The following is a 119,873-nucleotide window of genomic DNA, read 5'->3' on the forward strand; positions in this document are numbered from 1 at the left end:
TATTTTCAGTAATTGCTTTTTCAACAGATTCCTCTCATGCAAAATTTTTTAATTCATTAACTTGATTTGAATACTGCATGCATTATTTAAATATATCCTCACGAAATGTGTTTTACAAATTTTTTAATGTCACTCTTGAAAACTGCACCAGCATTATGTCAACCATCATACCTACCTGACATATAAACTATAGCTTGCTCTACATTCTCATCTTATTTGTGCACGCTTCATGCAATTATGGTTGCTTGGTGCATTCATTTTTTGCTTATTTAATGATTAAGTCACAATATTTTTAACTGCATAAAATAGGGAGATGACATAAACTTTTCATATTCAGCTTTTTCCCTCCATAAACAAAAAGTTTGGAGGGAGTCTTTGTCTATATATTTCATGCTTCCCTGCATATTCAGCCATATTTTGCAGAATGATTGTATCTTCAGAGTAAAAAATCATGGAAAAGAAACAAAGCGATGAGCATGATCACTTCATGAATGTTATCAGAAGAAAAAGGCAATTTGATGCTAGACATCATAGAATGCGTGTTCTTCGAGCTAAGAGAGCCAAGGGATTGGCGGCAATGAACAAAGAAAATGCATGTCAAACTCAACCCCCTGCTGATACTATATCTTCGCATTTCAGATTACCACTATCTTCTATTTCTCCAAATATTCCAAGTTCCACCATAACTGATCGAAATACACAGCAGAAAACTCACAATATATCAACATTGAATACATTGCCAAGTTCATTAGCAAAAAAACGCCCAAGAGTTGTTTCTGTAAAGAACATTAACAATTTAGGAGTTAACCTCAGAAGGAGATTTGATAACCAGTTTATGAGCGGTGCGACCGCATCTTCAAGCCATACACCTAATCCAGATTCCAGCACCAACGAACTTTTCGAAGATGACAGTGAAGGGGATGAAGGTTCCGGTAATTCTTCAGATGGTTAGTAACTTTATTGTGATGGATTATTAACCGATTTTGAATGTTCTTACATTTAACCAAATATAATAACATAATATTTTCTAACTCATTTTTTACTATGCTGTTGTAGCCTGCAGTTCAGTTTCCAACTATTCAAACGACGAGCATGAAGTAGGTTTTGACACTGACATTGAAGAAGTAGATGTTCAAAGATCAGGTTGTATTTTATTTTATTGATATGTTTCTTTCTTTAAAAAAATCATTATCTATTATGTTATTTTACCTGACAACTGTACATTTTTGTTTAGGAGAATACTACGATTTAGGTGACCCATCATGTGAGTGTCAGCAATGTGGTGCAAATATGTGGTATATGGAGAGGAAAAACAGGTCTCGACATTCTGCTAATCCTAAGTTCTCAATGTGTTGTGGAGAAGGAAAGGTTCAAATACCTTTGTTGAGACAACCTCCACCCGTATTGCAGAGCCTGTTGTTTGAACAAAACGAAAGTGACTCAAAAAGATTCCAACAACAAATTCGTCTTTACAATATGATGTTCGCATTTACTTCTCCGGGTGCTAAAATGGATAACAGATTTAATAATGGTAGAGGTCCCCCTAACTATCGTATTCAAGGTCAAACATGTCATCGTATAGGCAGCATGTTACCTTTGCCAGGTGAAAAGGCCCGTTTTGCCCAACTATATATATTCGATACTGAACATGAAGTTCAGAATAGATTTGATATTTTCAGGTTTTTACTTTATACATCTTTGTTTCAACACTGTATATTATTTTGTTGTTGCAATTCTCAACATTCTGAACTCTATATGTTGGATGTTTTGCAGAAAAAGGGATGGAGTTGATATTAATATAGTTGAAAAGTTGTCTTCCATGTTATATGAACATAATGTTCATGCTCAGTCATTTAAGATGGCAAGGGATAGACTTTCTGAAGGAAATGTTGCAGATCTAAAACTCCGTCTCATTTCTGATCGTCAAAATGATGGAAGAATATATAATCAACCAACAGTTTCAGAAGTTGCTGCTCTCATTGTTGGTGATGTTGATACTGCAGAAAAAAGGGATATTATAATGCAAAAACAATGTGGCCAACTTCAGAGAATAGATGAATATCACACTTCTTATTTGGGTTTTCAATATCCTTTACTTTTCCCTTATGGCGAAGATGGTTACAGACCAAACATACGGCATCGCAATAAAGGATCTACAACGGTCCGTAATGCAGAAACAACGACCACGGTATCGGAAATTGACGATGTTCCATGGGAGGATGCAACCAAGAGAAACAGACTTACAATCAGAGAGTGGTTCGCCTTTAGGATTCAGTCAAGAAAAAACGAGGCACAGACAATTCTCAGGTCAAGGAGGTTATTTCAACAGTTTTTGGTAGATGGTTTTACAATGATGGAATCTGAGAGACTTCGATGGTTAAGAAAGAATCAGTCAAAACTACGAGTAGGGAAGTATGATCATCTTGCAGATGCTAGGACAAATGGACATACACGTGGTGCAGCTACAGGGAAAAGAGTTGTCCTACCTTCGTCGTATGTTGGAAGCCGTAGATTTATGGATCAGTTATACTTCGATGGCATGGCAATTTGTAGTTATGTTGGTTTCCCTGATTTGTTTATTACATTCACATGTAATCCCAATTGGCCAGAAATACAGCGCGTATTAAGTTCTACAAATCTGAAAGCGTCTGATCGTCCGGATCTCATAACAAGAATCTTCAAATTGAAATTTGATTCGTTACTGTCCGATTTGACTAAAAAGAGTATCATGGGAAAGGTTCTTGCGTGTAAGTAATTTGTAACTTTGATTAATTTAATTTCCTTATTCATTTTTTATGTCATGTTATAGACTAATATGTTAATTTTATATTTGTAGATATGTACACAATTGAGTTCCAAAAAAGAGGGTTGCCCCATGCGCACATATTAATTTTCCTTCATCCGTCGAGCAAGTACCCAACACCCGCTGACATTGATCGTATCATATCAGCAGAAATACCAAACAAAGACACCGACGAAGAGTTATATAACTTGGTCAAATCTCACATGATACACGGACCTTGCGGAAATGCTTTTCGTAATTCTACGTGTATGAAGGAAGGAAAATGTTCTAAATACTTCCCTAAAGATTTCAGACGTGATACGATCGTTGATCAAGATGGATATCCGGTGTATAGACGAAGGGACAACGGACACACAGTTTCTAAGAATGGAATTGAGATTGATAACAGATTTGTTGTTCCTTACAATTCAAAGTTATTGTTGAAGTACAGAGCTCATATTAATATGGAATGGTGCAATCAAAGCACATCCGTCAAATATTTGTTTAAATACATCAACAAAGGATACGACAGAATAACTGCTGCAATTGTCATGAATGAAGATGGATCTGTTTCGCAACACGAAACCGTCGATGAAATAAAGCAGTATATTGACTGTAGGTACGTTTCTCCAAGTGAAGCTGCTTGGAGAATTTATGGTTTTTCCATTCATGGAAGAAAACCAGCTGTAGAAAGACTTCACTTTCATGGAGAGGGACAAAATTCTGTTTTTTATACTGATGTCAGTCCCATTACCAAAGTCCTTGATAAACCGAGCGTTACTGAGTCGATGTTTACTTCTTGGTTTGAAGCAAACAAGAAATACGACGAAGCGCGCCAACTAACGTATAGCAATTTTGTTTCAAAGTTTGTATACGTTAAGAAAAAAAGAGAGTGGAAACCCAGACAAAAGGGATACACAATTGGAAGACTAATTTGGGTTCCTCCAACTACTGGGGAGTTGTACTATCTAAGGATGATGCTAACACATGTCAAAGGGCCGAAAAGCTACGATGAAATAAAGACAGTAAACAATGTTAGGTACGATACTTTCCGTGATGCATGTTTTGCTATGGGATTTATTGGGGATGATCGAGAATTCATAGCTGCAATAACAGAAGCATTTCATTGGGGTTCTGGACATTATTTGAGATTACTTTTTGTTCACATGTTATTGTCAAGTAGCATTAATAGGCCTAAGCATGTATGGAGTAAAACTCAACATCTGTTATCTGATGGAATTCTGTATTCTCAGCAAAGGATTGCAAACAACAGAGGTATATTACAAAAATATGATCAGAGTAATTAATTACACATAATATTACTATGCTATTCCAATATTTACCAGCGATTTATTTATTTTGTTCATTTAACAGATCTGCGTCTAACAAATGAAGAAATTCTCAATCTGACGTTGATTGAAATTGAAAAACTTCTTCAACGCAGTAGAAAGAGTTTAAGTGATTTTCCTGGAATGCCAAAACCACATGGTTACATAAATGAGGAGCTTGGAAATAATTTAATTTACGAAGAGAGAAACTACGATCCTGCTGGACAACTTCAACAGTTTAATACGCTGTATAATAACCTCACAGGTGTAAATAGTAGTTAACATCAATTAGGCAGAAGAATTTCATATAAATTAGAAACTTATATTTCTAATATGAAGCATCTAAATTATGTGTTGACTTTATTTCAGATGAACAAAGAGATGTGTTCAAACAAATCTTGACGGCTGTTGATACCCAGAACGGAGGGGTATTCTTTTTGTATGGATACGGCGGTACAGGGAAAACATACATGTGGAGAACATTAGCTTCCTACATAAGATCAAGAAGACAAATATGCTTGACAGTTGCCTCTTCAGGTATTGCATCCCTTTTGCTCCCCGGTGGTCGAACGGCACATTCGAAATTTAAAATTCCGATCCCCACACTTGAATCTTCGACATGCGACATTAACAAAGGTAGTGACAGGGGTAACATGCTAAAACTATCTAAATTGATAATTTGGGATGAAGCTCCCATGTGTCACAAATTTTGTTTTGAAGCTTTGGATAAAACACTCAGAGATATCATGGGTGGAACCAGGTCATCTGATAAAATATTTGGTGGGAAGGTAATTGTGTTTGGTGGGGATTTCAGACAGATTCTACCAGTTATTCCAAGAGGCAGCCGTTCAGATATAATTCATGCAACTATCAATTCATCATACATTTGGGATCATTGTAAGGTTTTGAAACTTACAAAAAACATGAGGCTTCAGCAATCTGGGACGACCATATCGGCATCCGAGTTAGAACGGTTTTCAAATTGGATATTAAAAGTTGGAGATGGAAAACTAGCAGAACCTAACGATGGCTATGCTGATATTGATATCCCAGCAGATATTTTGATATCTAATTTCGATGATCCCCTTCGAGCCATATTCGAAAACACTTATCCAAATTTTGAAGCTAAATTCAATAATGTAGCTTTTCTGCAGTCAAGGGCAATATTGGCTGGAACAATTGAGACAGTAGATGAAATAAATCACTATGTATTAGACAATCTTCCAGGTAATATTTAATTTTTTGTGAAAATTTATCCGACGATTTTTCACTTCCATCTTTAAGAGATCATAATATAAAGGCACTGCATTTTCAGGGGATGAAAAAGAATACCTAAGCTCTGATTCAGTCGACACGCATGATGGTGATGGCAATGAATGTTTTGATGTTTTAACTCCTGAGTTTCTGAATGGACTGAGAACGTCGGGACTTCCTAATCATAGGATCAGATTGAAAGTAAATACTCCAATCATGCTGCTCAGGAATATTGATCAAGCAGAAGGCTTATGCAATGGAACACGTCTAATCGTTACAAGATTGGCTGATCATGTCATCGAAGCTAAAATCATTTCAGGCAAGAACATCGGCGGTATCATTTATATTGCCCGAATGGACATTACTCCAACGCAGACGCCATGGCCATTCAGGATGACACGAAGACAGTTTCCTATAACAGTCTGTTATGCTATGACTATTAATAAATCTCAAGGTCAGTCTTTGGATCATGTTGGCATATATTTACCGAGGAGCGTATTCAGCCATGGCCAGTTATATGTTGCAGTTTCAAGAGTAAAGAGCAGAAAAGGCCTTAAAATCTTGATCCATGATAAGGAGAAACTTCCATTGACCACCACAACAAATGTTGTCTTCAAAGAAGTGTTTGAAAATGTGTAGTCTATAAGTTTTTGCAATATTTATGGACCTGTTGTTATTGGTATATGTTTTGTGCTCAGTTGCCTAAAATTAGCTTACAACTTAAACAACTTATTAACTGTCATGAATGGAAGATTTGATATCATCTTTGCATACTGATAATTTATTTTCATCTGTACAACTGGATTGAAGACTTACGATGAATTATAGCTGCCATAATATCAATGATTGTAGAACATCAACAATTCAAAGCTTAGCATAGTAAAAATATTCACGTTGATAACCATAATTTAAATCCATTACAGAGCCATCTGTGATTACAATATAAGTACCATCAACAACAAATTTAAACCTACAAGTAACATCTTTACATCCTAATCAGCTACTTTTTTCCCCAAGAACGCAAACATCAGATCTGAAAATGGAATCATGGAGAATTCTATGAAATCTCCAACTTGAAGATTTTTTGACTTTGCAAATTCGTACCAACCAACTCCAATATGTTTCTCATACTCATTCCTGCCAGCCTTAAGAATACGACAGTGATATCCCTTTCCGTCAATAAGATCTACCATCCTTATTGCATTTTGGTCTTTACGAAAACATGTCCTTGATATTTCCATTGGAATATTCTGCATTATAACTTTCTACTTATTAACCCACGATATATATAGATCTATATACGGCAGTGGATTTAACTGGGTTTTGAACTTACCAGAGCATTTTGGCCTCGCATGTTCGCTTCTGTGATATTAGATTTCCACTTTACCTCCCCGGTGTGATCAGCCATGCACTCAGCTTCAGTAAGAAACCCATCTTTTATGAGTGTTTCAAACATCTTTTCCTGCTCTTGCTCAAACTCTTTGTTAATGTTATGAGCCCATTCAAGACTGTCTCTCTCAGGATCACTGAGACACAAATTGTAAAGAATAACACTGCTATTAAGCAAAGATTTTAGAAAACAGGGGAATCCATTTATTATATTACAACATGCATGCAAATTATACTTACCTGCTTGATGGAGAAGGGACGAATGGAACTCCCCACTTCACCATATCAGAATTAAATTTTATAAGGACCTCAATTCTGATGCATTATGACAAAAAATTCTATATATAGATAGATAGTGATAACCCTTATTTTTTGGGCCAGACAACACTGATGGGCCTACATTTTTTATATGTACAAATATCCAGCATGTTTGGTAAACGAGTTTTAACAACAAAAAATTAATTATTGCAATTTTTTTAGTAGGCAGTAGATGTTACAAATCAGACCTTTAAATATACATGACACTATATTTCCTTCCATACATTTAATAAATATGTTTGCCTACATAAATTGAAGTTGCTATATATATAAGCTGATTGTATAATATGTATTCTTTATAAAGTGTAATTTGGTTTTAACATGGTAAATTGTTTATCAAACAAAATTTCTTAAAAAAACATTTCATATATAATTCATGTAAATAAACTATTTTAACACACATGATCCAATCATGATGGCCAATGTAAAGGAGCAACCATGAAGTATGTAGAACACAAGGATTTGCAAAACATATAACCATTCAAAATTTAGCATGTGCCATAATAGTAGTCTTGATAAAGTCATTCAACATTAGAGCAAAAGTACCAACCCATAGGGGAAACAAAAAACATTGTTCAGATAAGTTATAAAAGTCACCACCAGATACAAAAAATTCAAAGACTTTGGTCTTTGAAACTACTTCAACAACAGACAAAAAAAGCAAAGTACTTCCACCACCTTTCAACAGCCCCATCACTTCTTCTTCATCGTAACATAAATGAAAGTGTCATGTCTCGCCAACTGACAAGTCAGTGTGTCGCCTTTCTTGAACCCCTTGGTCTTCACATATTCGTACCATCCTTTAGTCATGTATTTCTCAGCCGGACTCGGAGCCCCGTTGCGGTATGCCGTCTTCACAGTACACTTGAATTGTTGTTTCAAATCACAATCTCTAATAGTTACCTCCTTCTGATTACTTGCCAAGCAGTCTATTGCTATCTGCTTAGGGAAATGCTGCAACAACACAAATTTTCATTGAATAAACACTTGAGATCTGCAAAGTATTAAAATATGAGGTCGATTTTCAGTATGCTTACCTGGACATTATCCTTTTTTACTCTTGAATTCTTTATAGCAATATCCCAGCAGTATGTTGGCTTCCTCCCCACATTCTTATCCTAACATTTGAAACATTTTTCCCCTTCTTCGCAAGTTTCATTGTGCTCCTCTCACTCCCATCTGTAACAGATCTTAAGTTGGCAGTCCTTCCAACATTTTTGCTATTACTCCTCCTCTCAACTTCAGCTGCTTTCTTCCCAACTGTTTTATCAACAACAGTTTTTGACTTCTCAGTTTTTTTGTTAGTCTGTACATTATCGTTCGCAGAGACAAGGGGGACATCATCTTCTTCAAGCTTAACACTACTCATAGGAACAACAGTATTGTTGACATTTGGAACAACTGCAGGGACATTCTTGCAAGTTTCTGCAAATCTAACAGATTTCTTAGAATTTGCTTTACCCTTTCTAACCGACCTGACAGATGATTGTGAAGCTGAGCCATCTTCAACCTCAGCTACGAGTTTTTGAATTTCGTTCATTGCTGCCTCCTCACTGAAAGAAAAATTATAGTTGCATGAGCACATTATTAATCCCAAATACGGATTAACACCGCAACTATACCATGGACAGGGAATATTTCAAAGATTAACAACTTTAAAATATATATAACACCACACTATTGGCCCAGAATAAAACACATATGCTTCATAGATTAACACAATCAGGCAAACAAAAATTGCAATACAACTTGACCCCCCACAACGTTTCGAAGACCTGATCTGGGAAATATTAAACAGTAAACTCCATTCACATCATGATCTATTAATCAAACAAATCTATTTTATCATGCATCAGAAATAAAAAAAAACCCTAAAACCTAACTAGATCGCACATGAACTTTATGCCAAAAACAAATAAATTAAATAGGAATTCATGTATCTAACCTGATAACTTCTTCTTCCTCATCTGGAAACCACCCATACGCTGGCTTTCTTCCAAACCTCATCGTCGAAGACTGTTGCTATCTCCAGAAGTGATGTAAGTGTTTTGATAAAGACCGGAATGAGAACGAGAGAAGTTGTGTAATGTAAACAGTTCAAAATATATTATAACTCAACTTTGCACGTTTCCTTTTTCTTTTCCCTAGACTTATTCAGTAAATGACCCCTATCTCAATCAATCATGACTGTTACCTATGATCCCCCGTGTAACCAAAACATTTACTAATTAATTTGAAAACAACACTTTGTAGTCTAACGAAAAGAAAGCCATTTAATTTTTCTCTATCTCTTAAATCCAAACATACATGCATTTACTTTTTTTAAACTTTACATATTCCATGCAGTACACGTTTGTTTTATTTAGATTTCCTTTGTTTTTTTTATTACTTACCCCTTTCTTATTTTTCCTGTGTTTTAAAAAACATAACATTATATATTTTTTATTAAAATCCACTTATTAGGAACAAAAAATAGTTTCTATCAATCCTTCTTTATTTCAAAAATTTATTTTTTTAAATCACATTTAATAAATCAAACCAATGTTATAATAATTACAAATTTATGTAAATATTTGTAGATAAATATTCAATATATAATTATTGTCAAGATGTTGGTTTCAACTCACATATCTATTGTAAATTAATTACTAAATAGTTCAAGAAAATAATATTTTATAATATTACTTAGCTTATTCATCCCACTAATTTTAAAATCCTATGGAAATAAATTTCAACAATCTATTTTTATTATTTTTCAACACTTTGTGACATGTTAAAAAAACAATAGGAATTTATATATCTTTTCTTATACATAATTAACTCAGTTATAATTCATGTTACAATATTTTTTACACATATTAACATCCTTATGTGTGTTTATCAACATATATACTATTCATAATTTAAAATTTATGCAAATAATAGTTGATAAATAATCCATATATTATTCTTTTAAAAATATTAACTACACATAAGAATATCTTTTACTAACAAAAGCTGACAAGTTGGTTTTTGTCCCACTCGCCTAATAAATAAAAATTAATTATACAATATAATATGAAATTTATAGTTTCTAATATTACTTTGCTTATTGATCCCACTAATTTTAATATTATACAAAACATTGTTATTATTATTCTTCAACACTTACTAATATGTTTCAAAAACATTGGGAATTTATATATATTTTTGTATACATACTTAACTAAACTATAATTCATCTTTCAAGATTTATTAGCCATACTGATATGCTTATGTGCATATTTCAATATATATATTTATATTCCCATTCTCCTATTAACTTGAAGTTTATGTTGAAAAATAAGTAAAATATTAAACATAACCAAATTATACTAACAGGAGTACATAAAGGATAATTTTAAACCATGCTCATCCATTTGATTTTCACACATTGTTGCAAAGCATATGACTATTATATTGCAATTATAAAGTAGCAAGGATAACATTAGCTGTTTCAATCCAAAGAAAACTGATGAATAACAAACACAAAAAGTCTTAAACATAACATTAATCCACATACAACTCAAATAGAAAAAAAAAAAGCCCAACAACATCATCCAAAACAATCTACTGTTCTTCCAAAACTCTGCACTTCTTCATTCACCATAGCCATCAATACCCAACAACACATATTCTTTAAACCTGCAATACAACATAATGATAATTTTTCTGTTAACTTTCAGAAACATACAATGACATCAACAAATAATTTAACACGTAAAAGATATATCTAACCATTCTTTTCAGCTTCTCCACCAACTCTGCCCATATCATCCATTCTCTGTCATTTAAACAACATACACAGACTTAATGCTTAAATTTTAATTGAATTCATATAACCTAATAGCATGCCTTTTCGAAAAATCGGATAATAAGATTCTTATACCTTTCATTTTCAAAGAAAAACTTCCCAATATACACTGAGTTGGATATTTCTATCATTCTGGGGTTTATCTCCAGTCCAACACTTCCCAGAACATCAGTTAAAAATTCCACGTCTTCAAGTACAGCGAACCTCAAGCCACCCCTCAATTCCTGATGCTTCCCCGACCACCTGATTCCAAGCATCTCATCCTGCCACACCCCTGCTATGTTCTGAATCTTACTTCCCCTTTGCCAGGCGCATGCAACACCATCCATCACATGCAAAGCCCACTCAGTGCACAACTTGGTAATCCGCTCTTTCTTCGTCTTCAAACTCATCCGCAACATCTTCGATCTTTGCTTCATCCTCCTTTTAATCGCCAATCGTTTGACTGGGTCTTGAACAACAACAAATTTCATAGTTCTGCAAAATCAGAAAAAATCATGAACAAAAGTGACATTTCATAACAAACAAACGAAAAATTCAGATTCGATTGCAGAAAAAAAAGGACGAAGAGTACCTGCAAGCCTTTGCAACTTGGGAGAACCTACCCATTTTGTGAAATCTCCAACTTACGGATTAGGTTTCAGGATTTGGTACTTGAAGAGTGGAAAAAAACTGTGTCCTTTCTACTATATATACTCAAACTCCCATTACCTGTTAGACTTCCTTTTAGTAGGTAAACGTGCACAAGTTTTTGGAAACTGTTGAAATGCCTTTTTCTGTACATGCAGAAGTAAATTTAATTATCTCTTTTTAATAGTAATAATTAATTTCACACCATAATATAAAAGTCAAATGATTTTATTGGGTGGGAAAATAATTGATTGATTTATATTTATTATATAATCTAATACAAATATTTAATTATTTCATTGCATAGATTATTAAACATGTTAGTGCATCAAACATGACTTTATATTTATAGCAAAAAACAAATTAAAAATATCTATTTAAATTTATATTGAATTTATAATTATCATTGAATAAATTGTTTATCTTAATTAATATATTATTTTATATAATTCTTTAACCATAAATTTTTTTTTTTTGATTGTTTATTTCTACCGACTTTACGTGACCCGCTATTTCACATTAGTACATCATTTCTACAGTATCTAAATATTTATTTATTTCATTGTTTTTTTTTTAAATAACTTCATATTTTCATTGTTACATTTGTAATCAACTATAATAATCATTTATTTATAATACTATGAACTTTTTTATCCAATTTTAATATCATATTGAAAACAAATACAAATTGATACATTATATTAATATGGATATGCTAATCATTAATTAAGAATTTTTTTGTTTAATTATTATATCTTTTATTAGAATTCTTTAACCATAACCATATTAAATATATTTAATATTTATACCGACTTTACGTGACCCGTGCGAGCGCACGGGTCCTTTACTAGTCTCAGATATCACAAGACACAACACTCGGTTCGGTTCGGTTCAACTGATTTGGCTAGGCTTTCCCCAAACCGAACCGACCGGACCGGCCACCGGTCCAATCTACCTTTTCTGAATCGGTTCGTTTCATTGTTCGTTTTTGCTCAATGAAACTGATACGTTTGGTGCATCAGTGAGATCTCTCTCCGATTCAATGGCTTCCACCTACCGTGATCGTACGTCGGAGTTCCGATCACTGACGGAGACTCTAAAGAAGACTGGTGGTGGAGGAGAAGCCACCGCACCGCCGAATCAACAACCATCTACATCTCAAGGTTCCTATTCAAGATCTGAATTCAACCGAAAGGCATCACAAATCGGATTAGGAATCCACGAAACTTCACAGAAAATCGCAAGGCTCGCTAAGCGTAAGCTATTTCATCATCATCATCATCATCATCATCATCATCATCATCATCATCATCATCGTTTTTTTATATATTTTATTGAATTTCTTGTAATGATTTGTTATTGGTTGGTTGTTGTAGTGGCGAAGAAATCGTCTCTGTTTAATGATCCGATTATAGAGATTCAAGAACTGACTGCATTGATTAAGACTGATATAACGACGTTGAATTCAGCGGTTTTAAATTTGCAAAATATTCAGAAATTTGATTCGGCTGATGAGAATTACTCAGAAGATAGGGTTGTGCATTCTAATGCTGTTTGCAATGACTTGAAGAATAAGCTCATGGGAGCCACAAAGCATCTTCAAGATGTTTTAACTACAAGGACAGAGGTAAATTATATGTTGATCACACAAACTTTACAGACTAATTGCACCAAAGTAACTTATATCTGTATCAACATTTGAATGATTTAACGATTGAGGCTTCGTTTGATAAAATTAAACCGTAATTTAGCGTATAGTGGAAAAGCTAGCTGATAGATGGAAATAAATAGCTTATAGCGGATAGCTTGTGTTTGAAAAGCTAGTTGATTGGGTTAAAATGTTTGGTAAGTTTAGTTGTTGTGTGAATATAAAGCAATCGAGCAATCAAATTTTTATGCATATCACATGCCATACAATTTTTCTCTTGCCATGTAATTTATGTTGTGAATGTATGTCATTAACCCTAGAAATTTATGTTGTGAATGTATGTCATTAACCCTAGAACATCAAGGCTCATGAGAATAGGAAGCAGATATTTTCCAAGAACCCTTTACAGCATCAGCCAAAGCAAACTACTGAGCCGCCACCTTGGTCAAATTCCACAAATGCATTTGAAACTGAGAGTTTGCTACAAACACCAGGGTAAGTAATTTGATTATCATGTTAATTGTAAAGTGTGGCTTTGTTTATAATACCTTGGTCTCGGGAGTTTTCCTTCCCAACTCTGCCCATTATGCAAGAATAGGGAAGTGGCACATTGCGCAAATACTTGAAAGTTGTTCTGGTGGTTGTCACTTTCTAGTTTTGTATGGAGCATTTGTATTTGAAAAATTTTAAACTACTATATTCCTCAATACTCTTGTTGTCATGTCATGGATTGATCAATGAATGGTACAATCTGACTATATGTATGTGAATGTGCGTTGGTCTTAATTTCTAACTGTCAAGTATCAATACTTCATTTCTTCCGTAACAGAAACACTGACATAGCAGAGCTTTCATTCTTGTACAAGAAAGCATAAAGCTAATATAACTTAACTCAAGCTCATGAGAGCTTGTATAGAGTCTCCCACATAATATAAAACACTTGTAATGTAACCAAGCCTACTATAACTCGTTAAAAATTTAGTCTTGAAGAGCGAAGAATCTTTCCTTGAATGTGTTTATTTGTAATAATGGATCTACATGTCTTATTTGTTGAAAATAATATGCCTTTGATGTTTAATTCCTGAAAATTGATTGTCTTGTGCAGACCACCATCAAATGGAGTTCCTCCAGCTGGCAATCAGCTAAGGTTTGTCCCCTGTACATTTTCTTTTAAAGCTATAAGATCAAATTGTCCCCTGTACACTTCTATTTTCTATATAACATGATTATTTGCTGGTCTCTAAGAATCCCAGATTTTACTTTTAAGCTAGCATTTTATGTAAAATGTAAAAACTAGTGGCTTTCATTTGGTTCTCATGGATTATAAATCTCTTATTGTGTATGAACTTAAGCAGACCTAGTCCAAGAAGAACAGAAATTAGTACTGAGCTTTCTGAATGTAACCGAGGAGTGGAGTTCTCACAAGCAGGGAATCATCTTAGGGACCTATTCATGAAATGGCAGGAAACAAACGTAATGAAGAAGTAAAAAACCCAGAAGATGCTCTGAAAATTCAGAGTTGCACTTTATTCACATAGAAAACCCTCTACCCTAATCGGGCATGCAAAAAAAGCCTCCCCCTTTTCACTTGTTTAAATTTCCACCACTAACCTCATTTACACCAAGTAATGTGTAGTTCCCAAAGGTGATCCAGCCAAGCCAACCCTCCTCCCAATGACTGTCAAACTTTCGAGTTAACTCATAAGTCATAATCAACTAGTTTTCGACTATAGGTATCAAAACTGAGTTAACTCGCTTACAAAATCATTTTTGTATTAATTTGGCTAGACTTCATAGATTGGGAGTTTGGCAATGATTGGATGAGTCTATAACAAATGGTTATTTTCCTCGGACATGCCTAAAATGATAGTAGTTAGTGTTTTTAAAAGAAAATACAACTGCTAAAGGATACAACAACATAGTACAAAAACATTAGCCTTGGAGTTATAGCACTTGACTCCACAAACTGCTCGAATACCCCAACACATAGCCATAAAAGATTAATGATGTTGTATTAACCCTATAGCTCCAAGCACAAACGAAGTCGCAAACTCCAAAACATGATAAACCCATCGTTGCAAGTTTACATCCAAAAGACCACTAAGGTGAATGAACCCAGCTCTATAGAGTTGAAACCTAGCTCGGAATCCTGCTCAAATGAGGGGAACCCAGTCCAAACCATCCTTTGGTCTTTAGTATTTTTGAACCCTGTGATTTGTCAATTTATCCATCAGTTATGGTACTGTCTTGTCTGGTGTCAGTTATGCCCGTCGTTTTTCTACAAATCAAGCTTCAAACATCTTGATAGTTACATCCTTTCTGATTAAATATATTATTTGCATTAAATGAGTGGGCAATTACTAGAATATCACACAGGATAGTTGTTTAATGTGGTTCTTCAATTTAGAACTTGTCATATCTCAATTATTTGGCTAATTACTTGCCAAGCTTATGAATGGGCTGATAAATATTTATGCTTAGGTTCTTGATATCTGTTGCATTTTGGGCCTGAGTTGCTTAAATTTTTTAGGTATGCTTAGGATGTGTTTATTTTCTAACTTAAACTGCCATATATGGTAAATTTGCTGTCATTGCTGATACAGGCGAAGGTTAGCCGTGGACAACAATCCATCCCAGCAAATGGAGATGTCTTTGGTACAACAGGTTGTTCCTCGGCATGAAGAATATGCCCAAAGTCGATCAACTGCTCTGCACAATGTGGAATCTACTATTACTGAACTTAGTGGAATCTTCTCTCATTTGGCTACGATGGTTGCCCATCAAGGAGAGCTAGCTATCAGGTTTCAACCTTTTCTTAAATTTTTGACAATTGAAGATTCAAATTGTCATGTGTGTAAAAAAAATTGTATCATTATAAATTATTCACAGGTTCTAGACATTAATCTTAAACATGTAAATTGTAATTGACTCGGGCAGGATTGATGACAACATGGATGAGTCATTGGCAAATGTTGAAGGAGCCCGCAGTTCTTTATTGAGGCATCTCAACCAAATATCATCGAATAGATGGCTTATGATCAAAATATTTGCCATTTTGATATTCTTTCTGATGATCTTCATATTCTTTGTGGCCTAATCTACCAATCAAGGAAGTTTTTTTTTTTTTTTCCACAACTTATTTGGACTCATCTTCATCCTTCTGTGGCTTGCTGCCAAAGCAACTAAATGATGAGGCGTACATATGAGATATGTATCCTATTTGCAAGTAGGTTCGGTTCAATGATCAGTAAACTTTTTCGTTCATGTATTCTGTTATTTGGCATCACTATTAAAAATGTTGTGGCAGGTAAGCCCCCAAGATTTTTAGGAGTTTGAATACAGATTTAAGTTAGAAATATCAGTTTGCATATAGATGAATCATCACAATACCGTTATGGAGGTGGGGTATAAGATGCGAAGAGCCAAAGAAAGGGCGCATCTATCATATCAGTTTCCACATTCTTTTCAAGTTACCATGTTAACATAGTAGTAGTTTGTTTAGCTGTGTGTATAACATAAGAACCTTGTGGATACTGTAATATCAAAAGTTGATTTTTTTTTTTCTCTAAAAGTATTGATGTATAACTATTTTTTAATTGAACATTCTTTTTGTTATTGATTGATATTTTGAAGATATTCGATGTGTCTCATGGTCTATCTATTGCAATGGATGTTGTTTAAGGGAAGGGAATTGAATAACTCACCTTATGGCTGCCTTCATGTCAGATGATTGTTTGTTCAATCTGCCTCTTTAAATGCTGCTTTTTTTAAGTGTTTATTTTTAGTTTTGAGGCTTACCTGGACTCTAGTAAACCTCCAAAATCCAACTCACTCAAAAAAAAAAAAAATCCAAACAAAAAAAAAAGAAGCTAATTGGGATTAAATGACTTTTTTTTTTTTTTTTAATGTGGAGTTATTAACTCTATTTGATTATGTGGGGTTGAAAATTATTTTGATTAAATGGGGAGTGATAACGTGTAGTAAAATGGTTATGTGGGGTTATATGGGCTATTTCTTTTTCTAATAGAAAGTTATTAGTTTTATTTGGCTAAGTGGGGTTAAAAACTTTTGTGTTTAAATGGCGAGTTATAATGTGTGATGATGGTTAAGTGGGGTATTTTATATTTTTAATGTAGAGTTTTTAATTTTATTAATTTATTAAATTATTATTATTATTTATTATAAATTTTTGTCGGAAAATTTTGGTGGAAAACTTTTGTATTTTCTCTTTCTTTTTTTTCTTTCAAATATGGATTTACAAGTTGTATTTATTTAATTAATTAAAGTTAATATTTATTATAAACTTTTGGCAAAAAATTTTGGTAAAAAAAAAACTTGTTGGACTATAATTTAGTAAAAAGAATTTCTACAATTATAATTTAGTTTGAAAAGAAAAAAGATAGTAAGAAATAATTTATTTATTTTTAAAAATAGAAATGGTAGTAATGGTTGAGAAGGATTAATTTATAATAAAGTCCACTATTAGCTCCATAAAGAAAGTGTTGGATAAGCTACTTAATTTAGGCATGTAAGTGGGGTGGCATTGGGACGATTTTTATCTTCTTTGAATTTAAATTCAAAATCTAAATCTTTGATAATTTTTTTGTTATCAGTCTAATATATATATATATATATATATATATATATATATATATATATATATATATATATATATATATATATATATATATATATATATATATATATATATATATATATATATATATATATATATATATATATATATATATATATATATATATATATATATATATATATATATATATATATATATATATATATATATATATATATGGTGTTGTTTCTCAAGTGTTATCCATTTTTTAAAATGAAAATAATATTATTCTTTAATATTAAATTATATTACAAATAAAAAAAGTAAAAAAATATTTAAAAAAATCAAACACATTTTAAATAATAGAGTAAACAAAAATATCAAAACATTAATCATACAATTAATATTCTAAATCATCAAAACTGATATAAAGTACAAACGAGGAGTTTGGGATGAGTGGGTACTATCGTCTTCATTACTCGGTCTATCTCTATATTTTATAATGGAAGAAAATCTAAAGTCAAACCCAAATTCAGTCAAAGCAAATTTTTTTCATAAAATCAGAGACGAGTTCAGATGAATTTCTGCGAATTCAAATTCTATTGCCTTGTTTAAGTTGATTAACGCTAGGGTTTTAGAATAATAATTTATGATTTCTTTTTAACTAAACAAGTTTATTTTTATATATTTAGAATGTGTTTCTTAATCAAGATAAGATATGTTAAATTATAATTTTTTGAAAGAATTAAACCTTATTGAAACCAAAAAAACAATACAGCCCAAGACGATCAAACAATCCATCCACCCAAAGAAAACGTTGCACAAACACAATTAAGGCACCAAAAGTCTACTCACATGCTTCCTAAGTTTAGGCTTTAACCAGACCGTGTACACAATAATATCAACCATTGTTGCCAACACAAAAAGCATTTATGAGTTTCCAAATTTTGTAGACCGTCTTAGCTAAAACACACTTTAGGATGGCATCTCACAAGCACACTCATTATATCACACCCTTTAGAGTAGTAACGATCGATCCACTTGGTCCAAAGACTACCAGCCTTGCCAGATAAGTTCCAAAGTAACTTTATAAGGTTAGCCTTGTTCTACTCCACAAGAGATATAATGCTCAAACCACCTTGTTTCCTAGTAGCACAAACTTTCTGCCAAGCTATTGGAGATTTGCTTGAAATTTTTTCAATACCAGACCACACACACTGCCTCTACATTTTTAATCACCTTCTTGGGTATAGAAATGAATTGCATCTAATAGTTGGCAATGGCAAAAACAACACATTAATCAACTGAGTTATGCCAATAAAACTCAGGAGTATGGAACTTCAATGCGTAATTCTAGCCATTATTTTATCAACCAAGATCATTCATTTCCCAACAGACAACTTTTTTTTCTAGTAAGGGGTATGCCAAGATATCTAAAAGGAAGTGACTCAATAGAAAACATGGTCAGATTCTGAATTACCTGCTTATTGCTTTCCTCTACATTGTCAAAATAAACTTTACATTTGTTAGGGTTGACATATATGCTTGTGGATTGGGAGAACTCCTTGAAAGCTTGCATCATCAAATCAAATCAATGAAAATAGGATCACCCTGGAAAATTTAAAAGAATACATTAATTTTAAAATTTGTTATAATGTCTTTTTAGTCAGGATTTCGATTTTAAATTTGAGCTTGATTACAAATCAACCTGATAAAAAAATAAATAACTTTTGGGGAGAATCAGTTTCGACAGTAGTGTACATAATGAATACATGTTCAACCAAGAAAATAGTTGAGAAGACACCTTGTGAGGCTTGGACAAGAATAAAGCCAAATGTTATTCATCTTAGAGTATTTGGATCAATGTGTTTCAGGAATGTACCTGAGCAATTAAGGAAGAAGCTAGATGATCAAAGTCAGACCATGGTGGCATGGTGCTCATAGGTTATCATTTGACTGGTGCATAGAAATTGTATTTTCCAAATGATGATAAGCTTGTGACCAGTAGAGAAGTTCTGGTGGATGAAATTAAAGGGTGGAATTGGACTTGGGAGTCGGTTCTACATATGCAACAAACAATCCCAATTGTGCTTGAAGAAGAAGAACAACAAACTGAAGTTACAACCAATCAAAATGAAGAACCACATGATAAAAATGTAGAAGATTGACTATAGCGAGAATTAAGTCGACAAGGCTAGCTAGATATGAAAGATTTCCAAATCAAGCAATTAATGCAGATGGTGATCTCATAGAAGAAGCAATGATAATGGCTGAATCAGAACCAATTAATTTGGATCAATCCATGAATGATTCAAATTGGTTGTTATTCATGAAGGAAGAACTCAAGGAAATTGAGAAGAAAAAGAACTAGGAGCTTGTCGAAAGATCTAACAAGAAGCCAATTGATGTGAAGTGAGTGTTCAAGATGAAACTGAGGCGAAGTGGTGAAATTGCCAAGTATAAGGCTAGATTACTGGCGAGAGGTCTTATACAAAAACCTAGTATAGAGTTCAATAAAGTCCATACACCTATTGTAAGACTATAAACCATTAAAATTGTTGTATGGACTGCAACATACAAAGGATGGAAGATACATCAATTAGATGTAAAGTCAGCATTTCTGAATGGACCATTGGAAGAAGAGGTATATGTCAATCAACTACTAGTATTCAAAATAAAATGGCGGGAACTAAAGGTGTATAGATTGAAAAAGACTCTGTATGGTTTGTAGTAAGCCACAAGGGCGTGGAACAAAAGAATAGATAGCTTCCTGAACGAAGCAGGTTTTACAAAGTGTGTCTCTGAACATGGAGTATATGTCAATGTTGAAGGCACTGTTAGTCAAATCATTTTATGCTTGTATGTGGATGAGTTGTTGATCAAATGTGCAGATGAAGTAGAGATACAAAGAGTTAAGTCAAAGTTGTTGTAGGAGTTTGAAATGTTCAACCTAGGGAACTTGTCATATTTCTTAGAAATGGAGTTCAAAGATACAAGTGAACTAACGTTCTTGCATCAAAAGAAGTATGCTCAAGATATATTGAAAAGGTTCAAGATGAGCAACTGTAATGCAACTGCCCTCAATTAGAAATTGGAGCAAAGTTGAGGAAGGATACAAGCGATGATTTTGTAAGTGAAACATTGTACAAATAAGTCATTGGATCATTGAGGTATCTTTGCAACACAAGGCCATATATTTTTCAAAGTGTCGGGTTGTTGAGCATATTTATGGAGAATCCACAAGAATTTCATTTCATTGCAGTCAAGAGGGTGTTGAGATACCTAAAATATATTATCGATCACGGTGTACTGATGTCGAGGTAGAATAATACCAAAACAAATACAGAAGTACATGGTTACACTGATTCATTTAAGTGGAGATAAAGATGAGAAGAAGGGTATTATACGGTATATATTCACGACTGGAGGTGTTTCGATCTCTTGGAGCTCAAGAAAGCAAAACATTATGGCTTTGTCATCTTGTGAAGTTGAATACGTGGATGTATCATATGCAACATGTCAAGCAGTATGTATAAAGATGCTTCTAGAAGAGTTCAAGATCATGGAACCTAAAAAAATGAAGTTGTTTGTCGATAATAAGTCAACTATCGACCAAGCTAATCATTATGTGTGCAATAGTCTAAGTAAACACATAGAGAGGAGGTGTCATTTTCTCAAAGATCAAGTAAATAAAGGAAATCTTGAACTTGAGCATTGCAAGACATAATGGTAACTAGTTGATGTACTCACCAAGTCTCTGAAGAAAACCAGGTTTGATGTACTCACCAAGTCTCTGAAGAAAACCAGGTTTGATGTTTTAAAGAGAAATATCAGGATGAGAAGCCTTAAAAGCGTGAATTATGTGGGGGGGGTGTTAGAATATGTCATTCATGGTTTCAGTAAACAAGTTTATGTTCGACAGAGGTGAAACAATTGGAGTCGATAGTTAAGATAGTTGAGTAGATTCCTTGAATACATTATATAGTTGTTGTGTCAAAGTGTAGCTTGTATGTTTTGGGTTTTGGTTGCCTATAAATAGGCATGTTATGTTGTAAATAGATACTAGAACTTCAATTTAATAAAATCTCTCTTTTTTTTTTTAATATAATTTTCTCACCTCTCTCTTTTCTTCTTCTTCTTGAAACTCTAATTGTTCCAAAAAAATAATATGATATATTTATTTTTTATAGAAATGCGGATAATAGGTATGTGTATGAGTAGTTACATGCCCATAAAACACGGGTACAAGTGCTAACGTTGATACTCAAGTAGGTATGAGTTAGGTACGAATATTTTTTTCCAACATAGGAATGTGTACTATAATACTCTATCTAAACTCTATTCATTCTCTTCCCTATATGAGATCCAATAATTTAATATTTTATCATTTTGAAAAATCAATCTAAGAAAAATTAATATCAATAATTACTGTAATTTATCATTTTCTAAATTCTTACGAAGTTATCAAAATAAACTAATCTCATTGAAGGGGTAGCAATTTTAACATATGGTAAATGTTTATAAATAAAGTGGCATTATTATATTCTCTATGGAATAAGAATAAGAAAAATAATATTCTCTTAATAAAAAATATGTAAAAATAGATTTAAAAAGTCAGATGTTTTTTAATCTTAATCTGGTCCAAATACACTTTTTTTTCAAAAAGTAAAATGACATTATATAACATTATTAGAAGTATATAATATAAATATAATGAAGTGTGATAAAATATTAATATTTATATTACTATAAATAAATTATTGATATTTATAAATCAACTTTTTAATTAAATAATATAATAGTTAACATAATACAACTTTTTGACTAATATAATATGGCATTTAAATTGTTCAAAGTAAGAAAGTGTTTCTAATATAGTATTTAAAACATTGAATCTTACAAATTAAGTTTTTACAAATTAAGTTTTTTTATATTAGTGGTTTTGGACTTTTCACAAAGTATTAAAAAAATCATTGTTGTAAGAAAAGATAAATTATAAATGATTTTATAATATTATTTTTTATTAATTATATAGAAAAGATAAATTTAAATAATAAAAAATTATATAATAATAAATATTTAAGAGTGTAATAGGAAAAATAACATCAATGATTTAAACAACTTATATTTTAGTACAATTTATTCTCCAAAACGATTTATAAATAAATAAAATGGAGGGAGTAATATTTGTCATGTATATTTAATGTTTAAAGTTTATTTATGTATATTTAATTGTTTAAAGTTTATTTAAGTATGATATGGTACTTTTTTTATATGATAAATAGGGATGATAATGGGTAGGGTATGAGCAAGGTATTATAGTACTTGTTCACATACCAGCCGTTTAAAAAAATCTTCATCCCCAAATTCATATATGTGTGAGCACTAACGTTTATACTCGTCCTCATACTTTATGAGTATCTAAATATTCATATTCATCTTTGTTTACCCGTATTTATAATAAAAAAATAATCAAACAATTATAATTTATCACACATATAAAAAATTTAAAATTCACATATATATGAAAATAAGAGACTAATATTTTTATCATGACGTATCTTCAATATATTTTTCTATACTTTGATAACAAAATAAATACATTTACTGAATAATCAATAATCAATGTATCTGACTTATATACTGTTTATATACATTATTTTTTAATAAATTTAAAAATTAACTTTTAGATATAATTAAAAAGAAAGTTATAATAAGGAATTGAGAGTGTTTTTCATAGAAAATATTACATTTATAGCTAATATGATAAACTTCGATGTTCAAATAAACTAGAGTCTAGATAATTACTTTCTATGACAAGCACTTATATATAACTAGTGATAGAGAGTTTTAGATAGTGAGAGAGAAATGAAGACAGGCAAAGTTGAAAAGAATGTAACATGGTTTTTGACACTATGTTTTGTGTTAATTTCTCTCATCACAATCTCATTTCCATTTTGTGAATCCTTCGACTATGGCCAAGCCTTGTCCCACAGTCTCCTCTACTTTGAGTCACAACGTTCAGGTCACTTACCCTACAATCAAAGGGTCAATTGGCGTCACCATTCTGGTCTCAGTGATGGCCTAGAACAAGGGGTAGGTACATTCCATACACTTTATGTTATATATATTATGCAGAGTCGTGTCGAACCTTTAAAAGATTTTGTGTATCGATCTGCAATTAGTTTAAGTTGAATTGTGAATTTTTTAAATAGGTTATATTTAATCGTAAATTAACAGTATAATTATGCCTTTGATATTTTATGATATTTTTTTCAATAATATGATTATTGTTTTTGGGCACACATAGGTGGACCTGGTGGGAGGCTACTATGATGCAGGAGATAATGTGAAATTTGGACTACCAATGGCTTTTACCATAACTCTCCTTTCTTGGGCTGCCATAGAATACGGCGAAAAAATCGCGAGCGCCGGCGAATATGCCCATACAATGGAGTCTATCAAATGGGGGACTGACTATTTTATCAAGGCTCACACAAAACCAAATACTTTATGGGTAGAGGTATTTTCTTTTCTAAAATTGTAGTTTAGATTAATTGGATTTCGAAAATTTTCTTGATCAAATTCATTCAATTCAAATGATTTTCTTATTTGATTTTAATTCTCAGGTGGGTGATGGAGAAACAGATCATTATTGTTGGCAGCGACCGGAGGACATGACAACGTCACGAAGAGCTTATAAAATTGACGAAAATAACCCCGGCTCTGAAGTTGCTGGCGAGACCGCGGCAGCCTTAGCATCCGCATCAATTTTGTTTAGAAAAACAAATCCACATTACTCTCAACTACTTTTGCATCATGCACAAGAGGTATATAATATAGATATTAATTAATTAGTTAGTAATTTGATTTAATTTGATTGAAATTAAATTTTAATTGATTGTGATAATGTTGTAGTTGTTTGAGTTTGGTGACAAGTTTAGAGGTAAATATGATGAGAGTGTTGAAGTGGTTAAAGGGTATTATACTTCAGTTAGTGGTTACATGGATGAGTTGTTATGGGCAGCACTATGGTTATATAAGGCTACAGAAAAAGAAGAATATTTGAAATATGTTTTGGAGAATGCTTATGATTTTGGGGGGACTACTTGGGCCATGACAGAGTTTAGTTGGGATGTTAAGTATGCTGGTGTTCAAGCCATTGCTTCAATGGTAAATCCTTCTTTCTCACACTCTTTAAGTTCTATTATATGTTTTAATAAATAGAAAAGGAATTTCTTAAAGTTAATGATGAAAATATTGATAGCATAAAAAGAGATTTGAGCCATTTGTTTTAAATTTACAAAAATAGATTCTTTTTAAAAAAAAAAATTGATTTTTATGAAAATATTTTTAAAAATACTAAAAAAAATCTTATTTTTTATAAATTAAAAGATCAATTTTGATATTGAAGATTAAAGTATGGTCAAATCAAATAATTTTCAAAAAAGGTATATTTCAAAAATAAATTTTATAATATTTATTCAAAATAACTTTTAAATTTAAGTGATTTTTTAAAATTTTAATATCCCAAAAATGTTAAAATAAAAAATTGAAATATCTCAAATATTATTTTATAAAAAAAATATATATTTATTTAAAGTTTTTTTTAAAATTATAATTTTGTAATTTTCTTTAAAAAAAACAAACATATAAACTATTAAAAAAACTGAAACAAATGGATCCTAAATTACTATTAAATTTTTTAAAATAAATAAGCTCTGAAAAACATTTAACTTAAAGGAATTCTATTTGAGATGTATTTTATATTTGAAATAATAATAACATAATCTCTCAACACCCCCTCTAAAATGCAGGGGATTCATAATTTCTTTCATTTTTACAATAAATATATTGTAATTTTTAAAATTCAATGAATAACTAACGTATTTTGTTTAAATATAAATCTGATATATTTATTATTTAATAAATTTCAAAAATTATAACTTATTTATAATAAAAAATAAAAATATAACTTATTTATTATAAAAAAAATAGTTTTTAAAAAAGTAAATTGCAAAACTACCTAATTTTTAAAAATGGATTAAAGTCCACTTGAAAAACAAGTTGTTAATTATTACTCGCTGAACTTATTTATAAGCAAAAATTCTCTTTTTAAATTCATTAGATAATAAATGTATCTTGTCTTTTATGTAGACTAGATACATTCATTATTCAATGAACCTAAAAAGTGAACGTTTGCTTATAAATCAAGCTGGAGTAGTATTATTTTGGTCAGAGCTCCATCATTGATTATTAAAGTGTATTTTGTTTTTAATTACTTATTCTAACTTTCAAGAAAAAATATTTTTAACATTAATTTTATATATGATCAAACTCAATTATAATAAAAATATGTGTTTTAATTTGTCAAATAAAATTGGTTTTGCTTCAAAAGCTTAGTTTTTTTTTTTTTACAAAAAAAAATCACAATTTGATTTGAAACTATATAAATTTGATTTTGTATTGAGTTCAAAATTTTACTTTTAACTTTTTTTTTTTGGAAAAATTTACTTTAAGTTTTACAATCATATATCTCTTTATTATTATTATTATTATTATTATTATTATTATTATTATTATTATTATTATTATTATTATTATTATTATTATTATTATTATTATTATAGACTCTATATGGTCTTATCTATATGAAAATATTTATTTAGATTCATTGAATACATGATGTATTTGGTTTTCATATTTTCTAGATATATTAATTATTCAATGTTTTTAAGAAATAAATTTTTTCTTATAAATAAAATCAAATAAAATATTTTTAAAAAATTTAATTGATATAGATTGTTGGTATGAAATTCTTACATTGTCACCATATAACATATATTCATAAATATGACTTCTTAATTATTATAATAAAAGTCAAAACATTATTTACATCGCATATATAAGTTAAATCTTTTTTTAAATATACTAACATTTTCTTTTAACAGCTTCTTATGGAAGAAAAATACAAAAAACATAAAGTAATACTCGAACAATATCGTTCAAAAGCAAATCATTACATTTGTGCATGTCTTAACCTCAACAACGCAAGTAAGAATAATGTGGATCGCACTCCAGGAGGGTTACTATATATTCGTCAATGGAACAATATACAATACGTAGCAAATGCAGCATTTCTTCTCACAATATACTCAGATCACCTCTTAGCCTCAAATCAAAAGCTACAATGCCAAAAAAGTGAAGTAGATCCTAATGAAATCTTTTCATTTGCAAAATCACAAGTTGATTATATATTGGGTTCTAATCCAATGAATATGAGTTATATGGTCGGCTATGGTCCCAAATTCCCACAAAGGGTGCATCATAGGGGTGCATCCATTGAATCCTATAGAGAAAATAAGGGTTTTATTGGATGCACTCAAGGATTTGATAATTGGTATGGAAATCCTAAGCCCAATCCAAACATACTCATTGGTGCCCTTGTTGGTGGGCCTGATAATAATGACCAATTTAGAGATGCAAGAGGAAATTACGAGCAATTGGAGGCTTGCACATACAATACTGCTGCACTTGTAGGGGTTTTTGCTAGATTATATAATTTAGAGTAACCAATTTTTATAACTCGTAACTAAATAACATTATAGATAAATAAAATTTGGTATAGTGTATTATTAATGTTGTTATTGAATAGTGCTTATTTAGACAAAGCTCTTGTATCTTTAGTATATATAGTAAGATATAAACTATATATTAATGCATTCAAAGTCTAGAACATGATTTGAATAACTAAACTATATATTAATGCATTCAAAGTCTAGAACATGATTTGAATAACTAATTGATTGTTTATATTTGTTAGGATTTGTAGCTTTTGATCAAACATGATTTTTAAATGTGATTGTGATTTTTACACTGAAATTTATTGTTCAACTCACTTTTGCAAGAATTTCTCCAAACATAAATCACTTTACCTTTAACTCACTTTTATCCATAATTAATTTTATATAATCAATTCACTCAAAATCAACTTTTTTCACCGTAAAACCAAACACACGCTACATCAGTTATTCTCTGACCAAGTTCTTTCCTCAAAAATTTGATTTCATCTTGCAAAACCATTAGTTTAGTAAAATGAAGCTTTTTTCTGTTTCAATTTTTTAGTTTTAAATCACATTACTTTTTTTTAAGTCATTGTTTCTATACTCGCGATTTCCCAATTTATAGGTTAATTTGTTTTTCAATTGGGACAAACTTGCAATATCAAAATGTAGTCGATCTTTCTCCTTGAAGAACTTATAGACTACAAATTAAGCATCTTTATCTTCAATTTTCTCACTCCGTCCTCATGGTTAATATCATTTTCCTCACTTATTATAATCAAGGTTTCTAACTGACATTCATGTTTTAATTACCCTCTTTTTTGACATTGCAAATTTGCAACTGATGAGTCATAGATGACTTACTTCTATGGTCCTTAAAATTCTAATTTCATCCTTTAAATCTTGTCCTTTTTATGAGTGGCTTCAAGTTGCTCAGTCAAATTTGTAATCTTGTTGACAATTCCTAGAATATGAATATCTAAATCCACAATTTATTTTTGCAACTGCACTATTTTCAAATTTATTTTTTCCCACACATTATGAAGCAACTTCTCACTTTCTTTAATTTGACATTCAACTTGAAAATATCTTCTTTTGAAATTTCCTTTTGTTTATTCAACACCTCTTATTTTAGCTACAATTCTCCGTGCACTTTATCAAACTGACCCTTTTTCTAATTTAATTCTCCCTACACATTACCAAGTTGTTTCTCACTTTTTAAAATTTGAATATACAACTTAAAAGTATCTTCTCCCAAAAGCTCGTTTTGTTCATGCAACTCATACTCTTTTTAAGCTCTATTTTTTTGGTCACAACATCATTATGACCATCATTATTCTAAACTTGAAATATCAACTTATTAATCTCTTGTTCTAAAAGATAAAACTTGAAATAAGAAACTCTTAGATTTTCTTCCTTTTCAATGAACACTTTGAGCAAATCGAAATAACGTCTATTGTGCGTCTCCCACAAAATACACTACCCATGTTTTTTGGTAACACCGCAAAAATAATTAAAATATTACTATTATTATTGTTATTTCAATCTTTTATATTTTTAAGATTTTATCATTATTATTTTCATTGGTAATAGTAATAATGTCATCATCATTATTATTATTATTATTATTAATGTCATTACTATTGTTATTATTATTATTATTATTATTATTATTAATATTATTATTATTATTATCACTATTTCAATTTTATAGTATTTTTATGATTTTGTTATTATTATTATTATCATTATTATTAACATGATTATTTAAAATTCATTTTATAATTTAGAACTATTAGAAATAATAGGGATGGAATTTGAAGAAGAAAGAAATATAGAGAAAAAATAGAAAATGGGAGAAAAATAGTGTAAGTAAAGAGAGAAAAATGAGAGAAAAGAGAGAAAAATATAGAGAAAAATAAAGAAATAGAGAAAAGAGAGAATTTTGTATTAGGAGGCATTTGAAAGACTCCGCCTCAACTCAGAGGACTTAAAACCCTTCAAAGGTTCGATGTTTGTGTTCTTTGATTGAACAAGTACAAGTAAAGAGATACGTCACTTTAAAGATCACTTTCAGAGAGCAAGACCATGCCAAAGAAATAAAGGTCAAGTATTTGATTATTGATGTTCCCCCTTCCTGCTATATAACTAATGGACGGTCAACTTTTAACCAGTTGGTCGCCGCCTTGTCTATTTTGTATTTATGCATGAAGTACCTGCTCTCTAATGGGCGAGTAAGAGTTATCAAAGGAGATTAGAAGATCTCTAGAAATTTGTATGTAGAGAGTCCTAAACTGAAAAGGGTCTGCACTCTAGGCGTTATAAAAGAAAGAAACTTCCATAAGAATAGGATAATGGTCAAATATGGATTTAGGGAGGGTGGTACAGGATGAAGAATTACAAACATTAACCCAATTTTGATTATATAAAACTCTATCAAGCCTTTTCTCAACAAAAGCATTACAATGTTCTACCATTGGACCATGTGAAGAAAGCACCACTAATAGGGATATCTACCATGCAATTTAAATTAAACCAGGACTGAAAATTAAAAATAGAACCCCTAAAGGGGGAGTGAGATCATGAGTGTTCATGAGCTCCTAATATGGCATTAAAGTATCCAACAAAGCACCAAAGGATAAAGTGATTTTAGTGAAGGTTAGATAAATCATTCCAAAGACCTCTTTTATGGACATGGCAAGTTGAAACATAAATGGCTGTTATACCTAACAAAGTTTAATCTTCCTCTACAGTAAAAGAATTAAATTGATCAAAAGAGCAAAGAATTTGAGGATTGTGCTGAATGGAACAAATGCACCATATATTAGAAAGTTTGGGGTGCCTGGTGTTGGTTGCAAACATTTTAAGGTTAAGAGAGTTGAGGAAGTTAGGAGGAAAAAAATTTCAAATTCGTCCAAGGTTCAACTAGGAAACAAAAGTCAGTTTTATGAGTTCTAAGAATGTTTTTAAGGACCAATTTTGTGGAAACATTGGCCAAACCTCGTGCATTTCAAAAAAATGCATTTCATGATGATTGTTTTTGGGCACGAGATTGAGATCTGGTTAGGTAGGTGGTTTTGGACTTGGAATTTTGTCTTAGCTTTTTCTTTCTAGATTTTGTTAATGCTAGTTTGAATTTGGCAAGTTTGCCCATGAGTTATGCAAAAATCTAGTGTTTTCCTTCTGTATGTCTGTATTAAATTCTTAAGTATCATCATTAACTTTAGTAACATCCACAATTCAGACTTCTGAGCTTTTGTGATCACTTGAATTCCCACTCTTGCTTTGAACTCTCAGGTGAATCTCAAAATTATGAGCTTTATCTATGTTAATCTCTTCCTCATGATAAAAATTAGGTTCAACATTATTCTACAATTAGTCCTGAACCTCCAATTCTTTATTCACTCCACTAGTTTCTCCACCCTTATGAAGAGTATGCTTTTTGTGAAGGCAAATGCATAATACCTTTTAAGGGCTCCAAATTCTGGACAAGGGCAGTTTCAAAGGTTTCATCTTGTTTTTTCCTCTCTTTAACAGGAACATAAGTTTTGGTATAATTAGGTTTTAAATTTGGAGGTTTTCCTTTCATACCATTAGACCAGTTCTTCATTTACAAATTACTAATAAAATGCCCAATGCAGTGACTAGCAGAACAAAATTCAGATATTCTCTCATAATTCAATTTCAACGAAAAAGCAAATCTTACTCTTTCCAATAGAAAATTGAAAGTAAGATCTTTAGCAAAGTCAATGTTTACTAATACTCTAATAAAGTGACCATAAGGCCTATCAAAAGGGGACTTGTTTGAAGAGGAATTTATACAAATAGGAATACCTATACTACTTGCAATTGCAAATATAATTTTGGACCTCCAATATTCACGAGAGAGCCCATGAATACGAATCTAAACCTGGGTAGAAGTTTTTCCAATAATTGCGGGGTTGAAATCTTTTCCCCAAGGGAAAAACTTCAAGACACCTGGACTCAGATTCAATGAGCTTGCTGAACAGACTCTGCAGACATTGAACTCCCCACTTACCGATTGAACTCCAGAGGGTTACAAGTTTTGCTCTTAAACCTACCACAGTTAAGGGAGTTGTACCCATCAGCCAAATGATGCGTCCATGAAGATTATGCTTACAGGACTCCAAACCCATAATGTATTCTTCTTTAGGGATGAATATGGAAATTCTATCTCCCTTTACACAAGGGATAAGAAGCTGGCTTAGAGGAATGTCAGACACATTAGAAATGACTTCATGGAAGAGAATGAAAAATGGTTTTTATTAAAGATGAAAATCAAGAAGAAGAGATTAGGTCAACAGTCCGCAAGTCGTTATTCTCCCCTTTTGAAACTTAAAAATAATAACTAAATATCAACACATATGAGTTCTTGAATTTGTAGTTGCAAACTTATTTTATATATATTTTTTATTGTAAATAGTTATAGTAAATTAGTAATAGATAAAGAAATCAAATAGGTTAAAAAAAAATCACCAAAAAATATAGCTGAAAATATAGGGCCCGTTTGTTTTGGTTTTTTTTAAAAATGATTTTTATAGTGTTACAAAATTTTGTGAAAAAAAATTTTACAAAGAAATTTTTTATAAAAGCTTCAAATGAAAATTTTGTTTGAATAGTTATTCTTAAAATGTGATTTTAGGTATTTCATCTATTTATGGGGAAAAAATTTGGATATCAAAATTTCAAAAAATCACTTAATTTTGAAGCTATTTCAAATAGATTTTCATAAAAATCATTTTTGAAATACAACTTTTTGAAAAAATTATGATTTTGACTAAGTTTTGGTTTTCAATTATGTATGTTTATGTTATAGAATGTCAAATTAAGTGTTTCATTTTAGAAAAAACGAATATAAAAAATCTTGTAATATTTTAAAAAACGGTTTTAAAAAATCTATTCTAAAAAATACAATGAAAAAATCCATTTTTTTAAAGCTGAAACAAACTGATCCATAATCACAAAAATAAATTAAAAAAGAAAAAAGAAAAAAGAAAAAGGACATTTTGTTTCCCGCAACAAACAGTAACACCATTAGACCAAAAAACCAAACCCTGCATTTCTTCTACATCGTGTTGAAACAAAGTCAATAATACTCGTTTCTTTACATTCTCCAAACTCAACTCAACCCTAAAACCGAATCAATGTCGTCTTCAGAGATTCTCCAACAACTCGAATCTCTCAAGGAAGAAAAGTCCAAAATCGACCACAAAATTTCACTTCTCGAAGCTCAATTGAAGGAAATTAATCTCCAAAACGGCGCCGCTGCATCATCATCATCATCATCCAATGGCTCTGTACGGTACCCTACTAATGGATTAGAGCCTCACATGATTCATAGATACAGTCGCCACCTTGTTCTTCCTTCCTTTGGTGTTCAAGGTACAAATCTAAGGGTACTCATTATCTTTACTTGGGTTCTGTTTAGTTAAGCAACTTAATTAAGCACTTATTGTGGAAGTGCTTTTAAATAAGTTATTTTGTTGTTATATAGCAAAATATTAAATAAAGTTAAGGTATAAGTTGTTTTCTTTAGTTGTTCTATGAAAATAAGCTAAGAGGTGTAGAATTGATTTTGATGTGTTTGGTTTTCTAAATGTAGAATTGATTATGCATGCAGAATTGACTCTAATAAAGTTATGATTTGTAGTTTTTGAGTCTAAATGTGATTTTTTACTCTGATATTTACTGATCGGGCTCACCACACCTATTCAATAATGTATGCAAACATAAATCACTTTAGATTCGATTCACTTTTAGGTAACATCAATTCGACTGAATTAGTTTATTCAAAATTAGTTTTTGTCACCGCAGATGTCATTAAATAAATTCAAGTGAATCAATTCAAACAGAGCTTGGAATATCGTAATTGATTTTGGATTGCAATTGCTTTATAGAGATTAGAAGTATTTAAGTTTTGCTAATTCATAAGCTTTGAAAATTGTTTTATCTTCTTCATTATAGCTCCTTGAGCACACACACATTTTTGAATGACACTGTTTTTCATTCTTTTGTTGCACAGGACAAGCGAATTTGTTGAAGTCGTCAATTTTAGTTGTGGGAGCTGGAGGGCTTGGTGCTTCTGCATTGTTATATTTTGCAGCTTCTGGCGTTGGTAAAATATGACACTTTTTCTAAAGATTTTTGCCTTATTTTATAATCTATAAGCTTGTTAAAGCTTACATTTTGAAAATTTTACTCAGGTAAACTAGGTGTTCTTGATCATGACAAGGTTGAGTTGAATAATATGCATAGACAGGTAATGTTTTTTTCCAAAATTGTGACATGGCCTGTGCAACTTGTAGTTTGTGCATTGTTCACGTGTGTTGTATGGCGGTGTTTGCATTTTTCCGAGTACAAGTTATTCTGAACATGCATCTTATTCAGTTCAACTCATTCGTGATGTTTTTAGATTATACACACGGAAGCATATATTGGTCAGCCAAAAGTGAAATCCGCCGCTGCTGCATGTCGCTCGTATGTTTCTCTCTTTAATCTTACCTACAATTCATGTTGATTTCCGGTCAAATGTTTGTACAACTTTGTATCACAATTGTTGGAACATGGAACTAAGTTTTTATTAATATTTAGGATCAACTCGTCTATTGAAGTCGTGGAACATGAAGAAGCTTTGAAGAATTCCAATGCTTTGGAAATTTTCAGCAAGTACGTTTCCTTTCTATAATAAGACCGATCTTTCTTTTTTCTTGAGACCTGTTTTCTTTTATGCTTACTTTTTTCATTTCCCTTTGAATATTACCGCTGAATCCGCGTGGCGTGATATCTTTTATTATCTTGAATTTGCTAGATACGATATAATAGTGGATGCAACAGATAATGCTCCCACCCGGTATTTGATCAGTGACTGCTGCGTCGTACTAGGAAAGGTACATCTTAATGTAGATCGGTCTCTTCCCCCCAAATTTATTTTCCTATAAATCATATTTCCTATCTTGAATTTGCACAAGTACAACATAAGTTACTTCTATTGAAACTTTTTTTTTAATTGCTTTCGTTGTACACGTGCAGCCCCTTGTATCAGGTGCGGCTGTGGGATTGGAAGGACAGGTATACATCTAATTATTTTTTATTCTACCATTTAAGTTCACGGAGAAACTTGTACTCTTAGTTGCTTTATTATATCGTATTAATTCGAGGTATACTCATGGCAAAAACGTATGATACAGCTTACTATCTACAATCACAATGGTGGTCCTTGCTTTCGATGCCTCTTTCCAACTCCACCACCTAGAGCAGCATGCCAAAGTTGTGCTGATGGTGGAGTACTAGGAGTAGGTATGCTCTCTTCTTTGGCAATACCAAAAAAATTATCTGATTGTTTAATTCTTGTACAAGTTTCTTTAAGCCAAGCTCTGATTACTAAATGCAGAGTTTTTATCATCCGCGTTTATCCTTTTAAATACTTATCATTCATGTTTCAACTTACATTGCTATTTCAATTTGATCTGAATTTCAGTTCCCGGTATAATTGGTTGTCTCCAAGCACTTGAGGCAATTAAGATTGCGGCTTCTGTTGGTGAGCCACTCTCTGGAAGGATGCTTCTCTTTGATGCATTGGCTGCACGGATCCGTATTGTATGTTCATAGCTTTTATCAATGATAGTAATGGAATGCTTGTTTTTGAAGGATGCATTATGAGAAAGAAATATTAAAATTATGGATTAAGATCTAATGTCTATGGTAAGAGCTTATATAATCTTATTGCACAGGTTAAAATCAGAGGAAGGTCTCCACAATGTGAAGCTTGTGGAGAAAATGCAATAATGAATCAGCAGTACTTTCGAGAATTTGATTATGAGAAGTTCACTCAAACTCCCTTGTCTGAGGTATGGTTTCTTTTACTATTGCCTTGAGTTTTCAAAGCAAATCCCCTCTCTGTAGCACCGACACCTTTGAGAAAAGGTGTGTCTGTGTTAGTGTCGGTCTCCGAAACTGAAATCGACACTTGTGATTCCGTTTAATTTTTTCATTTTTTCAAATTATTACCGGTGTCGACTTGTCAGTGTCGGTGTCGTGTTTCCGGTGTCCATGATTCATAGAATCCTCTGCATTCAGACGTAGTTGTTTACATTTAGTTGTTTTTTATTTTGCATTTTCTATATTGGAGGTAAAATAAATTCCTCAAAAGACTACAAAATGTCTTCCTGCATTTGATTTTTGAGTTGCTACGATTTCTGTATGCCATTTTCAAGTGGTGGTCACATATCAATGGTTCTAAGTCCTAAGATGTTTGAAGCTTCGAATAAGAACTTACACCTCACTAATTGGCCCAAACAATCCTTCTTATTAGGGTTGACATCAGGTTGACCCAATTGAAATGACTTTTGCTAACCAAATATTAGCTGTCTGTTTGGATGCGAGGAGAAGTATAGAAGAGAGAAAGAGGTGAGAAAGAGTGTGGAAAGAGAGAAAGAGATGAGAAATAGAGTGAATTTGATATAATGTTTGGTATAAGAGAGAAAGAAGAGAAATAGGAAAGAGAGAATGATAATGATTTAAGAAATTGACAATATAGTCCTTATCTTAAAAAAGTCATTCTCATCACATTTTTTTCAAAAAATATTAATCATATAATTTGTTTATTATAATTTATTTGTTAAATTAATTAAATTAGAGAGTTGAAAAAAACAAGTAAAATGGCTTGAGACATTAAAATAGAAAAAATAAGCTTTGCATTCAAGAAATATGGCATAAATAATTCATTGTGCTGGAATAATTGGCATAAATTGAATGGATAATAATAACAAGGGTAAAATAGAAAACTCACAAGTAAAAAGCCTCGCCTTTCTCTTTCTCTTCAGTTTTGGGAAGAAATGAAAAAATGGTGGGGCCCACATTAAATTAGCCTCTCTCTTCAAGTTCTTTCCAAACCAAACAAGAGAAGTGTTAATCTCTCTTCAACTTCTCTCTCACCAACTTCTCTCTCCCCTATTTCTTCTAAAACAAACACACCCTAGAAGTTAGTTTTGGTATCAAGCGGCATTGCCAATTCGGATCGCAGAAAATAGTAGTTTGTTCCAATTCCGCCTAGTGGTTTTGTACTAAATAGCGTATTGAGGAACAATAAGAATTTGTTAAAATTTCTCTACACTAAAGCACTGCAATGCTGCCATTTAACAACACTGCTATTCAGTATAATGAAGATTGAGTGCTGGATCGTAGGATTTTACATGCCATGACTGCCAAAGCGCGATATGATCACAGCAAGATCGTTTTCATCGTCGGCGTGGTCAAGATCAAGATCTTTGAAGCAAGATTGTAAAACAAAAACATGCTGTATTTTTTGTGTTGGGTCTGTCTAATTAGGTCAGGCTTTTCCCTTCGGTAGGATCTTACGTGCCGTGCGCTACGATTTTAGTTTTATGATCTTTCACCAGCCGCCGGATCCTACTTTAAGATCTCGTGCTTGACTTCATTACTGCTATCAATGAAAGTTATAACCTGCTAGCCAAGACATACACATACACTAATACAAAAATTAGCTTTACACCGACATCTAACGAAAACTCAATACGTTGAGTTCTCATTGAATATCATTATAAAACTAATCAACACTTGTGGTAGGGTGCATATCTCTATTAAACTGAATATTTTTCATATCATTAACGCATTCTTTTTCCATGCAAATGCAGGCTCCATTGAAGTTAAATCTACTTTCTAGTGAGTCAAGAATCAGCAGCAAGGAGTACAACGAAATCCTTCTCAACAAGGAACCACACGTTCTTGTCGATGTTAGACCGGCTCACCATTTCAAGATTGTGTCTCTTCCAAATTCCGTCAACATTCCATACGCAGATATAGAGTTTAAGTTGCCTGAAATATCATCAATTTTGAAGAAAGATGAAGATGAAAAAAGTCCGGAATTGTATGTTGTATGCAGAAGAGGAAATGATTCTCAAAGGGCTGTTCAATATCTTCACAAAATGGGGTTTGCTTCTGCTAAGGATATTGTTGGAGGTTTGGAGGCTTGGGCTAAAAATGTTGATCCTAACTTCCCCACTTATTAGCTATGTAGTTAAATTTTGATCAAGTTTTATACTTCTAACTTGATTATTATATATATTTTTAGGGGTGCTGTATTCATTTTCCTTGTATTTTTCACCTTATTTTTAGAATCCTTTGAGAAACTTTTGCATTGATTAGAACATTTTTCACCTTATTTTCCTTGTAATGGATTGGTTTACACTACAACTTAATCTTTATCCTTTCTACCTAGTCTTTTTTTGATGGGGTATTCTGTTTTTAGAAAATTTTCAATTCATCCTATTCCTTTTTTAGGGACTTCCTAAAACTTCACATCGATCTGGTTCGAAAGGATTCATCCAGACACCTTGTCTCAAAAAACACTTTAGGAACATACCATTCAGAAGCGTTAAAACAAACATGGGAGTTAACCTAAAATTTTCGAAGTAAATAGCATAGACATTGAGAGAATACATTGTCACTAATTCCTTTGCTTTGATCCCAATGAAATGATATAATACTGTATTTCCTTTGCTTTGATTCATTCTGGTTTCTCACTAGCTTCTAAACCACCCTACATAAACTCAGTTACCACCAACAATAAAACTATTATTCTTATTGACTCTACAATTCAACTTGCATGGATTTTACTCTACAATTCAACTTGCATGGATTTTACTGTTATTGTTGCCGATGTTGTATCGCCTTATTATGCAGTAAAAGAACTAACATTTCAATGTTTAGTGATTTTAGTAACTTTTGTTTAGCCTCGAAAAATTACTAAATTGGATACTTAACATCAACCGAATATTTATCAGCACTAATCTTCACAAGAGAATGTCTTATAAGGACTAAATATATTTACCTTTTAATTTTTCTTAATAGTATACTTTGGTCATGCTGCACTATGGTAAATAGAAAAACTTGCATATCAAAAGTTAATACTAATGTCTAAAAATTATTTTTCCCTCTCTTTCTCACTTTATATGTGAGACTCTCATACCAACACAGGAGACGAAAACAAGTCAACAAAGATAACAACTGAGACAATTTATCATCTTGATCACTTGGAAAGTGAATGCATCTTTCACCAACCAAGAAGCAAAACCTTTAACAGAGCCATCCTAATGTATAAACCATTCTTTGCCTGCCTAAAATAAGCGGCTCTAGGATCATTATCGACATCAGCTTCGATCTGCATCAAATAAAATAGACCAAATTAGGTTATATAATGAATTTGAACGTAAAAATATCATACGACATGGTTGTATTGTGTACTTACTTCGTCGAGTTTTGGAAGAGGGTGCATTACAACAGCATGATTTTGCATCACCTTTAGAACATCTTGATTCACGATATACTTTCCTCTTGCTTCTTCGTAAAGGTTAAGTTTCTCTCCAAATCTTTCCTTCTGAATGCGAGTTTGATAAACCACGTCACATTTAGAAGCCACTTCCATCAAATCGGAACTTTCTTCCCACTCCACTCCTTTTGATGTCAGATACTCTTTTATGTCATCCTGTAAAAGAAAACTCCATAGCTCAGCAGCATGTCGTGTATCGTGTTCATGATATCATAACTAAGCATTTGCAGTGAAACAATTACCTTCATTTTAACCACGTTAGGAGATACAAAATATAATTTAACGTCACGGTACTTGGCAAGTAAGTATGCAAGTGAGCGAACTGTCCTTCCATTAGCAAGGTCTCCGACAAGCCCAACTTTAATTCCATCCAGTTTTCCTATCTCTCTTTCAATGGTATAAACGTCTAACAATGCCTGAGAAGTTTGAAAGAAAGCGAGAGTTTGAGCATAATAGTACCATTCATTTGCTTTTTAAGAGATAGAAATGTATCATCCTAATATGTTTCTATCTTAATTGGTTAAATAGGGTCTCTAATTATTTTGTCATGGTTGAACCGTGACTAACATACATAGGGTCTCCAAAAACTTAAGACGACTTTGCTGTATGATGGAAAATTCATTCAAACCTGGCTGGGATGCTGTCCTGGGCCATCCCCAGCATTGATAACTGGAATGTTAGCGGTTGCTGCAGCTCTTCTCGCTGCACCACTTTCAAAGTGGCGCAATACAATTATATCAGAGTAACCTTCAACTGTTCTTATAGTATCTGCAATAAGAAAATTCGTATGAAAAAACATAAAAAAACTGAAATGAATCCACAAATGAACTTTGTTTTTTGTCATATAAAACGGCATACGCACCTTCAAGCGTCTCTCCTTTAGCCGCAGACGAAAACTCCCTAGCATTTTCAGTTGTGAGAACATCACCACCTAATCTTTTCATAGCAGACTCAAACGAAAGCCTAGTTCTAGTAGAAGGCTCATAAAACAACGTCGCCATGAGGTAACCCTTAAGCATCTGACTACCCGGCGAGTTACCCCTAATATTCTCCATACTCCGAGCAACTTCAAATATAGCCCCGAGAGTTTCTCTATCAAACTGTTGAGCTTCAATCACATCATCAAGTTGAAACTTTTGCCCAACAGAAAACAAAGGTGCACTCTCAACTTGAAGTGCACCAGCCCGACACAAAAGTTTCGATTTTTCCGAAACTCCAACCTGCCCACTTGATGAAATTGACATCGAACGACTCGACGTCCACGGCCGGTTCAGTAAACAACAAGCAGAGGCTTTTGAAGTCATCTTTGGGTTAGAAACTCCCACATGCATAGAGCATGAGAATAACATAGAAGCAACTGTCATTGTGTTTTGTTCTATACAATAATCAGCTACAAAACACAAAACAAAACACAGAACAAAGTCATGTAATGTTTGCTATGAACTATTACAACATCATTTATAAATTACAACTTACATAGAAGCATACCAAAAACAATGAATTTAATACTCAAAAGCAAAAGGGTATGAGTATGAAAGTAACATGATATACTTTTTTAATACAACAAAAAATCACATGAATCCAAACACGGTTCAAAAAGAGACAAAAGAAGAATCACCTGAAATCTAATACGGATTAGAAAGAGACGGCAACAGAATCTAGAGTGAAAACACAACAAGTTATTGAAGATAATAGAATGAATTTGATGAATAAAACAGAGATATTATGATGAAATGGGAGGAATAAAAAGTGTACCGCGAATGTTGTATTTTGAAGACACGCGAAAGCAACGGCTTGAAAACAAAGATTCCACTGTGTTTGTCTGTCTGTGAATATAGAGAGATGCGTCAAGAGAAGACGGCTTTGTCGAAACTAAAACCTTTGTTTACTTAATGGGGCAAAAAAATTTGTGTAGCCCAATCTGTTTCTTACATTACTTTTGGGCCGGGTCGGGTCGGGTTGGGCTTATCTTCTAAAGGACATTTTCATGTGACAAATATACATGTTATTCTATACATATACCCCTCATTTCCAAATGACATTTATTTTAACTTTTTCTTTCTTAAATTACTTAATAAAATATTTCGAGTTTTTATTGATTGAACAAAAAACATGTGAAGGAGATTATTGAAATAGACATGGCTAGGTTAGACGCCATCACCGCATATCGAATGTTGCAACTATTGTGCTCCTTGAACCAGGGATGTTGATTTTGAATCGGCGTCGTTATTCTCTGATATGAAGGATCAGAGAATGTGGCAATTGCATGGTTATCACTCAACACCCAAGTTAGTTTAGGGTTAAAGATAGTAATAGTGGAAGTGAGAATTAGAGATTGTGTACCTGAAAATCCTTTGTAAAGGATTTTCAGGTACACCTTGGACTCGATGGAGTAGGTTAGATAAATGTGCCTAGTGTAATTGAGACTTTGGCCGGCATGAAACATAAATCAAAAGAAGTAAATGAATGGAAGGTATATAAAATTTTATTGAACAACTATGACCTTTCAATCCATTTCAGTTAAAATTTGATTCCGTGTAATTTTCTTTCTCATCATTGTCTCATTCTTCTTCTCTATTTCTTTCTTCTTCTTTATTGGATTCATCATTAACCCCACTATATTTCATAAGATTTGAGATATTTCCGAATAATATTTCCATGTTCTCTCATGCACCACTTTTGAATCTCGTATTGTTATATGGTGTCATAAAGGATCCAATTGTTAGGAAACTTCGTCGAATTTCTCCAAATCCAAATTAGTGAAAAGCAATAAATATGGAATAGTAAAACACAAAGATTGATAAATGAAGTTCAGTCAAGGCTCGTCAAATAGATAAAAAGTACACTCAAAAGTACAAAGTTGATTATTATGAAGTATTTGCACTAGTAACGAGGCATGGCATGATAGTAATAGTGTTCTGGGCCGATCAAAAAGATCCGTTCCACAAGCTAATAAAGGATTCGTTCCACCAATAATCTTCCTAGTCAGTGAAGACAATTACTTTTACGATTCCAAGAGATTTCAAGCATAAAACACATCCAACGGTCATCCGTAAATAACGACGAGCAAATGGCTAGTTTGTTATTTTCCCCTCTCTATATATATAGAGTAGGCTCTAAATCAAGGTAACAAGTTTCAAAGAATTTCATTTCACTCTTCTTCTTCATATATTAACTTGGGCTTGGAGTGCTAACTTTGTAGGTACCCCCACTCAACTGCATCGGAGGCTACGATCCACTATCACCTCCATTCAAACTTCTCATTTCTGGTTCCAAGATGGAACAATATCGTAGTCTATGGGAATCAACTAGTGATTCCTACGATTTCCATAAACTCATATTTGTTATTCGAATTTCGTAATTCGTAACTCTTTATGATCACCGGTGTAATTAATTGTAATCGAAATGCGAAGATCTATTATATTTCAATTTGACTTAACACAACTTCAGTATCATTTCTTCGAGATCATTAGATTATCAAATTGCATCTTCAACATAAATTCCGAGGTAACCAAATCCATTGTTGCACGAAAAGTTGCCGCTGTTACCTTAGTAGCAAGTAGTCAACTACATATATGTTTAGTTAATTCCAAGGTAACATAATTTTAATTTTAAAAAACTAATATAACATGACACGTGTAAGAATAAAATTTTGATTAGTTGTATATGTTTAGTTAATTTACAGAGTCATACCTTTAAACTCTTAGTTTATAGACAACATTTAGAAATAAACATTTTGTATTTTCAATCAATCATATTTGTTAAATCTTAAGAAACATTAAGTTTTCAATCAATCATAACAAATATGATGTGCTGTGTTTGATTTGTGTGTAAATTAACATTATTTATAACAACGGTATATTAAAATTAAATTAGTATTATTGAATATTTTATTATATATTTTTTAATTTATCATCTAATATGATGTTTTAAATATATTTAAATTTGTATTGCTAAAAACAAAAAATTAAACTTTAAATAAGCTAAATGATATAAATTGAGAGATTAATTTCAATTTTAATTTTTTAATGAAGTCACTCTATTTACCCCACTTCATAATGAATTTAAGAAATATTAATATATAAAAAAATGATAAATAAATATTTAAAATTAAAAAATAAACAAATTTCGACAACAAAATAATACTATTAGCACTACTTTGTTTTATTTTATGTCTAATAGTTTTATTGTTGCAATGAATCTTCCCCGGATCATTTTGTTATACGGAGATTTATACATAATATGCGTTTTTATCCGAGATTTCGAAAAATACTGGTTTTTCAGAATTTTCCATGAGTTTTTATCATAAATTTTGAAAAAATTACCGATTTTTTTTAAATTTCTGATATTTTTTGGCAAAAAAAAGAATTTATACTACCAAAATTTAAAATTTCTGGTATGAAATTTGAAATTTATGGTAGTGAAATTTTTTTTTTTTTTTGTAAAATGAAAGTTTTAAAAATTTTACAGAAAAATTCATTATTTACCCTCCACTAATTTGTTCAAGGGTAATTTTAGAATAACAAAATATAGAGATGTGGCATGTCTAATTTGGAGGGTAGCATGTTAATTTTTCGGATGTGTGTCCTCAAAGAAGCATTTATTGAAAAGGAATGTATCAAAATAAGAACATATAAATTCACTTATGTGAATAAAATATGTCAAAGTCATTAGAAAATAATTTTCTGGCTGGTGGTTAGATTCTTTTCATTAGCACACTTCTACTCTTACTTTGTTGATAATCTTAAAGCACACTTCTTTCTACTGTTACTTTGTCGATAAATTTATGCGGAAGAAAGTGTTTATTAGAGTTTGTAAATGATGCGCAAAATCCTGGTCAGTAGTATCTTCTTAATTAACTTAGACAAAATCTACTTAGTAATAAAATTATATTGATTGATACGCAATGTATTAGGTAAGATGAAACAAAAGACTAGATAAATAATCAACAACTTAACGAAGATTAACAATAATACATTATGAGCCCAAATGTGGTTTCACAAATTTTCCATCAACATGGCTCTAATTTTGGCTCTAAGTTCATCAGAAACATTAGTTACTTCAGGTGATTGAGATGGTGCTTTTGTAGGCTTATATAATTCAGCAGAAGCCTCCCTGCTAACTCGCCCAAGTTCGCTTACTTGCGACTTGTCTGATTTCACTATCTCCCCCTCCTCCAACTCAGCCTCTCTTTCAGCATGAGACCTCCTACTCTTATGCTTTGTCTTTCTGCTTCGGTGTCGGTGTATATGCTCATCCTCAGATGAACTATAATGTTTACGCGAATGTCTACGCTCCCGGTCTGACAAGTCATTCTCTCCACGATGTCGCCTAGGAGAGCCGTACTTTTCATCAGAGGAGCTATTGTATTTGCGATGATGCCTTGAGTGTTGATGCTCATCATCTGAAGAGCTATCATGCTTACTCCTGATCCTGTCCCTATCTCTGTCTGAATCTCTTCTCTTGTGCTTCCGCCTGATTTTGTCCCTGTCTCTGTCTGAATCTCTATCCCGACTTCTGTGTGAAGATCGATGTGATCGATGCTTTTTTCTGGACCGTTTCTGATCCCTTATATCTTCTTTATTTTCTTCTTCCTCTTCCTCTTCCTCTTCTTCCTCTTCAAGTCTACTGGTCCTTGAACGGTATTTTCTTTTTGATCGCCTTTCAATATTATCATCAACAGCAACTTTTTCGTCAGACTTGTGACTTCCATCTGAATTATCATCAGAAAGCTTTTCTTCAGACTTATGACTTTTATCTGAGTTATCAGCATTGAACGGAACAGAACTTCCTTCCCTTTCTTTAATCAAAAGATTTCCAATCTCAGCATCCGAACCTGAGAGCCCAGAGCCTGGTGGCTCAACAGATAAAGCTCTTGGCAGTTCACTTTTAAGTGCTCCAGCTCCACTTTTTATCATAGCTGCAAACATCTTGGCTCGTTTCAATCTCTCTGCTTTAAGCTTTTGCTCTTTAGTCATATGTGCTTCAGAGGAGTCTGCCTCGCCTGCTGCTGCAATAGCCACTTTTTCTGCAATAGCCTTGGCAACTGGAACAGAAGCACTAGCCTCTGCGTTCAGATTGCAATGTGGAACAAAACCCTGCAGTTGAGATGACGGCAAACTCCCAGAGCTGGACAAATTCCTACCATCACTTCCAAGGCCTTGACCATTACCACTTGACGTCTTACTAAAAATTTCTAAATTGGGCCTTTTAATGCCCCTGGTAGCTGCCTGAAGAATAGCAGCGGCTGCCGCCGCATGGATGTTAACTGTAGTTTGAGATTGGCTGTCTTTGGGAGTTGGCTCTTGACCATCCTTCTTTAAATTGCCAATATTCATCTTGAATTTATTGTCATTTTCTTCATATGCAGCAGAGTTATTATCTCTTGCACGACCAGCTGGATTGTACTTCTGGTAGCCCTTACCTGGTAATTTAGACTGAGAGCAATTGAAAAGATGGTCAGATCGAAATCAAATTTAACAAACCTTAAAATTAATCAAATGAAAGTCTACCCAAAATTCCTAAGATGAACTAATCACACAAAAAATCTTCCTGAACCCAAATAAAATAACTCCAAATATTTAAACTTAGCCAAAAGGAATATTTTATAAAGCAAAGATGAATAGAAGTAACCATTATTGCTTTGAATACACATAAGTTGTCACAATTATGTACTGCGTGGCCAAACAAAATATTTTGTATACTGTGAAATTTGTGAACTATTGAATGAATTATACAAAAGCATGCATTTCGTCCACATAATACGAACATGAAATAATTACAAACAAGAATAACCAACATAATTAGAGGGAAAGCCTAATGTGTAAATTATTAAATCAGTGTTCTTGAATCATGTTCTATAAGGCAGTAAACTGCAACTAATTTCTCATTTCTCAGGGCATGATTTCAATCACAGAAACAAATGAATTGCAAGGGGAAATTTTAATGATTATTAGAAACACACCTCTTCAGCAGTTTGAAGAACTTTCAGATAGTAAGTATGATACTGATTGGAAGGCAGAAGAAATGGGAACCTTCCATGAGCACGATCCTGTTCAGCAAGAACAGTCTCAAATGGCCTGCCATTTTTTAAGATGAACTCAACGATCCTCTCAATAACAATTTTTATGTCAGATGGAGGTTCAACAACAGGCAGTTCAATCTTAGCTGTACTGGGCACAGAAGTCTGTGATTTATTTGCAGCATTGGACCCTGAATCCAGGATATCTCCTGTTTTTGTCTTTCCTGAAGTTACTGTCTTAACATTAGTGATAAACTGATTCCGCTTTATAACAGGAATTTTTTCTTTAAAAGGTATTTGAGTTTTAGAAATGCTTTCATCCTTCTTGGTTGCATCTGAGGATGATTCTGCTTGTTCTATCCCTTTAGATGCATAAGTGGTACTCACATCAACAACTCCCACATGTGTGTTTCTCTCAAGGTCACTAGCATTTTCTGTTGTGCCATCCTCATCCTCTCCATATCCATAGACAGATCCAAGCAAAGACAATGCACCACCTGTTTGATCCAGCCCCTGACTTCTATTCTTGTCCAATGCTGAATCTGCATCAACTGTTTCGACATTCAGAAGTTCTTGATGATCAACCAGAAACCTAAAATACGGATGAAGATGATGATCAGGCATCAGGAACCCAAATGTTGGATTATCTCCTTGTTTCACCCTCAGAATGATTTCTGATTGGCTTCCGTGCTTGCTGACAAATATTGCAGTCCTTGAAATAATCTGGTGTAGCTTCTCATTTGGAGGCTGGAAAACAAAAACAAAAACAAAAAATGGTTTTTGTCAATAAATGTGAATTTCAAATTAGCATTAGCATAACTCTAATTTTGAAAAAGGGTCATGCCAGGCAATATATATACATAAAGAACTTATTAAACAGACACAAGACAACCTCATATATACTTGAATAATCTTAAAGATCAAGAAATAGAGGTTTATGAAGATATGTTTCATCCCATTTTCTCTCAAGAGGCAAATAATCAACAATTTCTACCATTCTAATCCCACCTGCACAGCCCCTTCTCATGATATCAAAAGGAAAAAAGGTGGCCTGTGAATGGCTACCTCGAGTCACAAGAACTTCGTTTATGCTCCAAGCATCTGAAACTTAGACATCATAAGCCTTAGAATAACATATGTACCCTAGACAATTATCACCTAGTCACATTGGTTAAACAATGAGAGGGTCAATTAAAACATATGAAAATCACATGATCGGAGTATATTCTAAGACAGATTACTCACCAGGTTATGACGTAAGCTTTCTGGTACTGGAAAGTTGGGACGAAAACCAGACTCAGTATCATCGCCCTTTGTCTCAGTTGACACATTAGAATTTTCATATGAAAATGCAACAGCACGATAGCCAGCTGAATCCACTGCACCTGAATCATTATCTAAACAAACACAGAAAGAAGACATCTTCATCAGAATCACATACAATTCTCAACTGCAATTATATCATACACCTAAAAGAGTAAGAGCACTAACACCAAAGAAACTAAAACAACAAAAAAGGAAGCCAGTTGAAAACATCCTTACTTGTAGTCTGACACAGGAACCGTAGCATATTAGATTGCATCCTGCAAATGTAAAGATTGTTGTTGTACAAACAAAAAAACTAAACATATCCATGTGTGATGTGTCACCAAGATGAGAACCAATTAAAAAAACTTTTCATTCTCGCTTGTTTTTAAAAAAAAAAAGTAGAGAATTAGCCATGATTCATTAACACAATATTGTTCCAAAAATACAAAAGTCTTCAGTATAGCAATACAACAACAACAAACAAAACTTGTCACACAAGTGGGGTCGGTCACATGGATCAACGTTCCCCATAATATTCTACCTAAGACCATGCTTCTATCCAAATTGTTAATCTCAAGATCTATCTTAATAACTACTATTATAATCTTTCTAAGTCTTCTTCTTCCTCTAATTGTTTGACTTCTCTCTATCAGATCTACTCTTTTTATCACAGAATCTACAAGTCTTCTCTTTATATGCTCAAACCACCTAAGTCTATTTCCCACCATCTTCTCTACTATAGGTGCTAACCCAACACTCTATTATTTTATTTCTAATCCTATCATGTTTGGTCTTACCTCACATCCAATCCTCATCTATGCTACACTAACTTTATTCTTGTGTTGCTTCTTAATTGTCCAACATTCTATCTCGTACCATACGCAAATCTTACCGCAGTCCGATAAAATTTTCCCTTCAGCTCAAGTGGTACCGTTGCGTCACATAAAACCCCTTAAATCCTCCTCCATTTCAACCACTCAGCTTGAATTCATGGTTTACATCCCCTCCTCCATGTGGATAAATCTAAAATTAATCTACACACAACAATATGTTCATGCAATCCTTTCATCAAACATCAAAACATTCAACTTTTCCATCTACGGAACAAAAATCAGCACTACAATAATAATCAAGCCATAATGCCTTATTCACTAGGTAGTACTGACATCAGAAACCAAAATTCCAGTCAAACAGTTTCATAATTTTTTGCTAAAATTTTCCTATATAATTATTAACTAAACTATCTTCCATTAAATCCACTAATTAACGTTCCAACTCTTACACTTACAAAAAATTGCAATTCCTCTCGTCAGTAAAACATAAAGCAATCTCAACACCGCTAGGTTCGATCCAATATAAACAACGCTAAATAAAAGAGAAACTAAGCATAAAACAACAGCGAATAAACAAAATATAAAAGAAAGGAATAAGAAGCTAGAAGAGAAACTACGTTAATTTACCTTGTGATTCTTCGTGAGGAGGAGATGAAGGAAGATCCAGATAACGTTGATGATCAAGGTCTGCTTCGACGGAAGAAGGAGGATGAAGAGGACGGCGCTTGGGGCGAGGCGGAATGGGACCAGAGAGGAGATGTCGAACATCGTAGCGATCGATTGAGAGAGAGTTCCAATCAACAAGCGCTTCCGGTGAATTCACGAACGCCGCCATGCCGTCGTCGTCGAACAGCATCGCGTGTCGACCAACCACCGCTAGATCCATCGATTCTGGACCGTAGATTGGTTGATGAATGAAAATCTGATTTGATGAATGAATTCACACACGGTATTTTTCTCCCTAAATCTCAGAAAACAAAATTGAACATAGTATGAATTAAATGATGATTTATTGAAGGATTGTATAATTTGTTATTTCGTCGCTATAGTTTTGCTTAGGAATCAAATGAAAATTTGGGATGATTCTGTACCTGTCCCTCGTAGTATACCCTAGTAGTAAGGACAGGCCTATTGTTTCAAATTCAAAGGTAAGTCTGGGCCTTAGGCCCATTGACTAAATGAATTTTAAACTAGGGCATTTCTTTTCCCACCCTTATTCCTTCAACCACACTTTTAAAAATTCAAAAATATCTTCAAAAAATTTCGGAAATGCATATTTGAAAACACTTTAAATCACCTCATTCTTCGTAAATTGAGCTAAAAATTAGTTGGGAGATGTATCTCAGAAATTTTCCAGGATGAATTTGGAGATACATCTCCGAAAACACTCATGACACCATTTGCTACACGTTTTTCATTGAAATTGGTGTTGTTGTCAAGGACTCTCTTTCGATTTTAACCAATACTAGAGTCATAGAAATTGTATCCTTGCGTTTTGACGCTTACGTTCCTACATTTCTGCCATTTACGCGGCCTAGCGAAAAACTCAATTTTGTGAAAAATCGGGTGTGAAATAAAATTTTACCGTGTCATTTCATCAGAAAAAATTAGGGATCAAAGTCCCAAACTCCTAAATACGCAACACCTCCCCCTAAATTCTTTGTTTTTCTATTTTATTTGATTCAATTTTTGTTTTCAATTTTCAAAAAAATCCCGAAAAAATTGTAGACTCTTTATTTGATTTTAGTTGTATTTTTAAAGTTTTATTTTAATTTTTTTTCTATTTTCAATTGTTTTTCTCAATATGAACATTGTTGGTATTTACATATTTGTTGCTGATCTTAACGAGATCAGAACGATCTTTTGTGGCCTGCAACACTTGGTATTCTGCGGTGGATGAAAAAAAAAGGGTGTACCTGCAAGACACTCTGATGCTCAAGTAAGGTTAAGAGTGAAAGAGTACAAATGTGAAGTTAGAATCAATAGAATACTTGACTCTCTTATGAAATGGGGTATTTATAGTGCCCCAGAGCTGAGCCAAAGTCTCCATTTTGGGCCGGATTCTCAAGCCCAAAATAGAAGACTGTCAGGATCCTACGTGGGTAGGGGAGACCAGCGCAAGGTCTACATCCTAGGTCAGTTGCATTTTTGATGCATAAATACTAGGTCTAGTTATCTCGATACACCTAATACCAAATTAAAAAAAAAAAACTAAGAGGAAAATTTTCAGATATACATATCCGAAAACACCATATTTTCGTATAAAAAAAAGATTTATCAGGATGTGCATATATGAAATTAAGTATAATAGGGGTGACTCGCTCGTTTGCGTTCAATTTTGTAGGAAATAAGTGTGTCTGGGAATACATCTTCGAAAATTATGGGTATTTTTGATTTTTCACAACGGATTTAAAAGAAAGTATAAGGGTGGGAAAAGAAATTTTCCTTCAAACTTTCTATCTCTAAACCTAGTCCTCATACCCCTTCCCACAAACTTTCTCACTTTCCAAAAATGTGCTTAAAGTATTAAATAAAAATTCATTTTAAAGTATATTAAAATTTCAAAAATTTGATACATGTTAATATGGTTGTCATTTGATGGACACAAGTTTGGGTCGGGTGAGTCATGTCCTAGGCGTGATGGGTTAGAATGGGAGTCTCATGACCATCCATGTCACACCCGCCTGATTCGTAATATTGCCCTTTACGATGTTTTTTAGTCTGATTGGTTATGCATCTGGTCTTACGTTTTAATGATAACTTTACATATTATCTTAAGGATCAATTATATATATTAACGATTTTTTTCTAGTGTGTAGATTTTGCCTTGCAGGTTCAAACTCTAGTAAGAAGGCGTGTGACATCATCAGGTTCTGAACTCAACACTCTGGAAGAATACTAGTGTTGTATTACAATGGAAGTCAAGATTCTAGAATGCTACTTCTGCAACAGTTCAAAGGAATGTTATTAGAAGAGCTCCTGGTCGTGACTTATAAAGAAAGCTCTGGAGGCCTTCTAAAGCTTTGCTTCTGTGTCCCATGCTTTTGAACGAGTTATGAAAATTTGAAGACATCGCTTCTGAAGACCAAGTGCTGAAGACTATGAAGACAAATGTTCTACTAAACATGTTCTGAAGACTCAAAGACTTAGGTTCTGAAGACTCAAGTTCTTATCATCTACAACATGCTTCAATTAACATACAATCAAAAGCCTCTGAAGACTTAGAAGATCAAAGACGACTTGCCTGTGATGGTGAGTATATAAGTACTAACGTAAACTGCGACCTCTACTTTTATACGGTGGCGTAAGGACAGTCTAATTTGTACTTGTTATTTATCATTCCCACCATGATCGTTGGGGACTTTACAGTTGTACTTTGCTTTCTTATTCTTTCCTCCAACGGATCTATCCTTCTCTATAAAGGAAGCCATTGAAATAATTTGAAATCAACGAATCAGTTCTACAAAACTACACCAAAGCGCTACACAAACTCTGTTAGAGAAATTCTTTGTATAGTTTTGTATTTTTAGCAAGGAGCTTTTGTTCATATCTTGCTTATCAATCTTTTTATGTTATTGTACTTAAACATTGTGTAATCATCTTATTAGAAGCATCTTGTAATACACACTTGTAATCAACGTGGTTGATTAGATTCCTTGGGAGACTAGGTGCTTGTTAGAATCCTCGAGAAAGACTGTGGCTACGGTCATAGTGGTTTCACGACAAGGATCAATTGAACTTGTTGGAATTGTCAACAAGGTTGATCATAAGCTTATTGTGGTTGTTTCTATGAGACTCTAGGTGCTAGTCAAGAGTCTGAAGAAGACATTGGATGCGGTCAATGTGGTTGTCTCTAATCAATTTGACTATAGTAGATTAAGTCCATATTGAGAAGGTAAAATCACCTTGGCGGGTGAACTGGAGTAACTTCGTTAACAGTGAACCAAGATAAAAATGATTGTGTTCATCTATTTTTATTCACTTGTTAATATCTTGTTTTGAGTTGCAAAAAAAATTATATTTGGTGCAACCCAATTCAAACCCCCCATTTCTTGCACCTTCACTAACAACGCTCAAGATATATTGCTAACACATAATCCACTAGAAACACTCTACATCCAATCAGAACGCGAACATCACAACGATATATCTTAAATGCAACATTGTGAAACTCAAAATTTGATAATGAAAGTATTTTGATTAAAATGAGTGAAACTTAAAGAAACTTGAAAATAATTTCCGAGATGGATTAGAAACACTCTACATCCATTTAGAATGCGGACATCACAACTATATATCTTGAATGCAACATTGTGAAACTCAAAATTTGATAATGAAAGCATTTGGATTGAAATGAGTGAAGCTTAAAGAAATTTGAAAATAATTGCCGAGATGGATTGCTAGAGCAGATAAAAATTGGTGCAATGTTGGTGTTCTTACATAATCTTTTATCATGTAACTGAAAATTTATTTTATTTTTCTAACCTTTTTTATTTATTTTATATCATAAACAAATGAATGCAAAAGTCATTGAGAATATATTGCATACGAAAACCATTAGACTTGGATCCAACATTTGTTCTTCCCTAAGATTCAATGAGACGAGGATCGAATGATCTTCACTAAGATTGATATTTATGGACGATGAATCAGATTTAAAATTTGTCAAAAATATAATCTTGTAGATTGAAATGCAAACAATATAAAAATAAGAAATTTATATTTTAATAAAACAATGAATATCCTCGGGTATTTTATAAATCGAGAGATAAAATAACATGTTTAAAAAAAATACAAATATGTAGTTGTTGGGGATCGAACCTACTATCAATTCCACCTTTCTCCTCAGTTATAGATTGACTAAGGAAAAAGTGGCGACTTTCCAGGACACTTTTCTTACGTCGCCCATAAATTCGAAGTAATAATCTTTTCGTAAAATAAGTTATTTATCTTAGCAGCCTCCCTATTTTTTAAGGCTCTTGTGAAAATTTGGAAGGAAATTATAAAAATCCAACAAAACTTTTTGTGGGGAAATTCTGAAGAAAAGAAGAAAGTCCATTATGTTAATTAGGTTAGTTGGAGCAAGGTTTCTAGTCCAAAGAGCCAAGGCAGTTTGGGAGTAAAGTTTATTGAAGTTTTCAACAAAGTTATTTAACAGAATATTTGTTCTATAATCATTTTTGCTTTTTCGAAGACTTAATCTAGACAGTTAAATTGGAGGTATGGATTTTGTTTTTTCATATTAGAATACTATATTGAAAATTTCTCACATTTTATTGGGTTATCTTTTTAGTAACCTTTCCATGAAACATATTAACATAATCAGTGAGTGCCTCATAAAGTAAGGTATATGACCTAGAACAAATAAATACTAGCAACCTGACTTTTAGTGGTTCTCTTTCAAGCATATATAAAGGTGAAAGGAATTTCTTACATCTCACGTAAGCATACTTCCTAGTACTTGTTTCACTTTCATAACAACTATTGATGCTGCATGATACACGATCTCTCTTCAAAACTTGTTTTGGTTTCTACAAATTTGTATTTGTGAAGGTTCTAATAATATTCTTAACCTCTCAAGCAAGTCTAAACAAATCTCTTGAAAAACACAGCAAATCAAAAGCAACAAAACATTACATATGATTGGTGGTAACCTTTAATTACTGTAACAAACACTTTAGTATCCAACAGAAACAAAAGAGTTAAGTATTTTATATTCTTTCTCTATATAACATATTCTTTACCATAAGTGAACAAAGAAAAAACATAAGAGCCAAAAAAACCATGTCATCTTCTTCTACCTTAATAACCTTCATCATACTGTCCTTTCTCTTCTTTGTAAATATTGATGCCAATCATCAACCATGCGGTGAAAAATTCTTGAAACTCATCGAACAAAGAAACATAACAGCATGCAAGAGATTACGAACTCAAGGAGCCGAATTCGGTTGGAACCACTACAACAGCACAAACTCAACCACACTTGAAATCTTATTTGGTGCAATTTTAGATACAAACGAAGGGTGGATAGCTTGGGGTGTGAATCCAGAAAAAAGAGCAGAAATGATTGGAACAAAAGCAATCATAGGGATTAAAAACCCCGATTTTGCTACTACTTCATCATCACCTTTAAGAGTTAATACTTATGATGTTACAAAAGAAACCAAAATCGGTTGTACTCTTTTACCTAACAAAAACATTGGCATTAATGTTTCACATATGATGTTTCAAGACGAAGGGTCGAATTTTTATACTATATATGCTAGATTGGTTCTACCCTTGGATAAATATAACATAACAAGGTTGAACCATGTTTGGCAAATTGGATATGCTGTTAGTGGTGAAAGTCCTTTGCGCCATCCAATAAATCTTCACAATGTGGATAGCACTGAGACTATAAATTTGAATTCTAATCATGGTCTCAGCACCGGACAGTTCCGGAGTTTCCTGCGATTGGTAACTAGCCCTTTTTCTTTTATACTACTAAGTTAACAACTCAATCATAGTTTTAAATTGCAGTTCAGGTCATAGATGGAGTCATATATATTACAGACAAAAATTGAAACTGCGGTTGCAGACTGCAGTTTAAAATCATGAACTAGTAATTGTAAGCATTTGTTTTCCATTATAATTTTTTTATATATTGTGATTTATTATTATGATGAAATTTAGGTGCATGGAGTTCTAAGCATTATAGGGTGGGGAACAATGTTGCCTCTTGGAGTAATAATCCCAAGATACTTTAGAGTGTATCCTGTTAAATGGGAAAACTCTAAAGTGTGGTTTTTCCTACACATTGGTTGCCAATTAACTGGTTTTCTCATTGGAACTGCTGCTTTTGTTATTGGATTGGTTCTTGGACACTCATCTAGATACTATATCTTCCACACTCATAGAGACTTTGGAATTCTCATTTTCACTTTTAGTACAATCCAGGTATTATATTAATTTTCATCTTTTTTAAGACCATTATTGACTGAGTCGCGCTATATTTAATGGATAATAGCCATTTGAATTAGATTTGATAATCTAAATTTAATTGCAAATTTTTTAAATTATTTTAAATAAATATGCATTATTTTGAATTATTAAATCAAGATCGGACAATCAACAATGGTCGTCTGTATGGATGTATGGAATCATGTTTCATCTTTTATCTTTATGAATCATCTTCTATTACTTTAATGTTCATCTTTTGCTATTTTTCAGATGTTGGCATTTCGGTTAAAGCCTAAAGAAACAGATGATTACAGGAAATATTGGAATATGTATCATCATTTTCTTGGATATGGATTATTGGCTATCATAATCATAAACATATTTAAAGGAATTGGCATTTTGAATGGAGGTGATAAATGGAAGTGGAGTTACATTGGAATTCTTATATGTTTAGGTGCCATTGCATTTGCCATGGAGATTTTCACATGGATTAGGTATCTCTACATCGATGAGAAGAACAATAAAAAGGAAAATAAAGAGAAGGAAGATAATGAGAAAGAAAATAAAGAGAATGCTAGTGTTCATAATCTAAAGGAGTAGTAAACAAACACAATGGTCATGCATGTGAGGATATCACACTCTATTGGTTGAATAAAATGTGTTCTTTTTTTGTGTGTGTGTTTTTTTGGCATATATTTTGTGTGTAATAATTGATAGTTTAATATTTAAATAATGATAAGTATAATTTTTCAATCTCAAACATTTTCTTCCATTGAATGGGTGGTTCAGCTCCTATGGTTGCATGATTCTTGAAATCCTCAGTCGAACCTTCTTTAGGGTTCTGATCATCTTGTCTATTTTTAATTTCTAAAAATATAAAATTAAATATACTGACTTTGGATCTAAATATTTCTAGTAGATTCAATAAGTTTCTCAACTCCATAAGTGGACTAGTCATTGAATAATGCATCAAAGGGTTGTAAGTGAAAATGAGTTTTCACTTGGAAACTATCAACCAATAAGAACAATAACAGAAAGTTAGTTGGAAAATTAGTTATATAGTTAGAAAGTTAATTATAACATGTGACACGATAGTGTGAGCTATCATTTTCAAGTATAAATATTATAAATTTCAGCTATTCTAAGTAACGAGAAATTACTTTCTTTTCATTTTTTTTTGTATTCACCACTGTTTCTCTGCTCCATATCCTCACCTAACAAATGTTAGAACTTTTGTCAAAGCTAGTGTCAAAGTTCAAATGTGGGTATGAGTTGAAAAAACGCTTAAAGTCTGTTAGACAATTTTCACTTCTTTTAAGGGTTTATACAGTAGAGGATGTCTTCTTGGGGCCTTCCCCAAGAGAATAAAAGTTTGGTAAATGGAAGAACCGGTGTCAATAATTAATATCACGATCGGTTTGGCCAACAAGCTCGATTCAGAGCGGACTTGAGCTTATGGCTTGGCTTGCTATTAATCTTATTTTGTTTTGGCACTAAAAAGTTTAATTTTTTTAGAAAAAATATTCAAATTGGCACATCATTTGTCTATTATAGTTGACACATCATTCGTCGGTTACTCTGACTGAGTTTAGGGTTTTGGAGAGTAGTGTCAGCTCTTTTCGAAATCTCTCCCACTTAGAAGACCAATCCTTTGCTCCAAAGTTTTCTCCCACGCGTTTTTCCATCTAATTGTCCACTTTATTAACGGTCAAATGATATGGATCGTTCATTCGCTATAAATAGAGACCTTCAATCACTTCTCTGTTTACACCAAAATTAAGCTCTTCTAAGTTTTTCCTTCCTTGTTCTCTTATCTTTACGCTCTTGAGTTATTAGAGACTCATCTTCTTGCTCTTTTTACTCATTGAATTTTCCGAGTATTTCTTGAGTTCTCTCTAGAGAATTAGTTGTCTTTTAAGCAATTTCTCATCGTCTGATAAATTATTTTAGGAGGTCAAACAACCATTGTTTGAGGGTATAATCTAGAACAATGTCCATAGTGCAGTAGAATAACTTATAATTTGACTGAGTTGTTTAATTATGGGATTTCGTGTCGATAGTCTACTTGCACAATTTTGGACAGTGTCACGAAACGTCTTATAAGGAGATTTTTGGTACACGACTCAACTAATAAGTTCTCACGTAGTATAGATCAAATTTTCAAAACTTTTCAAAATCCAAAAACAACAATTTTAAAACTTTTCTCTCTGCCATGTCTATCGAACAAATTATTGGTAATAATTGCATTGTTTCTGTTATCAACAAACCGTTTGAATTTGAGGAAAATCACTTCAAACGATGACAACAAAAGGTTTTACTTTTCTTGGCAATGAGAAATGTTATCATTGTCTTGACTAAGGGCACACCACTCGTGGATGAAACAACATATAAATTTCTGCTCATCCAAAAAAATTATTCTGAGTGGCCAAACAATCATTATTTGAACATTTATTTATAAAACCGTATAATTTAACTGAGCTATTTTATTTTAAAAATTTTGTAGTTGATAGTCTGCTTCTAAATAGAGCAATCTAATACACGACTCAATTAATGGTTTCTTACGAGACATAAATCAACATTTAAAGTTATGGAATTGGGTGAGTTGGGGAATTGTTTGCAAGTCTCGCAATTTAGGTGGTTTGGGTGTTAAAGATATTAGAGTTATGAACTTGGCACTGTTGAACAAGTGGAAGTGGCGAATTTTGAAGGAATCCGATACGCCGTGGTTGAGACTCTTATGCAGTAGATACGGTAATGTAAAGCTCAAGGTGCTAGTTGCTGACGACAAGACGCTATCGGGTAAAGATTCAATATGGTGGCGGGACTTAGTCACGTGTGATAAACGTCTTTCCTCTACTGTCAGCGGCGGGTTTACAGGGGCGGTAAATTGTGGTGCAGGGAACGGGAGCCATACGGCTCTGTGGCATAATAACTGGCAGCCAGTCTCTAAAAGACGCTTTTCTTGAAGTTTTTGCTTTCGCAACAGAGGCTGGTATGTCTGTTGAACAAGCAGGTACGTGGGATAACGACATATGGGCATGGAACTATGATGTTATGGTGGATGGTACAGCAGCTCTGCATTATGCAGTCTTGGAGGAGTTTACCGATTGCCTAGATGGAGCGGTTTTAGATGTCTCAATAGAAGATGACTTTAGTTGAAATTTATGCGAAGACAGTATTTATTCGGTTAGTTCTTTTTATAACTGTTTCAGCAGGGAGGTTTCGGGTCCCTTGGATGGCCAGATTGTGGAAGTTATCAAGCTCATTTGGGATTTAAAAATTCCATCGAATATTGCTATGTTCGGTTGGAGGTTAATTCTAAAGAGAGTTCCAACCAAGGATGAGTTATGCAGGAGAGGTGTGATGGTGGACATATTGTGCGTTTTATGCAGAACTGAAGACGAGTCAGTGTTGCACTTGTTCAATTGTTGTTGCATTTCAGATGGCGTTTGGAAGAACATATATAGTTGGATGGGAAGTGAGCTGAAGATATCCCTGTAGTATTTCAAGAATTTCTTGTTTAATTCGACCAAAGTGGAAAATAAGATTCACATAATTACTGTGGCGGTGATTTGGTTTGCAACCGTTTGGAGTCTATGGTTGGTTAGGATTGATATGATTTTTAACAATGCCATTTTTCAGCTTTAACGAATGTAAGACGGCTATTGTTTTGAGATCGTGGAAGTGGATGTACGCTTATAGTAAAATCTCGGTTATTTGTAATTTTAATTTTTGGAACTCTAACCCTCTCGTTTGCTTAAGAGGGTAGTTTGTGTTGTATTTGTGGGCGGTATTTGCATATTCTCTATTGAACTACACTTCGACATAATAGAGTTCGATCCAATTCTCACTCTTATCTTTTTAACGACCATCCATGAAACATAATTAGTGAGTGCCTCATAAAGTAAGGTATATGACCAAGAACAAATAAATACTAGCAACCAACCTGACTGTTAGTGGTTCTCTTTCAAGCATATATAAAGGTGAAAGGAATTTCTTACATCTCACGTAAGCATACTTCCTAGTACTTGTTTCACTTTCATAACAACTATTGATGCTGCATGATACACGATCTCTCTTCAAAACTTGATTTGGTTTCTACAAATTTGTAACACAGCATTCTTTAGTAAATGTTATTGTGAAGGTTCTAATATTCTTACCCTCTCAAACAAGTCTAAACTAATCTCCTGAAAAAGACAACATATCAAAAGCAACAAAACATAACATATGATTGGTAACCTTTAAGTATTGTAACACACACTTTACTATATCCAACATACACAAAAGAGTTAACTATTTTATATTCTTCTTCCTATATAACATATTCTTTACCATAAGTGAACAAATAAAAAACATAAGAGCCAAAAAACCATGTCATCTTCTTCTATCTTAATATCCTTCATGATACTGTCCTTTCTCTTTGTAAATATTGATGCCAATCATCAACCATGCGGTGAAAAATTCGCGAAACTCATCGAACAAAAAAACATAACAGCATGCAAGAGATTACGAACTCAAGGAGCCGAATTCGGTTGGAACTACCACAACAGCACAAACTCAACCACACTTGAAATCTTGTTTGGTGCTATTTTAGATACAAGCCAAGGGTGGATAGCTTGGGGTGTGAATCCAGAAGAAAGAGCAGAAATGATTGGAACAAAAGCAATCATAGGGATTAAAAACCCGGATTTTGCTACTACTTCATCATCAACTTTAAGAGTTCATACTTATGATGTTACAAATGAAACCAAACGTGGTTGTACTCTTTTACCTAGCAAAAACATTGGCCTTAATGTTTCACATATGATGTTTCAAGATGAAGGGTCCAATTTTTATACTATATATGCTAGATTGGTTCTACCCTCTGATGAATATAACATAACAAGGTTGAACCATGTTTGGCAAATTGGACATGCTGTTAGTTGGGAAAGTCCTTTGCGCCATCCAATAAATCTTAACAATGTGGATAGCACTGAGACTATAGACTTGACTTCTCCTCATGGTCCCAGCACCGGACAGTTCCGGAGTTCCCTTCAATCGGTAACTAGCCCTAGATTAACAACTCAATCATAGTTTTAAATTGTAGTTCAAATCATAGTTTTAAATTGTAGTTCAAATCATAGTTGGAGTCATATATATTACAGACAAAAAATGAAATTGCGGTTGCAGATTGCAGTTTAAAACCATGAACTCGTAAGCATTTGATTTCCATTCTAATTTTTTTTTATGATGAAATTTAGGTGCATGGAGTTCTAAGCATTATAGGGTGGGGAACAATGCTACCTCTTGGAGTAATAATCCCAAGATACTTTAGAGTGTATCCTTTTAGAAGGGAACCATGGTGGTTTTTCCTACACATTGGTTGCCAATTAACTGGTTTTCTCATTGGAACTGCTGCTTTTGTCATTGGATTGGTTCTTGGACGCTCATCTAGATACTATATCTTCCAAACTCATAGAAACTTTGGAATTATCATTTTCACTTTTAGTACAGTCCAGGTATTATATTAATTTTCATCTTTTTCGGACCATGATTGACTAAGTCGCGCTATATTTAACGGATAATAGCTATTTGATTTAGATTGGATGATCTAAATTTAATCTCAGAATTTTTAAATTATTTTAAATTATATAGTAAATATTAAACATGTATTATTTTGAACCATTAAATCAAGAACGGACAATCAACAATGGCCCGTCTGTATGGAATCATATTTCATCTTTTATCTTTATAAATCATCTTCTATTAATGTTTATCTTTTGCTATTTTTTAGATGTTGGCATTTCGGTTAAAGCCTGCGGTAACAGATGATTACAGGAAATATTGGAATATATATCATCATTTTCTTGGATATGGATTATTGGCTATCATAATCATAAACATATTTAAAGGAATTGGCATTTTGAATGGAGGTGATAAATGGAAGTGGAGTTACATTGGAATTCTTATATGTTTAGGTGCCATTGCATTTGCTTTGGAGATTTTCACATGGATTAGGTTTCTCATCATCGATGAATGGATTGAAAAACACCGTAAGAAAAAGGAAAATAAATTAGAGAAGGAAAAAAATGAGAAGGAAAAAAAAGAGAAGGAGGATAAAGAGAAGTTGGAGAAGGCTAGTGTTCCTAATCAAAACAAGTAGTAAACAAACACAATGGTCATGCATGTGAGGATATCACACTCTATTGGTTGAATAAAATGTGTTCTTTTTTTGTGTGTTTTTTTTGGCATATGTTTTGTGTGTAATAATAGATAGTTTAATATTTAAATAATGATAAGTATAATTTTTCAATCTTAAACATTTTCTTCCATTGATTGAGTGGTTTAGCTCCTATGGTTGCATGATTCTTGAAATCCCCAGTCTAACCTTCTTGAGGGTTCTGATCATCTTGTCTATTTTTAATTTCATGCCCTAAAAACATAAAATTAAATATACTGACTTTGGATCTAAATATTTCTGGTTGATTCAACAAGTTTCTCAACTCCATAAGTGGACTAATTATTGAATAATGCATCAAAGGGTTGTAGGTCAAACTGAGTTTCACTTGGAAACTATCAACCAATAAGAACAATAAGAGAAAGTTAGTTGAAAAGTTAGTTATATAGTTAGAAAGTTAGTTAGCTTACACTACAAGTTTTTTTACCATAAATGTGACACACAATAGCATAGTGTGAGCTATCATCTTCAAGTATAAATATTGTAACTTTCAACCATTCTAAGTAATGGGAAAATACTTTTCATTTTTTTGTGCTATCCGTTGTTGAACTCTCTCATTATAATATGGTATCATCGTATTATACTCTACTTTCTCTTTAATTTATTACATTCATCCGAGTGAAGGTCCCAATTTTGTTAAACTTACACCTCTTTTGAATGGTTCAAACCACCTATCTTGGTCAAGATTAATGCAAAGAGCACTTAGTGCTAAGAACAAGCTATCTTTCATTGATGGATCCATTGAAGTTTTGGAACTTCTTGATTTGGTTTGAGTAGCATGGGAGAGTTGTAACTATCTGGTTCATTCATGAATTCTCAATTCCGTTTCTGAGCCAATTACTCAAACTATCGTTTTTCTGGAAAATGCTCGTGATGTTTTGATAGTTCTCAAAAAAAGATTTGCAAGAGTCGATAGAATTCGAGTTTCAAATCTTCTAGCTAAGATCAACAATATGAAATTAGGTTCAAAATCAATTCTTGATTACTACACTAAAATGCATGGATCATAGGAAGAACTGAATTCACATAGTCGAATGCCAACATGTACTTGCAATAAACAATATGTATATGTGAAGCTATGCGCTCTGCAAGAAATTTTCGCATAGAAGATCAAATAATGCAGTTTCTCACAAGTTTGAATGACAACCTTTTTGTTATAAAGACTCAAGTACTTCTTATGGAATCATTACCCTCCATCAACAAAATCTATTCAATGGTCATTCAAGAAGAAAGTAACAACATTGTTCTTTTACTTAAACCTGACAATAGCCCTCAGATTGAAGAATCTAACACCTAGATAAATGCTTATGATTCAATAAAGTTTCAAGATCGTGGTAAGAATCATATGCATCCAGGATACAGGAAGATTCTAATATTTTGCACTCATTGAAATATAAATGGTCATACCATCGAGGAATGCTACAGAAAGTAGGGAAAAAAGTCGAAGAATCGAAGATTTGGTCGACGCTGAAGGTGTTAATGTCTTGCAAGCTTCGCCCGGTGCAGGACTTGTGGGCGAAGGTTCGCCTGACGAGCAATGGGAGAGAGTGCAGGCGAAAGGGGCAAAAATTTGACCAAGTTTCTGTAATAGAGCGTCCGGCGGAGCAGTTGGCTCGCCGGGTGAATGAAGATATTTTCTTGCTTCTTCTTTTGCACTGTTGGTGTCACGTGGCATTTTTAGTGGGCTTCGCCCGGTGAAGTAAGGAGTCGCCCGACGAATCTGGGCAGTTAGGACTTGCTACTTTAAGCACTTTGTAGATATTTTTGTGGACATTCCATCTTTTGCTTCTCTCTCTTGACCTAAAAACACCATTGTTGAGCAAAAATCCTCTTTTCTTAATTTCTACACAAATTCATAGCTTTCAACCATCAATCTTTGAGATTTCAAGTTTGATGTTCATAAAGCTTGATTGTTTACTTGTTGCTCAAGTCACCATGAAAATGGATGGCTAAATCCTTCTTTGTGTCAAGAGTAGAGGTAGATAATCTTTCTTGTATTATGTATTTCTTTTAATACTTTGTATGTGAATAAGTGATGATTAATATATGGTGAAAAACCTTGTGTTTATGTTTATTTGTGATTTGGATTTTTATTAGGAAATATCTTTCAAGTCTTGAACTAGGTTTTTCATCTATCAACAAATAAAGTTTAGAGATAACTTTGTGAGTTGATATTCACTAATATCAAGCTTTGAATGTTATCATTTTGATATTTAGGTTGAGAGATCATCTAAGGATCAAAATGATAAAACTCACAATATGGTTTAGAGATGAAACATATTGAGAGGATATGTGATTATATTGATTATTTGTGAGCTCGCGTGCTATACTATGAAAATACATACGAAGTACATTATTGAACCCTAATCTTGACATGCTTTTACCAATCGTTTTAAAACCAAAACTCTCTTTTGCCGGTACTTGATACTTTTTATGATATCGAACATTTTTCGTTACTAAAACCAAAACCAAAACCTTTTATGAATCTTAAGCTTAAAACAACTATAAACTATAGAACGGCGGTAATATCTCATCAATCCTGGTGGAAACGATAGTTAAAAGTACTCCAATATACTTTCAACAATACTCTTTAAGGTGGAGTATGGTTGTCGGTGAAGACTGTTGAAACACTTTTACAGGGTACATATTTTCTTTATCATATCCACAGAGATTGGGTGATACTACCGTCGTTCTAAAATTGAAATTGTTTTAAGCAAAGGGTATAAAAGGGTTTTGGTTTCAAAACATAATGATTGCATGAAAAGTATTAATTTACAGTAAAAAGAGTTGAGGTTTTAATCGATTGGTAAAAGCATGTCAAGATTAGGATTCATTAATCTAATTTGTATGTTTTCATATATATATATATATATATATATATATATATATATATATATATATATATATATATATATATATAAGAATCTTCAAAACTCCTGCTTGAGAATTCAGTCTTTGAGAAGGAGCTACACATGTTCTTGTTCGAGAATCCGCATCCTGTCGAAGCCACAGTGAGGGTGAAAAGCATTCTCTTAAAGACTTCTTAAGTAGTCTTTCAGTTAATTAAGAATCGATTTGAGCATTGCATTAAAAAACCGGCCAGGGTTGGCTGCCCTGACCCTGTCCCTCCGGCCCCCGTAGCTCATTCTTTCACTCTAGCTCTCGTCCCTTCAGGGCTCTACTGCTGCATATTCCCCTCGCATTCGCAGGGGCTCCCTACGGGGCTCCGTTCGGGCCCACCCCATATATATATATATATATATATATATATATATATATATATATATATATATATATATATATATATATATATATATAAAGTGGGATATTCTTACTCCAAGAGTAAGTTATTATAAATTACTCCACAATTAATTTTTTTTAATTTAATGGTTAAAAATAATATGTATTTAAATTTGGAGATAAGAAAATATTACTTATTATTATCAACTAAAACTAAAACTAATATGTGTATTAAGGTTTTGAACGGTATGGTTTAATACTCTTTGCCATTAACATTAGATTAGCAATATGCATTTGAAATTTTTGTGTCATGAAATTCTGTGAACTTCTTTATTAGTGTAAAATTATATGAGTGAGTAAAAATAGAATGTGAACTTCCTATAACTATGTTTTAGATACATGGTGTCGCTACCCGCGAAAATTAACAGAGTCGCCACTAACATATTTATCCTGAAAAGGAAGGGAATGCCAGCAAACCACAAAACAAAACAACGGTCTCACGACCAGAGAAAAGGGTAAGGGAGTCGGTTACGCGAGGGGAAGGTATTAGCACCCCTCGCGCCCATCGTACTCGATGGTATCCACGCTTGTGTCTAAAACTATGGGTGTGTATCAAATCTACGCTAATCTGGACTAAAATGAATGCAGAATGTAGGGAAAAGAAAGTGTTATGCTCGCACGGGCCCTACCCCGCTGCCTACGTATCTGTTTTGCAGAATCAGAGCTTCCGTAGCTCGGCTAACTAATTTCTGTTTGTTTTTATGTTTTTTAGGTGAACGAGTTACATTCGCACTCCGCTGCTCGACCTTTGGAGGCTTATGCTGGGAATGGAGTGGAAATAACAAGCTCTTAAGAAAAGAAAATGAAAGAGTGTGGTTTGTGTTTTAAAGAATGCATGAGGAAGACCTAAGCTAAGGGGGAAAGCTTGCTACCTAATGTTATCATACAAAGGGTACAAGTCTAAGCTAAACTATCAACCTACGAGGGAAAAGGGAAAGCACACAAATAGCACACAAACGAGCATCCGCTCGTAAAGCAAACAAAACCAACGGTACTGACCGAATGGTAGAAAAGCGGTCCCGCCATAGCCAAGGGGAGCAGCTCAACCCAAGTCAACCAAGCATCAGACCTCGCGAAAATGATCGGGCCATAGACAAGAAGGCGGACCCTTCTCAGCAACCAAGCCGTCACGGATCGTAAAGGAAAACGGTGCGTGCGTACACCGAGCATCAACGTCGAGCGACGCGAGCTATAGAAAAGGCGGGGGTCCGGCTACATGAACCCTTTTCCTGACATACTCGATAACAAGACCTTTTGCACGTTCGGAAGCGAGCAACGCGAGGCGTGCGCATACCAAACAGACTCGATGAGACTAGGCGGGGGTTGATTACGAACCCTTGACCGCATGCCTTCCATGAGGACTTAACGGAGTGCCATATAGGACTTATTACACCGTGACTCCCTGCCGCAAAGCACAAATATAAACACACCAACAAAAACAGAGCCTCTTTCGAGGGCTTGGCCAGATGCATGTCTAGGTCCTACTTCTCATGTTAAAGGATGATGCGAGAAAGCGGTAAAGTGCAAGAGAAATAAAATGAAACGGGAGACAATACCAAACGGATAGCAAATCCGCAATGAGCTAGCAGTCGTAAGCAGAGAAGAAACTTCACGTAATCTAACATCCATCAAAGCCAGGAGTCCAGCATAAGCGTCAAAGCGATGCGGTGTGAAAATAAATCACAACCGCTATGTAGTGCGTATCAAACACAACCACATAAGCAACCTGCAAGAGAAACACAAGCCAGACGATACAGGAATATACATCTCAATGAATGAGAGATCAGGTGAATCGCATCGGGACTAAGTTCGTGTTCCACAAATAAAGTGGAACACAACACAAGTCAAGTCGCACCGGAAGCGAGTTCGTGTCCTACAAATAAAGTGGAACACGAAGCAATCGAAGGCCCTCTCAAAGTACCTCGCACATCTCAACAACCAAATCAGTAATAACAAGGAGGCACGCATCCGCCATAGAAAATAATAGAAAAATTCTAAGTGAATTCTAAAACAAAATCTAACAAGATTAAATTGTTTTTTTATGACATTTTCAACTAAAACTAGAATAGAACTATGTACAAAACAATTAAAGTCTAACAAGCAAAATATTACATGTTTTTGGTTATTTTTTATAATGTCAAAAATCTAACAAAGTGAAATTGTTTTCATATGCTAAAAATATTAGAAACTAAACTAACTAAAAAAACTTAATCTAATACAAACAAACATGTGCACAAGGGGGTTTATTGTTGAATCTGGTGGTGCATCAAGCAATGGGCGCAGGGCCCATCAGGTTTGTTTTTGTCACAGTTTTCAGATTTTTGTGTCCAAATGGTGTTGCACTGGGCTCAAATAGAGGTACAAATCTAGCAATTCGTGGCCCAAGCAATGTTAATCCAAATCCTATAGTTCCAATACATTTTCTTTAACATCCAATAATCAGAGTTTTGTTCAATTACTGTCAAATTAAAAGTCCACTTAATTAACACTAAATCAGATTAAAAACAAAGTAAAAATTAAAAGGGGATTAGGTTCAAGAGATTTACGCTTCAGGTCTCCCTTCCTCTCCTCGTGGACGAAACGCCGGCGGCTCTCCGAGCTCCTTCTCCGGCGATACTTGACAGCGTGTTCCTCCTTCAACCGCCATCGACCGCTCCCAACCTCTCAGTTTTGTTCATCTCCGTTCCTCCTCTCCGACGAATCTCTCTCGATCTCGCTCGCCTATCTCAGTCTCTCGTGGTTTCTCTGTCTCAAATTTGTTTCATTCTTGAATCGATCGGTGAACACGCTCAATCTTTCTCTTCTTCTTCTCAATTTCTTTGTGCGTTTGGCGATGATGTTGAAGGTGTGCGGAGGTTACGTTCTTGCGCGTTAACATTACAGTGATGAAGGTGCGATGTTGTTGCGAAGATGATGAAGATTTGGAGTTTCTCGCAGAATCCGTGAAGTGAATTCGATGAACGTGATCTTGAAGAAGGATCCGATGCAGAGAAGATGCGGTTGTGAATTTCCGGTTCTATGTGTTGGTGAGTCGAAGATGGAGATTCGAAGAGTTCAGGAAGGATTCAATCAAGAGAAAGCGTTGGTGATCGAAGGAAGAGAAATCGGAGAGAGATTGAACCCGTGAAGATTGAAGGTGGTGAATTCTTGGTTACAGGTTCCTTCTTGAAATTCTCTCAGCTATTTTCTTGTTATCAATTTCCTCTTCTACCAATTTGAAGGTGATGATGAGACCTTGATTCAAAACATTTTCTGTTGATTTTTGTTGAGTTCTTTTTCTGCAGAATTAGGGATGAAGAAGTGAAGGATTGATGGAGGTTGGATCCAATTGAGAGAGATTATGGTTGGAGATTCTGTTAGAGATTTTTGTTCTGTTGAATGGTTGAATTGAGGTGTGAAGAAGATTGATGTTGGATTCAATGAAATTGTGAGATGCTGAAGAGAGTTTTTTTGGTGAATTCAAGAATTGATGAAGATGTGATGAAGGTTCTTGAAGAATTCAGGATCGAGAGAAGTATGAAGAAATTTGTTACAGATTCGGTTACACTCCAATTCTCTCCTTTTTTTTTTTGTGTTACCATTTCTCCTTTTGTTCATTTTCTGTTATATGATTTTTGTCATTCTGTTCTGTCGCTATCCGCCATCTATTTCTTCTCTTATATCTGATAGTACTTTTCTGATATGCTGTGAACGAACCTGTCTTATGGCTTTGCAGGGTCTTGCGGTTCATCTTTGCCGGTTCAGTTTATCGGATCCATTTTATTATGCAGGGTGCTGGTTCAGTTTTGACGATGGAAAGGCTTGAAATAACAGGGCGGTTTATGTCATGACTCCATCTGAATCTTTTCCTGAATTTTCCTTATGTGTAATTTTGGTGATGGAGTTTATTTGAGATGCAAAGAGCTACGGTTTTTTTTGGAATGATTTTGCAATATATGGCTTGACTCTTGTAATATATGGACTATTCTTGAATTTGAACTTTTGTAATTTTGCTTTTGTAATGGATAACCTTGGCCTTATTTCTTTGATAAAATTTTGAACAAGAATGCCCTACATTGGATATTTGAATAGTCTTTGAATCATGATGAACTTGACTTGACGAATGAAATCGGTGAAAAATCTTGAATGACTTTGTATTCCTGTTTTAATTCTCCAATGAACCTAAATTCAATTTTCAAAACAATTCACCTTGTATTGCAATCAACGAAATGATAATCCCTTGACCACAAACAGTCCACAACCTCATTTCTCGCACCAAGTATTTTAGCTTGAATTAAGTTCTTGATGAACAAAACGCCTTGAACGAAGTTTGAATAATAAGATCAATTAGACCATCAAATCGACTTCATCCTTGAATCACTGGGACCTTAATTCAATCTCGATTCCTTAATTCAAACCAAACTTGTACAATTAAAAGTATAATGGCGCCTTGAACACAATGCTCTCCTTAAGCTCATAACCTTGCACTATGACTCAGTATCTTTCGCAATTCACCTTACCAACCCCTTCACTTAACAATCTCAAAACAATAGAAACTCTTTAATTTTTCTTGATTTCTGAGAGACGAAATAAACGTCGTTGATAACTTATAGCACGGTGAAGAGGGCAAATTTTGGGGTGCAACAGCTGCCCCTATTCAAACTTCTTGAACCTGACGAGTGAGAAACGAAAGTTTTGAACCGTTGAGGTGGAAGGAGATTGAATACCATAATGAACTCGAAAATTTGCGCTCTTGATCAATAGAAGATTCCATCTTTGTTAAAAGAAAGAATGTACCTCCCCGCAAGCAGGGAGAAAAAACTTCAATTGACTTGGATAATTAAACAGCTCCAACTTGCGATAAGAAGGAACAGGCAACCTCATTGCTGAGGGAAAAAACTTCAATTGGTCTGGGCACCAAGAGAAGGTCGACATCTTCGGTTGATCTGGATATCACAGCGAAATAGACGTCTTTGGCCGATCTGAATATCGGAAATAAGAATGTCTTCAACTGATCTGGGGACATCAGGACTGAGCAGACATGTCTTCTTCTGGCGAAAATAAATCGTCAGGTGGGTGGATATCCTCAACTGATCGGAACCATCAGGATTGTGCCTTCTACTGATCTGGGGACATCAGGAAGAAAATGGATATCCTCAACCGATCTGGGGGCATCGGGAATTTTAAAGAATGCTTTCAACTGATCTGGGGACATCAGGACTGAGCAAGCAAGTCTTCTTCCGACGAAAATAAATCGTCAGGTGGGTGGAAGTCCTCAACTGATCGGAAACATCAGGATTGTGCCTTCTACTGATCTGGGGGCATCAGGAAGAAAATGGACCTCCTCAACCGATCTGGGGGCATCGGGAATCAAGATTGTCTTCAACTGATCTGTGGACATCAGGACTGAGCAGACATATCTTCTTCTGAACGAACTAAATCGTCAGGGAATGGATATTTTCCGACTGATCTGAGGCATCAGAGGGCTTGCTCCTTCGGAAGATCTTAGAGATCCGGAGGCGGTTCTTTCAACTGAACTGAATTTCAGGATAAGAACAAATATCCTCAACCGATCTGGGGACATCGGGAATAGGAGTGTCTTCAACTGACCTGGCGATATCAGGAATAATAGACAATCCTCTTCTGATGAATTAAATCATCAGGAGATATCTCCGACTGATCTGAGGCATCAGGGGGCTAGCTCCTTAGGAAGATCTTGGGAGATCCGGAGGCGGTTCCTTCAACTAATCTGGATATTAGGATAGGAACAGATATCTTCAACCGATCTGGGGACATCGGGAATAAGCATGACTTTCATCTGGTCTGACAATGTCAGGGAGAGGGAGACAAACTTCTTCTGATTTAGTCATCAGGATAAGCGCCTGTAATGATTAGGCGGGTTGCTCTCTGGGAGGCATTTGTATCTTGATAACTTTCCTGTAGAAAGAAACAGATATGATATGATTTATGCATGATGCATGTATGAATGTTTATGAAATAACGTTCCTGAGAAGGAAGACGCTATACGCTTTTGAGAATGCTATGCAAATGATGCATGATTCAGATGCTGCTTAGGGAGACATCGGAGGAGCACTGAATTGCTGAAGCAGTCCTGGAGAGAGTATAGAACTCTGTGGGGAGGACAAGATGAGTGACCAAGGGTCACAAACTGCGAGCTGGCAAAGATGGATCAGAAATCTGCTGGAGACGATCAAATCTAGATGCGAGCTCTGTTTGGGGAGTAAATCTTGCTTGGGGATAAGAACATCCCAACTGACTGCTTGGGGAATACCCTGGAAACTTCACTGGAGAAGCAAATTCTCGACACTCTGAGGATATGGAGATACGGGCAAGTCATGGAAACAACTCTGATGGGGAGTGACCAACTTGCTTGTATAGGACGCATTCCGCTGGGGAAATCCTTGAAGGACACAGATTCTGCTGAGTATGCATGTGAATCTCTGCTGAGGAAAGACTCAGTGGGGAAGATTAATACTTCTGCATAATGGTCCACTGGGGAGATGAGAGATCCACTGGGGATAAGGAACTCGGCATAAGAACCTTTGTTAAGACCATTCCACTGGGGAATAAGATAACTCTCTTGGGGAGACAGATCAATCTGTTGGAGAGAGCAACGCTCTACTGGGGAAAATGAGGCATTTGGGCAAGGAACCTCATTAAGAGCTTGCTGGGGAATCAGATATCGTTCAATCATGATTCAACTGGGGAGAAGACATTCCATCGCAGAATAAGGCTTCTGAAGCATGGGGACTGCATTGAGATGTGCTTTGCTGAGGAGATGAGAATCTTAGAATAAAGAAAACCTCGTCTGAATATACTCAACTGGGGAATGAGGATCTCTCACTTGGCTAGATCCGCCAACGCGTTGACATGACGCTCAAAAGGATGTACCTGCGAGATAAACAGATGAAAATTCCCCAGGATATAGCATGACATCTCCACGGGATTCCCTCACCTGACCGAGGATAGTGATGCTCAACCACAATGGGCAAATGCAAGAGCAAACAGATCGTCAGGCATCTTGGCTTCGAAACTTTCCAAACAGGCAATGGATTCAATGAGTTAATAGGCAAGCAGTGAATAGAACACCAAACAAGCATCGGCCGGAGCATCAAACAAACATTGGTTCTCCAAGAGAGTGCCACCAGGAAGTGGGCTTAAGAGGTCAAGCAAGTGTTGACTTCAAAGAGACCAAACAGGAAATTGGCTTTCAAAGGGCTCCTGCATATCCGTATTGATTGTAAAGATGCCACAAGTATTGTACTTTCAGCTTCTAACTTCTGAGGATGACGCCCTGATGGTTCTCAAGTTCATGAGTTGTTTAGCTCACACCTGAACTTTAAACTGAACATCTCTTGATGAGGATAGAATGCCACTGCATATTGCTCTGCCCCAGCCTGTAGGGACTTTGAAGAAATTAGTCTCGTAAGGACCTTCTGATATATGTGCCATCGTAGCTAAATTGCCCCAGTATCATGAACTTTGGAACCATGCCCCTGATTGACCTGTATTGGAAGTAGCTTCGACTGTGCTTGGGTGAATGCCCCTGATTACTCAACATTTTGAGAGATTCTTTGAATCTTGACCTGATTGCCTCAGATTGATTGAAAACTTGCTCAACAAAGTATTCAAACGCTTTTGTGCCACTGAGGGTGATCAGACTTTGAAATATTGCTGTCTCTGCTCAACGGAGTTTTGAAGGCAGCTTGTCCTTCGGGAGGATAAAACTTTTTCATCTGAAGTTCATGATGTAAACTTTCCTGATGTTAAGCACTTGTTCATATGCAAAGAATGTTTATTATGAGAAATATAATTCTAATGCAAAGAGTATGTTTGTCTTGAAGTTTAAAGAAACTTTTTATGAAAGGATGTCGTAACATCGATTTTTTTTGTTTAAAGAAAGATGGTGTGATACCAACTCAAGCGCTTAGCGGATCTCCTAGGAGTCAGCTTACCGTATTCTCACTGATAGTCTGCTTTCGAATTAACCCATGCTTCAATTAGGACTTTTAAGGGTTGTAACGTGGCCAGGTTCACAGTTTTAGAAAACAAAGATTTTAGGCTCAAAATTATTTGGTGCCCACCCCCTTCATGATGTTCTCCAGTCCTAAGTTCAGTTAACTTGACACGAGCATTCATCTTCCAAGAGGAACTTGAGATGGCTGAGGAGTCAATGAGGTCTTCTGGACACGACAATCACTTCACCTTTCTTGATCCCCTGATTTAACATCACACGATTTTGTCCTTGATTAACAATTTCATTATCATTTCCTCTTTTTTCCTTTTTTCTTTCTCTTTTTTTCTTTCTTTTCTTTCTTTTTTTCTTCTTTCTTTCTTTTTTTTTCTTTCTTTTTTCTTTTTGACAAGTCGTGTGATCCCGCACTACCTTTGCTTTATTGGAAGTGATCGTGACTGCCTGAATTCTTGGTAGATGAAGAATTACCATTGTGGTATCGTCATCGTTCGTCCTCCTGATGTAAGGGATAATCTTGATGTCTCGACCTCTTGAGACGAGGGATAACTGTTGTGGATTTGACTTTCCTCAACCTTTTGAAAGATAGCCATTATTGTATCCTTAGATGTGTGCTCCTGATAAGTTCCGAACGCTCGACCAGGTTAACTGAACACTACCTGCCCCTGGGTTAAATGTGAGGGTTTTTTCATGAAAAGAAACTCCTACTTCGAAGGCTCAGAAGGGTTAACGAAGGTCTATCTCCCTTATATCTCCAGTGTTTGGGAATTTGAAACAATGCCTGTACATCATCAACAGGGTTCTACTCAAAAGCATACCATTTGAGGCTATTGGTATTATGTTCATCATTCTCCCTTCGGAGTTATCATGCTTTATGTAGCAAGAGTTAAGTATCACAAAAAGCATATAAAAACATATAAGAGCAAAAGCGAATGGATTTTTTCAAGACAAACATATCCAATGCATTATTATTATAGTTCAAAAACAAACAAGTTTTGCATGCAACAATATTGAACAAAACAAGAAAGCTTAAACATGAACATGTATGATGATTTAGGAACAGCCAATATTGAGGAGATCTTCTCCGTATGGACTTATTGCTTCAGAAGATCCGTTAAGTCAAAGGAGAACTTCAATTCTGGCCTTCAGGTGGGAATGTGATAGCCTTTGAGTCAATCAGGTCTTGTACCTTGTCTCTGAAAGACTGACAACCTTCAATCAGATAACCAAGTGCCTCCAGAGTGGAAAGTACACCAAGCGTTGCATATGTTCCTGTAGAACACCTTAGATTACTTCCTGAAATAAGATTTTGGCGAGGCCATATGAAATTGTAAGTGCTCAGCTTTAGGGATTTGAGTTGTGCCAGTGGTGCACAAACTCAAGATACAAGGCGTCTTGCTTATCCCTCGGTCGGGAGCCCCAAAAAACAGCGACTGGAGTTTGTGAATGCTTTAGGGATTTGAGCTGCCAATGATGCAAACTCAAGAACACGGAGTCTTGCTTATCCCTCGGTCGGGAGCCCCAAATATAACTGCTGAAACAGAAATCAACATCATGAATGGAGGAAACTTGTATTGCTATTGGCGAGCAACAATAACCTCTGACGTTTAACCATGAAAGTTGTTACTTGGGAACATACAATAGCTAGAGAAAGAAACTTCTGGCAGTACCAATTGCAAGTGATTCTCATGAGTTACTTCCTCGAGGAGGATCAAACATTCTACTTGCAGCAAATGAAAATGGATTGACCAGTAGAAACCATTATGAATAAACTCAAACATCTCTGCATCGAGCAAGTCTTGGACTCTTTGTACCTCAACACCTTGTAAGGTTTGACATTATGATCAGGTGCCTCGAGAATGGAAAACACTGAGTATTGTCTTCAAAATCAAGAGAGCTATCTGTGGTGAGAAAGATCCAAAGCAAGAATCTTAACCAACTGAAATTCCATCAAGCACAGAAGAAACTGAACATAATGGCACTAGGATCACATCAGCTTGCTTCTTATACTCTTTCCGTCTCTGTTGACAAGAAGATGCTACTAGAAATGAGACTCCAAGAGGAGGAGGTGACTCAGGATATGAAGCAGAACCTTGAGAATGAGAGGTGTCTCTGCAGAACACTTTTGATTATTGTCTGGAAGAAGATTGTGGCGAAGTCACATGGAATTTGTAAGTGCTTTAGGGATTCGAGCAATGCAAATGGTGCAATGCTCAAGATAGACAATGTCTTGCTTATCCCTCGTGCGGGAGCCCCAAGCAATTTCAAAGACTTGTAGATCTTAACATCATAACCAGGTGCCCCAGGATGGAATTCACACCTAGTGTCATCGTCATCAAGCAGCGGACTTGCAAACATCAATACAGTACGGAACTTAACTAGTTGAAAATAAAGCAACCATGGAAGCAAATGAGCATAAGACAAGTCTTCAACAAGAACCTCAACGGAGCTTTCCTCTTGATCACCCCACAAAGTTGTTCCATGAATGATCTTTGAACACACAGTAAGAATAAGTCGAGTCTGTGAGTCTGGTGAGAGTATCAAGTCTGAATAAGAAATCCTCAACTCTGAACACCTGTTATGCATGAAATGCATGAGATGCATGATATGCGTGCAATGCCATGTTCATTCGATTTCCAAGGAATCCTCGTGTTTTGATTTTTTTGTATAACAAAAGATAGAAGAGCTCGACACGAGGCTTAAAGATGTGATTCCTTAGAAATGGAAGGAACACGTATGCTAGTATGCTAGTTATTTTTTTTTACATCATTTTTTGGAAAAGTAAATATGCAATGATGCAAGGTGGTGGAAACCACAATACTGGATATATCTGGGATACCAATAAATCACACGGCACAGGTTCAAAGTTTCGGCACCAATTCGGAACTCCCCGTAGATCACGGGACACAATCAATAGAAACAGAACCATAGTCATCATAACAGGAACAAAACCACTCGAACAAGAACCATGGTAACCCTCGAACAAGAACAGCGGTAACCCTCGATCAAGAACTAAAGTAACCCTCGAACAAGAACAGCGGTAACCCTCGAACAAGAACCAAAGTCACCATCAATGTACCTGTTATATAATGATTGATTCCCGCCCCACTCACGGGTAAATCTAGGCCAAGGTAGGTCGAAAAGCCAACAGAGGATCGAATGTAGGCGTTATCATACGATATTGCCTCATTCCACCAAGCTCTGTCCGTGGATACGTGATCAGATCAATCAGGCATACGCCTTCTGTCCGTCACGGCCACTCTAGTCCTAGTTCCTATGGTATCACTCATAGCCTGGGTATTGGGCCTTTTACCTCTTGAAACACCCACCCACAGATAGAAATCCAGACAGTCCAGAATATGATGCAGAAAAGTAAAAGCGCACATAGAATGCAATGCAAACAGGTAAAATATGCAAAACAGTAAAACACCCAAAGATAAACACACAAGCGCTAGGATCGACTCGCTAGGTCCGGACCAGCAACAGGTCGAGACGTCCCCAGCAGAGTCGCCAGCTGTCGCTACCGCGAAAATTAACAGAGTCGCCACTAACATATTTATCCTGAAAAGGAAGGGAATGCCAGCAAACCACAAAACAAAACAACGGTCTCACGACCAGAGAAAAGGGTAAGGGAGTCGGTTACGCGAGGGGAAGGTATTAGCACCCCTCGCGCCCATCGTACTCGATGGTATCCACGCTTGTGTCTAAAACTATGGGTGTGTATCAAATCTACGCTAATCTGGACTAAAATGAATGCAGAATGTAGGGAAAAGAAAGTGTTATGCTCGCACGGGCCCTACCCCGCTGCCTACGTATCTGTTTTGCAGAATCAGAGCTTCCGTAGCTCGGCTAACTAATTTCTGTTTGTTTTTATGTTTTTTAGGTGAACGAGTTACATTCGCACTCCGCTGCTCGACCTTTGGAGGCTTATGCTGGGAATGGAGTGGAAATAACAAGCTCTTAAGAAAAGAAAATGAAAGAGTGTGGTTTGTGTTTTAAAGAATGCATGAGGAAGACCTAAGCTAAGGGGGAAAGCTTGCTACCTAATGTTATCATACAAAGGGTACAAGTCTAAGCTAAACTATCAACCTACGAGGGAAAAGGGAAAGCACACAAATAGCACACAAACGAGCATCCGCTCGTAAAGCAAACAAAACCAACGGTACTGACCGAATGGTAGAAAAGCGGTCCCGCCATAGCCAAGGGGAGCAGCTCAACCCAAGTCAACCAAGCATCAGACCTCGCGAAAATGATCGGGCCATAGACAAGAAGGCGGACCCTTCTCAGCAACCAAGCCGTCACGGATCGTAAAGGAAAACGGTGCGTGCGTACACCGAGCATCAACGTCGAGCGACGCGAGCTATAGAAAAGGCGGGGGTCCGGCTACATGAACCCTTTTCCTGACATACTCGATAACAAGACCTTTTGCACGTTCGGAAGCGAGCAACGCGAGGCGTGCGCATACCAAACAGACTCGATGAGACTAGGCGGGGGTTGATTACGAACCCTTGACCGCATGCCTTCCATGAGGACTTAACGGAGTGCCATATAGGACTTATTACACCGTGACTCCCTGCCGCAAAGCACAAATATAAACACACCAACAAAAACAGAGCCTCTTTCGAGGGCTTGGCCAGATGCATGTCTAGGTCCTACTTCTCATGTTAAAGGATGATGCGAGAAAGCGGTAAAGTGCAAGAGAAATAAAATGAAACGGGAGACAATACCAAACGGATAGCAAATCCGCAATGAGCTAGCAGTCGTAAGCAGAGAAGAAACTTCACGTAATCTAACATCCATCAAAGCCAGGAGTCCAGCATAAGCGTCAAAGCGATGCGGTGTGAAAATAAATCACAACCGCTATGTAGTGCGTATCAAACACAACCACATAAGCAACCTGCAAGAGAAACACAAGCCAGACGATACAGGAATATACATCTCAATGAATGAGAGATCAGGTGAATCGCATCGGGACTAAGTTCGTGTTCCACAAATAAAGTGGAACACAACACAAGTCAAGTCGCACCGGAAGCGAGTTCGTGTCCTACAAATAAAGTGGAACACGAAGCAATCGAAGGCCCTCTCAAAGTACCTCGCACATCTCAACAACCAAATCAGTAATAACAAGGAGGCACGCATCCGCCATAGAAAATAATAGAAAAATTCTAAGTGAATTCTAAAACAAAATCTAACAAGATTAAATTGTTTTTTTATGACATTTTCAACTAAAACTAGAATAGAACTATGTACAAAACAATTAAAGTCTAACAAGCAAAATATTACATGTTTTTGGTTATTTTTTATAATGTCAAAAATCTAACAAAGTGAAATTGTTTTCATATGCTAAAAATATTAGAAACTAAACTAACTAAAAAAACTTAATCTAATACAAACAAACATGTGCACAAGGGGGTTTATTGTTGAATCTGGTGGTGCATCAAGCAATGGGCGCAGGGCCCATCAGGTTTGTTTTTGTCACAGTTTTCAGATTTTTGTGTCCAAATGGTGTTGCACTGGGCTCAAATAGAGGTACAAATCTAGCAATTCGTGGCCCAAGCAATGTTAATCCAAATCCTATAGTTCCAATACATTTTCTTTAACATCCAATAATCAGAGTTTTGTTCAATTACTGTCAAATTAAAAGTCCACTTAATTAACACTAAATCAGATTAAAAACAAAGTAAAAATTAAAAGGGGATTAGGTTCAAGAGATTTACGCTTCAGGTCTCCCTTCCTCTCCTCGTGGACGAAACGCCGGCGGCTCTCCGAGCTCCTTCTCCGGCGATACTTGACAGCGTGTTCCTCCTTCAACCGCCATCGACCGCTCCCAACCTCTCAGTTTTGTTCATCTCCGTTCCTCCTCTCCGACGAATCTCTCTCGATCTCGCTCGCCTATCTCAGTCTCTCGTGGTTTCTCTGTCTCAAATTTGTTTCATTCTTGAATCGATCGGTGAACACGCTCAATCTTTCTCTTCTTCTTCTCAATTTCTTTGTGCGTTTGGCGATGATGTTGAAGGTGTGCGGAGGTTACGTTCTTGCGCGTTAACATTACAGTGATGAAGGTGCGATGTTGTTGCGAAGATGATGAAGATTTGGAGTTTCTCGCAGAATCCGTGAAGTGAATTCGATGAACGTGATCTTGAAGAAGGATCCGATGCAGAGAAGATGCGGTTGTGAATTTCCGGTTCTATGTGTTGGTGAGTCGAAGATGGAGATTCGAAGAGTTCAGGAAGGATTCAATCAAGAGAAAGCGTTGGTGATCGAAGGAAGAGAAATCGGAGAGAGATTGAACCCGTGAAGATTGAAGGTGGTGAATTCTTGGTTACAGGTTCCTTCTTGAAATTCTCTCAGCTATTTTCTTGTTATCAATTTCCTCTTCTACCAATTTGAAGGTGATGATGAGACCTTGATTCAAAACATTTTCTGTTGATTTTTGTTGAGTTCTTTTTCTGCAGAATTAGGGATGAAGAAGTGAAGGATTGATGGAGGTTGGATCCAATTGAGAGAGATTATGGTTGGAGATTCTGTTAGAGATTTTTGTTCTGTTGAATGGTTGAATTGAGGTGTGAAGAAGATTGATGTTGGATTCAATGAAATTGTGAGATGCTGAAGAGAGTTTTTTTGGTGAATTCAAGAATTGATGAAGATGTGATGAAGGTTCTTGAAGAATTCAGGATCGAGAGAAGTATGAAGAAATTTGTTACAGATTCGGTTACACTCCAATTCTCTCCTTTTTTTTTTTGTGTTACCATTTCTCCTTTTGTTCATTTTCTGTTATATGATTTTTGTCATTCTGTTCTGTCGCTATCCGCCATCTATTTCTTCTCTTATATCTGATAGTACTTTTCTGATATGCTGTGAACGAACCTGTCTTATGGCTTTGCAGGGTCTTGCGGTTCATCTTTGCCGGTTCAGTTTATCGGATCCATTTTATTATGCAGGGTGCTGGTTCAGTTTTGACGATGGAAAGGCTTGAAATAACAGGGCGGTTTATGTCATGACTCCATCTGAATCTTTTCCTGAATTTTCCTTATGTGTAATTTTGGTGATGGAGTTTATTTGAGATGCAAAGAGCTACGGTTTTTTTTGGAATGATTTTGCAATATATGGCTTGACTCTTGTAATATATGGACTATTCTTGAATTTGAACTTTTGTAATTTTGCTTTTGTAATGGATAACCTTGGCCTTATTTCTTTGATAAAATTTTGAACAAGAATGCCCTACATTGGATATTTGAATAGTCTTTGAATCATGATGAACTTGACTTGACGAATGAAATCGGTGAAAAATCTTGAATGACTTTGTATTCCTGTTTTAATTCTCCAATGAACCTAAATTCAATTTTCAAAACAATTCACCTTGTATTGCAATCAACGAAATGATAATCCCTTGACCACAAACAGTCCACAACCTCATTTCTCGCACCAAGTATTTTAGCTTGAATTAAGTTCTTGATGAACAAAACGCCTTGAACGAAGTTTGAATAATAAGATCAATTAGACCATCAAATCGACTTCATCCTTGAATCACTGGGACCTTAATTCAATCTCGATTCCTTAATTCAAACCAAACTTGTACAATTAAAAGTATAATGGCGCCTTGAACACAATGCTCTCCTTAAGCTCATAACCTTGCACTATGACTCAGTATCTTTCGCAATTCACCTTACCAACCCCTTCACTTAACAATCTCAAAACAATAGAAACTCTTTAATTTTTCTTGATTTCTGAGAGACGAAATAAACGTCGTTGATAACTTATAGCACGGTGAAGAGGGCAAATTTTGGGGTGCAACACATGGACAATACTTTTCTATATATAATTTTCTTAGATATCTAATAATTATTTGGTGGCTTGAGTTGATATAAATGTAGTTTTTGATGTGTTTTTCTTTGCTTTGGTTTGTTTTTAATTTACTTCTAATGTTGTAGTAAATCCTCTCTATTGTAACTTAGCACGTCAATTCAATATATAACTAATATACCAATTCAAATATTAATCTCTTTTACTTGAACTTTTTCAAGTGCTATTACTATTACATATATTGTTATTTTTTTATTGTTTGCATTTTGGACACAAAAATCATCCTCAAAATGTTAAAGGAAGCTAAAAGAATTCATAGAAGGTTTGGATTTTTAAAGATTATTTAAAAAATTAATATAATTGTATACAATAGATTTAATGTTTACTTAGTAATGTTATAATATTAAATATATAAATATATATATATATATATATATATATATATATATATATATATATATATATATATATATTTATATATATATATATATATATATATATATATTTATATATATATATATATATATATATATATATATATATATATATATATATATATATATATATATATATATATAAACTAATTTAATATATTTATGTTTGAAGAAAGGAGTAAATAAGGTGAAAAGTTGTACTATGAAGAATATACAACGGTTTTATTGTATTGTCTAAATAAAGCGTGGATCAAAATCAACTCAAAAAATCATGGTCTAATGAATACACTGCGGTTTCAAACATGTAGCTTAATCAAAACCACGGTCTAAATCTAATTCAAAAACCGTTGCCTATTCACATACTTTAGGCGACATTTTTCCTCTTTCGTGAGAGAAAGTGCAAAAATTATAATCTATGGAAATAGACAACGGCCGCATATTCCCTGCCTGGATAACCGTCACCTATTATTAGGCTACAGTTTTATACTTATTGCTACGGTTTTTGGTCGTTGCTTCAACTTATTTTTGTTGTAGTGACTATTCCAAATTACACTTAAATAGAATTGAAGAATGGTTACTTCAACCCTCCAATTGCCTCGTCTCTAACAATCTAAAGCTTAAGTCAAAAAATAAGGAAGTTGAACACCAACATAATCATTACAATCCCCCAAAACACATGTGGGTTTATAAAGAAAAAGAAAAATAAGGTTTATAAAAATATGGTATGGAGATATAGACTATATTAGCACATGTGGGTTTAATAATGATATAAGGTTTACTCACATAACTGTATATATATTGGATTTTATAAAGATATAAGGTCTGAATACAACAGTCATGTAAGTCTATTATATATTTGTACATGTCCGTTTTTTGGTGAAATTTATAAAAGTATTTTTACATTGCTCATACTTGAGGGCTTCTGTACAAGTCGGTTGTTAGAAGTTTTATAACGGCCGAAGTCAATTCGGATAAAATTGGAGCTTTCCCCGCTTGAGTAATTTATCCAAAAGAGTGTGTCCTAGCTAAAATAGTTAATGAATCAAACTTGGTTATACATGCAGTGGTTATAAATGCAGTAGGTAAGACATATGTTTTCAAAAGAAAAGATCTAGTACAAGAGTTCATTCTAAGATCCAATAGAATATATTAATCAAACGACTCTTCACGATGGTTCAGTGTGAGGGACTTGTTTGAGCCTTCACCTTAGAAGTCACCTATTATTATTATTATTATTATTATTATTATTGTTGTTGTTGTCGTCGTCGTTAATAATTTGTTGATGAATATATTTTTGGAATTTTTTCACGAGAGTGATAGAATAGTGTTTTTGTATTGTTATACATATTATAAATTTATATATGTTTTTGTATATATATATATATATATATATATATATATATATATATATATATATATATATATATATATATATATATATATATATATATATATATATATATATATATATATATATATATATATATATATATATATATATATATATATATATATATATATATATATATATATATATATATATATATATATATAAATGAGAACTTTAATTATAATGAGAACTGAAATATTTTAATAATAATCATATGTATTTGAATTCAACGTCTCAGATTGAGACAATAATTAATAGATAGATTATGGTTTAAATACATATCACTGAAATGCAGATCTAAGCATTAATTTTAAATCGCATGATTATTATTAAAAATTATCAGTTCTCATTTGATATGTCTCATATATATATATATACACATAAGTTGTTGATAACTATAAATTAAAAACATTTTTAAAAATTTGAAAATTTAAAATATAAACTTGTAAATATAAAATTGATAAAATTATAATATACATTAAAGATTTGGATATCGAAAGTGAAAAAAAAAACAGAAAAAAAGAGAGAGAGGGAGATAGAGATATAAAGAAATTTAAAAAAGAAACACCTTTTGAAATAAAATTATATTTAATATTAAAAAAGAAAATAAATTTTATTTATTAAATAAAAAAAATCAAAATTAAATGAATATATATAGACCTTTTGATTTAAAAAAACTAAAGAACAAATCAGGTGTCAAAAAGGTACTAAATATATATTAATTTTTTTAAAAAAGAGTTATATATTTATAAATATCAACAATTTATTTATACTACGACATAATATAAATAAATCTTACCGCCAAACATTAAAACTTAAATATCAATTTACACCTATCACTTCCCATACACCATGTAGATTGATAAATATTATAGAGTAAATTTAACATAGTTTTTGTTGTAAAAAAATTATTTTAATACATATAACAGTGATAATTAATAATCTTTATTTTTTTTATGTCATCTGGAATTTGCATTTAACCACAATTATAAATATTAAATTAAATGTGTAATAAAAGTAATATAACAATAAAAACAATTAAAAATTCACAATTTATAAATAAAGATAAAATTCTAAATAATATATTAGTTTAAGTCTTTTTTTATCAGTATTTGTTTCTTAATAGAATATCTAGATTATAATGCACCCCAAATCAGATTAGACGATCCTGTGGATCGGATAGCGTTGGTGGAAAAAAATCTAGATTATATAATTAATATTAATTTAATATTTTAAATAATAATATTTCAATAAAGTCATAAAATTATCAAAAAGAATGAATAGTTAATAAAAAAGGTAACTTACACATAAATTTTATATATATATATATATATATATATATATATATATATATATATATATATATATATATATATATATATATATATATATATATATATTCATCAACGCCCTGATACACAAAGTCAAAGTGACGAAATTGATTTCTCATTGCATCATTTTATTCAGATCTAATCGATGGCAAATTTTCCTTTTCGCTTGTTCTCAATCAACAACGATGCGTCATCTGTAGCTCCTCTCAGTGCCTCTACTCAAAGCACCGCAACTGCCCAAAGGATGGCGTATGTGGAACGTCTTATTATTGAACTCCGCAAGCCTGATCTCCGAGAAAACGCTCTTCATGTTCTCTCGAAGGTACCATTCTATCTTTCTCTTTTTTTTCTTTAATTTTAATATATTTTATGAAATTCACGAGTAATCCAATTGTTAGACGAGTTGTTTAGTATGAAATTGAATGTGTTTTCTCTATCAATATCGATTTGGATTGTTATGCTAACTCCTTTTGCAGATTTAATAATATTTTGAGTCATTTTAAGGTTATTTTTTGGATATTTGGGAGATTCAAAAAGCTTAATCATTTAGGTCATTCTAGTCATAGATGAATCAAAAAGCTTCATAATTTAGTGTATCATGAGTAAAAAATTTCTTTAATTTTTAAATAAATATATATGTTTAAAATAAAATTTGAAGCTTCTGTTCAAGTTTTAATGTAAGTAAATCAATGTTAATTATGTTGGAACATTCAATCACAAGATTGGTAACAATATAGGGTTTGAGTAGTGGAGAAAGAGAGAGTGAGAGAGGAGAGGGTTAGAGAAAGAGATATAATTGAAGGTGAGAAATTATGATTTTGTTCATTCTACAATACACGCAGTAGAATGGCATGATTACAATGCTCCATTTCACAGTGCTCCATTTCACACTTCTTCAATATCTCAAGGGCATATCTCCTTTGATGCATAAGCAGTCCTCTTTTGGACTTGGGGAACTCTATGCCAAGGAAATTTGTCATGATACCAAGGTTACTCATCTCTAATTCTTTCATTAGCTTGCTCTTGAACTTAGAAATACTCTTCTCTTTGTAGCCCGTGATAAACAAATCGTCTATGTATAGACAAAGAATGATCATCCCTTCATTTGTATCTGTTTTCACATAAACTCCATGTCCGGACTCACATTACTTGAAGCCAACCTCAATTAGGAAACCATTTATCTTTTTGTTCCAAGCTCTTGGAGCTTTTTTAAATCTGTATAATGCTTTCTCAATTATAGAACCTCCCTTCTTGGTTTTTCACAACAACAAAAAAACTAGGAGGTTGTTCTACATACACTTCTTCTTCAAGCGGACCGTTCAAAAATGCAGACTTCACATCCATTTGATCGATTGACCAATTTCTGATATTCTCAATACCAACAACTAACTTTATGGTTTCAATTCTAGTAACTGGTGCAAATACCTGGACAAAGTCTATATCTTCTCTTTGCAAAAACCCATTTACAACTAATCAAGCCTTATGCTTGATTATTTCACCTTTGGGATTTGACTTCACCTTACAGATCAATCTTACACCAATCGGCTTCTTTCCTTCAGTATGATCAACTAACTCCTACGTATTGTTTTTCTTAATCAATTCCAGCTCCTCTTTCTTAGCACAAATCCAATTTGGATCACTCAAGGCCACTCCTATCATAACGGGTTCGAATTCGGCCATAAGCGCAAAATGGACGAAATCACCATCATCATTGACTTTGTTGTCAGGAAACATATCACAATCTTGGAGTTTTTGAGGAAAACCTATTTGCCTTGTTGGCCTTCTAACATTCTCTTCATTTTGGGCTTCGACACATGGCGTTTCTGCACTTCCCGTTTTTGTAGAATCTAAAAATTTAAGCCTTTAATCAGTTACAGGTTACTGGTAACCGGTTACACCCTACCGGTAACCGGTTACAACCTACTCATAATGGGTTACAGCGTGCTGCAATGTCTTCAACTCATCGATCACAATGTCCTGGATGATCACAATCCTTCTGTTTGCATCATCAAATAGCTTGTAACCTCTAGTGTGGGTGATACCCTACAAGTATCATCATCTCCCCTTTGTCATTCAACTTCTTTCTAATTTGGCCTAGGACATGTCGATACGCCATGGAATCGAAAAATCTTAAATGGTTCATATTCGATTTGAATCGATACCATGCCTCTTCTGGTGTTATCTTCTCAAGTTTCTTTGTAGGACACCTATTCAACAAAGAGGCATCTATGGATACCACTTCTCCCCACAACTCTTTCGAAAAATTCGTCCCTATTAACATACTTCTCACCATGTTCATAAACGATCAATTCTTCCTCTCGGCAACATCGTTTTTATGGTGTATAGTTTGGTACTACCTCATGCACTATCCCCTCTTCATCCCAAAACTTCACTAAGTCATTTGAGACATATTCGCCTACACCATTCGTTTTGAGAACTTTGAACTTGTGATTGTTTTTTGCTCAACTATGGACTTGATCTTCTTAAACACTTCAAATACCTCATCTTTTTTCTTAATTAGGTATGTCCATATATTTCTACTGTAATCATTGATAAATGTGACAAAGTATCTATTTCCACAAAACGAATCAACTTGCATCAGACCACACTTATCGTAATACACCACCACTAAGTGATGTTTGGTTCTACAACCAGCATCCTTGCTGAATTTACCCTTGTGTTGCTTCGCTTGCACACACTCTTCACAAATTTCAGTCATTATGTTGATGGATGACAGCCCAGTTAACATTCCAATTCTTTTGCAATGCATTGAGATCTCAAAAATTGAGATGCCCAAGATGGTAGTGCCATAACATCTCTTCTCGAATTGTCGTTGTAGCAAGACTCCCATGCACCATAACCTTCAATTGGCAGCATAGGAGCTTTAGGGACCAAAACCCCGTTTGCATCCATAACACGCAACATATTCTCTTCCATGAAAATATTGTAACCCTTCTCAAGCAATTGGTCAATACTTAGAAGGTTACATTTGATTTCCGAAATGTATGATACATTTTTTAACAAGGAATGTCCACCATCCCTTTTCATGGTCAAAACATCATTGATCCCATCAGCGCTAAAGTGGTGTCATATGTGAATTTCACTTTATTCTTCGTGGCTTGGTTGATTTTGACAAACCAATCCTTTCTCCATGTCATATGCGTAGAAAAACCATAATCCAAGTACCATTGCTCAGAAAACTAGGATCCTTCTCTCACAATCACCATAACATTTTCTTCTGCATACGTTTCTACAACGTTCTCGGAACGAATGCTGCTGCACCATTCATCTTCTGTGATCATGACCAAGAGTGTATTCTATTCATCAACCTCTTTCCTTGTAACCCTGGCTTCATCTCCTTTAGATTCCCTCTTGTTCGTGTTGCATTCTCTTGCAAAATGATCGAACTTTTGACAATTGTAGCATTGTGCCTTGCTCGTGTCAATCGTTTCTCTTTTGCCTCTAAAGTTGCCTTGACCACCATTTTTGTCACAGCTTCTCTCACCCTTTTGACAAGTCGAATTCTTCGAATTTTGAGATTATTTTCCACCAAAATTCTGAAAAAATTCCCCTTATCTTCATGGGCCATTTTCCTCTTCTTGTTCTTCTCATTGAACAGAGCTTGCAAAGCGATCTCTGCCTTTGCCTTGTCATTATTTCTATCCTCCATCCTTTGCTCATGAGCCTCAAGAGAGCCTTGAAGCTCCTCTTTGCCCAATGTTGCAAGATCCTTCGATCCCTCTATCGCCATCACAATATTGTCAAATCTTGCTGTCAAAGAACGAAAGATCTTCGACACGACATTCAATTATGTAACTGTTTCTTCACACACCTTGATTTGATTCACCAATAGAGTAATTCGCGACACGTAATTGTTGATTGTCTCCTTTTCTTCTAGTTAAATCAATTCAAGTTAATGTTTGTGAGTTTGTAACCTCACCACCTTCGCTTTATCATCTCTAGCATATGCCTTTTCTAAGGTTTCCCACGCTTGCTTCAACGATTCACAATCACCAACCTTTTCGAAGTTGTCACTTTAAAGTCTTTCTTCTTCTCTTTCGTATGTGTTATGTGTTGCTCGTTGTACATTAAATAATTATTATTTTATTTTTTATGTAATGATAAATTTTTCTGTCATGTGGGATGACTACGGGGGGAGAAAAACCTTGCAATTAAGAGAGACGAAAGAGAAAAAAATGAAAATAAAAGCGTAATACTTAATATTATTGAAATAAAAGAGATATATAAATATAGTTATTAAAAGTGATACTATATGAGAGATAAAAAAAATCTATGTAAAAAACAACTCATTTCATTACAATCAACCAATATCAGTAGTTGGATAGATATTAAGTCACTCATGTTGTGTTACTTCGAACAACAAAAAAAACTCAATATCTTAATTATCCGATCTTATGTAATAAATAAAATCATTGACTATAATGATGGTGGCGACATCAAATTTATTTATGAAAAAATAAGCATTACTACCTCACACAAGTATCACATAATATTACTCTATTTTGGTATTTGTTACTTAACAATTTAATATGTGCTTGGTAATGTTTCTTGAACTCGTCCATTAAAGACACAAATTTGTATTTTTCAATTTCTAATATTTCAGAGGACTGAGTTATTTCGAGATCTTGCACCATTGTTATGGAATTCTTTTGGCACTATTGCTATACTTTTACAGGTATGTTATATGAGACTAACTCAATATATTATATGTTTGTTGAATTTCTTTTCATTATTACTTTTACAAAACTTTTTTCTTTGTTTATACATTTTTTAGAACCTTATTATTTTTTACGAAACAAGATATAGCAAAAAAACATGAGGTAGCAATTTGACATACATTGAGACTTTTTTTTTATGTTGGACAATTTTACAGGAAATAATTTCAATATTTCCTAATATTCCGTTGCAAAATCTTACTCTTGCACAATCAACTCGAGTGTGCAATGTTCTTGCACTACTTCAGGTGAGATAATTTTGTCCTGACAAATTTTGAATCTTATGTCTAACATGAAGACATATGATATTTTTAATTTCCCTTTTTCCTCATATAAAATATATGAAATAAGTTTCTCTAAGACTTTTCTCTAATATTTTTATTATAGTGTGTGGCATCTCACCCTGATACAAAGATGTTATTTCTCAATGGTAATGTCAAGTTTCTTATTCATCTTATCTATTAGTCTTTTCATTATCCACACTTACCTTTTCTTGTTGATATACAGCCAACATGCCTTTGTATTTGTATCCTTTTCTTCAAACAACAAACCAGTTGCCACAATTTGAACATTTGAGGCTTGCTAGCCTTGGAGTTATTGGTGCATTGGTAAAGGTATTGTATTTGAATTGATTCTATTTTTTTATGCGCATTACTATTTTTAGTAAAATTAACTTTAATATAAATAATTTGGATAGTATTCTTTAAAGATTTTTCATGAAAGTATAAACTATGAATGGAAAAACATACAAGTTGAAAACTATATATAATATACTTGAAAAATCTTAGACAGTATAAATTATTTTTTTCTCTTTTATATTATAAATTATTTTCTTTAGAATCTAACAAACTATTTTATTTTCACAATAACAATTATTTTCTTAACAAAATAATTTTTGAAAAAAACTTAAATACAAACACAACTAAAACATTAAACAACTATTTACGATTTTTAAATGACTATAAAAATTGATTCTTTAGTTACATGAATACCATTATAATTGTTTATTTTTATTTGTAATGTGTCAATTGTAATAATTTCTTTTTGTTTATACTTGTAATTTACAGGTTAGCACCAAAGAAGTAATAACTTATCTTCTTTCAAGCGAGATAATTCCCTTGTGTTTGAGCAATATGGAAATTGGAAAAGAAGTATCAAGAACGGTTAAAATCTATATATTATTTTTAGCCTAATTGTTTCTACTTATTTTTATTTCATCCACTTTTGCTACCAATATATCAAATTTGTATATTCCTGCAGGTAGCAACATTTATAATTCAAAGAATTCTGGGAGATGGTGATGGTTTGGCTTATATTTGCGCTGCAGCAGATCGATTTTTTGCTGTACGTCAAGTTTTGGACATGATGTTGAAAAATCTTGAGAAACGACCTTCGCCTCGTCTTTTCAAGCTCGTAATTTCATGTTATTCTCGTTTATCGGATAATCACAGGTTGATTGAGAAGAAACATTATCTTAAGCATTTTGATGAAATATTCCTTTTTCATTCTTTTAAATTTTCTTATAAAAATTATTTCATATTGCAGCAGGGCTGCCATTGCACTAGCAAGCTATCTTCCAAATATGCTCACAAATGCAACTTTCAATAATTATTTTCGTGTAAGTATTTCTTATTACATAACTTATATAAATTTGACTTTGAACTTATTTATACACATGATATGGTCTGGCATAATATGTAATGATGTCGTGTTGTTCTATATTCTTAAAAATTATTGATGTCAAAATATCTATATTGTGTTGTGTCCTAGGATCCGTGTCAAAGTTCATATTTCATAACATGCTAATATAGAACTTCATGAGTTTTTTTTTATGTTTAATGCTTTCAGGAAGATCCAACAACTTGGAGGTTGGTGGAGCATCTGTATGAAAATATAGGGATGAACCAGGATCCATTAGCACCAGGTGAAGGAGAAATCATCAATGATGTTGTTGGAACATCATTGTTTGGTAAATGATATGTCTTGTTATGTTTATTGGGTTTGCAACACCAGAACTTTATAAGCAAGTTATATTTCTACTTGAAAACATGAATCAAGTCAATAATTGCTTATGCATTAAACTGTAATAATCACCTTAAATTTGAAGATGTTTCTTGATTGTGCTAATAGATTTATATGGGTGTGGCTTTTTTGACCATTGATGAATGTTCAAGTTGGTGATAAGATATTAAAGTAAATTTTAGTCTTAGATTGTTTGACACAATTTATATATGATTACTCAAAAAATCAGATAAATTTCATTCAAGAATAATTCTTTTTATTATGAGAATCAATGTTAAATATACATTGTTTGATAGAGTCGTGTAGAAAATAAGGGATAGTGTCAGGTACACCAAACAATATCTCATTTTTTGTCAAAACTTTTTTTCAAACAGAGAAACATATATTTTATTCATCTAAGCCCATCTCAAAGTTGACATGGGTCATATACAATTAGGTGTTTTTGTTCTATCTAACATCAAAACTTAGTGTGATATTAAATGAAGTATTATTTAAAGTAGGCATTTTATGTTTTGGACAATTTGAAAAATCTAAAATGGATGTATTTATTCTCCTATAAAATTTGACTTAAACATAGAATCTTTAGTAAATCTCTGTCTCTCTCACACTCGTATGTACACATGAAAATATGCAAGATAAAATTTTTATTTCTTTATGTGATAAATTTATTGTATATTTTAGCTTAAGTATAGAATCTTTATAAAAATATAATTGTAATAACGAAGGTTTTATAATAAGGCATAAATTTACAAATTAGTTGTCCAATCAAAAGTACATTAAATATCAAAATCTCTTATCTTTTTCAACTAAATTTCCCAACACTTTTCCTTTTACCAAAAGATTGTTAATTACGTATCTCAATTTTGTTATAGAAATCACTTTGTGATGGTCGTAGAGACTTATACATGTGTTTCATTTTTAGAGGAAGGGTTACTACAACATTAACACTGTGTTTCGTTCTATAGAATTAGCACTACAAGAAATCCTTGAAATAGCAGGAGAATTAGCCAGGTATAAATCTTCACGCAAATAAATGACGTTGCTTGGGGTTAAGCCCCTCGCAAAACACAATTTAAAAAAAAAAAACAACATTTGCATACCCAGGGGATACCCCTCGCAAATAGAAGAAGAGGGAAATTTTGATTTTCAAAATCTGCATTGCGAGGGGATACCCCAGGCAAAAGAAAGTGGCGCCAAAAAGAAATTTTATTGGACAGCTAATGCAGCATTTAACGAGGAGCATCCCCAAAGAAATAGTAGTGTTGATTTTAGCGAGGGGTAGCCCCTCGGAAAATATATGGAACCCACATGCTTTTTAATTCTCTCCAAATTAAAAAAAAAAATGTCACTTTCCATGTCTACCATTCCCTCAATATTGTAAAATTCTAAAATTATTTTGTTTGTAAAACTGCCATCTCTCTCATGAATTGTTGATATGGCAAATTCTTTTGTTCATTGTTTTTTATAGGTAACGTTAATGATGAATTAAAAATAAAATCAAATATTTTTTTAAAACAAATTTAATCATCCTATTTTAATATTTCAAATAAAAAACATATTTTAAACAAAAATAATTAAATTCAAATCAAAATAATTAAATTAATTGAATTGAAGATGTTATTTATTATAAGGACATTATAGTACTTTTAAATATATGTAACACTTCCCTCTTTCTTATTTCTTCTCTCTTTCTCTCAAACCAAATAATACTTCAAATCTACTTTATTTCTCATCCTTTTCTCTCTTCTTAGACTCTCTCTTATCTATTTCTCTCTTCACAACTTCTTTTCTAAACCAAACACATCCTAAATATTAGAAATTTAATTTTTATAAAAAAATAATAATAGGAAATTAAATATATATATATATATATATATATATATATATATATATATATATATATATATATATGTATGTATGTGTGTGTGTTTTTGAATTGAGAAATTAAGACACGATTTTACTATTTTTTTCCATGTTTTAAAATCCGGATTGACCCGGCTGATTGAACCGATTCAACCTCGAACCGTTGTCTAATTCGGTTCGGTTTGGACCAATAAACGGTTAGGTCTATAAAATTGAGATAAAATTGCTTCAAGCGCAAAATAACCGTAAAATCGGGACCGGTTTTAGTGAACTAGACGGTTCAAAAAATCAAAGATAATTTTTGTATGTTTTACTTCATTTTATTTCTTTGTTTAAATCTAAAAAATTAATTATAGCAAACATTTAAAATCGTATAGATGAAAAATAAAGAATAAAATTGAACAACACAAGACAATGTAAATGTAATAGAAAGAGAAGAAATAATGTAATGTATGTGGACACAAGATAACCGATGTTGGTCTATTTTATTGTGAAGGACTAATTTGACTCGTGTAATATTTGTGAGGGACCAAAATGAATCTTCACTCTTTTATTTTTAAAAGATTCTACATTTAAGCCCAAATATATGATAAATTTATTACCTAAAAAATAAAAAAAATTGTATATACTTTCATGGTTGCATGCGCAATATATATATATATATATATATATATATATATATATATATATATATATATATATATATATATATTAGGAGGGATCAAATTACACTCAAATAGTTACACCATGAGTTACACTCGCTCATAACTTCACCTCAGATAGTTATTTTCGAAAATCAACCGTTGGATTGAATCATATTATCATATAGATCATATGTGTAAAGTTTGAGATTAATCTATTATGATTTAGTATGTCATCGAATTACATCAAAATTAATATTATATAAAAATCTATTTTGAGTTGATTTTTGTGCATCTTGATGACATAGTAAATCTTCATAGATTAATCTCAAACTTTATACGTATGATCTATATGATAATATGTTTCAATCCAACGTTTGAAATTAAAAAATATTTATCCGAGGTAAAGTTATGAGCGAGTGTAACTCATGGTGTAACTATTCGGGTATAATTTGATCCCTCCTATATATATATATATATATATATATATATATATATATATATATATATATATATATATATATATATATATATATATATATATATATATATATATATATATATATATATATATATATAAGGAGAGATATTCTTACTACAGAGTTTTAAACATTTACTCCAAATCTTAACCCTTAATTTGCATAAATCTAACGACTTTAATTGATTATTTATATAAAAAATATTTTCGAAAAATAATTAGATTAAAAAATATATGTTTCTTGATTGTGCTAATAGATTTATATGGGTGTGGCTCTTTTGACCATTGATGAATGTTCAAGTTGGTGATAAGATATTAAAATAAATTTTAGTCCTCTTTGACACAATTTATATATCATTACTAAAAAAAATTAGATAAATTTCATTCAAGAATAATTCTTTTTTATTATGAGAATCAATGTTAAATATTCATTGTTTGATAGAGTCGTGTAGATAATAAGGGATAGTGTCGGGTACACCAAACAATATCTCATTTTTTGTCAATTTTTTTTTTTTAAACAGAGAAACATATATTTTATTCATCTAAGCCCATCTCAAAGTTGACATGGGTCATATACAATTAGGTGTTTTTGTTCTATCTAACATCAAAACTTAGTGTGATATTAAATGAAGTATTATTTAAAGTAGGCATTTTATGTTTTGAACAATTTGAAAAATCTAAAATGGATGTATTTATTCTCCTATAAAATTTGACTTAAACATAGAATCGTTAGTAAATCTTTGGAAAAAAAAATTAAAATAACCATGTTTGATAAAAAATATACAAGAAAAACCATGTTTTCAGGTTATTTACCAAACTGTCTAGGTTTGGGACTTACTGGAAGTGAATGCGCCAGACCATTTGGCGCATATATACCCAACTAGCCAATCCATTTGGCGTAAACCCTAAAAAAATTAGGGCAAATGGAAGTAGCCAATCCAATTGGCGCATGCACTCCTAAAACAACACATAGGCGCCATTTCATTTGGCTACTATGTGTTGTGTCTTTTTTTTTTAAATTTTACCTGTTTCGGGTATTTTCGCACACCGGTTCGGGTATATATCTGATAAATCGATTCCGGAAAGTGTCTGAAAAATCAATTTTGGAAAAACAGAAGAATATGTCCGAATAATGTTTGCCTTGGCAATTTCGGTTATTCACTAAAGCACAATTTATTGATGAAAAACGGAGGCAAGGTTACAAGAGGTGGTAAGCGAAACTGATACGTTGCATTAAAAAAAAAATACAGATTATACTAAACTTGCGACGATGTCGAGCCACGATTAGGGCATCTTTTGATATTGTGCCCCACCTGACGGCAAATGCTGCATTTTCGTTCCATTTTGCCGCGGACGTCCATTTCGGTTCTAATCCGTGTACTATTGGGACGCCCTTTTTTCTTTCGCCGCATTGCGTCGTTGTGCCAAACTACCTCTCCATCATACTCAGGCCAGTAATCCTCCTTGGCCACCACAGGAAACGCAACACTGTAAACTCTGAGCAATGTCTGAGTCTTGTAAATCGGAGACAGTAGTGATATAGCGTCGCGGTGGGCATACGCACATGCAGCTATGACGTGTGAGCAAGGCATACGAAAAGCTTGAAACCTTCCACAGTCGCACCAATCTTCGTCAAGAAGAACCCTATATTGTTGCCTTGGCAGTCCCTCATTGTGGTCAATTGTCTCGCGCACACTGAACGTGCGATTGAATCGGTCGAAAGAAGTCACCTGATGAGTGTTCGCTTTTGCCGATTGCTGTTGCATAAATTTCATGCAACTATCGCTTAATAGTTGACCAACTTGCCTAACATCACCCCATCTCCTGCCTCTTGTTGAGAAGAGTGAAGCCATCCTAAAGTATGTGGCCTCCACAAGTGCTGTGATTGGAAGGTTACGGATGCCTTTGAAAACGCCATTCATGGATTCCACAAGATTAGTTGTCATATGGCCCCATCGCACGCCATTGTCGTATGCCCTTGTCCATTTGTCCCTGGAAAGATTATCTACCCAAGTACCTGCCTCTGGATTTGTCATTACAATCTCACTCCTATAATGCTGGAATGTGGGTTGGGTCAATGCATAACCAGCATTGACTAGGGCCTTTCTTAGATGTCTGTCCTTGATCTCCCGCATGAAGTTTTGGGCGATGTGGCGAATACAATAGACGTGTTTTGAAGGGGGGTCATGCCATCCGTTCGCTGGATTATTGTAAGCACTCTCTATGGAAGCGTGCCTATCAGAGATTAAACATATGTCAGGCTGGGGAGCAACATGTTCTCGGAGGTTCCTTAGAAAGAAACTCCAAGCCGCCGCAGTTTCACCTTCGACGATAGCAAACGCCACTGGAAATATGTTGCTGTTCCCGTCTTGTGCAACCGCCATGAGCATTGTTCCTTTGTATTTGCCGTATAACCATGTCCCATCAATTTGAAGTATGGGTTTACAGTGTGCAAAACCTCGGACGCAAGGTTTGAACGCCCAAAAAAGCCGATGGAATATTCCGTTTCCTTGGACAGGGTTTCCATCCGGTGCATGCGCGGGCAGTGTCTCTAGAATAGTAACAGTGCCAGGTGCGTAACTGTGTAGCGCATTGAGGTATCGGGGAAGAATTTTGTATGACTCCTCCCAGTTGCCGTAGACTGTCTCAATTGCCTTTGTTTTTGCAACCCACGCCTTTCTGTAAGATGGAGTGTAGTTGAAGGTTGTAACGATGTGTGATATTATATTTTTAACCTTCAGAGACGGATCAGAGCTTATGAGAGGCAAGATCTCCTGACATATAAGATCGGCACTGAGTTTTGTATGATCCTGGGAATTGTTAGGGTTGACACACGTGTGTTTCTGCATAATCGACCCTATTTTCCATGCATTACTTCTCTTCCTATAAGAGGCCAACAGTCTGAACCCGCACTCTGGATTTTTACAAGTGATTACATACCGTTCCAGGTTTGAACGGTCTACTTCAAAATCAACGTTGTTCGCCATGTGCCATTTTTTTATTCTTCTCAGACATGCCTCCTTAGAAGGAAACTTGTCTCCTTCCTTTAATTCTTCGTCATTTTGTATGTAGGGTGTGAAGAAGATGTCAGATGATGGTTCGTCACCTTGGAGGTTCAAGTTACTCATATGTGCTGGAGGTGCGTACGCATGAGCTGGAGGCACCAACGTTTGCTGCTCGTCGTCGGATTCCTCGTTGACCATGTCGTCAAATTCAGTTTCCAGATCGTCTTCTTCCTCGTCAATGACGTCAACCTCGTCTTGCTCATTGACTGGTGGGTCAATAACTTGTGACTGGACAACATTAGTTTCTTGTGTCTCAACCCGAAGAGTAACGTACAGCTCGATGGAATCCAACCCAGAGTATTCGTGGGTGGTAAACATATCTTGCAAGTCTTCGTCATTGGCAATCTCCATCTCGTAAAACTTGACGGTGTTGTCTTCATTGAAATTGGGACATTGGTAAAAAACGCTTGCAATAGGACCCATTGCAATCTTAGAGTATAGTCGATGAATGAAGGACGAAAATGTTGCTCTTTTGCTCAACAACAATGGTACAACCTGAGTGTTTCTCATCACAAAACCGGCTATCTCAAGAGAGTAGGTCTCACCGTTCAGATGGGCATGCACAAGGTACTGGGTTGATGAAGTCATTTTGACTGGGAAAGTGTTTGGGTGTTGTAAGCTCAAGTCAGATTGGATAAAATTGTTGGTGTGGGCTGTAACGGTTAGAAAATATTGGGTGGCCTTATAAATTGTGCTTCTTACATCCTTGCCAACACATAGACACGCTGATCTATGTCAAGTACCCCATCACGCGTCTGATAAGATTCTTGATAAGATTCCTGCAACGATTCCTGATAAGATTCCTGCAACGATTCCCCCTAGACAAAGCATGCATGCAGCCCTACATCTAGCAGCTAGTTCTGAAATAAATATTTATATATATATATATATATATATATATATATATATATATATATATATATATATATATAAATATATATATATATAAATATTTATTTATATTTATATATTTATTTATTTATGTATATATATATCAATATTTATTTATAATTATATATTTATTTATTTATATATATATATATATCAATATTTATTTATATTTATATAATTATTTATGTATATATATATAAATATTTATTTATGTATATATATATATTTATTTATTTATATATGTCATGTACCCTAGCATGTGTCTGCATATGTCATGAAACGACTCCTGATAAGATTCCTGCAACGATTCCTGATAAGATTCCTGCAACGATTCCCCCTAGACAAAGCATGCATGCAGCCCTACATCTAGCAGCTAGTTCTGAAATAAATATTTATATATATATATATATATATATATATATATATATAAATAAATATATATATAAATATTTATTTATATTTATATATTTATTTATTTATGTATATATATATATATCAATATTTATTTATAATTATATATTTATTTATTTATATATATATATATATCAATATTTATTTATATTTATATAATTATTTATGTATATATATAAATATTTATTTATGTATATATATATTTATTTATTTATTTATATATGTCATGTACCCTAGCATGCGTCTGCATATGTCCTGAAACGATTCCTGATAAGATTCCTGCAACGATTCCTGGTAAGATTCCTGCAACGATTTCCCCCTAGACAAAGCATGCATGCAGCCCTACATCTAGCAGCTAGTTCTGAAATAAATATTTATATATATATATATATATATATATATATATATATATATATATATATAAATATTTATTTATATTTATATATTTATTTATTTATGTATATATATATATATCAATATTTATTTATAATTATATATTTATTTATTTATATATATATATCAATATTTATTTATATTTATATAATTATTTATGTATATATATAAATATTTATTTATGTATATATATATTTATTTATTTATTTATATATGTCATGTACCCTAGCATGCGTCTGCATATGTCCTGAAACGATTCCTGATAAGATTCCTGCAACGATTCCTGGTAAGATTCCTGCAACGATTTCCCCCTAGACAAAGCATGCATGCAGCCCTACATCTAGCAGCTAGTTCTGAAATAAATATTTATTTATATACATATATATATATATATATATATTTATATATATATATATATATATATTTATTTATTTATTTATTTATTTATTTCTATATTCATGTATATGTTTTTATTTATATATATACATAATATATATTTATATACTTATATATATATATATATTTATATATATATATATATATATAGATATATATATATATATATATATATATATATATATTTATATATATATATATATATATATATATATATATATATATATATGTTTATTTATTTATTTATTTATATAGCGTAATTAATCTTCAAAAAACCATAATTAACACAAAGACCACATTAATTTTAATTGAACGATCCGGTTTTGGCAACCCAAAACAACCGGTATATCACAATATTACATTGCAAAATAACAAATAAAAACTTGTAGTACACGCTCGATCATTGCAACAAAGAAAACAACACTTAATCTAAACTACTCAAGTATCACTGCAAGAACAAGTGGATCTTCAACGCCTCGGTTAACCTCTCCACTGTATGTCCAAAACATTAGATCCACGTCCACATCGTCTTTCACACGGTCCCAATAATACATGTAGGTGCCTTCTGGATTATTATCCGTCAACGTAATGTATGGACAACGGTAATCTATCTGTTTAACTTTTCTGGTTGGACCATCTAGTTGACGAAACCCAATGTTGATGGCTCTAACAATTCTCTGGAAATTCCAGTGGGGGTTAAGGCAGACACGCATGTGCCTACCTTCCTCAAAAAAAACGACAGCCCAAACTGAGTTCATTTTTTAGTGTTTGCAGTAAGAATGAAGAAAGAGTTGGTACTTCAACTCCACACACTCATACCTATATTTATAGGGGGTGAAATACAGAGGAAAATAACTTTGTTAATTATTAATAACTTAAATACTAATAGGAAACTTGGTAATGTTAAAAAAACATTTCATTAATATATGCTCAGAGCATTTAATTGGACGGTACAGAAGTAATTGAAAGGGTAAAGAAATTGCGACATCTAGGAAATTACAACGGTTAGGACAATGTCTTCTCTGTCCTCCATCATTCGAGTGCATTGAATGTCGTCCTCCATAGTCTCCCACCAACGCTGTCTTTCAAGAAAAACACCGCCCCTTGTTCTAAGTCTCTTGATAGATCTGATTTGTTCGCCTGGACTCCACTCTCCGTCCAAAAACCTTAAGAGGGTTCTCTTAAGCTGGTCCATGGTTTGAATGTTCCAAAACAACACCTGATAAACTAACTGATTTTTTTGGGCATGCTTACTCTTTTCAGAACGTTCAACGTTTTCGCACTCGTAGTAAACATACCATCGCTTCGGACGACCGCATTATACCATACCTGAACATTGCTGGTTTCGGTCCGATTAGCAGGATCGCCGAGTCTTCTATTGACCACAAGTTTGTTCTTGCTTTGCTAGAACGCTGGAGGCCCGAGACACACACCTTCCATCTTCCAACAGGGGAGTGCACCATCACCCTTGAAGATGTTCATATGCTACTCGGCCTTCCTGTTGATGGTAAGGCAATTAATGGTTGTGTTATGCAGGCGAATAGCTTATGCCAAGAGGCAATTGGAATAGACTTGATAGAAGGAGCCGTTGGTGCTAGGGGGCAAGGTGTTAACCTCAAGAGGTTAAAGGAGCATTATAAAAATTTTCACTTGAATGATGCGTCTCCCCAAGAGACCATACTGCAGAAAACTATGTGTTATGTATTGTTGCTTATTGGAAACGTTTTGTTCCCGGATAGCACGGGTAACACGGTTAACTTTATGTATCTTCGTTTGCTAATGGATTTTAGTAGAGTAGGTCTGTACAGCTGGGGGTCTGCGGTACTGGCTACCTTGTACCAGTCACTATGCAAAAACGCGGTTGCTGAGTCCTGCACATTCTATGGATGTGCCCTGTTGGTGCAGGTGTGGGGGTGGTGGAGGATGCCCATACTGGCCCCGGTTAACAACGGAAGTTGGGACTTTCCGTATGCCTTGAGGTAAGTTTTTAGTATACCATTTTCTCCTTACACATTCTACTCCATTCTAACTAAATCATTATATTTTTGTTGTAGATATTGTGTGAAAAAAATGGACTTCACACGTAATCCGCGGTCAAATATCACAATGTACCGCACGCTAATTGATCACCTTGGACCCCATCAAGTATTATCTCTAATTCTTTTCTTCTTTTTTATAAGTATTTTCCTTAAATATTTTTTCCCGAAGTAATGTATAAATCTCATGCATCTAGTTCATATGACGACCGTATCTCGAGTGTGAGTATGAGCCTAGAGCTCAGGATGCAGAAATCTGGACGACAAAATGCTGCTTAATCCGGTACAACATAATAGAAATGCATCAAAGTGACCGGGTGATGCTTCAATTTGGGATGCGTCAACGGATACCCGACCCTCCTGTTGACTTGGGAGTGTGGCACCTAAAAAGAGTGAACCATCAATGGACACACCAACACTGGAAGGATTTTGCACCCGATCATCGCCAGATGTGGAAGAACCGTCGCCAGTATGTCCTAAACTTCCCCGTTAGTGACCATGAAATGAAACCTTCTCCTGAGTACATGAGTTGGTATCGTACAGCCACAACCCCTAACCTGTTTCTTGCAGCTCCATTCTATTTGATTGATCCCCGTGCACAGAACTACATCTTGCCACAACAACAACAACCGGAAGAAGAACCACAACAACAACAACAAGAACAACAACAACTCCGGCAACAACAACGACTTCAGCAGCGACAACAACAAAGCCTGCAACACCGCCAACAACAACTCCTACAACAGCAACGACAACAACAACTCCAGGAACAACAACAAATCCAGCAACAACAACAAAATATTTTCAGTACTCCATCCCGTTCCGCACGCAACATCCGCCAATCAAATATGTTCCAATCCCAATCTCAACCATTACAAGGGTATGAAGACCGCCATCCTTCCTCGGACCAATATCAGACCCACTCACAACCATTCGGATTTGCAACATTTGTTGGGTCCTCAAGGGGATTCGGCCAAAACCTAACTCCCGGTTCATCTAGCCTTCATCTTAGTCCCGACGATGGTCCTCATGGTGAATCCTCTCACCGTGGCGCCCCCTCCGGCTACGCAACACCTACAAACCAATTCGGCTTTAACCAAGGTAGTTCTAGTGCTGCGGGATGCTATGAACCGGAGGTCTTTTCCCACCCCACTCCACCACCACGAATAAACACATTTGAGGGAATGGGTAGCCGACTTTACAACAGCGGTTTTCCGGATAATTATGGGGGCGTCGACGAATTCATAGACAGCGATCCACGCGACATCCCAGTACCAGCCCCCGTGACACAAACCCAACAAGAAGCACAAAGGGGCAGGGGTAGGGGTAGAGCTAGGGCAAGAGGCGGTGTCAATATTCGCGGCGAAATCAACGATCGCGGTAAACGTCCCATTATAAGACCAGGTTGCGGAACGGATGGCTATCTTGGTGATGGACGTCATTGATCATGTTGTTGTATTTTTCATTAATCTTTGGTATCGTTTCTGAAATTAATTGTAACCGATGTTTAGTTTTTAAATTATATTGTAATCGATGTTTAGTTCTTAAATTATATTGTAATCGATGTTACAATTTTGATTTTCGTTTTCTGCATTACATTTATAAGGCGAAAAAAATATTTTACAAATTTATTTCTGTAAATATCATAACAAATAAAATAAAAAAAAAATTTAAGTTTAATATATTCAACTAAAATGAATTAAAAAAAAATGAAAAAAAAAATAAAAAAAAAGCCCTAGAACTAAGGCGCCAAATGGTTTGGCTTCTAGGGCAAAAACCCTAGACTTATGCGCCATTCCATTTGGCGCAAACATATTGGATTTTAGGGCATGCCAATTCATTTGGCGCATGCACCCAAAATTTACACTTATACGCCATTTCATTTGGCGCATTCAGTATTCTGATATCCCAAACCTAGACAGTTTGGTAAATACCCCGAAAACATGGTTTTTTTCGTATTTTTTTTATCAAACCTGGTTATTTAAATTTTTTTTTCAAATCTTTGTCTCTCTCACACTCGTATGTACACATGAAAATATACAAGATACAATTTTTATTTCTTTATGTGATAAATTTATTGTATATTTTAACTTAAATATAGAATCTTTATAAAAATATAATTGTAATAAAGAAGGTTTTATAATATGGCATAAATTTAAAAATTAGCTGTCTAATCAAAAGTACATTAAATATCAAAATCTCTTATCTTTTTCAACTAAATTTCCCAACACTTTTCCTTTTACCAAAAGATTGTTAATTACGTATCTCAATTTTGTTATAGAAATCACTTTGTGATGGTCCTAGAGACACTTATACATGTGTTTCATTTTTAGAGAAGGGTTACTACAACATTAAATATTGGAAATTTAATTTTTATAAAAAAATAGTAATAGGAAACTATATATATATATATATATATATATATATATATATATATATATATATATATATATATATATATATATATATATATATATGTATATATATATATATATATATATATATATATACTTTGGTAAATTTGGCGGATAAGTAAAAATAAATTAACTATAAAATAGCTTTAAAGAGTACAATTTATCAACTAAAAAACCACATTAATATATCTATATGTATAGCTTTCATCACGTGAGTGTAACTATATAGTTCCTTGGCCCAATCAGTTTTTTTAGTGCGCGCATAAGTTAATTCAATACCCCAAATTGATAGTGTCAACAATTATTATAATTGGAGCATCAAAATATTGGTATTGTTACATCTAGAGCTGTCAATATAGACTACCCGGCCCTAAACGGGTCGGCCCTAGCGGGTTCTGCGTTTTTCAGGGCTGGGCCAAAAATGCCCTGTATAATATGGACTCGAGATTTACTACCCGAACTCGGCCCTAAATGGGTTTCGGACTACCCTACCCTAAATGGGTTTTTTTATTTAAAAAAATTAAAATAAAAACTCCATAATATTTATTATAAATAAAATTAAAAATTAAATTATTTTAAACATAATATATTTTTAAGTACTATATTATCTCTTATAAATACTATAATGTGTTTCTAAATACAATATATGTCTAAATTGTATAAAATAATACTTGAATATTTATTATGAGAGAAAAACTAATATAGTACGATAAAAAAATGTTGATTATGTTAATGTATAATATTTAAAAGAGAAGGATTGAATAAAATAGAGATAAAATTTAGTGAAGTGAGAAAAATCGATATGCTATTTTGGAGTAAGATAATATAAATATTAATATAATTTTTTAAAATTTATAATTATGCGGGCCTGATGGGCTACCCACGACCCATATGGGCTAGCCCTAATGGGTAGCAGGGTTGGGCTAAAATGGCTCTGAAAAATATGGGCTCTAATTTTAAGGCCCAAGTCCTATGATTTTTCGGGCCTGGCGGACCGGCCCATATGGGCTAGCCCATTTTGATAGCTCTAGTTACATCATCACAATATAGATCTGACATAAGTACAAGGAACACATAAGATACATCAAATATGTTTACAAATTACAACATCTCTGGGTACAAAATAACCAAACACGCAACGGAATATAACATAAGTTATAAACCACTTAAAATCTTTAAGGTGATATTCTCTTTACCTTTGGTGAGTATTTGCTTATCTGAAAAATAATTAACTACGAGAACTGGGATAAAAATATTTAAGTGAGGTTCTACTAAGATTATAAGTCCACACACTACTTCTCTTATACAACAAGACAACATCATAGCTCATTTCAAGTGTGCATTCTTTTGAAACATACTCTACATATTACTAGTCAACGTATTTGAGGATATGAATGCAATGATTCTTACGCCATACTTAAGCTACAGACCGTGTTTAGCATTACGGGTATGCTACCATCCCGCTAAATCCCTATAGATCAAGCTAGTATGGAACCTTAAGAACCAAACATGTATGGAAAATTTCAAACATTTCACGTTCCTTGCTCGCATGTCATTGCAGCATGCGCAAGCAAACACCTGAATTATTTTGTGCATATAGCTTATGTGTTCAAGGTCGTTAACATGTTTAAGGTCTACGAAGAAAGTTTCCTAGGAGTTCCTACTGAACCTAGCTGGCCTCGGTACAAAGGAGACACTCTATGCCACAATGGCACCATGAGAAGACGAAAGAAGGCCGCCCAAGTAGTACCCGCATACAAACAGAAATGGATGATTACGAAAAAAAAGAATATGTGATGTTTGTCGTGAATTCAGACATCATCGCAAAACATGTCCAAACAGGGTTGGAACTTCTACTTAGTTGTGTTTGTTATGTTATGTTTATTTCATCACTGCCTTGTAATTTCTTTCAACAACAATGACAACTCTAATTAAAATATCCAACTTCAAGTTACATCACAATAACGTTTACAACAACACAACAACTTAAAATTAGATTACAACACAATAAAGATAACATCATAACATATACTTCAAACACAATTACATCAAATTAACACTCACACAAGATACACCATGTAAAACTACTCAACAACAACATCTAAAACAAGTGGATCTTAAACGCCTCACTTAAATTCTCCACTGTATGTTGAAAACATACAATACACATCTGTATCACTTTCCACATGATCCCAATAATACATGTAGGTTCCATCTAGGCTTGCATCCATCAAGGTTATACGGACAACGATAATATATTTTTTTAACTTTTTGGATATGACCACCTAGTTGTCAAAAACCAGCATTGATGTCTGTAACAATTCTTCTGAAATTCCAATGTGGGTTTAAGACATACCCTTATGTGATTATTTGTTTCAGAAAACACAACAGTCCAAACAGACATAGTTAGTAAATGTGTGAAGTACAAAGAAAAAGTGATAATTCAACCTTCCTACACATCTCTATTTGTAGGAGATCAGACCCCTCCTACCAAAAATTTTGGAGAAAAAATATTGTACAAGATTTATGTTTAACGGAAAACATTCTACAACATTTTTAAATTTTTTTATTAATAATAACAAATATATTTTATGTTATATCAAATAATATTATTAATTATTAAATTATTTATTTATTTATTTATTTTATTATTATTATTTATTATTTATAATATCCAAATCATTTTTTAATTAATTTTTTAAGTATTTAAATAATTTAATCATAATTATTAACTACTTATAACAATTTAATATAATTTAAAACAATTAAAAAATCCGTTACATATAAAAACAAAAAATAACTCTAAAAATGATTTAAAAAAATAAAAATAAAAGGGTGGCAGTTTTTGATTTTTTTTCAGGAGGTGTCATTTGGGAAATAAATATATTTTTTCCAAAGGGTGGCATTTGTTCAGAAGGGTGGCATTTGTGTCAAAAATCCCTATATATATATTCATTGGATTCCAAATTTCTAATACTCCCTTCTGCCAAACATCCCTTTATTATAAAAAAACTACTGCAGTAAATTTTTTGGCTTTTTCAGTTTCACTTTGTTTCTGCTTAATTAAATTTCTAAATCCGAAGCAAATCTCACACAATACATTGAGAAACAAAATGAAAATGGAAGCTTCAATTTCTGCAGTGGAGAAAATAATCGGTTACACTTTTCATAACAAGAACCTTCTAGAACAAGCCCTCACCCATACTTCTTACCCTGAAGCTATTTCTTACGAGCGTCTTGAATTCGTCGGCGACGCCGTTTTAGGCCTCGCTTTCAGCAACCATCTCTTCCTCGCTTATACCTCCGTTGATCCCGGTCAACTCTCCCTCCTCCGTGCCGCTAATGTTAGCACCGAGAAACTCGCACGCGCCGCCGTTCGTAATGGTCTACACCATTATGTACGTCACAACACGCTTTCTATTGTTGATATGATTAACGAGTTTGCTGAAGCGGTTGATTCTGAGGATGATTGTGTTGTTGTTAAGTATGGTGGATCGGTGAAAGCTCCAAAGATTCTCGCTGATATTATCGAGTCTATCGCCGCTGCTGTTTATGTTGACGTTGATTTCGACCTAAAAAGATTATGGGTGGTATGCTTATTTCTTAAGCTTTTTCTATTTTGGGACTAAATTTACTCAATTGGAATTCTTGAAATGATTAATGCTTGTTATTTTTGTTGGCAGATAATAAGAGGTCTTTTGGAGCCGATAGTTACACTGCAAGATTTGGACCAAAAACCGCAACCGGTGACAATGCTGTACGAGATCTGCCAAAAGAATGGTAAAAAAGTTGAAATCGAACAACACAGAAATGGGGCCAAAAGCACTGCTAGTGTCTATGTTGACGGAGAGTTGGTTGCATCCGCTTCCTCGGACCAGAAGGACATTGCAAGGCTTGAGGCTGCCAAGGCTGCCTTGGATAAACTAGAAAGCTTATTTCCTGCAACTTCCATGATGCCGGACTGTTGTGGCGATATTGATAGCACCTTTGTAATTGAAGCCGCCAAGCAGAAATTATACGCAGTTTGTGGGAAGAAAAAGTGGCCCAAACCAGTATACAGGTAAACATGGCTAGCCTGCCGCTATAATTTGCTATGGCATTTTGAAAGAAAAACATTCATTTATAGTCCTAATTTCATTTCATCTATCCTTGTTATTTTTGGAGAATTTTTAACTTGTTCTTTAAATTGATTTGCTTGTATACTGATTTCAAACTTCTTTATAATGTTTCACAGCATTGAGAAAGACGAAGGTACTCCGCAGGATAAGATATTTGTTTGTGCTGTTCAGATAACTACTCCGGCGGCTATACTCAAAATGTCTGGAGACGAAAAATCTCGAGTGAAGGATGCAGAAAACTCTGCAGCTTCCTTGATGATTCGGGCCTTACAACAACACAAGTATGTGTGACAAGTGTTGTAGTCTATGTGTTAGTTTATGATTTGTGTGAGAAATGGATATTGAGTGTAATACTAGTTTTAAGTCTATGTTAGTTTATGATTTTTGAGAAATTGGTTACTTAGTTAGTTTATGATTTCTGAGAAATTGGTTACTTAGTGTGGTACTAATTTTAAGCATGTTAGTTTATGATTTGTGAGAAATGGATAATGAGTGTAATTGTAATTGTTGTTTATGTTTAGTTATGCAATAAAAAAATTTAATTTTTGAATGAATTATTTTTATAAAATTAATGTTTGTATACATTTACTTAATAGTGAATTAGTATAGAGTTGAACAATAAATTTGTGTAAAAAACTTTAATTTCCCAAAAGTACCTAAATGATTAATGTCGTGATTAATAAGATCTATGTAAAAAATAGTTAATATATAATTCTATAAATATATTGAAGTAAAAGTGTGATCAATAAAACAACTCATCATGTGTTACAAACACACTCACTTATATTTTTAGAAATCATAACTAAAAAATTGGTTAAGAGTTCCACTGTTCCAGTAAACAATATATGGTGTACTATTCTGTGCAACACTACTTTTTTTTATTAGAGCATGCCTCCATTAGACGTTGTTGAACAATTCTTTTTAAAAGAACTGAAGAAATATTTAAAAAGGTAGAAAATTAAATTATAAATGAGTTACTATTTTTTGTTACTATTTTGTTAGTAGAAGAGTTGAGCCTCTTTGGGATAGGTTGTCATCTGTGTTGGTAACTTACCATGCAAGCATCTCAAGGGAAAAATAGATTTGGATGGAGGAATAGTTGCATGCCAGATTAACTTGCGGACCAACAGGACAATGAATATTGTAGGCATCTTAAAATGATAGCTCATCATCATGAAAATGATTCCACATGTACTTAAGGAAAGTTCCATTTTACATTAGAAATAAAATGCATGACAGTAAAATGTACTAGAGGATGCAGATTTTGAGAGATTTGCAGGATATTGATCAAAGGTTCACCACTCCAAAAGTCCAACCAGAAGTAGTTAATGAAGCTGATACTAATAAAATCAATAGTGGTAGTTTAATTGAAAAACAGTGACAAACATCAACATAGTGGTACTTAAATCATGCAGTCTATTTCTCAAAATTACAAAAGCAAAATTTCTTTGACATTACATTAGATTCATGATGCTTGCACCTAGATTCAGGATGCTTGCACCTAGATTCAGGATGCATGCACTGCAAAACACCATATCTAAACTATAATAGCTATAGCAGATAATGTGCTTGAAAACGGAACGGCAAGGCCACAAAATATCAAGCACCTTATTATGACAGGGTGCTCTGAATATTTGAAGGCATGAGGACGTTGAATCCATCTGCTGCAGTAGATACTATCATTCCAGGAATCTGTGTGTGCCAATGCAGTTCTTTGGGGTCTTTTTGCCCCTGTTCCAAGATTAAAGGATATAAGAGGATTAATACCAAGGTAAACAGTTGAATTAAACACTTATTCATAAGCATCTGTATAATCAAGAAGGTATGGTTAAGCCGTTTTCATAAGCTATTGAAAAGTGTTAAAAACAGGTTGTGTCTAAAAACATGACAGACTATTTTCATAACTTCTTTGATCTTTCAAACACTTACACAAGTGTTTATGTCATAAGATAAGTTGAAAATGTTGAGCAAATTGATTCAAATTACCTGGTGAATAAACAATAGTTGGGGAGGCAGATCTTCGGGAGCTTTAACGTGTTCTTGGGTTTTAGCTTTAAATTCAGCCTCCTCTTCCTCGTCCTTTTCTAAAGAAAGATCCCATATTCTGTGGCAAAGGATTATAAAACTTGTTAAAAGCTAATGAAGAAGCTAATGAAGATTCTTGGGGTTAATTAATATCATATTTACTTACGTAAGCTGATTATCAGAGGATGAAACGGCCAATGAAGAAGCTTCGTGTGGACTCCACTCAATGGATGCGATTGGATGCTTATGGTATTCAAAATGCGCTACCACGATATCTGCTGCCACGGTATCTCCTCCCTGCTATCACAAATTATGTACTATCACAAAATCAAAATAGTTGGAATTCTTCCACTCCTAACTCCTAATAAAGATTTGAGGTTGGCTGACGGTTTATGGAAGAATTCAGACAATATGAATCTAGTTAACGTCTTAACAGTTCTTCACCAAGTACATTTAGAAGTTCTTTCAATTTACAATTTTGGTACGATTTTTCTGTATGGACAAAGGGGAATATTCACAACTATAGTCAAGCTATTGATAATTTCATACCTTTTTAAGCATTCTGAGATCCCAAATAGATATAGTCCCATCATCACTACCCGACGCCAACAAACGACTGGCCAACCTACTCATTACAATAAAGTAGAACAACATGAAGATATATGGAATGGAAATGGAGATATGATGGAACACCAAAAACAATGTTATAATACCTGCTCCATGACAATACATTCACATCAGCATTATGTGCGTTAAAAAACACAACTTGTGATCTCCCGCTACGAGCATCCCATAATGCAATGCTTTTATCCACAGAGCAAGAAGCAAAAACATCAGGTTCTACAGGGCTCCACTGCAAGGATTCATCGAACAATAAAGCTCTGATTATTCTTAATCAGAACCAGAAGGTCATAAGGTACTGGTAATGCTTTGAACATGAATACATACTTGCAGATCTTCAACACTACCAGTATGTCCATTAAAAGGAGTTTGGTCAATATTCCATGTCGCAGCAGATGTAGGCTCCCAAAGATAAATACTATTATTGCGACCCCCTTCAAGCATGAAGATCAACCAACATAAAGCCTCAAATTTATTTGATAACTAAATATGAATGTATACTAGAGAAAAATATAAACCCGACGGTTACCAGATATAAGCCTTCCTGGAACAAGAGGATTCCAGTCTATAGCATAACCTTCATCGCCGTGCTTAAATTTTTGTAGTGGAGACTGAACTACATCAACTCCTTGGACATCTTCCGTTTCTGTTTCTGCTAGAGCATTGAGATGGGAGCTCATGTCCCAGATCTGTACGTGACCAGATTCAGCCCAAGATGCACATATATGGGGATTTTGTGTCATGGAGCGTATCCGGTTGATACAGCCTTCATGAGCTACCTTCCGCATCTGAAGTTTGTACATAACAAAAAGTGTCAGTAAGATCAACTTCACGATAGTCAAGAAATGAAATAATAGGAATGCAGATGAAGAGGACTTTGCCTGCAAAGCCGGACCCGTGGCACCACCATCTTCTTCTTCGTCATCGCTATCATCCTCACTATCACTATCCTCATCCATTCCAGAGTCATCAGTTTCATGTTTAGGCACGAGCTCAAGTAGCTTCCCAGAAATATTGGATACTTTAAAAATCCCAATAGAATTCCAAGAAGGTTTCTCAGCCTAAGGTACATGCATGATGCAACATCATATCAATATGAGATTTCCAAAATAAGCAAAAGAAGCAAAGAAACAAAGCTAGTAAAAAACATGACTAGGAAATGCTAAATAAACCTAACCTGTGTCCCTGCCATGAAATACACCGTGTGCGGAAATTCTGTTCGTACTAAGCCCAAGGAATCGCGTAAAATATCGAAGCTGTCAAAAATTTAAAACAAAACAAATTCATGACTCAGAAGATTGCAGAAACTAAGAAGAAACTAAAGAAAACACCCAAAAAAAAAATACCTAAGACAAGGCCATCCAATATGAAAAGCATGAAGAGAGTTGTAAGCAGAAGGATCACATTGAAGCTCTTCATCTTCTTCCAACTTGTCCACACCAGGTTGCCACACTTTAACAGGAACCTGTGGCCCTGAAGAAGAAGATGATGATTCACCCCGGTTCTTCAAATTTTTCACAATGCCACAAATATTAGAAACTACCCAAAAAAACAGAATGAATTGAAACAAAACAATAGAAGAGGTTGAATGAGGTACAAAACGATACCTTGGTCTTTCTCTTTGCCCTTTGGCGATGTTTTATACCACGAGACATGTTCAGAGACTTCAACAAAAAAAACAGAGTAAACAAAAAGATTCGAAACTCAGGAAAATAAAATTACAAAGAAATCACCACATTCAAACGTAATTCATGATTATGCATTTGTGATACAAAGGTTAACAATGGAAATTCGACATACCCGTGGCTTGTTGGCTGGTGTGGGAGAGAAAGAAACAGGGTTTTTATGTTTTTCGATCAAGATGTTTCAGGGGTTTTGTTACAAAATATATAATAATATAATTAAATTAAATTAAATGTTTGAATTTTAATTAATTAATTTATTTATTTTAATAAAAAATTAATGAGAGATTGCTATTTGTACCGAAGTATGGTGGGCTTTCTAGTGTTAGAATATTTTGGGCCGGGCCTATATTAGATGTCTTGCACAGTATTGAAAGGAAAACATTCATTTATAGTCTTGATTTATGTATACAAAATTTCATCTTTTTGTCTTCTGTTTCCTCTGGTAGAATACTTTCAGGGCCGGCCCAACCCGTTTAGAAGTCTAAAGCAAATTTTAAAGTGAGGTCTTTAAAATGTATTTTAAAATATTAATTTTATGGTTGTTAAGAATAGAACTTTTATTAAAAAAAAAAAGAAAGAATAGAACTTAAGACCAAAAAGAAAAGAGGCATATATTTTACCAACTCAACCACAATAATATATGTAACATAAGTGTCATTATATATTTTTATAACTAATTGAAAAAAATTGAGGTTTTTTTAAGCCCAAACTTTTGGGGCCTAAAGCCCTAGCTTCGGTAGCTTGACCCTTGGGCTGGCTCTGAATACTTTGAAAATATATGAAAGTCATAGACCAAAAACTAGAAGAAAATGCATATTAGTTGTATCTCTGTCTTTGACATTTCCTATTTTCACAAATCAATCATGACAGAAAATCATTACTCAGTATCTGTATTTATATTATATATCATACTATTAATTTAAAATATTTTTGTGATTGGGCCGAATATAGGTTGTTCATTGATCGACCAGTACTATATTACAAAAAAACAAATGGGATTTCCAACACTAAACTAAAACGGAATCTTGTATTTTGATTAATGAAAGAACCCCATTTGTCCATCATAAAAGATTGAGATCATTACATGGTCTTCACAAAGCTGTACACAATATCAAGTTTTAAATTATTTTCTTTTGTTGTGATATGATTTTCTATAAAGTGACAAAAATTAAAATAAATGAATAATATCAAAGTTAATTATTAGAGAATAACTTTAGTAAAGAAAAAATATTTTGAATTCTTGTTACCTGTCAAAGATTACATCTTATCTACATAATATAAGTAATGAACAATATGTGGAAAATGATAATTTACTATATAATTTACTTTATTGAGTCTCCTCTTTAATTGCGCATTCGAAGATCAAGTTTTAGATTCGTATTTTTTAACATACATAATTCAAACTTTTGGTGTTTGAGAATGAACAAGTCATTTAGTAGTGTTTTTGGAACAAGAACCATATTTGTGGCATGGATCGAATCACAAGTTACTCTTGACTCCACTCATAGGTGAAATGGATTTCTCATAAGTGTATTAAAATAACACAAGTGCTCATGACTCGAATCAAACATGATGTTTTACCATCTTTTATGCCCAATCTCCAACACCTATAAAATATTTTTCTCTCAAAATCATTCACAATGTTAGAAAACACATACTTCCATTGATGATTTGAAAACTCACAAACCACTTGTTCTTTCATTTGCCAACATTTCTCTCCTCCATTCTCTGTTCAGGAGCCTTAAGAGAACTTTGCAACTCTTCTTTGCTCATAATTGAAAGATCATTGGACTCTTGAATAGCAACCACTATGTTATCAAATCTTGACGCCAACGATCTTAAGATTTTACCAACCACATACTACTCATTGATTGTCTCTGCACATGCTTTCATTTAATTCACCAATCTTGTGATTATTTTAATAAATTCATTAATGCTTTCCTTCTCCTTCATTTGAATTAGCTCCAGCTGAGTTTTGTGAGTTTGTAACATCAACACATTGATGAATGAGGTTCAAAACTTCGAAATCTTTCTTTTTCTCCTCCTTGGGGGGTAGGTCTTTGTGTAGTCGTTGCATCTTCTACAAGTGGATTAACACAGTTTTTCATCACTTTAAGAACATTTTGAAAACCAAACAACACTTTCATCTGTTTGCGTCATTTGTCAAATTTGCATCATTTGTCAAATTCTTTACATCGAAAATTAGGAGATTTACAATGATATGCTTAATGGAGATGGAAAGCATTTTCGCACACTAAATATTCGATTAAACAATCAGGCTCTTGATGCCAAATGTTGGGTTAAACTCCAATCACAATAACAATGGTGAATAATGGAGAGATGGAGAGAATGATATAATTAGGGTGAAAATATGACATTCTAACATTAATGACCCAACATGGATATTTAAACCAACATACAAAACAATACAGGTATCCAACTAATGAGTAAAACAAACTTTTCAGACCTGCAACTGGTTGCACTAAATCTCTGTCTAAAAAATACAAAGACATGAAGGGGTGTAACCTGTTGCACATTTACTTCAACTTGTTGTTCAAAATCTCCGCCTAAAAAATGAACACTACGAAACAAAGATGTAACTCATTACACATTTACTACAACTTATTGCACTGACTTAAATTATATTATTTTCTCAACAAATTCTACAAAAATATCTTCCGGAGCTTATCTCAAGGACGACTTTTGGAATGAACTTTAACTTGAGATTTATCAACTTTGTTCATTGAAATTTTAGAAAGGTTCGTGTGAGATATTGGATCGAACTCTAGTATTGTCGAAGGGTAGCTTCTTGGTTCGACAGTTCGACAGAGTTAATCATGAAGTCGAAGGATTGTTCACATGCTGGTGTCGAAGTGTGCACGCTGTAGTCGAAGATGGGTCTAGCATGCAGATGTCGAAGATGCTAGGGTTGTTAGCATGTTAAATTAGGTTTTAGTGTTTAAACCCTAATTTGTTAAGTTAGCTTGTTTATTAAGTTGCCTTGTGTAATGGACCTTGCTGAAAAAGCCCATTAGTTAGTATGTTAGGTTTTATTATAAATAGCATACTAGTCTCTCATCATTGCTAAGCTGCAAATCCTAATTTAGGGTGAGAGAGGTTATTTGTTATTCTTGTAAACTTGTAATCTTGTTTTAAGAGAAAGTGAAAGAATAGCAGTTATAACCAATTCTTGTGTTCTTCTTCTCCCCTATAATTCCCTATTATACTTTGTTATTGGTATCGTTTTTCACAACAAATTGGTGCGGTGAGCGTGGAGAAGATGCCTTCAACAAAGTATGAGATTGAAAAGTTCACCGGAGTGAATGATTTCGGTCTGTGGCGCTTAAAGATGAAAGCCCTACTGGTACAGCAGGGTTGTTTGGAAGCGTTGAAGGGAGAGGCAGCCATGAATGCTGCATTAACGGCAGCGGAGAAGACAACTATGATCGAGAAAGCACACAGCGCAATTCTGTTAAGCCTTGGTGATAAGGTTCTCCGGCAGGTATCAAAGGAGACGACGGCATCAGGGTTATGGGTGAAACTTGAAAGTTTGTATATGACCAAATCGCTGGTAAATCGACTCTACCTGAAGCAAGCTTTGTATTCATTCAAGATGATTGAAGACAAAGTATTGGCTGAGCAGTTGGATATGTTCAACAAGCTGATTCTTGATCTTGAAAATATTGATGTGAAGATCGATGATGAAGATCAAGCGCTGTTACTATTGTGTTCTTTGCCTCGATCACATGCTCACTTCAAAGAAACTCTCTTGTATGGAAGGGAGTCCCTGACGTTTGAAGAAGTTCAATCAGCCTTGTACTCTAAGGACTTGAATGAACGAAAGGAGCATAAACCTTCGACTGTTGGCGAAGGTTTGGCCGTTAAAGGAAAACTCTTACGAAAGGATGGTAAGTTTGACAAGAAGAAAGGCAAAAGCCAGTCGAAGTCTTACGGTGGCGAAGCATCTGGCATTCGATGCTACCATTGTAAGAAGGAGGGTCACACAAGAAAGGTGTGCCCTGAACGCCTGAAATATCATGGAGGTAAGGATAATGGCAACGCTGCCATTGTTCAAGATGATTTCGAATCATCTGATGTTCTTGTGGTTTCAAGCAGTGACTCTAAGAAGGAGTGGATTATGGATTCAGGTTGCACTTGGCACATGACTCCAAACAAAGACTTGTTCGAGGAATTATGTGATCAAGATGGTGGATTAGTATTACTGGGAAACAACAAGGCTTGCAAGATTGCAGGTGTTGGATCTGTGAGATTCAAGCTCCATGATGAGTCAATAAGGTTGTTGACTGAAGTCAGGTATGTTCCTGATTTGAAGAGAAATCTGATTTCTCTTGGTGAATTCGACAAGAAAGGATATGTTTTCCAAGGAGAGAAAAGTATCCTAAGAGTCATGAAGGGTTCGAAGGAAGTCTTGAGAGGCGTGAAGAAACAAGGCTTGTATACCCTTGAGGCTGAAGTTGTAAGTGGTTCGACAAATATTGCATCCACGAAACCTTTGTCGAAAACAGAAATCTGGCACATGAGATTGGGCCATGTCAGTGAAAGGGGTCTGGTCGAATTAGGGAAACAAAATCTGCTTGGTGGAGACAAAATCGAAAAGCTGAAGTTTTGTGAACCCTGTGTACTTGGAAAATCTTGCAGAGTGAAGTTCAACAAAGGCAAACAAAGAACACATGGATCCCTTGATTACATCCATGCTGATCTTTGGGGGCCTGCAAGGTGTCCATCACATTCAGGAGCAAGGTATTTTCTATCCATAGTAGATGATTATTCCAGAAAATTATGGGTATTCATCCAGAAGACTAAGGATGAAACTTTTGAGAATTTCAAAAGTTGGAAGACTCTGGTTGAAAATCAGACTGGCAGAAAGGTCAAGAGGTTGAGAACCGACAATGGCCTTGAATTTTGCAATGAGGCATTCGACAGTTTTTGTGCTGCCTCTGGTATTGCAAGGCATAGAACTACTGCAGGTACTCCACAGCAAAATGGTTTGGCTGAAAGGTTTAATCGAACTATTTTGGAGAGAGTCAGATGCATGTTGACTAGTGCAGGGTTAACAAAGGTGTTTTGGGCTGAGGCTGTTTCGACAGCAACATATCTGATAAACAGATGTCCTTCGACAGCGTTAGATATGAAGACACCTGAAGAAGTTTGGTCGGGACATCCACCAGATCTCGACAAACTGAGAGTATTTGGCTGCGTAGCCTATGCTCACATTAGGCAAGACAAGGTCGAACCTAGAGCTCTGAAATGCATGTTCATGGGATACCCTGAAGGAGTCAAAGCTTATAGGCTATGGTGCCTAGAGCCAGGTCACAGGAGGTGTATCACCAGTCGAGATGTAGTTTTCAATGAAGTTGAAATGGCTTTTAAGAAAACTAATGATGTTGGTCGAAGTACAGAAACATCTGACGAAGAGCTGGAACATGTAGAGATTCCTGTTGAGGTGGAGCATGTTGATGCTGAATTGCATATCCCAGATGAAGTCGAAGAAGAAGCAGAAGATGCTGAAGTTGAGGAAACTGACGATGACTACCTATTGTCGAGAGATAGGTCGAGAAGAGTCATCAAGCCACCTCAGAGACTTGGATATGCAGATCTTATAGCTTATGCCTTAATCTCTGCAAGTGAGGTTCTAGACGAAGAACCTAGAGACTATAAGGAAGTTATGAGGAGTCGAAATAAGACTGAATGGCTGAAGGCCATGGATGATGAGATAAAATCTCTTCATGATAATCATACCTGGGAACTGATCAAGAAACCTGCTGGGGCAAGGTTAGTCAGCTGTAAATGGATTTTCAAAGTTAAGGAAGGAATTGAAGGAGTGACGTCGAAAAGATACAAGGCAAGGTTAGTTGCAAGGGGTTTCACTCAGAAAGAAGGTGTCGACTTCAATGATGTGTTTTCTCCTGTTGTGAAGCATAGGTCCATTCGAATGTTGCTTGCCATGGTGGCACAGTTCGATCTTGAACTGGAACAGATGGATGTGAATACTGCGTTCTTGTATGGTGATCTAGATGAAACGATCCTGATGAGGCAACCTGAAGGGTATGTCGAAAAGGGGAAGGAAGATTATGTGTGCAAGTTAAAGAGATCTTTGTATGGGCTGAAACAATCTCCTCGACAGTGGAATAGGAGATTCGACAAGTTCATGGCACGCATAAGTTTCATTAGAAGTCAGTTCGACCACTGCGTTTACTTCAGATTTCGACCTGGTAATTCATTTGTTATTTTGTTGCTTTATGTGGATGATATTCTCATAGCAAGCAACAATGTTGAAGATGTGACGAGGGTAAAGGCTGAACTCAATAAGGAGTTCGATATGAAGGATCTGGGAGCTGCTTCCAGGATTCTTGGAATTGACATTCGAAGAGATAGAAAGAAGTCTAAGTTATGTTTATCTCAAGAGGCATACCTACGGAAGATTCTTGAAAAGTTTGGTATGTCGAATTCGAAATCAGTTGTGACTCCAACAAACCCTCAATTCAAGCTGAGTATTGATCAGTGTCCCAGTACTGATGTCGAAAGAGCCTATATGAATAGCATCCCATATGCTAATATAGTTGGTTCTTTGATGTATGCTATGGTCTGTACTAGACCCGACATAGCATACGCAGTAAGTCTTGTAAGCAGGTACATGGCGAATCCTGGAAAGGCTCACTGGCAAGCATTGAAGTGGATTTTAAGGTACATAAATGGGTCTCTGAATAGAGTCCTAATTTATGGTGGAGCCTTGGGTGAAGATAGTAAAGCAGTAATAGAAGGATATGTCGACTCTGATTATGCAGGTTGTATGGATTCCAGAAAATCTATTTCTGGATATGTTTTCACTATGTTTGGCACTGCAATTAGTTGGAAAGCAACACTTCAGAAGGTTGTTGCTCTATCAACCACTGAAGCGGAGTATATTGCCCTAACTGAAGCTGTGAAAGAAGCATTGTGGCTTGAAGGTTTTGCGAAGGAGCTAAAACTTCAAGGTCGAGGTATCACTGTTAAATGTGATAGTCAAAGTGCAATACACCTGTCGAAGAATTCAGTCTATCATGAGCGAACTAAGCACATTGATGTGAGGCTGCATTTCGTCAGAGGAGTAATCGAGCGTGGAGAAGTCCAAGTGCTGAAGGTTTCGACTGAAGACAATGCTGCTGATATGATCACCAAGACATTGCCGAGTTGCAAGTTTTTCCACTGTATGCAGTTGATAAAGCTGCATGAGGAAAGCTAGTTTGTTCCTTGACGTTGTAGAGTTAGGTCCAAGGTGGAGATTTGTGAGATATTGGATCGAACTCTAGTATTGTCGAAGGGTAGCTTCTTGGTTCGACAGTTCGACAGAGTTAAGCATGAAGTCGAAGGATTGTTCACATGCTGGTGTCGAAGTGTGCATGCTGTAGTCGAAGATGGGTCTAGCATGCAGATGTCGAAGATGCTAGGGTTGTTAGCATGTTAAATTAGGTTTTAGTGTTTAAACCCTAATTTGTTAAGTTAGCTTGTTTATTAAGTTGCCTTGTGTAATGGGCCTTGCTGAAAAAGCTCATTAGTTAGTATGTTAGGTTTTATTATAAATAGCATACTAGTCTCTCATCATTGCTAAGCTGCAAATCCTAATTTAGGGTGAGAGAGGTTATTTGTTATTCTTGTAAACTTGTAATCTTGTTTTAAGAGAAAGTGAAAGAATAGCAGTTATAACCAATTCTTGTGTTCTTCTTCTCCCCTATAATTCCCTATTATACTTTGTTATTGGTATCGTTTTTCACAACAGTTCGAAAGCAAACTTACATTCCTAGCTACTTCATTGCTCTTGTCTTTTCCTTGTTATCTCATTTAATTAAAATGTAAGAAGTTTAATTTCAACTTGCAAATGTTATAATGTCACATTTTCCTAATATTTGTGCTAAAACTCAACCAATCAAATTAATATATTGTTTCTAATATGTCATACAGATTAATTAATTAAATATAATACTTTAATAGAAGAAGAAATTGGTTTTTTTAATTGTTTAAAATAAATATCTGTATTGTTACAGATTTGCCGACATTATTGATAACATTTTTATGTTCTTCATAAAACAAATTAACAAGTGGGTTTGCAAGTAGCAATTGTTGTTCAAATTGGGTCAAGTTTTGTGATATCATTGTATCATCAAATGGGTAAATATTATAAATATGTAGAACTATTTCATTCAATCAACAGCCTAGCTATCTACCTGCTCATCTGGTGGGCACCTCATAATTGACTTCATGTGTGTAACACACACAAATCATAGTTTGTTTCTTTCTAATTTCCACATGAATATACCACTATTAACAATGATTTCTTTTATTGATTTCTACTTACCTATCCTTTTTAATGGGTAAACAATGTTTTAAAAATCTGATAAGAGATCAAACAAAATGATACTACAGCAAGTACTGTTCAAAAAATTTAACAACCGAATCGAACTGAAGTTAAAATAATTATAGCGTTATAGCGTTATGTTTGATTAGTGAACCAAATCATAATATACAAATAATTCTAGAATTGAATCAAAATTGAAACCGAACCGAACTAATACTAAACTCGAATCGAACAAAAACTAAAAATGAAAAATACTTAGTTGAGTGCGGTTCAGTTATTTAATAATCGATTCAGTTTGAAAAATTTTGTCTTCTAACAACTCAGTACGGTTCGAAATTTCAAAACGGTATATCAAACTAATAATTTTAGTTTGGTTTTTAATAAATTGAAACGATTCAGTTTAGTTCAAGTAAATTCTTACCATAATTTAATTCGATTTGGTTCAGCTTTCTCACGAACGGTACCACGATAAGGCCTAAGTATAGCCAA

General features: G+C 34.1%; 10 protein-coding genes and 1 pseudogene across 12 annotated transcripts; 8 read left to right on the plus strand and 3 right to left on the minus strand.

Annotated features, from left to right (window-relative positions):
- Window positions 1–451: 451 nt before the first annotated feature.
- On the plus strand, window positions 452–6,003 carry LOC131619670 (uncharacterized; annotated as a pseudogene).
- A 6,509-nt stretch (window positions 6,004–12,512) lies between these two features.
- LOC131615785 (syntaxin-31-like) lies at window positions 12,513–16,796 on the plus strand. Its single transcript, XM_058886942.1, has 6 exons — window positions 12,513–12,789; window positions 12,910–13,160; window positions 13,537–13,676; window positions 14,287–14,328; window positions 15,785–15,982; window positions 16,119–16,796. The coding sequence occupies exons 1-6, from the start codon at window positions 12,576–12,578 to the stop codon at window positions 16,276–16,278; spliced, it is 1,005 nt and encodes a 334-aa protein (XP_058742925.1). The 5' UTR covers window positions 12,513–12,575; the 3' UTR covers window positions 16,279–16,796.
- Window positions 16,797–23,625: 6,829 nt separating this feature from the next.
- On the plus strand, window positions 23,626–27,329 carry LOC131619671 (endoglucanase 11-like). Its single transcript, XM_058890743.1, has 5 exons — window positions 23,626–23,853; window positions 24,068–24,280; window positions 24,387–24,587; window positions 24,676–24,930; window positions 26,709–27,329. The coding sequence occupies exons 1-5, from the start codon at window positions 23,626–23,628 to the stop codon at window positions 27,327–27,329; spliced, it is 1,518 nt and encodes a 505-aa protein (XP_058746726.1).
- Window positions 27,330–32,361: 5,032 nt separating this feature from the next.
- LOC131615786 (adenylyltransferase and sulfurtransferase MOCS3-like) lies at window positions 32,362–37,607 on the plus strand. Its single transcript, XM_058886943.1, has 11 exons — window positions 32,362–32,723; window positions 33,364–33,456; window positions 33,545–33,600; window positions 33,754–33,818; window positions 33,933–34,007; window positions 34,150–34,228; window positions 34,371–34,409; window positions 34,529–34,637; window positions 34,819–34,937; window positions 35,072–35,188; window positions 36,995–37,607. The coding sequence occupies exons 1-11, from the start codon at window positions 32,486–32,488 to the stop codon at window positions 37,367–37,369; spliced, it is 1,365 nt and encodes a 454-aa protein (XP_058742926.1). The 5' UTR covers window positions 32,362–32,485; the 3' UTR covers window positions 37,370–37,607.
- Window positions 37,608–38,163: 556 nt separating this feature from the next.
- Window positions 38,164–40,566, minus strand: LOC131615787 (aspartate carbamoyltransferase 1, chloroplastic-like). 2 transcript variants are annotated; one of them, XM_058886945.1, is made up of 7 exons: window positions 40,444–40,566; window positions 40,307–40,346; window positions 39,551–40,078; window positions 39,317–39,456; window positions 38,931–39,104; window positions 38,608–38,844; window positions 38,164–38,520 (listed from the first exon to the last, which is right to left on the minus strand). In XM_058886945.1, the coding sequence occupies exons 3-7, from the start codon at window positions 40,050–40,052 to the stop codon at window positions 38,413–38,415; spliced, it is 1,161 nt and encodes a 386-aa protein (XP_058742928.1). In that variant the 5' UTR covers window positions 40,053–40,078; window positions 40,307–40,346; window positions 40,444–40,566; the 3' UTR covers window positions 38,164–38,412. The 2 variants fall into 2 exon arrangements, with proteins under 2 accessions (XP_058742928.1, XP_058742929.1); XM_058886946.1 differs by lacking the exon at window positions 40,307–40,346 and having other exon boundaries at window positions 40,444–40,563.
- A 3,038-nt stretch (window positions 40,567–43,604) lies between these two features.
- On the minus strand, window positions 43,605–48,928 carry LOC131615788 (uncharacterized). Of its 2 annotated transcripts, none has more exons than XM_058886947.1 (4): window positions 48,478–48,928; window positions 46,955–47,106; window positions 45,653–46,456; window positions 43,605–45,125 (listed from the first exon to the last, which is right to left on the minus strand). In XM_058886947.1, exons 1-4 carry the CDS (start codon window positions 48,734–48,736, stop codon window positions 43,686–43,688), a joined length of 2,655 nt encoding a protein of 884 aa, XP_058742930.1. In that variant the 5' UTR covers window positions 48,737–48,928; the 3' UTR covers window positions 43,605–43,685. The 2 variants fall into 2 exon arrangements, with proteins under 2 accessions (XP_058742930.1, XP_058742931.1); XM_058886948.1 differs by having other exon boundaries at window positions 47,252–48,622.
- Window positions 48,929–53,544: 4,616 nt separating this feature from the next.
- LOC131617810 (cytochrome b561 and DOMON domain-containing protein At3g25290-like) lies at window positions 53,545–55,496 on the plus strand. The gene is made up of 3 exons (XM_058889063.1): window positions 53,545–54,306; window positions 54,523–54,786; window positions 55,060–55,496. Exons 1-3 carry the CDS (start codon window positions 53,635–53,637, stop codon window positions 55,387–55,389), a joined length of 1,266 nt encoding a protein of 421 aa, XP_058745046.1. The 5' UTR covers window positions 53,545–53,634; the 3' UTR covers window positions 55,390–55,496.
- Window positions 55,497–59,128: 3,632 nt separating this feature from the next.
- On the plus strand, window positions 59,129–61,062 carry LOC131617811 (cytochrome b561 and DOMON domain-containing protein At3g25290-like). Its single transcript, XM_058889064.1, has 3 exons — window positions 59,129–59,829; window positions 60,030–60,287; window positions 60,563–61,062. The coding sequence occupies exons 1-3, from the start codon at window positions 59,161–59,163 to the stop codon at window positions 60,929–60,931; spliced, it is 1,296 nt and encodes a 431-aa protein (XP_058745047.1). The 5' UTR covers window positions 59,129–59,160; the 3' UTR covers window positions 60,932–61,062.
- A 26,724-nt stretch (window positions 61,063–87,786) lies between these two features.
- On the plus strand, window positions 87,787–90,109 carry LOC131619672 (uncharacterized). Its single transcript, XM_058890744.1, has 9 exons — window positions 87,787–87,795; window positions 87,861–87,932; window positions 88,101–88,220; window positions 88,360–88,402; window positions 88,480–88,586; window positions 89,040–89,135; window positions 89,233–89,423; window positions 89,518–89,590; window positions 89,821–90,109. The coding sequence occupies exons 1-9, from the start codon at window positions 87,787–87,789 to the stop codon at window positions 89,947–89,949; spliced, it is 840 nt and encodes a 279-aa protein (XP_058746727.1). The 3' UTR covers window positions 89,950–90,109.
- Window positions 90,110–105,548: 15,439 nt separating this feature from the next.
- Window positions 105,549–107,242, plus strand: LOC131617812 (ribonuclease 3-like protein 2). The gene is made up of 3 exons (XM_058889065.1): window positions 105,549–106,172; window positions 106,266–106,642; window positions 106,817–107,242. The coding sequence occupies exons 1-3, from the start codon at window positions 105,696–105,698 to the stop codon at window positions 106,989–106,991; spliced, it is 1,029 nt and encodes a 342-aa protein (XP_058745048.1). The 5' UTR covers window positions 105,549–105,695; the 3' UTR covers window positions 106,992–107,242.
- A 799-nt stretch (window positions 107,243–108,041) lies between these two features.
- Window positions 108,042–111,186, minus strand: LOC131617813 (protein HEAT STRESS TOLERANT DWD 1-like). Its single transcript, XM_058889066.1, has 12 exons — window positions 111,147–111,186; window positions 110,954–111,010; window positions 110,693–110,850; window positions 110,524–110,602; window positions 110,228–110,407; window positions 109,876–110,134; window positions 109,674–109,780; window positions 109,439–109,578; window positions 109,275–109,350; window positions 108,892–109,022; window positions 108,687–108,804; window positions 108,042–108,431 (listed from the first exon to the last, which is right to left on the minus strand). Exons 2-12 carry the CDS (start codon window positions 110,999–111,001, stop codon window positions 108,312–108,314), a joined length of 1,416 nt encoding a protein of 471 aa, XP_058745049.1. The 5' UTR covers window positions 111,002–111,010; window positions 111,147–111,186; the 3' UTR covers window positions 108,042–108,311.
- Between the last annotated feature and the right edge of the window lie 8,687 nt (window positions 111,187–119,873).

Source organism: Vicia villosa, linkage group LG7 (assembly GCF_029867415.1).
Source record: "Vicia villosa cultivar HV-30 ecotype Madison, WI linkage group LG7, Vvil1.0, whole genome shotgun sequence".
Lineage (NCBI taxonomy): Eukaryota > Viridiplantae > Streptophyta > Magnoliopsida > Fabales > Fabaceae > Vicia > Vicia villosa.

Excerpts from the sequence above, each read along its gene's own strand:
- LOC131619671 (XM_058890743.1), top strand. The coding sequence starts at position 23,626 with ATGAAGACAGGCAAAGTTGAAAAGAATGTAACATGGTTTTTGACACTA. Across the intron at positions 24,281-24,386 it reads CAAATACTTTATGGGTAGAG|GTGGGTGATGGAGAAACAGA; the intron begins GTATTTTCTTTT and ends TTTAATTCTCAG. Across the intron at positions 24,588-24,675 it reads TTTTGCATCATGCACAAGAG|TTGTTTGAGTTTGGTGACAA; the intron begins GTATATAATATA and ends ATAATGTTGTAG.
- LOC131615788 (XM_058886947.1), bottom strand. The coding sequence starts at position 48,736 with ATGGATCTAGCGGTGGTTGGTCGACACGCGATGCTGTTCGACGACGAC. Across the intron at positions 46,457-46,954 it reads AAAGCTTACGTCATAACCTG|CCTCCAAATGAGAAGCTACA; the intron begins GTGAGTAATCTG and ends TTTGTTTTCCAG. Across the intron at positions 45,126-45,652 it reads TTCTTCAAACTGCTGAAGAG|TCTAAATTACCAGGTAAGGG; the intron begins GTGTGTTTCTAA and ends AATTGCTCTCAG.
- LOC131615787 (XM_058886945.1), bottom strand. The coding sequence starts at position 40,052 with ATGACAGTTGCTTCTATGTTATTCTCATGCTCTATGCATGTGGGAGTT. Across the intron at positions 39,457-39,550 it reads TAAAGGAGAGACGCTTGAAG|ATACTATAAGAACAGTTGAA; the intron begins GTGCGTATGCCG and ends TTCTTATTGCAG. Across the intron at positions 38,845-38,930 it reads CTAACGTGGTTAAAATGAAG|GATGACATAAAAGAGTATCT; the intron begins GTAATTGTTTCA and ends TTTCTTTTACAG.
- LOC131617810 (XM_058889063.1), top strand. The coding sequence starts at position 53,635 with ATGTCATCTTCTTCTACCTTAATAACCTTCATCATACTGTCCTTTCTC. Across the intron at positions 54,307-54,522 it reads TCCGGAGTTTCCTGCGATTG|GTGCATGGAGTTCTAAGCAT; the intron begins GTAACTAGCCCT and ends GATGAAATTTAG. Across the intron at positions 54,787-55,059 it reads TCACTTTTAGTACAATCCAG|ATGTTGGCATTTCGGTTAAA; the intron begins GTATTATATTAA and ends GCTATTTTTCAG.
- LOC131617811 (XM_058889064.1), top strand. The coding sequence starts at position 59,161 with ATGTCATCTTCTTCTATCTTAATATCCTTCATGATACTGTCCTTTCTC. Across the intron at positions 59,830-60,029 it reads TCCGGAGTTCCCTTCAATCG|GTGCATGGAGTTCTAAGCAT; the intron begins GTAACTAGCCCT and ends GATGAAATTTAG. Across the intron at positions 60,288-60,562 it reads TCACTTTTAGTACAGTCCAG|ATGTTGGCATTTCGGTTAAA; the intron begins GTATTATATTAA and ends GCTATTTTTTAG.
- LOC131615786 (XM_058886943.1), top strand. The coding sequence starts at position 32,486 with ATGTCGTCTTCAGAGATTCTCCAACAACTCGAATCTCTCAAGGAAGAA. Across the intron at positions 33,819-33,932 it reads GCCGCTGCTGCATGTCGCTC|GATCAACTCGTCTATTGAAG; the intron begins GTATGTTTCTCT and ends ATTAATATTTAG. Across the intron at positions 34,938-35,071 it reads TGGCTGCACGGATCCGTATT|GTTAAAATCAGAGGAAGGTC; the intron begins GTATGTTCATAG and ends CTTATTGCACAG.
- LOC131619672 (XM_058890744.1), top strand. Across the intron at positions 89,136-89,232 it reads GAAAAGAAGTATCAAGAACG|GTAGCAACATTTATAATTCA; the intron begins GTTAAAATCTAT and ends ATATTCCTGCAG. Across the intron at positions 89,424-89,517 it reads CGTTTATCGGATAATCACAG|CAGGGCTGCCATTGCACTAG; the intron begins GTTGATTGAGAA and ends TTCATATTGCAG.
- LOC131615785 (XM_058886942.1), top strand. The coding sequence starts at position 12,576 with ATGGCTTCCACCTACCGTGATCGTACGTCGGAGTTCCGATCACTGACG. Across the intron at positions 13,161-13,536 it reads TTTTAACTACAAGGACAGAG|AACATCAAGGCTCATGAGAA; the intron begins GTAAATTATATG and ends CATTAACCCTAG. Across the intron at positions 13,677-14,286 it reads AGTTTGCTACAAACACCAGG|ACCACCATCAAATGGAGTTC; the intron begins GTAAGTAATTTG and ends TGTCTTGTGCAG.
- LOC131617812 (XM_058889065.1), top strand. The coding sequence starts at position 105,696 with ATGAAAATGGAAGCTTCAATTTCTGCAGTGGAGAAAATAATCGGTTAC. Across the intron at positions 106,173-106,265 it reads ACCTAAAAAGATTATGGGTG|ATAATAAGAGGTCTTTTGGA; the intron begins GTATGCTTATTT and ends TTTTGTTGGCAG. Across the intron at positions 106,643-106,816 it reads TGGCCCAAACCAGTATACAG|CATTGAGAAAGACGAAGGTA; the intron begins GTAAACATGGCT and ends AATGTTTCACAG.
- LOC131617813 (XM_058889066.1), bottom strand. The coding sequence starts at position 111,001 with ATGTCTCGTGGTATAAAACATCGCCAAAGGGCAAAGAGAAAGACCAAG. Across the intron at positions 110,603-110,692 it reads ATTGGATGGCCTTGTCTTAG|CTTCGATATTTTACGCGATT; the intron begins GTATTTTTTTTT and ends AATTTTTGACAG. Across the intron at positions 109,781-109,875 it reads TCCAGGAAGGCTTATATCTG|GGGGTCGCAATAATAGTATT; the intron begins GTAACCGTCGGG and ends TCATGCTTGAAG.